At 36.6% G+C, this 122,353-nt stretch overlaps 1 protein-coding gene across 1 annotated transcript; it reads left to right on the top strand.

Moving 5' to 3' along the window:
- Positions 1–48,355: 48,355 nt before the first annotated feature.
- LOC148956180 (prolyl 4-hydroxylase subunit alpha-1-like) lies at positions 48,356–120,172 on the top strand. Its single transcript, XM_089089635.1, has 11 exons — positions 48,356–48,381; positions 51,469–51,647; positions 59,037–59,212; positions 62,106–62,177; positions 65,740–65,900; positions 88,794–89,009; positions 92,282–92,517; positions 96,360–96,471; positions 97,813–97,938; positions 111,899–112,064; positions 120,038–120,172. Exons 1-11 carry the CDS (start codon positions 48,376–48,378, stop codon positions 120,121–120,123), a joined length of 1,536 nt encoding a protein of 511 aa, XP_088945761.1. The 5' UTR covers positions 48,356–48,375; the 3' UTR covers positions 120,124–120,172.
- Positions 120,173–122,353: the final 2,181 nt, after the last annotated feature.

Below are 122,353 nucleotides of genomic sequence, written 5' to 3'. Positions count from 1 at the left end.
TGTGGCCCAAATCGGGCAAGACGCAGCTTTTCTTTTAATTTCTATTGCTAAATTTTCTTCAAATTATTAATTTTCCTATTGCTGCAGAGATAATTTTGTATGAGTCCCCTCCCCAGAACCAAGTCTAATTTTTTGTTTGAACCCCTCCCTAGAACTTACTCCCATTCTCTCTTTGAATACACTTGCATAAAATCTTCTAACGTTCTCATCTTTTCTGGCACAGGTTGAACTTTTTTTTTGTTTCTGTCTGCTTTTCTTTCACAAGTTAAGCAGACTGGAATACTAATAGATTCTCACTTTCTGTTAGAAGAATAAGAAAATTAGTAAGAAAAATAAGACGCGATAATCGTAAATTTATGATCATCTGATACCTATAAGAAGGTTTCGGAAGTATGGTTGTCCTTGAAGCAAGGACTAGGTGTTGATATTGAGCTTGTGGTCTTGCAATATCGGGGAATGGCTAGGGAAATTTAGCAGGATATGCCGTCCATACAAAACGAGTTGTTATTATCGACAATTAATTATTCATAAGCTTCATTTTTAATATAATTTATGTACAGTTTTGCACTCACTGTTAGGAGGAGGAGGAGGGGCAAGGCCTAGAAATTACAAGCTTAATATTCAGATTTCTGCGAGTGGCCACTTAGTTCAATATAAAGAGGGTACACTTTACCCCTCAGCCTCTCTTCATTTGAATTTATAAATTTGAATAACCGTCGTCAAAAGTAACAAAACCGCTTAAGACTTAATTTTTTTAATATTTCAAAAGAGCTGTTAAAATGTGATGGGATTACTGATAACCTCAGCCCCCAGACATTTTTGCAAAATTTAACTTTTTTATTTAATAATAAACTGTGAATTATAGGGCTCATTTGTCAAGGTGCAAGCTAAGCTCTAGTGGAAAGAATGAGGATCTGAGGGGGGCAATAGTCTCCCTTAGTCTGACACTAAGCTCAGTCTGAGATTAAATATCGAGGAAATTACTGTGCAAGTTTGAATGTTCGTTTTCAATTTATTTCTTTTTTTTTTTCAGAATTTTCCATGAACTTATTTTTCCTTAAAGCACAGTTAAATTCCCCGGACCCGAGCCTTAAAGAGGCTACGAGGAAGATTTGAAGAACGTTTGCAAAGTCACTATGGGGTCTTCTATTTTCCACCCAATCGTTTTTAGATGTTTCTAAACTTGCTGATAAAAACTAGCTGAACCGAACATAATATTAACCCAAATAAATTATAGTTAAATTGGAAACCTCCTAATCGCCGAGAGCAAAGGTTCAGTAAAGTCTTTTTTTCTATTTGTTTGGTCTATCATCCATGAAACTCTCCTTGTAATCATATATATTGTAATGAATTGTAAAACTAATATACAATTTAGAAGGGATCGTTATTACACTAGCAGACTATACCATATTCTACTGATGGAGAAGGGAATAGGGGGAAGGGGCAATGGATTTATAGGAGGGGCCTTCATCCTCTACTCCGATTATGACTCGATTCAAATATTGTTACTGCTATGTACGAACAAGCAAGAAAATTGAATTATCTTTTTTTAGGTAGAGGGGGGCTTATTCGATTTTACATGAATTTGACCAACAAAAGGTGTCTTTGAAGTTGCAGCAATTGCTCAAATACGCATTTTAAAGCTGAATTTGGTGATTTTTTCAACAGTTATTTGTTTTACCAAAAATTCAAAACGTACAATTTGCTTGTGTATTAGGAACGCTTTATTGAACATCGTATTTCAACCGACAACGCTTTAAAGTTTGGAAACCTCCAGAAACTTTCATTTCGGCTTTGGCAGAGCAAGTTTTCCAGATTCCTGATCATTTCATTCAGTTTGAGGAGACTATAGTCATCTCCAAAAATAGAGGCTTAATACAATGGACTAGAGAAGCCATTGAAATAAAAAATAAACATATTTTTGCAGATCTTTCTACAAATAGAGATACGGGGAATTTCAATATTGACTCAATTTATGATATTATTCTTTAAGATGAACCCATAGTAATTGTAATAAGGTTTTGCAAAATCACTAGGAGACCAAGAAGAATGGCAGTACTGGATGCCAACAGAAAGATAATTTCACAACAAAATAATTAATTTCAAAAACATTTTATATCTAGTTGATTTTATGTGTTCACGAGAGGTACTCGTAATTGTGCACATACATATTCTATGGTGTATCCCGGTAGTATTAATTTTATATATAGATATTGGTTGTTTTTTTTTGTCGTCTTTCTGGTTTTAGATTTTGTAGATTATCTTAGTTTTGTCTTTACTCTCTTTTAATTAGTTTCTTCTATATTTAGCGCCGAAGACGTCTAGTTTTATGTTTTATTACAGGCGAAATATGATTTGTATAGTTTGGCTTTTCCTTTCCATCTTCTGGCCGTAGACGCGTTGTTGTTTTGTTCATGTATATATATATATATATATATATATATATATATATATATATATATATATATATATATATATATATATATATATATATATATATATATATATATTGTCTTTTTTATTCTTTTTGAAGAACGTTTGCAAAGCCGCTATGGGGTCTTCCATTTCCCACCCATTCGTTTTTAGATATTTATATATATAATTCTTATTTGTACTGTTGATTGCTTTTTTCAAACAAAAAAGACCACAGAGCTGATATGAATCTAGTAGACAAGCTCAGTAGCTTTTGTTTAAATATATCGAGTCCTTTTTTATTTTAGATTATTTTTTAACTTACTTCTTTTTTAATTGTTTTTCAATATTTATATAAAACAAACAGTCACCTTTTTGTATGGAGAAATGGCTCATTGTAGGTGCAACAAAAAACGTCAATATGAGTTTAAATGGTGCGATTTTTTTGTGTCTTCTATGTTAATTGTCGGGCAAAGAAAAAAAAATTGACCAGATAAAAGATGACTGTAATTAATCTTCTCAAAATTTCGTTGGTGTGACTCAATTCTTAAAAGTTAAACCTGAATAGTAAATAATCTTATAAGAGAAGCGTTATTATTAGCAAAATTGCAGTTAAGTTGAAAGTAGTTTTAGATTAGCACTACTGCTTTTACTTTCAACGCATTAATTAATTCAAAAATACAAATTTATTAAATCTTACAACAAATTTTTAAATCGTATCTTGAATTCTAATAAGATAAGATAAGATCTATTGCAAAAAACCCGTGGGCCATAGCAACACATAATACTGTCTACAAACAATGCTTAGGAACAAAATACAACTTTAGATAATAAAAATCAAAAAAAGAACAACAAAACGACAAAAAAGAGATGCACCAAGGTTCAACATTTTAACCAACAAACACTAATCATAATAAAATTCAAATCCTGAAAACCGTAACAGATTATCCCCTCAAACATGATTCCCAATGTTTAATCCCTAAACGAAGAAACTTAAACAACTGTTTAATAGCACCTGCGTTCCTCTCAGCCATCCGCTCAATTAACCAGCATTCACTCCCAAGCACTCGTCCAAAACATTCATTCCGCAACTCAGATAGCTCTTCACACTCGGATACAAAATGAAATAAGTTTTCATTCACACATCTACACCTCGGACAAAAATAGGGTCCAGCCTAAATTTTCCCAAAAATTTCCTTCTCTCACCTCAACCCAAACTATCCCCTCTTACCGACAACAAATTCTTCAAATCCTCTTTATTCAACCAAAATTTAAAATAAACTTCTCCCCCCCAACCGTCTTTGGCTTGGGAGTAAACCCTCAAAGACATAGATTGGTCCTTATGAGCTTGCCACTCTTGGATTGCTTGGTCATTCAGGGTTGGCTGGACTTTCTTCCATACTGACATGGTTTCACCCATAGGGCCTTTTCCTTCATTCCACATCTCCGAAAGTCCACAAAGGTCCAGTATTTTCTTGATCTGATTTGGCCATGAATCACGTCTACCGTCCTTGAAGCTCTTTAAATAAGCTGACTTAAGAAGCCGAACTCTAGGTAGCCTAATTATCTTCTCCCAGAATTTTACCATTCTAACCAATCTAACACTCCTTAAAGAGAAAAGCCCCAATTCACCCTTCAGCATGGGTGTAGGAAGGGGGGGCCGCGGCCCCCCCCCCCTAGACCATCAAATTTACATTAGATATGGCTGGAAAAGTAGATGGTTAGAAAACCAGTTGATGAAAAGCCCTCCATCACACTATCGACTGCCCCCCCCCCTAGACAGTATGCTGCCTATACCCATGCCCTTCAGTACCACTGAACTAAATGAATCCTTCAAGCCTAAAATTCTCTTAAAATATCTTAGCTGAACTACTTCTAGCTTAGCTGTTTTAGCAAAACTCCTAACCTCAGAACCCCAATGTAGACTAGAAGCTACTCTTGTGTGGAAAACTCTTTTCTGGATCCTCATGTCTGCTAGCTGATTTAAATTGATTCTCAAAAGGATATTTATTAGCCTATTACCCCTTAAATTACCATCTTCTGCATGCCTAGACATCCCGTTAATGCACTAAACTTAACACCCAAATAAACAGATTCTTCTTTATGCACGGGTAAACAAAGTCCTTTACCGAGTCATGAAGTTCCAAAGGTATTTCACCAACAATAAAGACCTTTCCTCCAAAAATAAAATGAACCTCTGAATCAACATCTCCCTTACTCCTAAATACTAATACTACTGATTTCTTAGCGTTCAACTCTAACTCCTTCTCTCTAAATAATTTTTTATTGTATCTAATTGCTTCTGAAGATTATCTCTACTATCCACCACTAGAGTTATGTCATCCGTGAATAACATGCATGATGTCCTAAACTAATCCCAAGATACATAAGAGGCTCCATTATTTTCCATAAACCCATATAAATCATTAACAAACAAGGAGAAGAGCTTAGGAGATAAGTACATCCTTGTTTCACAACCACATGAAACGTCACCAGCCTAGAAAATTTTCCTATAACCTTCACAAAAAATTTCACTCTCCAATACATATCTGCTATTATTGCTACAAAGCAAGACGGCAAGCCTATTTCTAATAGACTTTCAATTAATAACCTCCTATTTACCGAATCAAAAGCACTTTTCAGGATGAAAAAAGCTACGAACAGCCGAAAAAGCCGCTTGTATCGGGCTAAGTATTTCCTCATTATCTAACCAATCTCTTAGCCTAAATTCCAGAACTTTACAAGACAGTTTACTTACCGCATTCCCCATAAAGATCGACCTAAAGTTTTCGTGTAACTTCCTATTACCTTTCTTAAAAAGAGGCACTGCTACAGAAATGTCCCATGAGCGAGGCCAACAAGCTTTCTCTACTACAAACGAGAAAATTGCAGCCAACATGGGTATTAAAGTTGTCCTTCCCAACATCAGGGCCTTTGTAGGTATACCATCAGTTTCTAGACACGCATTACCATTCATCCGTTTCAACTGATCCCAAATTTCTTGTTGAGATACAGGCCCGACTAAATCGTAATCATTTTGTCTTAAAGGGGATGTTGTCGTCCCTAGACCTAAATCTCTATCCTTTGTACCATTTGACTCATTCGCCCTGGAATATCCTGACTCCCTATTCTCAAAATAATCCGGTTACGTCTCAACTGATGGGACGCCTACTCTTATTCCTGGGCCCTGGATTGAACATTTAACCACGGACCAAAACTCTCTTGGTTTATTCACATTATAAGCTCTCTTAATTTCCTCGTTAATTTTCATCTGCCTCTCTCTCTTTTTAACTCTTTTAACCCTATTATAATCTGACCTTAGTTTCCTATATTCAGCTAACCTGCGTAAATTTGTTTCCTTATCCAATGGGTCTGTTGCTTTAAGTAGCCGGAAAACCCTAATTACCTCTTCCCTTTTCTGCCTACATTCCTCATCGAAAAAAACTTCATTTTTTCTGGTCGGACGTTTCCTATCCTGAGATAAAGGTTGGATGCTCTCGTAAATCTTATCTATAATTACCGAAATAGTTTGATGCAATTCAACTGGTTTTGAAAAATTCAAAATCGAATGGCAATCAACCTGAAATTCCTCACTTTCTAGTTCCATTTTAACCAGCTCTTCTTTCTCCTTGGCTATCCAAACTGATTTGTGGATCCTTTCCTCACACGTAGACCTTTCATTTCCCCTTTCGGACCATTGAATACACGCTCTCAGCTTAATACTTGCTGGCAGATGGTCAGATCCAACCAACTCTAGGACCCCGAGGTCAACCGCCTGGGGCCAAGGAGAAAAACTACATAAAGTATAATCAATTAAACTCGGGCTAAACCCACTATAACATGTAAAATCACCCACACCAGAATCTCCTCCCAACCTTCCGTTCATAATAAGTAACCCTTCCTTTTTACAAAAACTTATTAAATTCCTTCCCCATCTATTTATTTTCCGAGACCTATCCCTACTTTTCCTAATAGGGAAAACATACAATCATTCTCCAAATAAACATTCTGACCCAGTTTAATTACAAGGGGTTCACCAACCTGAAACTCGTCCTCTTCACTAGTATATGCATTGAAGTCCCCTAGAAAAACAAAATTACGGCAAGGGTACATTCTTTTATACAACTGAGTTTCAATTTCAATCAATTCCCATGTATCTTCACGGCTGTGAGAACTATTATTCGGAGGCAAATAAACAACATGCAAAACAAGGTGAACGTTTCTAGCTGATAATAATAACCATACTAAATTTTCAGACTCACTTTCTAGCCTACCAAATAAATTAAATACACCCTTCCTTACAAGCGCTGAAACTCCTCTATAATATCTACCATTTGCCGAAACTTTTCTCCGACACTCAAAACCATCAAAATCTTCACATGCCGAAAACTGATCTAGCTAGAGAATTCCACGTCTCAATAAGGCAAACAACATCCCAACTTTCATTACTGGCTGATGTACTTTACTCTAATAGATTTTCTAACTTTTCCCCACTAAAACCTTGTATATTCCAAACTAAAAAACTTAAGCCCGATTCACTATGGCCCTGTATTCCCTATTTTGGCAATTTTGACGGGTACTACTATATCCTCCCAACTAGGATGCTCCTAATAAAAACCGGAGCTTTCCCTATCTTGCGAGGCCCGAATGATTCGTAATCCTGAATCGTCTCCCTTTCTCGAGCATTTTTTTTTGCGCCTTTATCCTGCTCCAAAGGGCTAATGTTCTTACTATTTCTTTTGCCCTGTCTCACACTCTGCTGAGTTAAATCCACCAAAGGTTCTTGGCTAACGGGGGTATGATACTGCCCACCAACAAAAGCAGCCCGGTCCCCCTCTTCTACACTAAATACAGAAGCAGCGCTTCCAAAACTCTGACCGCTAGCAGTAGAATTCACCGATCCGCTTTTCTCACGCGAAATAACCTGATTACTCTAATTCGCGCTAGCGTAAGATGTCCCAGGTTCTTTAAAATCATTATGGGGGCTGGCCACCTCATCACGCGTACGTTTTTCTTTTTGAACTTCATTCACTGTCCCATGCGTGACTGATTTTGATCCTTCTTTACTTCGTTAACTTGCATTGCCCATTACTTCATTGCCCATGTGCATATCACGATTTGAGTCTGAACTCTGATGATCTTTGGTTCTCATTTCCTCTACTGCTATAACCTTTGGTTGTTCTCGATAAATTTCTTTCACTTTACCCAATTCACTATCATATGCAAAAATCTTATCCCCCACGAAAAGTCTCACACCTCTCAGCTTTGGACGTAAATGGCCTTCAGTGTGCACGGCTTCCTAAATTGGTATAAAGTTACTGCGTGCCAATAAATCCGAAGAAGTATAATCTAGGGTTATTGACAAATGAAACCTTTTGAAAAGTGCAGCCGAAGTAAATAGGGATTTTTTTTTAATTCCATAGACGCTAATTTAATTACGACTGGTCTGACTTTCTGGTTTGAAGGTAAACGATATCTGTCTGCATAAACCTGGCGCCTCTTACTATTTCATTTAAGCATCTAAGAATGTCCTCTTTTAGACTAGAGCCCCTTATCTTTGGGTTAAAATTGTAGAGCATCACGTTACACCTTTTTTGATCCGCCTCAATTCTATCCATTATCTTTTTATTCTTTGCAACTTCTATTTTCAGCTCACGAACTTCCGCCTCTGTATTTTCCGACCCTTTTTCCACTTCACAAATTCTCTTATTCAGAGATTTTGAAATTGAAGAAAATTCCATAGATAATTTTTCTACCTTTTCGCACAAGGGATCCAGTTTATTAAGCTCTATTGACATTTTGTTTAATTTCTTTAAAATCTGTATCTGGACTTCCGTTGATTCCGTCATCTTGATGGTAATTACTAGCTACTCAAAATAGAAAAGCGTACCTGTTTAAGAATTAATTATTTTATCCACGCTGACTCAAAGCGTGCAGTTACCTAAGCCGCCGTCAATATCATTCCACGGCTAACAGCAATTCCGAGTGAACTTCTCAGCAAAATCCAAAGATAATTAACTTTTCGACAAATTCTGCAGGATATATATTTTACAAGTCCAGCTAATTGAATGCTGGATCATGTATTTCACAATTTAAGTCATATATATATATATAATCCTCCTTCTAGATGTTCACTGAATGTGAACTAAAACTGAACTAATACCAAAATACCTTGCTTACCTTATGTCCCATCCGTCCTTGAAGGTCGTTTTGGGGCCTCTTCTTTAACCAGTTCATTGATGTGCCTCCTGAAGGTGCTTCTGTTGTCCGCCAGGCGGCAGAGTCGTGGCAGGTTGTAAGGTGAGAAGTTTTCTTTCCATCTCTTCGGAGGGCGACCTCTGGGTCGAGAACCGTGTACTCGTCTATCGAAGGCTATCTTCGGGAGACGAGTGCTAGCCATGCGTTGGGTATATCCAAGCCATTTGAGTTGTTGTAGTTTTATTTTGTCCAGTATTGTAAATTTGACTTTCAGATAATGGAGAAGCTTGGAGTTGGAGATTCTGTCATGAAAGGTGATACCAGCGATGCGTCGTAGGGATTTGGTTTCAAAGGCAGCTAGGCAGCGTTGATCGTCTGTTTTAAGCGTCCAGGATTCACAGGTATAGATGGCAATCGGAATAATGAGGGAGTAGAAGAGTCTCGTTTTGAGAGTTGTTGTTAAGTTCTTATTCCTCCAGATGGGCATCAGAGCTTTAAAATTGGAGATTGCAAGTGTCGGGCGTCTCTTGATGTCTTTGAGTTGGTTGTTATCATAAGTAAGTAAGCTCCCAAGGTAGGGGAAGCCTTCCACCCACTCAATGGTATCTTCACTAAGCTGAAGGCTGAGATTTACATGTGAATCAAATTTGCGTGAACAGCGCATGGCTTTCGTTTTTGAGGTGTTGATTGCCATCCCGAAGAGGCTGGTGGACGAGTGAATGCTGTTAGCCTGAGATTTTAGATCTTGAAGGGACTCGGCTATTAGGACTATGTCATCAGCATATGCCAGTTTGTCTATCACCACTCCTCCGACAAGGGCGCCGGGCGGATTATCTCTGAGTGAAAGGGCTGCAGTTATGAACACATTGAACAGCTCCAGTGATATTAGGCAACCTTGAAGTGCTCTGGTAGAGGTTTTGAAGGTTTCGGTATGTCCCTCTCCAGTCATGACGCGGCTACAGAACTTCTTATACAAGTCTTTGATCAGTGAGATAAGGTTGGATGGGATGCCAAAGTGAAGAAGGATGTGCCATAGACCTTCTCTCCATATCAGATCAAAAGCTTGTTTAAAGTCTATGAAAAGGTGATAGATGCTGCGGCCAAGTTTGCTATACTTTTCCATGATCTGCCAAACAGTGAATATCTGATCAATTGTTGATCTATTAGGTCAGAACCGGGCTTGGCATTCTGGAATGACCATTGAGAAAATGGCTTGTATACACCCAAGCATGACTCTTGTGAGGATTTTTGCTGCGTGGCTGGTAAGACTTATTGGGCGGTAGTTGTTGCAGACAGCTTTAGAGCCTTTCTTATGCAGAGGAATTATCATAGTTTTACACAAGGGTGAGGGGAAGTAACATTTTTCCCATACAGATACTAGAATTCCGTGGTAAAGGTCAAGGAGTGGTTCGCAGTTTACTTTCAGCAGTTCGGGCTGGATTCCATTGGGGCCGAAAGCGTTGTTTGGCCTTTAGTATTTAATAGCTGCTTCTATTTCAGAGTGATGAGGGGGAGGACTTGGATCTGTAGAGGTTATAGGGAAAGTGTTGAGAATTGTTGGGTCTGGGTGGATGTCCAGATTCAGTTTATTTTTAAAATGGTCTTTCCATCGAGAGCGGATTCCGTCTGTGGATTATATTTGGTTTCCCTGTTCGTCGAGAAGGGAGAACACTTTGATACACTTCTTTTTGGCCAATTCTAGTACTCTTCTATACATCTAGTGGGAGTTTCCTTTTTTAAAGGCTTATTCATATTGATCACACACTTGTTTAAGAAAAGTACAAAGCTCACGTCTGATGGATTTTTCCACAGCTAACTTGAGCGGCCTTTACCGGTCCATACTTCCGGTATTTTGTGTGCTCGTGAGTTAGCACTTTTTGTTGTAGAGTGACATGTTTTCATTTATATTCGGAGGCTGATGTATGTTTTTTTGGGTACCCAGTGTGGAATGAGCGACATCCCATATGATATCTGTGCTGCAAGTCACCAGGTTGTCAATATATTCCTTAGACAGGACAGGTGGAGATCTCGACGTGAGCTCGGATAGAATGGTGATATAGGTCATACGTGTGTTTTCGTCTTTCAGTAGATCTACTCAAAACTTGGGGGTTTTCTGAGATAACTTTGATGCTGTTTTAAGTCTTGTTTTGAACTTAGACATGACAAGTGAGTGATCGCTGTCAAAGTCGCCACCAGCTAGCGTGACTGTGTTTAGGACAGACGTTTTGCAACGTCTAGACTCGAGGATATAGTCCATTAAGTTTTTAGTTTTTCCATCCGGCGAGGTCCAGGATGTCTTACGGCGAGGTCTGTGCTTGAACAGTGTGTTTGTAATGACTAAATCGCTGTCTCTGCAGAATTCGATAAGGCGTTCTCCTCTTCTGTTCATTTTTCCATGTCCAAATTTGCCCATTACATCTTCGTGTCCTGTGTGGCTGTTTCCGACGATGGCGTTGGAGTCACCAATGACAAAGATTATGTCCTTTTTAGGGACAGAATCAACCAGACTTTGAAGCTGGAGATAGAAGTTTTCAGACTCTTCGTCGTCTCTGCTGGAATCCGGAGCGTATACTTGGATAATTGTGAGGTTGGTGGGTGAACCTTTCAGGCGGATCATGATGATCCGTCCCGTGAGGGGGGTTACGGAGATTAAGGATTTTCTGGCTTTATTTAGACATTAGAAAACCTAAACCTTGTCGATGTTTCTTATCAGTACGTCCCGAAAGTAGAAGGGTAACATCTCCAAGTTTCTCTTCACCAATGACTGGAAGATAGGTGTTGGCGAGACCAAGAACGTCCCAGCTGTACCGTGGTATCTCTCTTATTAGTTGGTCTGTTTCCCCTTGTTTAGAGAGGGTTCTAGTGTTGAAGGTACCAATTGACATAGTTAATTTTGGATAAACAATAGCCTCCAGGGTTGTATTTGTCAACGTAGATATAGTAGCGCGATTCACGGTTGTCGAGTCGTCGGCTGCCCCGGACGCGGTTCTCATATTTGATCTCTTATTCATATTCATATTCATCATTAAAATTAGAGAAGGGGTTATACCAAAATAATAAGTACAAATTTTGAAAATAATTTTTTCTACTAGGTTTATTTTCTCATTTGTTTACGCCATAATCAACGCATTTCGACAAAACATTATCATGATCATTCTTGAGTGTAATCTTCAATTTAACACATTTTTTAGATGGATTGACATTAGCTTCTACATAATTGTAATTTTATAGGAACATTTAGACATGGTTCTGATAATGTGAGTATGCAGGCTAAAATTATTGCCAGTTTTCCCAGTGCTATCTATTTCTTGGGGAGCTGCGAATGGAATAATTGAATCGACAAGAAGAGATGCCTACATTTATAGTTAGTTTATATGGATGGGATTCCCATCAATCCTCAAAGGAATTCCTTTCAGGATTGATTGTTTTCCCGTCATGTCTTTCTGTTGAATTTTGTTTCAACTTTTCTCCTTGGAACCTGATGGGTTTCATGGGAATTCCAGGCGGAATAATTAAAATTAAGAATCATCTCGAGAATAAATTATCCGCAGACCCATAATCTTATAGCCATGGTGGGGAATTATCCATATTTATTTTGTGTGACACTTGTCACAAAGAATATAAAAACAGAAAGAAAAAACAACAAACTTGGTAGGAAATTTCCTGAAATGGGAAATGATGAAAGGAAAATGATGGGCGGACATGCCATCTTCTTTTATTTTTTCTGGATCAACTAATCCCTCAGATTATAGCAAACTGCAGCTAGCTAAAACTACTGAAAATGCTGCTAAGGCTAATGCTTCTGAGTCTGAATCATTCATGCTGTATTGATTTGAAATTTTTGCTTCCCTTCAAAACATTTGGTGAGTTTGAACACTTTCCCATGAGTGTGAACAGTTCCCCATCGATCCTTGACAGTTTTCTCTAATCGTTTTCCCATCCATATGAATTAACTATAAAGGGAATGTGAATGAAGGAGGGAAATTTTGTTAAATAGATGGCACATCATAGACGCACAGGAGATGTGGAGCAAAGACAAAAGGCATATAATACCTGTCAATCTGGCCTATGCTGAAAATTTTAAAAAGAGGGTTGTGTAGATAGACATAACTTGAAGATACTTGTGATGGCGTTGGTGTTGGTGTATGTTGGAAGATAGTTATTCCGTGTTTACTAAATGATCGGTTTTTACAAAGGATCAATATCATAGGCAGCGCTGCCTAAGTAAAGAACGATGTTGACACAATGTATTCTTTTTTTTTTGTTTAGACCAGGGCACTTCGTATCGAAGGAGTTGTCGTAGAAACTCTGAAAATGGCTCACTCGATTGGAAATTAAAAGGGCTTGTGCCCTTTTCAATAGTCGAAAGTGAATGGAGGGCAACTAGCCCCCCTCCCACGCCCACCATTTCCTCAAACACGTCCAAACAAAATTTTGAGATAGTCATTTGTTCAGTGTAGTTGAAAGGTCCGGAAATTATGTCTTTGAGGATGACCCCCCCCCACACAGCCCTCAGGGCAAGGGTTGTAAGTTATGCCTTTAGGGCAGATAAGGTTTTTTTATAGAAAGCGTTGTCGTAGAAACTTAAGAAAGGGCTCATGCGATTAGAAATTTAGAGGACTAGTGCCCTTTGTATTAGCCGAAAGTTATAGGAGGCCAGATGCCTCCCCCCACCCTCACGCCGATCATTTACCCAAACACTTCCAATCAAAATTTTGAGATATCCATTTTGTTTAAAATAGTTGAAAGGCCCAGAAATCATTTCTTTGAGGATGAACCCCCCCCCCCACAGTACTCAGGGCAAGGGTTTTAATTTATTCCCTGGGGGCCATTACGGTTTTTATAGAAAGTCTTGTAGAAGCTTCAAAAAGGCTCATTCGAATAGAAATTGAGAGGGCTAGTGCCCTTTTTAATAGTCGAAAGTGGTCGGAGAGCTAATGCCCCTCCCCTCCACGGCCGTCATTTCCCCTAACACTTCCGATCATGGAACTTATGGAAGGGATGGTTGGTATAAACTTTAGAGGAGGCTCATTTGGCTGGAAATTAGAAGCTCTAATTTCCTTTTAAGAGTTAAAAGGGATGGAGGGCAGCTAGCTTACCCCCTCCTCCTGACTACCCCACCTCACCAAATTAACCTGATTAAAATTTAGAAATAGCGATTTTGCTCTAAATCGTCTAAAGAACTTATAACAATGCCTTTAGGGTTGACACCCTCCCCCAGTGGCCTGGGGATAGGGTTGTAAGTCATGCCCTGGGTTCATATAAGGTTTTTATGGAATGTATGGCCGTATAAACTCCATATGGGGCCCATTTGATTTGAAACTGTAACTTAGTGTCTTTTAAGAGTCAAAGTGATTTGAGAGTAACCGCCCCCCCCCCCCATGCTCATCATTTTCTTTAACGCCTCATATCAAAATTTGGAGATAATTATTTTGTTCATCGTAGTTGAAGGATCCGGAAATTATGTCTGTTAGGAAGACAACCCCCCCCCTCCTCTACAGCTCCGAGGGCAAGGTTTGTAAGCTATGGCCTGGGGGCATATAAGGTTCTTATAGAAAGCGTGGTCGTATATGCTTGAGAGGGGACTCTTTGGATTGGCAATCAGTAGCTCTAGTGCTCTTTTTAAAAGTCAAAGTGATCAGAGCGGACCCCCCCCCCCCACCCCACACACACAAAAAAACATGTCGTGTTTTCTTTAGAAGCATCCCATAGAAATTTTGAGACAATCCTTTTATTCAAAATAGTCTAATGATCATATAAAAAGGCTTTTGGGATTGATGCAAACCCCCAGAGCCTGAGGGCAAGGGTTGTAAGTTATGTCCCTGGGGAATTTAAGGTTCTTATGGAAGGGATGGTTGTATAAATTAGAGGTGGCTGGCTCATTGGGTTGAAATTGGAAGTTCTAGTACCCTTTTAAGAGTCAATAGTGATAGAGGTCAACCCCCCCCCCCCCCCAACTACCCCTCTTTTCACTAAACGCATCTGATTGAAGTTATGCGATGACGATTTTGTTTAAAATAATCCAAAGAACATATAACAATGCCTCCAGGGTTGTATGAAACCCTCAGAGCCCTGGGGCAAGGGCTTTAAGTTATACCTTGGGGGTATATAAGGTTTTTATGGAATGCCTGTAAAGGTATGCATGTTTGACTTCTACTTTCCCAAAATACAGAGGGCATTAAGACGAGTCTTTCAGGGGATGTTGAGGGGAGTGTTGAACTAAATCAAAACATGTTATGTATATATGGGTTATCAAAAGGGTGTAACTTAGGAATGACTGAGTATATTAATATGGAATTTTCAGGAAATGACAAGGGAGATGATCAAGTGACCAAAAAGGCAGTATTTGCACGCTACTACTGCTGCTTCTACTGCTACCACAAGTACTATTACTACTATCACTAAAACTACTACTTCTGTAGCGAGTACTACTAAGGCTGAGGATATTGAAAAAAATATCTGAGGGGAATATTGAATCAAATCAGTACATACTATGTGTATACGGATTGCCGATACGGGTGTATCAGCAATATTTTTGGAACGGCTTATCACATCAAGAGAAAACTTCAGGGGCATCATGAGTGGGATGTTCAGTTGACCGAAAGGCAAAATGTTGCCTATTAATGCTGCTGCCACTACTGTTACTATTAATTATTATACGCTATTGCTGCTACTACCGTTCCTACTACTACCACTAGTACTATGATACTAGTTGAATTAAAGCTACGCGTGAATGTGAAAGTTGACAGAATATTGAGGGGGATTTGAACTAAATCAAAACACACTAAGCGCATGCATATTGTCAAAAGGGCATATCCCAAGAATTGATTTGGGTATTAAATTGGGTAGTTAAAGGAGAAGATCAATTGACAAAAATTGTGATATATGCACATCACTACTAACACTAATACCACTGCTACTCTTACTTATGCTACTACTGCTACTAAACTACTACTTCAATTTCAAAAACTTGTAGGGCTTAGAGTATTAAGGTGAAAAGGACGTCAAAAGGGTGTCAAAAGCGCACATCAACAATATTTTTGGAACGGCTTAACGTGTCAAGGTGAAACTTCCGTGGCATCATGAAGGCGACGTTCAACTGACCAAAAGGCAATATGTACATGCTACTACCGCTATTACACTGCTTCTACTACTACTAATACAACACTAACACTGCAACTACTTCTACTACCACCGAAACTACTGTGATATTAGTACTATTAAGCCTAGGTCTATGAAGGTAAAATTTCAGAAGATATTGATGTCAAATTCGAATTAAAAAAGACACTATTCGTATTTAGATTGCCAAAATAGCGTATCTTCAAAATTTATTTGTTTATTAAGTTGCAACTCTCAGAGAATACTTAAAGGGGAAGATCAATTGATCAAAAGGCAATATGTGCCAATTACTACTAATATTACTGCTACTGTAACATTAGTACAGGGAGGGATACTATTTCTACCGGTATAAGACCATACACCCTTTTCTAGGCCAATCAGAGATGTTTATAAGCCTGATGAATACTGATGGGAATTCATACTTCAACGAAGTTTTGCTTAGATTTGCATAATCGACAATGATGAAAATCTGACGGGTAATTCTAATGTATTATGAGGGGAATTAAAAAATTAAAAGGCTTCTCTACTTTAGTGTGAGAGAGAAATTCTGTATTTTTTATTTCGACACCTTAATTGTGTAACTAGGACATCTTAGATAATTTTCAGAAATTCAAACGAGATACAATGAGAAGAAGAGAGAGTTTGAATATATTTAACGCGGAAATAGTTTCATGGGAATTTAAATGTATCAGTGCATAGTTGTCGATACACAAAGGAACAGCCAGAAATTACTTAACACTTTAGGGGATTATTTGGGCGAAACACACTTAGACAAATTATATTATTATTTGGGCTGAATAGATTAAGATCCTTTAAGTTGTTATTTGGGGGAAACAAATTCAAATATATCAGAGGATGATTTTGCCGAATAAGATTGTGAGAAATTGAGAGAGATTAAGAGAGATTGAGAAAGATGATGAAAATGTTGGAAAAATTTAGCAACTGGATTTAGGGATTTGATAAGTTTGAGCTTATAAATAACGCCTAAAAGGCCTTATTTTTCTCCTCATGTAAATTTTGGGTAACGAGATGACTTCTTTTTTTGAATATTCTTGTTTAGTTGATTGAAACTGTTTAATAATAATAAAAATAAGGGTACTATTTTCTTCCACCACGTATAGTATTGGTGAGTTGTTAAGGAGGTTTGGCATAGGTGAATCCTATATTATTGAGATATCTTTATCGAGAAAATATGTATTTTAGAGACTACAGCTCAGAGGTTTGAGGCAGCATGTTGGGCATAAGATTGCTATTTTTCTCAACTAGGTATAGTTTCAGAGAGTTGTTAAGGAAGTTTGGTATAGGTGATTCCTATATTATTGAGATATCTTTAGCGAGGAAATATATATTTTAGAGAATACAGCCCAGAGATCTGAGGTAGTATGGTGGATATGAACTTGCCATTTCTCTCCACTAGATATAATTTCAGAGAGTTGTTAGGGAAGTTTTGGCATAGGTGTTAGATTTTTCTTTGAATATTCTCGTTTATTTGTTAGAAATTGGTTAATAATAATAAAAAATAAAATAATGACCTTCCGAGATCTAGTTTACAATAGGTTTCAGTTAAAATGTCTTCCTTTTCTTTGAATATTCTTATTTATTTGATTGAAATTGTTTAATGATAATAAAAAAATATCGTAAAATAAAAAGATTTCTGTTAAATGACTTCTTTTTTTAATATTCTCGTTTATTTGATTGAAACTGTTTAATAAAAATAAAAATAAGGGTACTATTTTCCTCCACTAGGTGTACTTTCAGAGAGTTGTTATGTAGGTTTGGCATAGGTGATTCATATATTATTAAGATATCTTTAACAAGGAAATATGTATTTTAGAGAATAGAGCTCACAGGTCTGAGGCAGCATGTTGGACATTAGCCTGTTATTTTCCTGATCTATTTATAGTTTCAATGAATTGCTAAGGAAGTTTGGCATAGGTGAATCCTATATTATTGAGATATCTTTAGCGATGAAATATATATTTTGGAGAAGACAGCCAAGAGATCTGTGGCAGTATGTTGGGCATAAGGCTGCCATTTTTCTCCAATAGTTATAATTTCAGAGAGTTGTTAAGGAAGTTTGGCAAAGGCAAATCCTATATTATTGAGATATTTTTAGCGAGTAAATATATATTTTAGTGAATACAGCTCAGAGAACTGATGCAGCATTTAGAGAATATAGCCCAGTGATCTGAGGCAGCATGTTGAACATAAGGTTGTACTTTTTCTCCACTACGTATAATTTCAGAGAGTTCTTAAGGAAGTTTGGCATAGGTGGATCCTATATTATTGTGATATCTTTAGCGAGCAAATATGTATTTTAGATAATACAGCTCAGAGGTCTGAGGCAGCATGTTGGGCATAAGGTTGGCCTTTTTCTCCCCTGCTATAGTTTCAGAGAGTTGTTAAGGAAGTTTGGTATAGGTGATTCCTATATTATTGAGATATTTTTAGCGAGGAAATATATATTTTAGAGAATACAGCCCAGAGATCTGAGGCAGTATGGTGGGTATAAGGTTGACATTTTTCTTCACTAGATATAATTTCAGAGAGTTGTTAAGGAAGTTTGACATAGGTGAATCCTATATTATTGAGATATCTTTAGCGAGGAAATATATATTTTAGAAAATACAGCTCGGAGGTCTGAGGCAGCATGTTGGGCATTAGCTTGCTATTTTTCTCAACTATTTATAGTTTCAGTGAGTTGTTAAGGACGTTTGGCATAGGCGAATCCTATATTATTGAGATATCTTTAGCAAGTAAATATATATTTTAGTGAATACAGCTCAGAGAACTGAGACAGCATTTAGAGAATACAGCCCAGAGATCTGAGGCAGCATGTTGGGCATAAGGTTGCCATTTTTCTCCACTAGGTATAATTTCAGAGAGTTCTTAAGAAAGCTTGGTATAGGTAATTCCTACATTATTGAGATATCTTTTGAGAGAAATGATTTATTTTAGATAACAAAGCTCAGAGGTATGAGGCAGCATGTTGGACATAATGTTGGCAATTTTCACCCCTGCTATAGTTTCAGAGAGTTGTTAAGGAAGTTTGGTATATTCCTATATTATTATTCTTATATTATTGAGACATCTTTAGCGATGAAACATATATTTTATAGAATACAGCCCAGAGATCTTAGGCAGTATGGTGGATATAAAGTTGCCATTTCTCTCCACTAGATATAATTTCAGAGAGTTGTTAGGGAACTTTTGCATAGGTGTTAGATTTTTCTTTGAATATTCTCATTTATATGTTAGAAATTGGTTAATAATAATAAAAAATAAAATAATGACCTTCCGAGATCTAGGTTTCAGTTAAAATGTCTTCCTTTTCTTTGAATATTCTTATTTATTTGATTGAAATTGTTTAATGATAATAAAAAAATATCGTAAAATAAAAAGATTTCTGTTAAATGACTTCTTTTTTTAATATTCCCATTTATTTGATTTAAACTATTTAATAATAATAAATATAAGGATACTATTTTTCTCTACTAAGTATTCTTTCAGAGAGTTATTATGGAAGTTTGGCATAGTTGAATCATATATTATTAAGATATTTTTAATAAGAAAATATGTATTTTAAAGAATAGAGTTCAGAGGTTGAGGCAGCATGTTGGGCATAAGCTTGCTATTTTTCTCAACTATTTATAGTTTCAGTGAGTTGTTAAGGAAGTTTGGCATAGGCGAATCCTATATTATTGAGATATCTTTAGTGAGAAAATATATATTTTAGAGAATACAGCTCGGAGGTCTGAGGCAGCATGTTGGGCATAAGCTTGCTATTTTTCTCAACTATTTATAGTTTCAGTGAGTTGTTAAGGAAGTTTGGCATAGGCGAATCCTATATTATTGAGATATTTTTAGCAAGTAAATATATATTTTAGTGAATACAGCTCAGAGAACTGAGACAGCATTTAGAGAATACAGCCCAGAGATCTGAGGCAGCATGTTGGGCATAAGGTTGCCATTTTTCTCCACTAGGTATAATTTCAGAGAGTTCTTAAGAAAGTTTAGCATAGGTAGATCCTACATTATTGAGATATCTTTAGCGAGGAAAGATATATTTTAGAAAATACAGCTCAGAGGTATGAGGCCGCATGTTGGACCTAAGGTTGGAAATTTTCACCTCTGCTATAGTTTCAGAGAGTTGTTAAGGAAGTTTGGTATAGGTGATTCCTGTATTATTGAGATATTTTTATCGATGAAATATATATTTTAGAGAATACAGCCCAGAGATCTGAGGCAGTATAGTGGGTATAAGGTTGACATTTTTCTCCACTAGATATAATTTCAGAGAGTTGTTAAGGAAGTTTGGCATAGGTGCTAGGTTTTTCTTTAAATATTATCGTTTATTTGTTCGAAATTGTTTAATAATAATAAGAAATAAAATATTGACCTTCCGAGATCTAGGTTTCAGTAGGTTTCAGTTAAAATGTCTTCTTTTTCTTTGAATATTCTCATTTATTTGATTGAAATTGTTTAATGATAATAAAAAATATCATAATGAGCTTCCAAGATCTATGTTTCAGGTGATTTGTGTTAAATGACTTTTTTTAAATATTCTCGTTTATTTGATTGAAACTGTTTAATAATAATAAAAATAAAGGTACTATTTTCCTCCACTAGGTATAGTTTCGTTGTTAGGGAAGTTTGGTATAGGTGAATCCTATATTATTGAGATATCTTTAGTGAGAAAATATATATTTTAGAGAATACAGCTTGGAGGTCTGAGGCACCATGTTGGGCATAAGGTTGCTTTTTTTCTCAACTAGGTATAGTTTCGGAGAGTTGTTAAGGAAGTTTGGTATAGGTGATTCCTATATTATTGAGATATTTTAGCGAGGAAATAGATATTTTAGAGAATACAGCCCAGAGTTCTGAGGCAGTATGGTGGGTATAAGGTTGCCATTTCTCTCTACTAGATATAATTTCAGAGAGTTGTTAAGGAAGTTTGGCATAGGTGTTAGATTTTTCTTTAGTATTCTCATTTATTTGTACAAAGAAAAACAAAAAAAAACACATAATAAGAGAGATGAGGGAAATGGGCTATCGGAGCTTGAAATTAAAAGAAAAGTTAGATGGCGCTATTTTTCTGTGTCGTAGTTGGGAGATGGACTGTATTTCCATTTATCCTCGGTTCCATCGGTGCGATTTTTTTTAGCGCAAAACGGCTCACGAATATCGGGTGCAGAAAAATCGCAAAAATATTCACACGGAAAATTTCCACTGCATTGATTGAAGTGCAAAAAATGTTATCATATATTTAAACAGCATATACATAGGAATAGGCTAAACCAAGTTCTAGAAGTCAAGAAAAATATTTGAAGGACTAACCTGTATTAGCCTATGTTAGTTTTTCTAATTAAAAATATAGTTCTTCTTTTCTATGTCCATTTTCCTGGAAATATCCCCCAGGCCCATGGGCGTAGGGAAGGGGGACCATGGGAGAACAGCTGCCACCCGTCCCTCCTAGAATTCGAAATTTACATTATATATTAACGGAAACTTTTCGTATGGTGGAATTTTCTGTTGGATAATCACTGGTAGATGGTTTAAAAAGCTTGAAATAAACAGAAATTCCCAAATATCGTTTCCGATATCAATATTTACGTTTCGATATTCAATATTGATATTTGGTCCGATATATAATTAGGAGACTGACCCACGATGGGCATGTTTTAACTTTTTTAATTCTGAAGGGATCGGTTCAAGCGATAAGAAGTTGCTGAACCTGCCAAATCAAAGTTAACTCATTCAATACCATCCTTGAAAAAGACAATTAGACAATTAGAAATGCTCCACCACTTTTCAACCTGGATAATTGTATCCAAGTGGTCAAGATGGCTGAGCCTGGGCCACCCCGGTACTGGTTTGGCAATCTCTGGCTTAGTTTCAGCAACTTGATAAAAGAAACAGAAAAATGGCCAGGCGAACATCAAAACTTGTTTTTCGGCTATAAAATTAAGAAAGAATTTGGTCAGAATACATAACTACAAAATGAATTTCAGTAAGGTTTAAAAAAAACTAAAGAGCATTAATTTCAAATTATCAATTGACTTATCAACACCAAAACCAAAAGTACGTCGTTCCGCTAATATTGGTGTTCCACCTATCAGTGGTTGCAGTTTCATTTCAACTTCTGTCCTTAAGATACTATTCGTCTCGTCAGTTAGCGCAAAGTTACTTGCTTCTGTCTCCTTCAGAGAGTGGACCTTAAGTTCTTCAGTTGTTACTTTTTTTATAATGATAATACAGTGAGCTGGATCCCTTTCCTTGCTCTTCAACCCAACCTGAATGTAATCACCAGCCTTGACTTTCTCAGTATCAAATTGGAAGATGCTGGTAGAAGGGAGGGGGGGGGGGGCGTCTTCAACATTCATACTGGAGTATGAAGAGTTGTTGTATACAGACTCATCTACGTCAGCATCGTCTCTCTAACTGAAACTTTTGTTACGAGAAACATGCCTTTTGCTTTTTAGCCTTTTCACTTCTCTGACTTACTTCCTTTCCAGGACTCAGGCTGTCATGGCAGATAAAGCTTTTATAACAGCAGTCATGCGTTCTTTCAGAGGGGTGTCAGTGAGCACTTCTGACTTTGTTATATTTTTTTCCTGTTGATTTTTCGTGTAGAGCTTGTGTTTGTGTTGACGATCTCTTTTAATGAATCATCTGCTGACCTTTGCTTCTCATTTAGAGACAGAACCTGTGCTGCCTCCGTTTCAGGGTCTATATTAAAGAAGAAGTCTAAATGTCTACATGACTTCCGCTGAGCATAGAAACTTCCCAGGTAAGTGCTTCACTAGATGTATATTTGTCTCATATACTACGCAAGGAAAAGAACTTCGTTAAAGCTCTTCTATCAGCTGAATCAAACACTTGCTCATAGTCTACAAAACTGAAGACTAAAGGAGTTTGGTAACTTAGGGACTTCTCAATTATTAAACTAAGAGTGAAAATTTGGTGTACACATCCTCTACCTTTTCTAAAACCAAACTGTTATTCTCTTGTCACTTTGTCTACAGCATCTCTCAGTCTAGAAAGTATCATATTACTAAGTAAATGCAAATTTACGTGCCTCTAGGGGAGTATATTCGAAATGTATATCAGCTATCGTTTTCAAGTAAGTTTTTAGTCCTTTTTCTTGTTACTCTGTAAATATTAATCATTTGTTGTAACAGGGTGCAAAGAAACTCAGGTCCAGACATTGTAGAGGGATATTCAGCTTCTCATCTTTCTTCATGTAGTCTTGCAGCGTTCCTCCAGGGACACCCATGGCACTTCCAGAGAATCCGACTGACTTTTTCTCAACTAAGACAGAAAAAACTGCTGTTTTCTTTTCTCCTGGATCCCAGCCTCTTTTCTTTCTTTTCTCTTCTGTTTTACTTTTAAGCATTTTATCTTTAATGAAATTTAACTGTAAAAAATAGAATTTCTGCTCACCTACTGGTCTGACAGGATTAAACAACACCAGAATTAATCAAGTTTTGGGTTTTGAGATTGCCTTCAAACTTAAAATATGCTGTTTACACAGCTTTTACAAGCACAGCCCAATTTCGGACACCTTGTTACGGCATACCAAACCTACCCCGGGTATTGAAGCCGAACTTAGGAGTTTGCCATCCCTCGGGGAAACAAATACTAACAAGAAACTGGTGAATATGGAATGTCTCGGAAGCTGCCAAAAGACAGGTAAATAATAACATTATACAACGTGAGTTTACAGCTTTTCTAGTATTTGTAATTAGGCGTAGGCCTTCAAACAAAAATTGAACAAAATTTTCAGATTTAATCACCATAAAATGTGATCCAATCTGATATTTTTGATAAAAGTATTCATCAAGGCCAGACATTTAAAAACATACGCTGCCATTTGTCAGAGCTTTTATAATCTATCAGAAGTCCCCATAGGTTTTTATATTGAGATTATTTGCTTTGGCTAAACGTGGGCCGGTCTCCCCTGAGCCAATTTTGATATTTAATTTTTTCCAACTTTAAACTTTTGAATTGATTTCTTAAAATAAAAGCTGTTATCTAACCGTAATGTGCCTTTGTGTCAAATTGCTCTTATGGTGCTTATGTTTTCTGGAGATTGGAAATAGGATGGTGGGTCTATTATATTATTAATCAAAAAAGAGTGTCCCCGTTCTTTACTTAGGCAGCGCGATCGCGCTGCCTATGATTTATGCAACAACTTTCTATATAAACCATATATGCCCCCAGGGCATAACTTATAACCCTTGCACTAAGGGCTCTGAGGAGGTTATCATAGGCAGCGCGCTAGCGCTGCCTAAGTAAAGAACGATGTGGGCACAATGTGTTTTTGTTTTGTTTTCTCCATACCCGGGCACTTCGTATTGAAGGAGTTGTCGTAGAAACTTCGAAAAGGGGTCATTCGATTGAAAATAGGAGTGGTTAGTGCCCTTTTTAATTGTCGAAATTGATTGGAGGGCAACTAGCCCCCCTCCCACGCCCACTATTTCCCCAAACACATCCAATCAAAATTTTGAGATAGCCATTTTGTTCAGCGTAGTTGATTTTCAGATAAAAAATATATTTTTGAGGAGGGCACTCCCCCACAACCCTCGGTGAAAGGGTTTTAAGTTATGGCTTGAGGGCATATAAGGTTTTTATAGAAGGTGTTGTCGTAGAAACTTCAGAAAAGGCTCATTCGATTGGAAATTCAAAGGGCTAGTGCCCTTTTTAATAGTCGAAAGTGATTGGAGGTCAACTAGCCCCCCCCCCCCGCCCATCATTCCCCCAAACACATCCAATCAAAATTTCGGACACCTTGTTACGGCATACCAAACCTACCCCGGGTATTGAAGCCGAACTTAGGAGTTTGCCATCCCTCGGGGAAACAAATACTAACAAGAAACTGGTGAATATGGAATGTCTCGGAAGCTGCCAAAAGACAGGTAAATAATAAGATTATACGACGTGAGTTTACAGCTTTTCTAGTATTTGTAATTAGGCGTAGGCCTTCAAACAAAAATTGAACAAAATTTTCAGATTTAATCACCATAAAATGTGATCCAATCTGATATTTTTGATAAAAGTATTCATCAAGGCCAGACATTTAAAAACATACGCTGCCATCTGTCAGAGCTTTTATAATCTACCAGAAGTCCCCATAGGTTTTTATATTGAGATTATTTGCTTTGGCTGAACGTGGGCCGGTCTCCCCTGAGCCAATTTTCATATTTAATTTTTCCCAACTGTGAACTTCTGAATTGATTTCTTAAAATAAAAAGCTGTTATCTAACCGTAATGTGCCTTTGTGTCAAATTGCTCTTATGGTGCTCATGTTTTCTAGAAATTGGAAATAGGATGGTGGGTCTATTATATTATTAATCAAAAAAGAGTGTCCCCGTTCTTTACTTAGGCAGTGCGATCGCGCTGCCTATGATTTATGCAACAACTTTCTATATAAACCATATATGCCCCCAGGGCATAACTTATAACCCTTGCACTAAGGGCTCTGAGGAGGTTATCATAGGCAGCGCGCTAGCGCTGCCTAAGTAAGGAACGATGTGGGCACAACGTGTTTTTGTTTTTTTTTTCTCCATGCCCGGGCACTTCGTATTGAAGGAGTAGTCGTAGAAACTTCGAAAAGGGGTCATTCGATTGAAAATAGGAGTGGTTAGTGCCCTTTTTAATTGTCGAAATTGATTGAAGGGCAACTAGCCCCCCTCCCACGCCCACTATTACCCCAAACACATCCAATCAAAATTTTGAGATAGCCATTTTGTTCAGCTTAGTTGATTTTCAGATAGAAAATATATTTTTGAGGAGGGCACTCCCCCACAACCCTCGGTGAAAGGGTTTTAAGTTATGGCTTGAGGGCATATAAGGTTTTTATAGAAGGTGTTGTCGTAGAAACTTCAGAAAAGGCTCATTCGACTGGAAATTCAAAGGGCTAGTGCCCTTTTTAATAGTCAAAAATGAGTTGGAGGTCCAACTAGCCTCCCCCCTCAGGTCACTCCATCATTCCCCCAAACACATCCAATCAAAATTTTGAGATAGCCATTTGGTTCAGCGTAGTTGATTTCCAGATAGAAAATATGTTTTTTGAGGAGGACACTCCCCCAAAACCCTCAGGGCAAGGGTTTTAAGTTTTCTCTGGGGGCATATAAGGTTTTTATAGAAGGTGTTGTCGTAGAAACTTCAAAACAGGCTCATTTGATTGGAAATTCAAAGGGCTAGTGTCCTTTTTAATTGTCGAAAGTGATTGGAGGGCAACTATTCCCCCCACGCCCACCATTCCCCCAAACACATCCAATCAAAATTTTGAGATAGCCATTTTGTTCTACGCAGTTAAAGTTCAGGAAATTATACTTTTGAGCACGACACTCCCCCCACAGCCTCCAGAGCAAGGGTTATAAGTTATGCCCTGGGGGCATATCTTTGTCGTAGAAACTTGGAAAAAGGGCTCATTCGATTGGAAATTCTAAGGGCTAGTGCCCTTTTTAATAGTCAAAAGTGATTTGAGGGCAACTAGCCCCCCTCTCTCGCCCACCTTTTCCCTAAACACATCCAATCAAAATTTTTAGATAGCCATTTTATTCAGTGTTTTGGATTTCCAGATATAAATTATATTTTTCAAGAGGACACTGCCCCACCATCCTCAAGGGTTGTACGTTATTCCCTGGGTGCATATAAGGATTTTAATGAAAGCTTCGTTGTAGGAACTCCAAAAAGGACTAATTCGATTGAAAATTGAAAGGACTAGTACCCTTTTTAATATTTGAAGGTGACTGGAGGGCAACAAACACCCCTTCCACGTCCACCATTTCCCCAAACATATTCGATCAAAATTTCTTGATAGCCATTCTGTTCCACTATGTTTAAGGTTCAGGAAATTATACCTTTGAGCAGGACATTCTCCCCGTAGTCTTCAGGGCAAGGGTTATAAGTTATGCCATGGGGACATATAACTTTTTTTTAGTAATGGACAATTAACCTCCCTCTCACGCTCACAATTTCCCGAAACACATCCAATCAAAAGTTTGAGATATCCATTTAGTTCAACGTAGTCGAAAGTTCGGTCTTTTAGCATAAAAACCCCATCAGAGCTTTCAGTGCAAGGGTTTTAATTTGTGCCATTGGGGCATATAAGGTTTATATAGAAAGTTGTTGTAGAAATTTCAAAAGGGGCTCATTTGATTGGAAATTGAAATTGCCCTTTTTAATAGTGGGAACTGAGTGGAGACTAATTAACCCCCCTCTCACGCCCTCCATTTTGTTCAACGTAGTAGAAAGTTCTGGAAATTAGGTCAGTGAGGATGACAACCCCCCCACCCAGCCCTAAGGGCTGGGTGGGGGTTGTAAGTTATCCCCTGGGGGCATATAAGGTTTTTATTGAAAGCGTTGTCGTAGAAACTTCAAAAGGGATTATTTGATTGGAAATTGAAAGGGCTAGTGCCTTTTTTAATAGTTGAAAGTGATTGGAGAAAGACTAATGCTCCTCTCATGCTCACCATTTTCCCAGATACATCCAATCAAAATTTTGAGCTAGGCATTTGGTGTAACGTAGTTGAAAGCTCTGGAAATTAGGTCTTAGAGGATGACAACCACCCTCACAGCCCTTAAGATAAGAGTTGTAATTTATGCCCTGGGGCCATATAAAGTGTTGTCGTAGAAAGCTGAAAAGGGCTCATTCAATGAGAATTTAAAAAGCCTATTGCGTTTTTTAGTAGTTAGAAGTAATTGGAAGGCTTGACATTTTTATAGTAAAGATTGATTTGGGTTTAATGTATGATTTTTTGTTGTTGTTGTTCTTTAGACCAGGGCGCTTTGTATCAAAGGAGTTGTCGTAGGAACTTCAAAAAGGGCTCATTCGATTGAAAATAGAAAGGGCTGATGCCCTTTTTAATAGTCGAAAGTGATTGGAGGGAAACTAATCCCCCTCCCACGCCCACCCTCCCATTTTACTTTATGTTTAAAAACTAAATTTTGCCATAAGATTAAATCAAAATCCACTGTGCTAATGCTAATTCCCAATAAGGCATCTCAGCAGTATCCCAAAAACGACTGAAGGTATTATGTTCAAGCTGCTTCTGCTCTTAAAATTTAACCAAATCAAAATAGCGTAAGTGTATCCAAGCTATCAAAGAAAGTAAACAGATTTTTTTTGCGAATAGTATCAAGTTCTCCATTTCAGGTCAACTAGAGGAGGTATGAAACTAAATTAAACAATGAAATTTGTGTCCAGATTTTTAACAGGGTGTATGTTGTTAAAAACTGCTTAAATTGGTTCACTGTTAAACAAATAGCAGGCCAAACTATAAGTTCTTTAAAAGAAGAAAATACTTAAAGTATGATTTTCTTTTTCCCTGACAAGATTATGCCAATATAAAACGAACAAAAATTAATTTAAAAAAATTTTCCAAAAAGAAAAGTTTTTCAAAGAAAAGTAAAGAACTCCATTAAACCAAAAATGAGCAAAAATAAAATCAAATAATGTACCAAGCGTGAAGCTACCACAAATCAGGATTGATAAATAAATGAAACCCAAAACGAGCAGAAATTACAATAAATAACCGAGTCAAACTCAAAACGAGCAGAAATTAATACAAGTTGGGCTCAAAACCCTTATGCCTTCCCAAGGCAAGAACATAATTCGCACTTTACTGAAAAAAATACAAATGAATGTGCATTGTCAGTTTAATATACATTTACTGATATTTAGCAATCAAAATCTTAATATTATTTGATTTATTAAAGTTATAAAAGTAAAAACATTTATATTTTTTTCAGTAAAGTGCAAATTATGTTCTTTGAGGGAGTGTCCTCCTCAAAAACATATTTTCTATCTGGAAAACAACTACGCTGAACAAAATGACTATCACAAAATTTTGATTGGATGTGTTTGGGGGAATGGTGGGCGTTGGGGGGGAAAGTTGCCCTACAATCACTTTGAACTATTAAGAAGGACACTAGCCCTTTGAATTTCAAATCGACTGAGCCTGTTTTGAAGTTTCTATGACAACACCTTCTATAAAAACCTTATATGCTCCCAGGGCATAACTTAAAACCCTTGCCCTGAGGGTTGTGGGGAATGTCCTCCTCAAAAACATATTTTCTATCTGGAAATCAACCTCACGGAACAAAATGGCTATCTCAAAATTTTGATTGGAAGTGTTTGGGGGAATGATTGGCGATGGAAGGGGGGGGGGGTTAGTTGCCCTCCAATCACTTTCGATTATTAGAAAGGATACTAGCCCTTTGAATTTCCAATCGAATGAGCCTCTTTTGAAGTTTCTACGACAACGGCTTCTATAAAAACCTTATATGCCCCCAGGGCATAACTTAAAACCTTTGCCCTGAGGGTTGTGGGGGAGTGTCCTCCTCAAGAACATATTTTCTATCGGGAAATCAACTACGCTGAACAAAATGGCTATCTCAAAATTTTGATTGGTTGTGTTTGGGGGATTGCTGGGCGTGGGGGGGGGGGGCTAGTTGCCGTCCAATCACTTTCGACTATTAAAAAGGGCACTAGCCACTCCAATTTCCAATCGAATGAGGATTGCTGGGCGTGTGGGGGGGATAGTTGCCCTCCAATCACTTTTGACTATTAAAAAGGGTACTAGCCACTCCAATTTCCAATCGAATAAGCCCTTTTCGAAGTTTCTACGACAACGACTTCTATAAAAACCTTATATGCCCCCAGGGCATAACTTAAAACCTTTGCCCTGAGGGTTGTGGGGGAGTGTCCTCCTCAAAATCCTCCTCAAAAACATATTTTCTATCCGGAAATCAACTACGCTGAACAAAATGGCTATCTCAAAATTTTGATTGGATGTGTTTGGGGGATTGATGGGCGTGGGGGGGGGGTAGTTGCCCTCCAATCACTTTCGATTATTAAAAAGGGCACTAGCTCTTTGAATTTCCAATTGAATGAGCATTTTTTGAAGTTTCTACGACTACACATTCTATAAAAACCTTATATGCCCCCAGGGCATAACTTAAAACCCTTGCCCTGAGGGGTTGGGGGGGGGGTGTCCTCCTCAAAAACATTTTTTCTATTTGAAAATCAATTACGCTGAACAATATGGCTATCTCAAAATTTTGATTGGATGTGTTTGGAGGATTAATGAACGTGGGGGGGGGGCTAGTTGCCCTCCAATCGCTTTCTACTATTAAAAAGGGCACTAACCACTCCAATTTCCAATCGAATGAGCCCTTTTCGAAGTTTCTACGACAACTCCTTCGATACGAAGTGCCCGGGTATGGAGACCCCCCCCCCCCCCCAAAAAAAAAAACAACAACACATTGTGCCCACATCGTTCTTTACTTAGGCAGCGCTAGCGCGCTGCCTATGATTAATCAAAAAAGCTTTTCCCACAAACCTTTCCCACCCCTAAGCTTTCAAAAAGCTTAGGGGTTTCTAATTTTTACATTACTGAAAAAATTCTTTTAAATGTTTCCACTTTTATAACTTTAAGAAATCAAAATTAATTATGATTTTAAGGAATACATATCAGCATAGGTATATTAAATTGATAGTAAACATTTATTTGAATTTTTCTCTGTAAAGTAAAGATTATTTTCTGGCTTTTGGAAAGCATAGGGGTTTTGAACCCTACTCATATTAATTTCTGCTGTTTTTGAGTTTGACTCTGTTATTTACTTTAATTTCTGTTCGTTTCGCGTTTAATTTATTTATTGATACTGGTTTGTGGTAGTTGTATGGGGGGGTGTCATCCTCGAAGACATTATTTTCATATCTTTCAACTATGTTCAACAAAATGGCCATGTCAAAATGTTTGGGGAAATGATGAGCGTGGGGGAGGGGAGTGATTCTCCCTCCGATTGCTCTCGACTATTAAATAGGGCAATAGTCCTCTCAATTTCCAAGCCAATTCAAGCCAATATATTTTCCTTGTTGTTATAGCCAAGAGAGTGTAAGTTCTTCTACATAGGGGTTTTGGACAATGCGACTCTTATAGTGAACTTTTGTTTTGATCTGACTCTTATTTTCGAAGTTATGGGCTATTGTAGTTTTAATTAAGGGACGTGATCGGCTCTTACTAGGTTTCTAGCTACAGCTGCAGCCCGGGTTATGTACTACGGAAATAAGGCACAACATTATAGAGATACACACTATACAAGTCGAGCCAAAAAAGTTTAGCTCCAGGAGGCAAGCAGATGTTAATAACAATTGCTACTACAGAGCTATAGAAAAATACAGTTTTTCGTAATTTTTTTTTTTATTATTTTTTTTTAATTATGAAAGGGTTTCAAATACATCAAATTCCTTTCAAATGAGCCATTAAACAGCTCTCTATGATTTTCCCGTGCCGAGCTAGCTGAGGAGAAAAAAAAACGAGAAAAAATATGCCGTCGATGCAGAATATCGCAGTTCAAGCCACTTTTCCTGTTTTTCAAGTTGACATATTTTCTTTGTTGTTCAAGCCAAGAGACTGTAAGTTTTATATATAGAAGTTTCGGACAAGGTGGTTCTAATAATGTAATTTTTTATCTGACTATTTTAAGAAGTTATGTGTTATTTCATTTTTTACGATGGGACGTGAGCGTCTCTTACTAGGTTGCTAGCTACCGCTGCAATCCGGATCTCTGATTCTGATTTCAGAATAATCCAAACCATCAGGGTAGAAATTAACGATTTTGTTTGTTGAAAATTTTAATGTTAAATCATTGTCAAGGATTTCAAAGAGAATTTGACATGTTTCAATATCCGTCAGATAGAGCTTGCAGATATTAGGATGTGTGTGTGTGTTTTTTTTTACTTAGGCAGTGCAATAGCATTGCCTAAGTAAAAAACGATGTTGGCACAATGTATTATTTTTTTTCTTTCTTTTAGACAAGGGCACTTCGTATCGAAGGAGTTGTCGTAGAAGCTTCGAAAAGGGCTCATTTGATTGGAAATTGGAAGGGCTTGTGCCCTTTTTAATAGCCAAAAGTTATTGGAGGTCAACTAGCCCCCCTCTCACGCCCACTATTTCCCAAAACACATCCAATCAAATCTTGAGATAGGCATTTTGTTCAACGTAGTTAAAAGTTCTGGAAATTAGGTCTTTGAGGATGACAACCCCCTCCCCCCACCCTTCAGAACAAGGTTACTATTATTCTCCATGACCACACTGCCTATTTTCGTTTCACTGTCTAATAAAAGGACCTATCCCTATTTGGAATTCTTATTGTTTTCTTCAGAACAAGGTTTATAAGTTATGCCCTGGGGGCATATAAGGTTTTTGTAGAAAGCGTTGTCGTAGAAACTTCAAAAACGGCTCTTTCAATTGAAAATTGAAAGATCTAGCGCCATTTTTAATAGTCGAAAGTGATGGGAGGGCAATTTAACCCCCCTCTTACGCCCACCATTTCTCGAAACATATCCAATCAAAATATTGAGATAGCCATCTTGTTCAACGTAGTTGAAAGGTCCGGAAACTATTTCTGAGGATGACAAAACCCCGACAGTCCCCAGGGCAAAGGTTGTAAGTTATCCCCAAGGGGCATATAAGGTTTTTATTGAAATTGTTGCTGCGGAAACTTCAAAAAGGGCTCATTCAATTGGGAATTGAGAGGGATAGTGCCCTTATTAATAGTCGAAAGTGATTGGAGGGCAAATGCCCCCCACGCCCATCATTTCCACAAATACTTAACATTTTGATATAGCCATTTTGTTGAACGTAGTTGAAGAGTCTGTAAATTACATCTTTGAGTATGACAACCTCCCCCCCCCCCTAAAGCCCTCAGGGCTACGGTTGGAGGTTATGCCATGGGGGCATATAAGGTTTTTGTAGAAAGCGTTGTCGTAAAAACTTCAAAAAGGGCTCATTCGCTTGGAAATTGAGAGGACTATTGCCCTATTTAATAGTCGAGAGCAATCGGAAGGAGAATCACCCCCCTCCCCCACGCTCATCATTTCCCCAAACATTTTGATATGAATATAATCATTTTGATATGACATAAACATTTGATATAAACATTTTGTTATGACAACTTTAACTTGAAATATGCAGTTTTTCTTACAAAAATCGATTCTATTTTTAAAATAATTTGTTTGAATTACAAAATGTTTTTAACCCCATTAATTTCCTTTAAAATGAGCCATTGAACAACTCTCTACGATGTTCCAGTGCCAAGCGATCTGTGGAAAAGAAAAGAAAAGAAAAAAAGATGCCTTTTAGGCAGAATGCTGTAATAGATGCCACTTTTCTTGATTTTTAAGCCAATATATTTTCCTTGATGTCCAAGCCAAGGGGCAGAAGGTTTCGGACAGGGTGGTTCTAATGGTGTACTGTTTGTTTTGATCTGACTCTCTTTTTAGGAGTTATGGGTTATTATATTTCTCAACATTGGACGTGATCGTCTCTTACTAGGTTGCTAGCTACAACTGCAACCTGGATTAAAAAATACTATGGGCTGGAATTCATTCTTTACTATAACTGTAAAAATATTGATTTTTTTTCAAATATTTTTTTTTAATTACAAAAGCACGGAGAGGTGACAAATTCCTGATGTTATAATAACAAAAGCTAGTACAGTGCTATAGAAAAATGTAGTTTTTTTTTGAAAAATTGATTATATTTGAAAAATGATCCGTTTTAATTACAAAAGGGTTTTAACCCCTTCAATTTCCTTTAAAATCAGCCATTAAACAGATCTGTATGATATTCCAGTGCCCTGGTATCTAAGGAAAAGAAAAAACAAAAGAACAAAAAACAAAAGAAGATGCCCTTGATGCAGAATATCGTGGTTTCAGCCACTTTTCTTGATTTCCAAGGCAATATATTTTCCTTGTTATTCAAGCCAAGCAACTGTTAGTTTCCTCTATAGGGGTATTGGACAAGGCGGTTCCAATAATTTACTTCTTGTTTTGATCTGACTCTAGTCTTGTGATTTATGGGCTATTATATTTCTCAGTATTGGAATTAGTTCTTTAATATAATTCACCATTCTCTGAAGTTGCTGTTTATAATAAACTTTTCAGTTAGTATAAAATGTAAATACAAAATGTTCATTCTTTATTATAATTTGAAATAGTAAGAGACGAACCTCAAACAAGCAAGTAGCCAACTAAGTCCAATGTACGCAATGGTTTGTTATTCCAATGATCGTCTTTGAATGCAATAATCTAAGAGCAAACCAGTGCTTATGGGTTTTTTCTAATATTCGTAGACGCTTTGTTTTAGATAATTTTTAAATTTTTTTTAGTTTCAGTCCTTTAAGAAGGTCCTTTTCAACCACCTTTGCTGACAAAGTTACTCCTAAATTTTCTTTTTTAATTTCTTTAAAATTTACACCCTTATAGTAAATTTTTTTGTTCATCTTTCATCTTGTGGCCTCTAAACAACTAATTCTGTTTTTTTTTTATTTAATATCATTTGCTTTTAACCAATTAACCTTCTAGGATAAGTAATTAAATTTGGGGATTTTCCTATTAACCCTGCATCATCACCAAAAAGCAAATTTAAGGAATATAAAATAAAACTTTATTCCTCAACTGTTCGTTAATATCCGTCAATGGCAATTCATTTTTTTTGGATTTTGTGCAAATCGCGGATATTCGCGAATGACTCACTTTATGGTTGTTAGATATTTCGTTTTAATTTTTATAATTTTTGGCTTTTATTGAATTTAAAAAAAAATTATTTATGAATTTATTTATTATGAATTTTATTTATCTTCTAATTTTCGGTGTTTTTCATTGGTTTTGTTGACTTTCCGCGTTTGTTTTTGGGGTTTTTCTTCGGCATTTTCCTTGATTATATTACTTTGTCCGCGCTGAAGAAGAGAGGCGGTTATTCTTTCGAAATATTCGCTTTGTGTGTTTCTTCAGTATTTTCGTTTGACCTTTAAAAACCCCATTTTTGATCGTTTTTTTTCTTTATGTCTTTAAGTTATAAAATTTGCCCTTTGTTTACGCATAGTATTTGTTATTGGGAAACATGCATACATTTTAGGGTGGGAAGACGGATTTTCTGCTTCTTTTTTTTACGGGGGAACTTTCCAGTTTATCATACAAGTACCGAGTAATCTATCCAATATCTACACTGATTTTCACCAAAGAATTGATGACAATTGTAGGCCCCTTTACAGCAGTTCAGCTGATCTTTTTCTGTACGAGAATCTTCTCATTGATCCATTCTACGATTTTAAATTTCTAGTGGATAAATCAATTTTGATCAAATTTTCCAGTTAGGTCCACAGCGTTGATTAGCGTTGAATATTGGAGAATGTAGGTTATAACACAAATGATTTTCAAGCGTGTCTTGAGTATCTTTTGAATTGAGATTTCGTGAATTAAATTAAATTTTAACCCAGCGTTACCCAAAACATAAAACTTTCCCTAAAAACTAAATTCTTTAAGGTAAACTTTTCAGTTTAACAGGAATGATGTGCGGGTGGCAAACATGGCCCAGAGTTTTTTTTTTTTTTTTTCACACTTGTCTAAATTTATTTTTAGAAGGGTGATTTTAAGATATAGCCTTGGTACCCATTGTTGCAATTTTTTTTTAAAGCAAGACGACTCATGGACAGCGGATGCTGGAAAATCGAAGAAAATCTTTACATAGAAACGATGCACAAAAGTCGTTGAAGCGCAAAAATTATTATGAGATATTTTAACAACAGTTACATAGAAGTAAGCTAAATCAAGTTCTAGAAGCCAAGAGAAATATTCAAAGGGTTAACCTGTATAAGCCTAGGCTAGTTATCCTTAATTAAAATCTTGCATGTTAATTTCCCTGGAAATATTCCCCCAGACACTAAGGATTAAAATCTTGGATTAAATAGACATGACCCTCATGTTTTTTTTGGCAAATATTGATGGAAAAATTTTGATAGGCATGATTAGTTTCTCAGTAACTTGCAATTTATGGTTCTAAAAAACTTTTAATTCAGAATAACGAATACGATTTTCAACGGCTCAATAGAAATATTTCAACGCAGCTGTAGAACCGTTGAGACGTATAGACTTGCAGAAAAAACGGGGAAAATTCGTTGGTTACGCAAAAACGGCCATTTTCACCTGAAATCGTATCAGTGGGAACCCAGGGATAGGTAATTTAACTGCGTTAAAACTGGGCTTAGTTGAGTCTAAGCGTGCCAATTACGATAAATACTGTTCAGTCTGTCATTCTGGTCATTTTTTACTTTTTTGTCTGGCAACAACGATTGCATTCTCAGAAAAAAAATTAATAGATACAACTCCATCACAAACAGATAGTTGGAAATAACTACCTGATAAGTTTAAATACAGTTTTTAGAAAACATAAAAAACTTACTGATCTCTTGATATCTGGTCCTGAAGGTTCCTGACTGCTAAAGCTTCTTTAATTTTCTTTTCTTGTTCCCGACATGCCCTCGGATGATCTTCGCGTACAACTCGATTCCTTTGCCGGCTACCCCCATAATGAGCTTCAACTATGATAATGGAGGGAAAACTGATTATCACGAACATAAATAGAAGACTAAGAACAATCAAATTAGTCAAATGATAGGGGAAAATCTTTCACATTCCCGAAAGCAAATGAAATTACTAAGATTGAAAATCTTATGTGCATTTGAGACAATAAGAAAAGGTTGATAGATAGCAAAATAAGGAAAGAATAGACAATAAAAGGACAGATAAAAAGAAGCAGGGAAGGAGTGACGAGTGACATTCTAAAGTTGTCGCTGGATAGAGGAGAGAGCGTCGTCACTGACATAAACAAGGGACTACGTACAATCTAATTAGACAAATGTAGGAAAGAGGATGTGATGATTGGTCATACACCTGAAAAAGGACGAGACAATTCAGACTGAAAATTGTAAGTAAACTGAACATCACAAAATAAAGATGGACACCTGAAAAAGGATGAGACAATTCAGACTGAAAATTTTAAGTAAACTGAACATCACAAAATTAACAACATAATTAAAAAAGACGATAAAGAAGCGAACTGGTAATAGACACTTGCGCAGAGACAGGTGAGTGGTTTGGGCAAGCCCATGCATCCCCATCTTCCAGAACTCCCAAATTGTCTCATTGTTTACCCTAAGTTTCTTATATTTATTTTGCAGCTTGCACATTTTTGGAGTTTAGGAAAACTATACCCCCTTCCCAAATAAAATATAAAATCCTACATACGTACCGGACAAGCATGTATTGATTAGACAGTTGGTAGCTAGACGACAAGTCTGATTGGTATTAATAAAGCTATAGTTGATATAGTCAATATCAATAAGTATAGAAAATTAAGGTACTCTTCTATTAAACAGTCTCTTTTATCTAGTGTGTATGGAATGCCAAACTGGAGACGCGACGAAAAACTCGTTTTTACAGGATGATTCAAGACACCGCTGTAGAGAAATACAATGTATAGCGTGGTTTTAATTGCGCATAAGATATCACAAGTGTTTTTTTTTGGGGGGGGGGGGAAGGTACCTAGGTTAGGTTAGATTACGAATTTAATATACGCTATGCTTTGCCCCAACCCATCCCCCCTAATGTGCAAATATATAGCCCAAATTTGTTCCTAAACTATTATATATTCATCCAATTTTATTTTCTTGCATTAGCATTAACCAAACTAGCACTATATAAAAGAGTCCGTTTAATGGAAGAGTACCAAAATTAATATAGTAAAACTTATATATAAGTAATATAGAGTAGCAGTAATATAAGTGGTGAAAAGTGATAGCAAAATAGTAATAACAGAAGTTCATGTAGTAATAGCCAAAAAGGCAGCTAATATAAGTTAAAATGATCAGGCACGTACGCAAGAAATTGTTTCGGGGGGGGGGCAAATCCTTCAAATCCATTATTCTGTGAGAAAAATCAGAAAATTATGGGGGAAAAATCGTGAAATTTCAGGGGGGGCGGGGGGCCCCGAGGCCCAACCTCCAGCGTACGTCCCTGAAGGTTGTAGTATTATCTAATTCTTTTTAGCGCCGAATTTTTTAATGCAAGGTTGGATGATGACAGGTTAGGTTAGATTATGTTTGGTTAGGTTTTTAACCCATTTCTGATATTTAAAACCAAATTTAACCTAACCTAAACTACCATAACCTAACTTAACCTTAACTTTTACCATCGTAACTTGCATAAGATTGAAAAAGCTGACTCGCAAAACTAGTTCAATCCAAGCAGAGAGAAAGGAATTTCGGACATTCACCGGTGAATGTCGACATTAGCGAGACTTCGGACATTCATGGTAACATATATAAAAACTTTTCAGTGATATTTAGTGAGGACAGGAAAACCAACGACAAAACTAGAGAAGTGTCTCAGTCATCAGACCCTTTTAGTCTTCTGTCTTATAGATTATGAACAGGCTTTTGAATCAGCTGACAGAAAAACTTCCCTTTAAGGTCCTTGATGAAGAGAGTTACGATGTTCTCAACTCCAATTATTGCATGAACATCTTACTTGACCCAGAAACTTATCCCATCCTCAAAATCCTCTATTTCGTAAGATGCCATAATCTGTCCAACTTGTCTGTCATGAATAGCACCGATATAGCGTCATAGAAAAAAAAATTTCGGTCGGGAACCTCGAGATCCCCCTTTGTCACGGCTTGATAATTGAGGAAAGTTTTACCGGTAGCTTCAATATTTGCCTGTTGCTCTTCACCAAAATGCATATTGATTTCAAAGGAAAACTATTTCCTCATCACTTTTAGGAGGCGCATCAATTAAGATGGCAGTGTTTAATTATATCTCATAAGAAGATTTAACGGACAACGACTTTGCATAGAGATAGCAATGTTCTACTGGCATTTTCTGTGGCCTTATCAAGGTCTTCCACAATGAAAAATTATCTAGTGGTTGGGAGCAGAGGTACTGTACAAGCCGTCTCAGCATCTTCTTCGTGTCCTACCTCCTCAATCTCTATTGCCCGCTCATTCTTAATCAGGGGCAGAATTGAAAGTTTCAACAGCTCAAAGCTACCTGTTTAAAAGCAAATCCGAGAGCACCAATCATGAAAGAATTGGGATGGTCCATAAGAAGCAAGTCAAGATGAGATAATCTGCTGGAACCAAAGACGGTGTCAAAGTCGACAAGGAAGGTTAAGGGAAGGTTCATCTTAAGCTCAAAATGAACCTCTTTGCACTCTACACTGAGAGCACTTATGCATACGAAATGGATAGATCGAACATCGTCTTACCAGAGGAACGTAAACCCTTGTAGAGGAACCATACTGCTCAGCATGATACTCAGGCTAGGTCACTCCGACTGATCACCATCATAGTTGGCTTAATCAACTTCAACAAACGAAGGAATCTGCCAAACTTTGATCTAAAACCCCTCAAATCGCAGTAGGTTGACCATGAAAAGGCCTACATGAGGTGTTCGTTACAAGGTAAAAAAAAATCGTCAACTAGAAGCAGTGGTGCCAATTGGAGTGCAGGGTGGGAGCTTTGGATTTTGCTCCCTCCTCTCTTGATGCTTTGCCTGTCTCTCTTGGATTCTGAAACAATCTGGTATTTTCATTTAAAAAAAATTGTCCTCCCTTAATTTTTAGAAATACATTCTGTCACCACCCCCGTCACCTCCCAAGAAAAACATAAACTGGTACCACTGACCCCTAGCTTATTTGGTCTGAGGGTTTCTTCTTTGTTTATTGTTGACCGATAAAAGACGCTTGTCCTAACGGTTATCCCAGCACAGGCTTACGTTTACAGAAACAGACAATACATATATAACAGGAGGAGTGGTCCAGAACTGTGTTCTCATTCTAAACAGGAGTAGTGCTACACCTCCTAAGGACCAAAAGACGATGCCAGCCATTACCTAAGACACTGGAGCTCTGTGGGCTGGGTTTCATACCCTGAGCAACTATATCGGTTGTACTACAGCAGTACCTGTTCTACTAGCAGATTCACCACCCCAAATGTTGAAAATCAAGTTCAACTAAAGCACTGCTATCCAACCTGGATTAGCATATTCAGGAAATCAGGCTTAAAGATACTAATGGCAGAAATATACCAAAATTACAAAGAAAAACTCGGATTGGAAAAAATTAACTTTAATAAAACCTAAGATCATGCTCCAGTCAACTTGAAATATTTTCATAAAGTTCTTGGGGTTACCCCCGTTAAGATCTTCTACCGAGGTGGTCGATAGTTCTCTTAAGTTGAGAATTTTGGGGCTTCATCATAGACTGCGTAACAGCGTTGCCCAAGTAAAGAGAGACGTTGGCTCTATCTATTATTCATTTTCTTACGTATTATTTTTATATGTTATGTATTATTTCTATATTCATGTATTATCTTATGTTATTTTTTTTTGTCTTTTTTCCTCATAGGCGATTTTTTTCAAACCGATGGTTGTAGAAACGTCGGAGGGGACTCATTTGATTGGAAACTGACAGTTTTTAGTTTAGATCGGGCCAAAAGCAGTCCCCATCTCACGCCTCTTTTAACTGATCTTTGTCCAAAGACACTTGATTAAAATTTCAAGGTAGCGATTTGTTCTAGGATAAGATAAGATATTTATTTAAAAAAAAATCGCTATCACAAGCCCACAAAGGGCCGAATTCGGACTTTGGAGTCGTCAACATAAATGGTTACACTAAAAATGCAAAGAACAACAACAAAATAAATGAAAACCATAATGAACAATCATTTAAAAGTCAATAATTAAAACTGTAAAAAGTCAATTAAAAAATTAAAAAGATAAAAAACTGGTCAAATGAAACTTACAGCAAGACACAAATGCATCAGAAACTAGCCAAACTAAACTTAAAGCAATACATAAATGCATTTAAATTAAAAGGGATAATAAGAAAATGTCAATAATTCAACTACAATAAATAAATAAATGAATTAAAAAACAATAAAACTGGTCAAAAAAAGGGGAGGGGGCAAGCAAATGAGTGCAAGAACCGGGGCAGTACCATCAGCTAATAAAAAAGAGAGGGGGGGAAGAAACTATTGAGACATTTTATTTATTTTTTCTGTAATGAAGGGGATAAAAGTTCTTTCGTATCTGGAAGTAACGCAGCGAATGGGGGACAGAGCAGGGATGGGCTCAGAAACAGCTCGAGGCGGCCGTAATCTGGATGGGGAGTGACGTTTGGGGAAAATACCTTCCGTCCGAGGGTTTGTTATGGCATTTTTTGCAAAACGGAGGCACAACAAAATACTCCTTTGCTCCAGGGTTTTCAGACTAGCTTTTTTTAGGAGCAGAGAGTATGGCACCTTGCCTTCTTTGAAAATTATTTGCAAGGCCCTTTTTTGAATTGATACGATTTTTTCCGATTCTTTGCGAGAGATACTAGGGCGCCAAACTGGACAAGCATATTATAGATGTGGGCGAACAAAAGAAGTGTAAATTCGTAAGGAGTGGGAAGGGGGACGCTGAATTTATTTAGGAGCTTAAGGAGGGCGATAGACACATTAGCTCTATGGATGATGTCTTTAACGTGGATATCCCACTTGAAATTTGAAGAAATTGTGATGCCAAGTAGTTTAAATGAGGACACAAAAATTTCAGGAGGGATAGGATTAAGAAAATAGGGCGAGGATTTGAGGAAACAAATGGGCATTATCATGGACTTAGAGGCGTTTACTGTCACGTCTAATTCCAAGGCTTCGTCTCCCATTTCATTGAGGATACTCATATGGTCACTTATTAAACTTATGAAGCAAGTTTAATCAACCGTTAGGTCAAAACAAATTTCCATCGGTCAGGAAATTCCTTTGCGAGGCTGTTGATCATTACTGAAAAAAGGAGGGGACCTAGAAGAGTACCCTGGGGTATGCCGTTGTGGACAGGGAGAGGATTTGAATAATGGTTTTGGTATTTGACAACTTGCGATCTATTTGTTAAGAAGGAGGCAACTAATTTCACCAATAAGGGATCAATATTGAACTCGTTGACAAGTTTCTCAATTAAAATATTGTGGTTAACAAGGTCGAATACTTTCTGAAGGTCAATGGAAATTAAATTTAGCCAGGAATTAGGCTTTTCAAGGGTTTTCCCGATGTGATCAAAAAGAGAAACGAGGTAGTAGGAAGTAGAGGTGGATTTTAGGTTCCAACATTGTTTCAAGACAGTGAGAGGTAGAACTTTTATCTTTAGCCAATCTGCAAGTAATCCTTCATAAGGTTTCGAGAAAATAGGAGTAAGGGTTATAGGCCGAACGCCTTCAAAACCAGGCTTTCCGTTTTTCTTTTTCAAAGGGGTTATGAAACCCTGTTTACAAATTGTAGGAATTTGCCCAGAATCAGTAATTTTGTTAAACAGGAAAGACAAGGGCTTAGACAAGAAATCATCTAAGGCACTAATAAGAGGAAAAGGGATATCCAAAGGACAAATACTTGTCTTTCTTAGTTTTTGAATTCTTCTTTCTATCTCAGACGGGGAAACAGAGGGTAAAGAAGGGGAAAGGGCTCCTGATGGTAATTGGTCGGACAATGCTAGGAGGTTGATCTGACTCTATTCTTAGGAGCTATGGGTTATTATACTTGTTAACATTGGACGTGATCGTCTCTTACTAGTTGCAAGCTACCGCTGCAACCCGGATTAATGTAAAAACAAAAAAAAGATGCTGTTTATGCAGAATATCGTAGTAGCTGCCTGTTCTCTTGACTTTCAAGTCAATACATTTCCCTTGTTTTTAAACCCAAGGGCTTTAAGTTTCCTTTATAGGGGTTTCGGACAAGGCGGTTCTAATAGTGTACATTTTCTTTTGATCTTACTCTTTTTTAGAAGTTATGGGTTATTATATTTCCTAGCATTTGACTGGATCGTCTCTTGCTGAGTTGCAAGCTACCGCTGCCACCCAGATTATCATAAGAAACAGGAAGAATTTTAATTATTCCTTGAAATGGGAAGAGACGAACCTCAAACAGTCAAGTAGCTAACTAAGCTCTTGACTGACATCATTTCAGTCAAGAGCTTGACTGACATCATTTATGATTTATGTAAATGACTCGAGTTTGATTCCCAGTATTGAAAATTTTTACTAATGATGACTCCTTAAGGAATATAATTAAAATAACCCTCTATATAATGATTCCTTTTACCGAATTCGTTCCTTAATTTAATTCAAACAGGAAAAAGCCTATGGCTTTTTCTTAATTGGAATAGAAGGAGATGACCTGGCCACAACCTACGATTATGACATAATTGATCAATCTTTTATATGAAATTTAAAAAAGAAATTCGTTTTATTTAAATCCTAGCTAAAATAATGAAGATAATATGAATAAACCACAGGGTTTAGTTTTTTGGGCTTGAGTTCGTTCTTTACTATGCAATTGTTAACTTTTAGTCTCCTTATGGGTTTTTCTATTTATTCTTTACTTTAAACCATATCAATCCTTTATGTATGATTTTGTAAAAAGTAATTCTATTTTATTTTTTTTGTTTTTTAGTTAAAAAGGCACTAGAAATTTTAATTTCCGTTCAAATAAGCCCTCTCGCAAAATTCTAGGACCTATGGTTCGATACGATTACCCTTGGTAAAAAAGGACAAATAAACTCGCATCCGTGATGTTTCTTCTGGCAAAAATACATTTTTACATACACATTTTTGCAGATAGGAGCTTGAAACCACTACAATCCGGTTCTCTGATACGCTAAATCTGATGGTGTGATTTTCATTAAGATTCTATGACTTTCAGGGTTTTTTTCCCCTTTTTATGCAAATAAACCAAACTTTCTCAGGGTCGTAACTTTTGCTGAGTAAAATTAAACTTCATGAAAAATTCATTATATATTCAAAATCAGCACAAAAATTCAATTCTTTTGATGTATCTATTGATATTAAAATTCCGTTTTTTTTAGAGTTTCTGCAACTATTGAGACGAGTCGCTCTTACTTTACAGTTCCTTACTACGAACTATTTGAAAGCTAAAATAATATAAATTGTTTTGAATTTTATGTCAAGTCACTCATTAGGTCATATATGGTTATTCTTGTCGAAAGATAAACGTGTATAAATATTCCATTTATTTATTATGTCATTTATGGATATACGAGAAAAATTAATCCCTTTGTATCTTTTCAACCAGTTGTAAACAGTAACCTTATCAATGTGGTTATTTTAACTTTATATTCATTCTTTATTGTAAAACTTTTATCTCATAAGTCTTCGATAGTCTAAAGATAAACATACCCACTTGTCACGTGAGAGAGCGGAGTTCGATTCCCCGTCGGTAAAAGAACTTTTAGTATGTTGAATTAAAAGTAATATTTTTTTTAAATTCAAAATTTAAAAAAGCAACTCGTTCTATTTACATCCTAGCTAAAGTAATGAAGATAATATGAATGAACCACAGGGTTCAGTTTCTTTGGGCTTGAGTTCGTTCTTTACTATGTTATTACTAACTTTTAGTCTCCTTATGGGTTTTCTATTCATTCTTTACTTTAAATCATATTGATCCTTTATGTAAGAAAACTAAAATAAAATGAATTTTTTTCATTATTTTATGTCAAGTCACTCATTACGTCATATATAGTTATTCTTGTCGAAAGATAAACGTGTATAAAATATTACATTCACTTATTACGTCATATATGGATATATGAGAAAAACTAATCCCTGGGTATCTTTTCAACAAGTTGTTAACAGCAACCTTTTCAATGTGATTACAGTAACTATATATTTGTTCTTTTTTATAATTATTACAAACAGGAAAAAGGCTTTTCGATTTTTCTTAATTGGAATAGTAAGAAACGACCTGGCTACGGCCTATGATTATGACGTCATTAATCAATCTTGTAAATGTAGAGGTGAAAAACGTTCTTGTTTCTTCTTGTTCTGATCTTACTCTATTCTTAGGAGTCATGGGCTGCTAAATTTTTTAGTATTGGAAGTAATCGTCTCTTAGAAGGTTGCTACAGACAAGTAAACTTTTCAAAAGATGCTTGTATTATCTTCACTTTTAGTTACTATGTGCCGTGGATTGTCCTTCACTAGGTTTCATTTATATCCGATGATCAAGCCTTTATGTATATTCTGAACTAAAACTTAAGTAAAATAAAAATAGATTTTTTTCAATTTTTACGTAACGTCACTCAGTACGTCATATTAGTACACAATTGGTGTTAGATCTTACGTCACGTCACTTACTACTTTATATATGGTTATGATTGCTTAAAAAATCAAATATCTTTGAAAATATGAAGACATCTAAAATGCAGTTTTTTTTGTAAAAAGTGATTCTATTTTATTTTTTTTATTAAGAAAGGCACTAGAACTTTTGATTTGTGTTCAAATAAGCCCTCTCGCTAAATTCTAGGGCCTTTGGGTCGATACAGTCACCCCTGGGGAAAAAAGGCAAATAAACTCGCATCCGTGATCTTTCTTCTGGCAAAAATACAAAATTCCACATTTTTGCATATAGGAGCTTGAAACCTCTACAGTAAAATTTTCTGATACGTTTAATCTAATATTGTGATTTTCGTTAAGATTTTACGACTTTTAGGGGTTATTTCCCTCTTTTTTCGAAAATAAGGCAAATTTTCTCAGGCTCGTAACTTTTGAACGGCAACATTAAACTTGATGAAACTTATATATTTAATATCAGTGTAAAAATTCAATTCTTTTGATGTATCGATTGGAAGCAAAATTTCGCTTTTTAGAGTTTTGGTTACTATTGAGACGAGTCGTTCTTTATATACAGTTCGTTGTTTGATTAAACAACTTGCTTCCAAACATGAAATAAAAGATACAATTATACCGGATGAACCCGACGATGAAAGAAACAGAGCCAGATTTAAAGAGATCAGAGCATCAAGAAGACCCATATAAAAAGGTAAACCTATACAGAAAAGTAAGAGAAGACGCAAATGGGAATATAGCATTCTTTGGTGAAGCTGGGGCAAGGATTTGATCCTGGTAATACGTGACCCAAAGTTCGATTCCAACTGTGGAAGCCCACTAGAGAAAACTCAGAGTTCATTTAATGATGAATTAATACAAAAAAGCACATCCCCCGAAATGTACCGTGGTCAGGAATAAAGGAGAAAAAAATAAACAGCAAAATAATCCATAGGTTATAATTTGATTATTACTTTAGGACCACACGACATGATATATCAAACCGCAACACTCGTATCTTCAAAACGATGTAAGTCTAACTAGCACAGGTCAAAGGATTTGATTTTGGTGATTATATAAAATCATATCCAAAATAATCCAAACAAGAAAGAGAAGGAACTATTACGATGCTTTAAACGAAAGACATAATATAGTTATAACTCTAAATGCTGAATTTTTTGCCAAGTTTTTTTATTCCGTTAACTGTACTAAAATTTAAAACAGTTTCTTAAAAATTACCTTAACCTAGAATTGAACGACAATCTAATAACTATTTTAAAAACAAAAACATACATTAGTCTGTCATTGAGAAGGTTTGGGTGAAAAAAAATATTTATTTACAATGACTACCTTTGTCTACAATTACCCGAATTCATATTTCAAGACAAAGTAAAAAAAAAAAAATACGGTAAGACGAAAAGGATACTACGTAATCGGAAAGGAAAAACAAAATCTTTAATGACAGCAGGAACCCACGGAAAAAGTGAAAAAAAAGGGTGAGGTAAAATATACTAATCTATGTTCGAGTCCTGACTTGTGCAATCAAAAGTACCATTTGATAAGGGCAAATACTGACGGGCAAACTGAGTTACAAGGAGAATAAATGAGGAAGGTGGGGTTGAACAGAATCATGAAGGCCAGGACGAATGAACAAGGTAATTATGGGAATCATTCAATGTAAACTCGGCAGAACACTGGAAATACTGATTTTTATCTTCAAGGGCTAATTATTATAGGTGAAAAGTTTTAGTTGGGAATTCTTTGATGCAAATACATTTTTTGTAGAGATACAAAGAATTCACTTGTAGAAAATATCAAGACTAGATAATTTTCCTTCTTTTAAATTGGCTTAAAATAGCATAAAAAGGACGGATAAGGTTTTGCTGAAACGAATATTAATATATATTTAACACTGCAATATTCTTATTTTTTGTAATATTTTTCTAATATTTATTTAATATTTTTAATACATAGGCATATATCAGAAATCCCATATTCTCTTGTTTTTTATTTAATTTCTGAACATTTTTGAATTAATGCAGGCTTTGAATTTGGCTCAGAGTTCATGAATAATTAAAACAAAATGTGCATATTAATTTTTTTTTAACTAATTATAACCTTATAATAGCCTAAGTTTAATTTTTGTTCCAGTTGTTTAAGAACTGTTAAATAGTTGAACAACTGTTAATAGTTGAAGAAATCCTAAGTAGTAAATGGCAATATTGGGGTCATATGGTCCGTATGGGCGATGGCAGGCTCCCCTATAATGTTTGGTGTTGGGTCCCCTCCGGCATTAGAAGACGTGGACGACAGAGAACGACGCTTGGCCGATCCCTAGAGAAAGAGCCTACTTGGGCGAGGGCATCTTTGGAAGATCTGTGGTCTCAAGCTCTTCAGAGGTCGTCGTGGATAGGCGCCGTTGTCACCTTAAGCGCCCAGACGGCGTGGGAGGAACTAAGTCTAAGTAAGTCGTGATAGAAAGGCAATGTGGTCTGGGAAAAGAATACCTAATTTAAGGTGTTACGTCGAAAAAAACCGCCAGTTTCAAGATTTTTCTTTTAGTTGTTTCAAAATTATGAAATTGTAGGGCGTTATCATAATCTCATAAGTATTTCCACATTGAACCACAAAAATGAATAAGTAAAACTAATTTGTTAGATTTGGCAACACTTTTTGTTCTTAAGAATTCCAACATTAGCAATACGTTGATTCTCAAGGACAGCTCCACCTACAGAGGAGAGCTCCACATTCTTAAGCTGTTAGGTGTCAAATATTTTTGTTCATTTTTCACCCACTTTCTTCACCCTCCTTTTCTTTTTAATTTGCACCCGCTAGATTCGGAAACTCCTTAACTACTTATGTAGGTCTTTATCATTCTTTCAATTTTTTTAAAGTTATATATGGTGGTAAATTTTCACGTAACCAGTTTAAAAAATCAGATTCCATTTTCAATGTTGGTACTTTATTATAGACTTAAATATTAGCTGTCAAGACTAATTTATTAAGAAGGAACAAATAATATTCGATTGAGTTAATATTTTTATCAGTCCCGGCCGGAAAATTACCTGCCAAGAGATTGGGGAGGATTGCCGTTTATCATCCAGTCCTCAGATTAAACACTCATATGATTAAATATTCATCCTAAAAACAAAACAATTGATTTTCCGTTCAACAAAGTCCTTGAATTATTTACCTCAAGCATCCTGATACCCAGGGCTGTATTCAAGGGGGGGGGGGTAGCCCGTTTGGACCTCCCACCTTGAAATTTCGGTCTAACTCGTAAGAAAGCACGAAACCCTTCTTTGTTTCGTTTGTTAAAGTTTTTTAAACCCTACCATCAACCGAGAGACCCCTCCCCAACCCCCACAAAAAAATCTGCATGCGGCCTTGCTGATACCTGGGCAAGTTTAGATAATCGAGCCTATAGTGCCCATATGCGAAATGCTCCATATTTAGTTATGAGACATGATTGCAAAAGTAAGTGACCGCGCGTGTAACATAACTACTTGTGACTGCGACCCGTGCTTTATTCCTCACTACCATTGGTTCCGCTTCATGCGGCAGCATCTGAAGCTCATAATCGCTCAACGGTACTGGTGTACCTGTGCGTATTGCAGCGGTTTTTACTTTTACTCCAAATTATGAAGGTAAGGATTAAAAAAAGCTATTCCTATTGAAGAAATTATAAAAATAACAAAGCAACAATGGACAGATTTTGGCTTTTAAAGCTGAAACGCCTCAAAGTTAAATATCAGTATGGATGTTGCGCACACACACACACACACACATATATATATATATATATATATATATATATATATATATATATATATATATATATATATATATATATATATATATATATATATATATATATATATATATATATATATATATATATATATATATATATATATATATATATATATATATATATATATATATATATATATATATATATATATATATATATATATAAAAATAAATAAAGCGTAATATTTTTGGTTTATTTTCGTATATTTTCTATCTAAGTAGCTCATTGTTTGGATATTTTCAGTCATTTGATTTATATTTTTCTAAATTTGTGATATATACGCATGGCATGGCACTAATTTGGTGGGTCAGGTGCAGGACGTGCACCCTTCAGCTGACCATACTCTAGTATAGAGCCTTAATTTTGAAACAGAACATTTTTCATCTAAGTGACGTCACATTCATATGCATTTAAAGAGCAAAAAGATACATGGTAGTATTGCAATGACCTCAGGCGTTACATAAAAGGTGTTGCATACATTCATAAATTGAGTATAATAACATATTATACTAAAACAATTGCATAAAATATGCCTAGAGGACGACATGAAAAAGGATACCCAGTTAATGGTCTTTTAAGCGTCCTTTAGGTGAATACGCGTAAAATTTTGAGTAGCTAAGTTTAAATATCACGAGGGGGGGGGGGGTACTTTGATTTTAAAAATGCCTAAGCGGGGCATCGCCCAAAATCGGTTGGGAACCACTGTTTTAAATAAAAAAAGAAGATCTTACAACTTTGTCGTTAACTACAGTTTTGTCATTAAACTTCACTAAAATAAAAATTATCAGAGCAGAATATAACTACGACATACTATTTTCGACATTTCAATATATAGAACATCGAAATTGAAACTTTTTGTTCTTAAATAGCCAATTTTACGATATGCGTGTTTATGCCGTTTCTTTTAAATTTACCAAACATAAAACTTAGCTACTATGTTTGTACGTACCCACCCGTCTAAACCTCAAGCCACCAAATATAAAATGCGAACACAATGCAGCCCTTCAAACATATTCCGCAGCGATTAGTTCAAAAAACTTAAAAAAAATACGCCAGTGACAAAATTCTTTTGAATTGGCTAAAAAACCTACTCAGCAAAACTCAGATCTTCAGAACAAAATCTAGGAGGAGCTTAATTCCTACGAAATTTGGCCCACCCTAAAATTAAAATTACAAAATGAAATTTGAATACCATGATTTAACGGGAGTAAAACTTTAAGTTAAAGGTGCAAATGGGTTTCGAAGGTCTTTTCTTGAGTCCAGGCCCATACGCAGGAATTTTTTTTTTTGGGGGGGAGGCCCAAATCTTCAAATCCCTTATTCGGTAAAAAGTATCAGAAAATTATGGGAAAATAAAAATCGTGGGATTTCGGGGGGCCGGGGCCCGAAGGCCTGCTGCTTACGTGCCAGCTTGAGTCCCGATTTTGCTCCAACTAATCTATTGGTACAACTAGACCACAACCAGAGACTTCTCTTTTGTTTTTGCAATACCTACCCCTTCCTCTGCCAATGACGTCTTGCCTTAATGAGTGCATAACGGAGTAATGCGATCAGATGCTGTATTAAAACAAAGTTTTTATTTTGTCACTTCAATATTCTCTACATTAGCCTAAGCCAATGAGACATATCCAAAAAGAATAATATAAAGCAAATAAGATAGATATAATAAATATAAGAAAAACATTTATATAATAAACAAATATATAAGTAAATATAAATAATAAATATAATAGAATTAAATATATATAGCAACTTTAAAAACAAAATGATAAATCCAATAAACAATAATTTCAGCTTTAATAACCAGCTGCCAATTAACAGGCTAAAAAAATTATAGGGATCAGATCAGTAAATGAGTTTTTAAGATATTTAAGGTGGCGAAGTTAAAGTTGAAATACTGTATGTTGTGAAAATAATTTTTGAAAAAGGGTAAGTACATAGCGATTAAAAAGTATACAGTAATTAGGAGGGGGGGGTATTTTGAGACAACTGACCCATGAAATGTTATATTTTTGGTATTTTCCCTTGGAAACATCGGAAAAAAGGAAAGAAAAATATACCCCTAGATAGCGGATAATGTCTTGTTTTATATGTTGACTTTAAATATTGAAAAAGTCATTATATATATTTCTTATTTTTAGCTCCATAAGACACGCAAAGTCCATGCCAAAAAATAAGAAACAAGCCTGAAAAAGTGGTGAAAAGCCGGTATTCTTCAATATAAGCCCCCTTAGAAAAATTCTTGAATCATGTACACTTCCCCCAAATGAATTAAAACGTGGGGTACTTTCGCATTATCAAGGCCTCTCGTCTTAAACACTATAAACTCGCAATGATAAAACCTGTTTTGTGACATCTTATCTGTTGTGGAGCAGGCAATGATAGCAAGGTTTTCAGTGCGTATACGATATTAAACTGTGGTTTTTTGGATTTTAGGGGGAGGTACCTAGGTTAGGTTAAGTATTTAATATATACAATGCTTTACCCCCCCCCCCTTAATGTGCAAATATATAGCCCAAATTTGTTTCTAAACTATTATATATTCATTTTATTTTATTAGCATTTCATTTTATTTCATTATTTCATTTTATTTCCTATTTTATTTTATTTCATTAGCATTAACCAAACTCTACTTTTTAGAGAGGCCCGGATAATGGGAAAGTACCAAATGAAGCACCTGTTGATTATAATGTTGATACAGTTGATACAGTAATGTTAATACAGTAATGTTTGGTTACATGTTGATACAGTTACATGTTAATGTTATACATGTTGATACAGTAATGTTAATAAATCAAACTGTGATATGGTTACATCATAGACCATGTTAAGCTTAAACGTAATATTTACAGCACTAAAAAACTACGCATCTTCAATGAGACAATCGTTTAAGGCACCATAACATTTTTGTCCATTTTAGGAGACAACTTCAATTATCATTTGTCTACTACTCGTATTATTCTTAAGGCAAAATACTTGCGGTGACGTTTTTGCAGCCACTTCTGATTTAGAAAATTTACTTTTGCTGGAAATGGATATTGTCCGTGGCCTTAAGGAAATGCGGTCTCAATTAAACGGATCATTCTCTGCTATTGATAGGTAAGGCTACAAAACTTATAGGTATCTTAAAGTAAGCAGGCTGTAATTTCGTCAAAACCCTGGGGGGAGGTAAAGTTGAAGCCAGTTTTCCCAAATCATGTGAAAATGACGGTGAAAACTGAAAAAATGAGCCATATCATAGGCAGCGCGCTAGCGCTGCCTAAGTAAAGAACGATGTGGGCACAATGTGTTTTTTTTCTCCATACCCGGGCACGTCGTATCGAAGGAGTTGTAGAAACTTCGAAAAGGGCTCATTCGATTGGGAATTGGAGTGGCTAGTGCCCGTTTTAATAGTCCCCCCACGCCCATCATTCCCCCAAACACATCCAATCAAAATTTTGAGATAGCCATTTTTTCTGCGTAGTTGATTTCCAGATAGAAAATATGTTTTTGAGGAGGACACTCCACCACAATCCTCAGTGCAAGGGTTGTAAGTTATGCCCTGGGGGCATATAAGGTTTATATAGAAAATTGTTGTATTAATCATAGGCAGCGCGATCGCGCTGTCTAAGTAAAGAACGGAGACACTCGAGAACGAGACGAGAAACGGGGACTAAGTAAAGAGGAGGACATTCCCCCACAACCCTCAGGGCAAGGGTTTTAAGTTATGCCCTGGGAACTTATAAGAACGATGTTGGTAAAATCTATTATTTTTTAATTTTTTGCTTTAGACCAGTGCACTTCGTATTAATAAAGCTGTTGTAGAAACTTCATAAAGCACTCATTCAATTGAAAACTGGAGTGGCTTGTGCTCTTTTCAATAGTTGGAAGTGATTGGAAGGCGACTAATCCTCCTCTCACGCCCACCTTTTCCCCAAACACAAATAAATGAAACCCAAAACGAACAGAAATTACAATAATTAACCAAGTCAAACTCAAAACGAGCAAAAGTTAACATAAGTTGGGTGCAAAGCCCCTATGGCTTCCCAATTCCAGAACAAAGTTTGCACTTTACTGAAAAAATACAAATGAATGTGCATTGTCAGTTTAATATACGTATGCTGCTATTTTGTAATCAAAATGTTAATATTGTTTGATTTATTATAGATATAAAAGATAGAAAAATTATAATATTTTCAGTTAAGTGCAAATTATTTTCTGATCTTGGGAGGGCAAGGGGGTTTTGAAGCCAACTTATGTTAATTTTTGCTCGTTTTGAGTTTGACTTGGGTAATTATCGTAATTTCTGTTCGTTTTGGGTTTTATTCATTTGTCGATGCTGATTTGTGGTAGTTTCACGCTTGGTAGATTATTTGATTTTATTTTTGCTCATTTTTTGTTTAATGGAGTTCTTTACTTTTCTTTGAAAAGCTTATTTTGTGGAAAAAGTTTTTATTAATTAATAGTATCATAAAGGTAAGGATATACTAAAGAAAACTGACCCGTTGCTGTGGATGCTGGAATTATGTAAACTTATCTTAGTTTTAACAAAATTTTTGAAGAAACTAAATTTCAGCCGGGAGGGAGGAAACTGGGGTATGGGGTTAGGGGAGAGGCAAACCAAAATTTGGGTGGGGTTGCTTCCTCTTCCCCTTAGCAAATTACGCCCCTGAATGTAAGGGGATCAAAGAATGTGAACAAGAGTAAGCAAGAGCACGGCTTGAATTTACCTTTGGGTGCAATGTCAAGGGGCTTGGAACTTGTTGGTTAAGAAATTAATGACTATTCAATGGTGTTTAAGCGCTATGTCAGTGAATTTTTCATAGACCAGTGCAATTAAAGGCTACGCAGCAATTAGAGCCGTGATTCCCAACGTGGAGCACTGGTCCCACCGGTGGGACATGGCGATATTTTGGTGGGTCATGGACAGGACCTGCACGCTTCGGCTGTCTATACCTTAGAGCCTTAATATTGAAACTAAATTCATGTGAATGGCGTCACATTCATATGCATTTAAAGAGCAAAACAGATACATGTTAGTATTGCGCTGATGTATAAATTGTATAAAATTTGTTGTATTCAGACAGTATTTAGTATTTCATAGTTTCATAGTATTTCTCATTAGTCTATGCCCAGAGGGACGACCCGAAAAAAGATCACAAGTTAATGGCCTGTTCTTCAGGCGAATACACGTAAGATTTTGAATAAAAAAAAAATTAAGTATCACGAGGATGGATCATGATTTCATAAATGCCTAGGCGGGACATAGCTAAAAATTAGTTGGGAACCACTGAATCAGACTGTCCCAGGATGACTTACCCTAGAGTAAAAAGGTCTCCAAAGTAGTGCACGCTACAAATAGACTCATTAGTATAAGCTTATAATGGTTCTTTTGAACTGTCTTAAAATGATTCTTATAAAACTATTCTACAAAGAATAGTCCCAAAGACGGGACTATTTCCGAGACAGAGTACAAAGTAAAAACATCTAAAAGAAGAATGTTCTTTTTCAAGAAAAATCACACATATATATTTGTTTTTTACTAAAGTTAGGTATTGTCGCCTTAACTTAGAAAATAACATTTTAGCTTCAATGTCAAAAATTTCAGGCGACATATTAACTGTACTTTTCCATCGGATTCATCATTTAAGTTGCTTCATTTTTGCGAATATGCGCCAATGCTGGTTATGTTTGTCTTGATTTACATGGACTTAGATCTCCTGCCGAGTGCTGCTCGACGTAGAGAGAGACTTCTGCCCCCTCCGTTTGCTTCAATCCATGACAATCGTTTGCTCTTTGCTCGGTCAGGTATTTGTCATCGCCAGGAACTCGGACGGCCTGTCAGACCATTATGTTTGTCGTATTAAGGCAATTCGTAATGGACTTTTCATTACGAATTTTCCGTGAATGGGATTTTAATCTATTAGCAAATTTTAATAGGGAAACGTAGCAGGAGGTCAAGCCCCTTCCATACTTTGCTTTGAACCCAGGGTAATCCTTATCCCCCTAAGGCGTCAGATACAAATTTTCAGATAATCATTTCACTTAGAAAATCGTTTGTTCAAATTTTGGTGTTTGTCAGTACTTTCCAAACAAATTTTTAAAGCACCATTTAATTTACCTTGTTTCCATTTTTATTCTTCAGCAAACCTATTTTGGAAAGAATCTAGTAGTTATTTAAGATGAATCAGTAGGAAAATGATGTTTTATTAAAATTTGTTTGTAAATCATACTTGATTAAAAGGAAAACTGTATATACAGTGTAACAAAGGGTGGCGGCCTACAGGCACTTAGTCGAAGGGGCTTGGTTGCCCTTGTCTCCCCTAGAATGGGTAAGCATAAAAGACGAATGCGTGCAGGGGAGGGAGGACTGAAGGACGGTGCTACCAATCTTGAAGATTTTACAATTAACTTCATTTATTTCGTTTGTTTTCTGTACATTTCCTCTGTCTTTTATAGTAATCGAATTTGTGCCCCCCCTTAAAAAAAAATATAATCAAAAAAATGTCTTATTTGTAGCACATATTTTATACAAAAAGCACTAGGTTAATATTCAGTGCTTTTTCATGAAAATTGTCCTATCTCCCAAAGTAATTAACCAAATAAGAGTTTGGAGATTCACCTTGAAATTATAACTTACCAATTTCACAGTTTACTTTTTCATTGAAGATTTTAGTTTACTTCAGCTTCACATTAGTTGAAATAGATTTAAATTCATTTGGCGATGAAGATTTTTTGAATTAGCTAGTCATTAAATAGAACTAACTATTTCTTAGTCCTAATAAATCCATTAAAATTTTACTGAACCTTTTTCGATTTTTAAAGAACAAGGATTGCTAATTAATGAAGATAGTAAACACGTTTTAAAAAAATAGGGAGATGACAACAATACTCCTCGCAGGTCTGAAGATCTATTACTCACCATCAAAATATATTATATAAAGCTCCTTGACCACACCTTACATTGCCTCAAAGATATAATATGTCAAGGCATTCTTATCTACAAGCTTACACCCTCTTGGAAACTAGTAGGACAGTGGAATTATCATTGACAAAAATTGAAGGGAGACCTAGAGCAGCAGCAATGCTTCCAGATATGGGACAGATACTGGCAGAGGATGGCCAGGGAAGCTGCAGATTGAACAAGTAAGTAATGTGACTGGATGCAACCATAGTATGTATATAAAAGTTTGCTAATCGTGTCATTTGGCATACCCTGTATTAGTATACCAGTCATTTAAACCTAATAATGGTGTTTTCTGAGTCCAGGTAGATATCTGGAGTAGCTAAATCTTTTTTATAACCCTGGTATCAGTCCCAAAACAAGAAACTAATGCCCATTATGTTTTTTTTTCTCAAGGTCCAACAGCGACTTTCAAGTATAGGCTATAAACACCACTAGTGTAAGTGGGCTATTAAATAAAAAAAGCAAGTTTCTTCAACTGAAAGTAAGGAGCATGATTAAAACTTAAAGGAACAGAAACTATTCCGTATGTGAGGGAGGGGAGGGCTGCCCTTCCAAATCCCTTGGTCTTTAAGCCCCTGTGGAATATACATCCGGAAGTGAAAAAAGTAAAGAACCGCGCGCAGTTTTGGTTGCGATTGTGGAACGCTTGCGATCGACCCTCCTCTGGTGCTCTGTTTACAGTCAAGCAAAAAACGAAGAAAGAATACAAATCTTGCTTACGTAGTGCAAGGCTCAATGCGTGGGACGCTCCAAATAGTAGAATGACTTGAAATAGAGTTATCAATAGCAGTAAGTGTTCTCCCCCACCTCAGTCGGAATTAAACCTTATGAATTTTGTGCGCCATTATATTGACATATTTTCCGTATTTAATCAGTGTGTTCAGAAACATTTTTCTAATCTACTTAGTTCGGTCCTGCCAGTGTCTGTTTGTCAATATAGAGTCCCTGCGATAAGTATGAGTGATGTACATTGGACGCTGAAGAAAGTAAAAAGATCAGATTCTCCTGATTGTGATGGCCTATGCTTTAGGAATTTTGCTTATGATTGCCCATTATTGTTGAACCACCTGCAGTTATTATTCCAGATTTGTATAGCTCAATCTCTGGTACCTGATAGTTTTCTTTCCGGTAGTGTCACGCCTATACTTAAACGCAGTAAAGATCCAGATTCATGCTCGAATTATAGACCTATTACTGTATCTTGCTTCATGAGTAAGATTTTTGAGTATGTCCTTTTGCCTGAAATAACTTCTAAGTGCGATTTTTCGTCTTTTCAACTAGGATTTAGAAGAGGGGTTGGTTGCCCCCAGGCGCATCATGTGCTCAGCCGATTGTTAAAGGAAGCTTTTGCCCAGAAGCGTTCATTGTATTGCTGCACAGTAGACATTACCGGGGCTTTTGATAATGCTGTTCACGCCCAGGCCTTGCATTCCCTTGCTCGTTCTGGAGTCAATTATTCAGTTATTTCTACATTGCGATATTGGTATGATAATTCTTATGTGCGTATTAAGTGGCTGTCAAATACTTCTGATTCGGTAGCTGTCAGGAAAGGCGTTAGACAGGGAGGAGTTTTATCTCCTTATATATTTAAATGTGTCCTTGCTACTTGTTTAAAACATCTATCTCCTACTGTGTTTTTCGTGATATTGGTGTAAGTTATATTGCATACGTCGACGATGTCCTTTTAGTTAGTTTTTCTCGTCGAGGGCTGGCTCAGAACTTCCGTAAGCTGTCTTCTCTACTTAGTGATACTGGCCTATCTGTTAATATGGGAAAGAGTGAGTTTATGTGTTTTAATAGTAGCATTTCTGTAGCTCCATTAAACCTCGGTTCGATTTGATTACCCTGTTTGGATAAAGTCAAGTGGCTTGGTATATCGTTTTGCCCGTCCATTTACGAAACTTGCTCCGAGTTGGTTACGAATGCATTAAAAGATATTCGTGTGTCATATGGTAAGATATCTCCAAATAGAGGGAGTTATAATCGTAAGGGCCTAGCCCGGCTTTATAATAGTTTTTGCTCTCCAGGTGTAAATTTTCTATCTGGTTTCCACCACTTACTGAGGAAAAAAGATTTACGGAGACTTAGAAGAGGTTACTTTAGATATTGTAAATATCTGATGTATTTACCCGGCCGTTTTGAAAACATAAATATTGTATCCTGGTATGGTGCCATTGATGCGTGCATGCGACTGGCCAGTGTATCTTCTAATATGATTATGAATACTAGTAAGGTTGTTTCTGTCACTGACCCCTTAGTTTGTTTTTATCATCGTGATAATGGTTAATTTGTATTTTTTTTTGTTGTTGTTTGATTTCGTAATGATGTTGTTATTTTTCCTTTTATATTTTCCATTACTCCGCAGTGTCATTTATAATGTTCATATGTGGGTCATAAATAAATTATTATTATTTACAGTAAAGTCTTAAAGATCTTCGAAAATACTTCTCATTCAAATTCAACGGCCCTTCTGTTTCAGGATTCGGTTTTAAAGAATTTGGATAAAAAGGGAAACTTTATCACAAAGAGCGAGGGATGAGGAAGGAATAGTCCCACTACAAAAGGAATAATTTCTGTTCGTTTAATTTTTAATATTGCTCCTTACTTTGAGTTGAAAAAACTTGTCTTTTAAAATGGATTTCTGACCGTTTTCCAATTCATGCTAGGAAATCCCCCGCCCCTTCATGTAAAACTTCCCCCAAAAATTACCCCGGAAACTTTTCTTCCCACCGAAAATTCTCCCCGTGGAAGATCCCCCCAGCAAAAATTCCTAATATTTCTCAATAATAAATACTACATGTAAACAATGGACGAATTGTGTAACTTATAGTCCTTTCCCCAGGGGCTGCGAGGGTTTATGTCATCCTCAGATGCACATTTATTGAACCTTTCAACTATGCCAAACACAATGAATATCTCAAAATTTTGATCAAATGTCTTCTGGAAAAAACTGGGCTTGGGAGGGGAGCTAGTTGCCTTCAAATATTTTGGTTACAAGAAAAGATACTCAAACTTTTAATTTCCGTTCAAATGAGCCCTTTCTAAATATTCTAGGACAGTTGGTTCGATACGATCACCCCTGGGGAAAAAAAGAGTAAAAATCCAACAAAAGAAACAACAACTAATAAAGACGCATCCGTAATCTTTCTTCTAGCAAAAAAAAAATCCAAAATTCCACATTTATGTAGACAGAAACTTGAAACCTCTACCACAGGGATTCTCTGATATGCGGAATCTGATTGTCTAACTCTCCTTAAGATGACTTGAATTTTTGTGCCCCCCCCCCCTGTTTCGAAAATCAGGAGATTTGTCTCAAGCTCGTAACTTTTGATGGATAACATTAAATAAATTTAATAGGTTCAGAGTCAGCATAAAAATTCAATTCTTTTGATATATTAATTGTTATTAAAATTCCTTTTTTAGAGTTTCGGCAATTATGAAGCCAAGTTGAGTCTTCTTTAAAGTTCGTTTCCAGGAACTGTTTGATGAGCATTCATTCGATACAATTTTGTTCACCAATTGAATATTTTTTAAAATCTCAGGTACTTAGAAGAATATGCAAAAGCCGAAGAATACCTTGATTCCAGTAGCATGTCGTATGAAACATTTGTTGGTCATCCTGTGAACGCTTTTCACCTTATTCGGCGAATGGTTATATCCTATGGAGAAGTAAAGAAAGTTCTTTTGAATGTAACTACTGAAGGGAATGTATCCAGAAGTAAGTTAACCGAGTTATAAGGTCCATCTTTGTTGATGTTATAAGGTTTATAGCGTTGAGACCAAGCCGTTCTTTTCTTCATTATAGATTTTCTTCCTTATATAAGATGAATTAACTAGAAAAACTTAAAAGTTTTTTTGCCACAAACACGAGAAGGACTCCGCCCCCTAAACTCTCCAAAAGTCATGGCAACATTTGCGCTCTACTGACAATAAAATGTATTTAAAAATTTCCTATTTTATAATTACAAGATTTGAAAATCAAAAATTGCTGAGATTAAATGGAGTACAAGGATATTCCTGGGATTAAAAGGATCAATAGATTTTCTTCCTTTTCTTCCTTATACGAAATGCAAGAAGATTAAAAGAGGTTACACCTCGTCCAATTTCTCAACGAATAGCCATTCCGAACCTGTAAAAACGCATTACTTTAATACCAAGCTGAATAAAAATAAAATAAAGCTGTTCTGATTTACCATTGTAAGCGCTATTAACTTTATTCACGTCTTTTTCCGAAATTGAAGGATGATTATTATCGTTAATTGCCAATTAAGACAAACTATTATACTAATTCGAACGGGCCTGAAAATAATCTGCAGATTATATGGCTGCTTTGTTTATGGAAATCAGTGTAATTCTAGAAACCTCTTAAAAGTTTTTTTTTCAATGGACCATAGTGTCCAAAACCAAAAGACACATCTCACATTATCATAATTTAAGCGAGAGTAAAATTATGGCTTTTAAACTGTTCATAATGTTTCCTTATGGATTTGATCTAAAAAATAAAGTGTAAAAAATTAATAGTATGGTTTTATTTTAATGTACAATAAATACATACAATAAACCTCAGTAAACAGTTCGATTTGTTCTGGTATACATGTGCATTTCAAAGCATATAAAGTCATGTACGTAGACAAATGGAATAGATACAATCAAATAAAACATCCTATACAAGGGCTTCTAAGCCTTTTAAACCAATTGTTGCTACATATCTAGAAGAGATTGACTTAAGGGTCCCTAGCAGCAGCTCATCATTATCACTGTTAAAGAAATGTCACCTTAAATTTGCATATTCATTAAACCTCAAAAGAAAATATCCTAATACATCCCCCAAAACAATACGTTGTTGGCAAGTTCGTTGGATCTCATCAGCTAAATACTTGATCTTCTGGTCTTCTAGCCTACTCTTTAAATTGTGGTTGCAGCTATACCTGTAACCTAGAAAACAGCAAACCGTGACCCCCTAATAGCCGGAAGTTCAAAAACATATTTTGAAACAAAACTTTCTAGCAAGAAAAATTTCTTAAAGGAGATTCTGGAATGATGAGTATCTGATAGATTTAACTTAATAATTAAAGTTTGCTGCTAGAAATAAATTTCGAGATTTTGAAAGCTAGCTTGAAACCCGTAAAAAAAGTGGAAGAACCAAAAAGAAAGCACGCCACTTAAATCTCCAGTGTCGGAAATCCTGAACTGTTTAATTACAGTCCTCCACCTTGAACAACAAGGAGAATCTATTATCGATTTGAATCGTCAAAAACCCTAAGCCAAAGGTTGTAAGCCCCTCCCCCCTCTGAAAAATTATAGGAATCACATTTTTGTATGGTTAGTATGCATATCCTTCTTTATTTATATTTTTTCTGCCATAGGTATAGGTATCTGCCATAGGCTACGGCAAGATCATGGAGAGATTTAATGGTTCATTTAGAAGCTTATATATACGTACCTCTTGTAAATTCATCTTAATAACTCCACATTAAAATAAATTATGGCACAAAAAAGGCAATTATTGGTACGTTTTCTAGAGTGGAAAGGGTGGAAAGCATAACAAGATTACGATTTCCATGGTTGAAATATTTAATCGGGGGTAGAAAATACCCTCTTTTGTTGACTCCCCTCCAATGGAACACAGTACAAAACATTTTACATTTAAAACCTACTTTTGATTTTTGACTTTAATTTTTATTCCCGTTTAATCATAATCTCCAAATTTCACTTGCAATACTAATTTATGTGCAGGCTAAATTTCTTACCGCTTGAGTTCGTCCTAGGTTTAGTTCTAGAGATTTGAGTTTGTCTAAGTTTTGCATCGGGTAAATGTACATGAAACGGCATAAACAGGCAGATTTTTTGGTGAAATCGATTATTGTGAACTAAAATGTAAAAAGTTTTGCTTAACCTAGCAACTGTGTTCTAGCACTCACTTTATCATTAATGATGGGTGATATTTTGATATTTTTGATACATCTCCTTGACAAAAGCTTCACTTTGATATTTCATAATTTAAAATATCGCAACAAATATATCTGAGTTATATTCTACTCTGGTATAATCCTTCTTTAGTTTTTGCTTAATAACGAAGGTAACGAATATGTTATATAGTCTGTTTTCTTTTTTTCGTTTAGAACACGTAAAATCAAATGACTGAATTACCGAGATAAAGAACTGCTTAAGCTGAGGAAAAATGTGACTGACACTTTAATAACGTAAACCTTATCTGTTATTTCTACCTAGGAATAGTGGCATGTCAGTAATTCGCTAGAGGGTCATTTTCACCTTTCACTATCTACTGACCAACATTTGGAACCATCTTCTTAAATTATCTTCTGAAAAATGCGAAGAAACATTTCTAAAGGTACAAACCCCCTTCCTGTGTATGTCCCTGGTTCAAAATAAACTCAGATTGTTTTTCTTCAGTAGTCTTGGGAGGGAGCTGGTCTTTTGGCATCTCCTTTACATGGTTATGCTCCTACTTATCTTTCTGGATTCGTGTTTTCGTACCCTTAACACTGCTATCAAGTCATTATCTGGTGTTATTCCATTACTCCATCAAGTATTTGTATCTCAATTTTTGAGCTTAAACCTGAAAATAAGGTTTAAACTTTAAATTATAGTAATTGAAAGAACTAAATTAATTGCACTGGATGTTACTGCTCTGCCAACTACAACAGATCTTTTACAGATCGGTTTACCTGCCTCTTTTCTTTCTTTTTTCCACTTTATTTCTTCCTCTCTTTACTGTCTCCTCTTTCTCTCTCCCTCTCACTAGCTCTCTTCCTGCATTTTCCTCTCTCTGTCTCTTAACCTCACTTTCGATCTACCTTCCCCTCTTCTTTCTTTTTTCACTTTCTTTCTCCCTCTCTTCACTCACTTCTCTTCCTCTCGCTCGCTCTCTTCTTCTCTTTTTTCCTCTCTCTCTCTCTATTTCGCCTTCGGTCTACCTGCCACTCTTCTCTCTTTTTTCCACTTTTTTCTTCCTGTCTTCACTCTTACCTCCGTCTCTCTCCCACGCCCTCGCTCTATTTTTGCCTCTTTTTTTCCTCTCTCGCCCACACATTCTAACTCACTCATTTTTTTTCCCCTTTAAAATGCCATAGTTGAAATAAAACAAGATATTTACAGGAGGAAGAACTGGGTAATTTAAGCTCTAAAAGAGAAAAAAAACTGTACCCTTAATTGTCCATGTAACTAATTAACATATCAAGGGGGGATAACTATGCTGCTTCAATAATGTGTAGTATCTAGTAATTGCCAAAACTGATGTTAAAGTAAATATTAATGTTAGCAATTATTTAAATGCAACAATGTTGCACAAAATATACTCATAAATGCATTAATTTATAACAGACTTTAGACATAATAGGTTTTGGACAAGCTAATTGCACGCTTTCTTCCATATCATCAGCAAAGGTTTCCTAAAGTGATTGAAGCAAGCATAGGTCTGCTTTCTTCTACCACCATTGATGATTGAATGCCTGGCGTGTAGTGCCATGATTTTTCTATACTGTGTGTCTGGTATCCTTTCGTACTGATCTTGTTATACACACTCTATATAACTTTCCTGACCTTTGATGACGTATAAAGGTGTTTTTCCATCTTATTTTACTGGGATTACTTTTTTTTAATTTAGTTAAGCTGTGATTCACCTCTAACAGATATCTGATCTGTTTTAACTGAATGTAACTTCAGGAAGAATTAACTATGATATACTGGTAGTTCTCTGCAGACTGAATCAGTAAATAGGCATCCGTCTCCCAATACAAGGCGTCCAAACAAGTACGCACATGCATGCGCAGTGAATACCTTAGCTCAAAACTAGGGAAGGAAAAAAGTGTTTCTATGAAGTAATAAATTAACCCTTTGAAGTAACCTATACCAAAACAAATTCAAAACAAAATAAAAGGCTAGTTAGTGCTTTATATGCCTTTTTTCTCTTGACTTCTTCGACACCCAAGGACGGCTCGATGAAGGTCTTTCCCAAAATATCTTTTAATTGTTATTTTTTGTAGATCGGTTAAAAATTACGCTTGTTTTCCCTCTTTTCTGTTTTTTTCTCTCTCTCTGTATTCTTTTTTTTTTTTTTTTTTTTTTTTTTTTTTTTTTTTGTCGAAAGTAATGTATAGCACGTGTGGCTTGAGAATGTCGTTAGGCTTGTTGAAAAGTCACAAGTTTCAGAAGGAGTATAAGCCTTGAGTTAAGTTTATAAATAGCTCAATTGGTTCTCAGAAGAAAAGTATCAGATCACTTCTCTAAGGCAAAGGGGAGGGGACGTGCCGCTTAAAAACAACAAATTCAAATTTTCATGTTAAACAATTTTTTTTTGGGGGGGGGGGGGGTAAAGACCAAAACTTAGAGAGGAGGATTTTTGGTGCCAATATATGGATTAAATTTCTACTTTTCATGCTAAATCAAAATGTCGAAAATATCTTCATCTGTAATTTACTTTCGGTTACTAGAATAAACAAATTGCATATTTTTTTTTATGTAAGAACATCCGGAAGTGAATGTTTCAAGTCCCTTATTACAAATATGCAAAGTTTTGTGGTTTTCTCGTGGGGCCCCAACACGTGTTATTTTTCCCGTGTTGTGGTACAAAACCAAATTTTTTATCTGACGATGGTATACGTGCCATCTGGCAAAAATTTCTAAGATAGCCAATCGAAAGTCTATTTACACGGCCTCACGGTCATAGAACCTATAATGCAGTGTAGTCGGCTAATACTTTCGTACATACTATGTGTATGCAGTTGTCAAAAATTGAACAGTTGTGCTAGGCCAGCATTTTAAAGTTTCGATTTTGTAAGTTCATTCGTCAAAATCTCCATTAATTTATTTTCAATCAATTGCTCTGCCAAGCATCAATTGTTAGAAAAAGGCCAATAGATTTTTTTGTCGGTGGTAGCCTCAGACTTAAAATTTTTAAGCCCAAATTTCCTAATAGTCTTAATTTGAGATTATTGAATTCTTCTTAAAGTTTTTTTTTACACAGAAACTGAACTCAGAAGAGGGGGAGGTTAAGGAGTGTAGAATTCCCCGACGTATCTAAGAGAGCCATGGATATAATATTAAAATACAGATGAACTAAATTAAGAAAGACATTTTTTTTTCAAAGAGAGTGAAAGTAAATGTACATAAAGAATTACATAAAGACTTGAACCAACGCTAATTATTCTATATACAGTTGCCACCCAAGGCCGAGGAGGAAGACTGCTGCACAATTACAGTACTTTTTCTTGGATGGGGTTGGGGGTACACCTTTCCTACGAATAGGTGTGATAGAGCCAGGGGCTTAGGGTTGCTCCCCTTACTCATAGAAATTTATGTTTGTTTTAATTTGGATTTTCAATTCAAAATTAATTCAATTCAATTCAATTGAATTCTTCAATTTTATTCGCAAGAACTTGTGTTTTACCGAAAACATCTATAATACAGATATCAGTCCATTCATGCATATAACATAAAGGAAAATAATCAGCTGATGAAGCTGAATTCTGGAGTTGTATCATTATATAATTTTTTCTTTCTCAGAAAATCCATTAATTAAACGTTATAATGGGTATTGATAGGATAAATATGCTATTTGCACAACTGCTAAAATGCAAATCTGTCGAAGAGACAGCTCTAACGAAGTAAAAGTTCCTGAAGAATGTTCTAAAAGAAAAAGAGTACAAAATCAAGTTTATGAGTTCAAAACAAACAAATTTGATTTTTATCAATAGTGGAAGGCTTAATAAACATGGGAGCTTAATAAACAAGTTCAATTCCCCATTTAATATTGAGCCCAAAGAGTTTGGGATACAGAGGGATTTTTCTCATTTCGATAACAATTTTCAAATACACAAATCTTGCACTTGTCTCTTTCAAAACATAGGCTCTGAGGATTACCCCCTTTCCTCATTTTTCTCGGTGGATCTGTGAAGCTTAAGACCGGAAGATTAAGAACCAAAAATAATTCTAAATTAGAATTTCTCCACTTCAGCTTTTCCGTCTATTTTAACTTTAAACCGCATGATTGGCTGTCTCATTGATGCTTATGCAAAAAGTTCAACAAGAGTAGAGTTTTTAGATGTAAGTACAAGTGCAAAAAGCATAAGGTTATGCCTGGATATTTTGACTAAAACAGTTGCTAATGTTTGCCTTCTTACTTCGGCCTGGTCCTAGGGTCAACGAATTACGGAGAATAATGGAAAGTAGGGCTTACGCAACGTTTGACTGAAATAACTTTCGTCCAAATGTCTCTCTTTTCAGCTCGTGACTGTCTATTCGTCGGGAAGCATGCGTTCAACAAGGGACTATATGATAGGGCAGTTGAATGGCTTAAGGCATGTTTACGGGTGGCTACCGAGGAAGATGAATTAACCGCCAAAAGGAAAGAGATTGAACCGTTTCTTGCAACAGCTATCAGAGTAGTAAGTATGCTTGAAAGCAGGGTCATTGAAAAGCATTTTGGGGCCGTAACAAGTCTTTGGCCACCACTTAAAACAATGCAAACAGTAAGAAGTATCCAAGACCTTTGCAATTTTTTTTACTTTAGGCCTTTTCTTTGCAAGACCCATGATAATAAGCTCATATATGGCCACTTTTGGCATCCCTGCTGCGAAAAAAAACCCTAAAAAACCTATTTCACTAGCCACACATTGCATGAATATACTTCACTATAGTAGCCAGAAGTAACGTATCAAGTAGCCTACTTATACAGAAAGGAGAAAAGACATCATAATAGTACCCTCTTTCCTCCTCCAATCACAGTATTGTATTATCATTACCTTATAATTTCCTAAATTCCCATATGATTCACCAGTTTTGTGGACCCCCCCCCCCAAAAAAAAAAATTACATGTATAACACGTAATTTTCGCTCAATTTGTATTTTAAAGACAAGATTTGCAAGTGAGCCTGTAAAACTTGAACTCTAAAAGTGTCTATCGGGTCTGATGTAGGTCACAGACCATGTAGATTTAAAATCATGATTTTGATTCTGAGTTGACTAAGGGTCGAAAATCAGTTCTAAAATGTTTTTTCCTAAAAAAAGTGTAAGAAATTGAGAGTTTCCAGGGGTAAATAAAGTACCCAATGCGAACACTGCATGCAAATGCCATATTGAAACTGAATGAAACTGAAACTAAAAAAAAACCTACGAAAGGTTCTAGATTCCGTATAGAATATACATTAGTGTCACTTTATGCGATTAGATCCCACTCCCAGTGTCTCAGATATCACATTCACAAGAAGCTATTGCCAAAGTATGACAGTCATTTTTCAACGATTTTAGCAATAAACTTGCTTAAGACTCCTCGGCACATCTCCTGTGAAGTGTCGGTTTGTCCACAGTAATAATTGGAGGTTAAGATTTCGAATAATGAAAAATTGAGTTACATGGCACTAATGTGCAACGCAATGTATTAGGCACCGCAAACATTGCCTCCTTCCTTCTTAAACTCTTCAATAACTTAAGTGACCCGTATCTTAGTGTTTGAGAATTAATACTTTTATTTATGGAATCCATTGATAAAAAGTTTGTCGGTTTAGCAGTAGATTGCCAAGTTATATCGCCTCGCTAACCATACAAGACGCATGTTAACAGTAATATTGATCATTCATTCGTTTTTCCATTTTTCTAGAAGTATTTCAATTAGCATTTTGCATTGGTGATTTAAACAGAATTTGATTTATGCCGATTTTAACGATTTTTGTCTGGTATGAAAGCCAAACCACAAAATGTGGAACTTGAAGAAATTTAATTTTAAGACATTCCTCTGTTAAAAAGAAACACCTCTAAAGATTCTACCAATACCGAGGTTTAGCATGCACTAATATAAGCCAGTTACATCTCCATAGGATTTTCTGATTACCGAAAAATTCTTTGAAAATTTCTGATTGGTACGAGTTACTACTAGCTACATTTCGGTATTAGTAAAAAAATCTTACTATGAAGAATTTCTTATAGGAATTTCTTTAGGCCTCTTGGAAGAAAATTCCGATTGGTACCAAAGACAAATAACAAAACTAATGAACTTGAAAAAGTTCAGTTTCAAAACACTTTCCTGCCGAAAAATAAAACAAACGTTCAGATGTCATGGGCATGCCAAACAATGATGCCTTTAGCATCTTAGGAAACTATTTTTATTTGAAAACACTTTTGGTGCAAAATAAAGAAGACATCTGTTTGGTGTCATTAGCAAACAATTAAATACAGAGCTCGAACAAATTCAATGTCAATATGTTCCACTGCCAGAAAAAAATAAACATCCAGAGGTTGCGAGAAGGTTGGACCAAAAAAACCTTGGCATCTTAGGAAACAAGTTCAATTTGGTAAAACAGGTAGACTAATGACAAAAAACGAAACTCGAAAAGGTCCAATTTCAAGAAGTTTCGCGGCCGAGAATGAAAAAAATTGTTCGGAGATCGAAAATACATCAAACGGAAAAAAGAAGATTTTTTATGGTACCTCGGCAAATAACAAAATACGAAACTTGAATAAATTCAGTTTCAAAATATTCACGCTAAAAAACGAAAATAAAACTCCAGAGGTAGCAGACCCTTTAGCATGTAAATTCTAATAATGTTCTGTTGGGGATAGGTTATGTTGTTACCTTATACAAATAACAAAATACGGAACTCGAAAAGGTTCAGATTCAACTTTCAAGACATTTCAGGGCCGAGAAATGAGAAGAATCGTTCAGAGATTGTAGACATAAATAAAAAAAAGTGTTGTCTGGTACAATCGGCAAAAAACAAAATACGGAACTAGAACAAATTCAATTTTGCTCAGTTTCAAGATATTTCACAGCCGAGAAAGGAAAAAATCGTTCAGAGACTGTGGACATATAAAAAAAACTGTTTTGTCTGGTTCAATCGGGAAATAGCAAAATACGGAACTAGAAAAAATTTAATTTTAAGATACCCCTCTGCCCCCCCCCCTCCAAAAAAAATAATCCAGAGGTTGCAGACGTTCTTCAGCATTTTTGTTACCTCATCCTTGTGATAAATAACCGGAAACTGAACTCGAACAATTTCAGCTTCAAGACATTATGCTGCCATTAAATGAAGAAGACGTTCATAAGTTGTGGGCATATCATAGGTAGCGCAATAACGCTGCCTAAGTAAAGAACGATGTTAGCACAATGTATTATTTGTTTATTTTTTTCTGGTTTTGGCCAGGGCACTTTGTATCGAAGAAGTTGTCGTAGAAACTTTGAAAACGGCTCATTTGATTGGAAATTGGAATGGCTTGTGGCCTTTTCAATAGTCGAAAGTGATTGAAAGGCAACTAACATCCCTTTCACGCCCACTATTTCCCCAAAAACATCCAAGAAAAATTTTGAGATAGCCCTTTTGTTTCAGCGCAGTTGATTTCCAAATAGAAATTATGTTTTTGAGGAGGCTACTCCCCCCCTCACAAACCTCAGGGAAAGGGTTGTAAGTTATGCCCTGGGGCATATAAGGTTTTTATAGAAAGCGTTGTCGTAGAAACTTCAAAAAAGGCTCATTCGATTGGATATTCAAAGAACTAGTGCCCTTTTTAATAGTCGAAAGGGATTGGAGGGCAACTAACCCCGCTCTTACGCCCACCTTTTCCCCAAACACATCTAATCAAAATTTTAGGATAGCCATTTTGTTCAACAGAGTTGAAAGTTCTGGAAACTAGGTCTTTCAGGATGACACCCCCCCCCCAACAGCCCTCAGTGTAGGGATTGGAAGTTATGCCCTGGAGGCATATAAGGTTTTTATAGAAATCTTTCTCGTAGAAACTTCCAAAAGGGTTCATTCGATTGGAAATTGAAATGGCAAGTGCCCTTTTTAATAGTCGAAAGTGATTGGAGAGCAACTAACCCCCCTCTCACGCCCACCATTTCTTCAATTTTTATAGAAAGTATTTTTATAGAAACTTCAAAAATTGCTTATTCGATTGGAAATCCAAAGGGTTAGTGGCCTTTTTAATAGTTGAAAGTGATTGGAGGGCAACTAACCCCCTCTCACACCCACCATTTCCCCAAACAAATCCAATCAAAATTTTAAGATCGATATTTTTTTCAACTTAGTTGAAAGGTCCGGAAATTATGTCTTTGAGGATGACACTCCTCCTACAGCCCTCAGGGCAAGGCGTGTATGTTATGCACTGGGGGCATATAAGGTTTTTTACAGAAAGCGTTGTTCTAAAAACTTCAAAAAGGGCTCACTCGATTGGAAATGGAAACAGCTAGTGCCCTTTTTAATAGTTGAAAGTAATTGGAGGGCAACTAACCTCCTCTTACGCCCACCATTTCCCCAAAAACATGCAATCAAAATTTTGAGATATCCATTTTGTTCAACGTAGTTAAAAGTTCTGGAAATTAGGTCTTTGAGGATGATAACCCCCTCATAGCCTTCAGGGCAAGGGTTGTAAGTTATACCCTGGGGGTATATAAGGTTTTAGTAGTCGAAAGTGATTGGAGAGCAACTAATCCCCCTCTCACGCCCACCATTTCTCCAAACACATTAAATTAAAATTATAAGATAGGTATTTTCTTCAACGTAGTTGAAAGTTCTGGAAATTATGTCTTTGAGGATGACAAACCCCCCAAACCCCTGATGGCAAGGGTTATAAGTTATGCCCCGGGGGCATATAAGGTTTTTTATAGAAATTGTTCTTGTAGAAACTTTAAAAAGGGTTCATTTGGTTGGAAATTGAAAGGGCTAGTGCCCTTATTAATAGTCGAAAGGGATTGGAAGGTGACCCACTCTCAAGCCCACCATTTCCCCAAACACATCTAATCAAAATTTTGAGATAGCTATTTTGTTCAATGTAGTTAAAAGTTCTGGAATTTACGTCTTTGAGGATGACCCCCCCCCCCCATCCTTCAAGTCAATGGTTGTAAGTCATGCCCTGGGGGCACGTAAGGTTTCTTTTATAGTAAATATTATCATAGAAACTTCAAAAAGAGCTCATTCAATTCAAAATTGAAAGGGCTCGTGCCCTTTTTTTAATAGGCTAGTCGAAACTGATTGGAGGGCAACTAATCCCCCTCTCACGCCCACCATTTCCCCAAACACATAAAATCAAAATTTTTATATAGCCATTTTTTCAACGTAGTTGAAAGTTCTGGATATTATGTCTTTGACGATGATAAACCTGCAACATCTCTCAGGGCAAGGGTTGTAAGTTATGCCCTGGGGGCATATAAGGTCTCTATAGAGAGCGTTGTCATAGAAACTTCGAAAACGGCTCATTCAAATAGAAATTGAAAGGGCTAACACACTTTTTAATAGTCGAAAGTGATTGGAGGAAAACTAACATCCCTCCCACGCCCACCATTTACCCAAAAACATCCAATAGAAGTTTTTAGATGGCCATTTTGGTCAATCTAGTTGAAAAACCTAGAAATTATGTGTTTGTGGATAACACTCCCCCCCACAGCCCTCAGCGCAAGGGTTGTAAGTTATGCCCTGGGGGCACATAAGGTTTGCATAGAAAGCATTCTCGTAGAAACTTAAAATAGGGTTCATTCAATTTGAAATTGAAAGGGCTAGTGCCCTTTTTCATAGTCGAAAGTGATTGGAGGGTAACTAACCCCCTTATGCCCACTATTTCCCCAAACACATCCAATCAAAATTTTGAGATAGCCATATATTTATGGCTATCTCAAGAGGTTTGAAAAAACCTCTTTTCCACACCATCCAAGAGGTAAAGATCAGTAGAAGTGACCCTATAACTCGTGTCACGCACCCCTGCTGCCACCTATAACTTTTTTTAACACCATCACCACGTGGTTTATGGTTTTTGTCAGTGAGAATGAAAAAAAAGTATTTTTCTCACTTGGCAAAACAGGAATTGTGTCTCAGATATGTATTTTTTCATGGTTTTTGTCAGTGAGAATTGAAAAATAGGAGCTTTTCCACATTTTTTTATGTTTTTATGGTTTTTGTCAGTGAGAATTTGAAAAAACAGGAACTTTCTCACTGAGAAAACCATAAACCACGTGATGCTGTCACGAGTCAGAACACCTGTGCTGTCGACCTCAATTCACCTATCGTGAATCAATAATTCCCCTTAGAAACAACAAATTAATTTTCCCTTCCTTGACAGATCAATCAATCAATGACATCATCGGTCAGACTTTAAAAATTTTCGCCTAGAAACATTTCTCCAGGAATAGATCCAAAATCATTAATGTCTTTGCCTCGGGAACAGTTCTACTGGTCGAACTCCAAAGGATATTAATAACCCAAGGCCATGGAAACAATTAGGCAAGAAACATCTTAGCGATGAATTGTTTTAGCGCGCGAGAAAGTTTCATATTAATTTGAAATGCATTAGCACAGAGATGCCAATAACAAAGGAACACGCTGAATTTGTGTTTAGGGATTATTTGGGCGAAACCGTTTTAGACAGGTTATGGAACTATTTCAGCGAAACAGATAGAGACATTTTAAAAGAAGATTTTTGAAGAGATTTTAGAAGAGAATTTAAAGGTGAAACTCTGTGGTCGTTATAATACACAAGTTTCATTTGAACAGTGTTGTGAGGTCCTCTAACCCAACCCCAAAGGGTTCCAATCCTCCTACCCCAACCCCGAAGGAAGCCCCCGATCCTCAAAAGCCCCCCCCCCAAGCTCCCAAAGGCCCTCCACCGGTCCCCAAATGTCCCCCAGGCCCCCAACTGTCCCCGCGGACCCTCAAAGACCCACCAAGCTCGCAAAGGGCCACCGGCGCCCCCAAAGGCCCCCCCCGCCCCCCAAAGGCCACCGCCGGGCCCCCCAAAGGCCCAGCGAGCTCCCAAAGGACCCACGGGGTCCCCAAGGTCCTCCACCGGCCCCCAACTGCCCCAAATGCCCTCCCATGGTCCTCAAAGGTCCCCCGGGCTCCCAAAGGGCCACCGGCGCCCCTAAGGCCCTCCACCGGCCCCCAAATGTCCCCCCGGCACCCAAAAGCCCACCCACACCCCCAAAAGCCATCCCCGGACCCCAAACCCCAACCCCCAGGTCCCCAAACGTCCCCCCCAGCTCCCAAACGACCACCCGCCCTCAAGGGACCCACAGACCCACAAAGGCTCTCCCCGAGCACCCGTCTTTCGTTGATGTGAGTTGTCTGAAACCTATGATTTGGGATGTGTAGTTTGCTACTTCAGGCTTTTCTGAGTAGGATTTCTTAGCCATTCGTAGGTGTGTGTTGACTGAAACCAATACTTTGGGATGAGTAGTTTGCTATTTCAGGCTTTTATGAGCTAGGTTTCATAGCCTTTCGTTGGTGTGTGTTGAGGGAAACTTATGATTTGGGATATATAGTTTGCTTTTTGGTCTTTTCTGAGTTGGATTTCTTAGTCTTTCATAGTTGTGAGGTGTCTGAAACCTGTGATTTGGGATGTGTAGTTTGCTATTTTCGACCTTTCTGAGCTGGATTTCTTAGCCTTTCATAGGTATGCGTTGTCAGAAAATTATGATTTGGGATGTATAGTTTGCTATTTCAGGCTTTTCTGAGCTAAGGTTTTCTAGTATTTCCTAGGTGAATGTTGTCTGAAACCAATAGTTTGGGATGAATAGTTTGCTATTTTTGACTTTTCTGAGCTAGGTTTCTTAGTCTTTCGTTGGTGTGTGTTGTCTGAAACCGATGATTTGGGATGTGTAGTTTGCTATTTTTGACTTTTCTGAGCTGGATTTCTTAGTCTTTCATAGGTGTGTGTTGTATGAAACCTATGATGTGGGATGGGTGGATTGCTACTTTTGACTTTTCTGAGCTGGATTTCTTAGCCGTTCATAGGTGTTTGTTGTCTGAAACCTATAGTTTGGGATGACTAGTTTGCTATTTTTGACTTTTCTGAGCTAGGTTTCTTAGCCGTTCATAGGTGAGTGTTGTCTGAAACCTATGATTTGGGATATGTAATTTGCTATTTCCGACTTTTCATAACCGGATTTCTTAGTCTTTCGTAGGTGTGTGGTGTCTGAAACCTATGATTTGGGATGTGTGGGTTGCTATTTTTTTGACTTTTCTGAACTGGATTTCTTAGCCATTCATAGGTGTGTGTTGACTGAAACCTATGATTTGGGATGGTTAATTTGCTATTTCCGACTTTTCATAACCGGATTTCTTAGTCTTTCGTAGGTGTGTGGTGTCTGAAACCTATGATTTGGTAGGTATAGTTTGCTTTTTGGACTTTTCAGAGCTAGGATTCTTAGTCACTCATGACAGGTGTTTGTTGTCTGAAACTTCGAGTTTGGGATGAGTAGTTGGCTATTTCAGAGCTATGATTCTTAGTATTTCATAGGTGAATGCTGTCTGAAACTTATGATTTGGGATATGTAAATTACTATTTCGGGCTTTTCTGAGTTAGATTTCTTAGTCTTTCATAGGTGTGTAGTGTCTGAAACCTATGATTTAGGATGTGTAGTTTGATATTTTCGACTTTTCTGAGCTAGGTTTCTTAGCCTTTCATAGGTATGTGTTGTCAGAACATTATGATTTGGGATGTGTGGGTTTCTATTTCTGGCTTTTCTGAGAAGGATTTCTTAGCTGTTCATAGGTGTGTGTTGTCTGAAACTTATAATTTGGGATGTGTAGTTTGCTATTTGAACTTTTCAGAGCTATGACTCTTAGTCCGTCATAGGCGTTTGTTGTCTGAAACTTCTAGTTTGGGATGAGTAGTTTCGCTATTTCAGGCTTTTCTGAGCTAAGGTTTCTTAGTCTTTCATAGGTGAATGATGTCTGAAACCTATGATTTGGGATATGTAAATTACTATTTCGGGCTTTTCTGAGTGGGATTTCTTAGTCTTTCCTAGGTGTGTGTTGTCTGAAACCTATGATTTGGGATGGGTGGATTGCTACTTTTGACCTTTCTGAGCTGAATTTCTTAGCCTTTCATAGGTGTTTGTTGTCTGAAACCTATAGTTTGGGGTGACTAGTTTGCTATTTTTGACTTTTCTGAGCTAGGTTTCTTAGCCGTTCTTAGGTGAGTGTTGTCTGAAACCTAGGATTTGGGATATGTAAATTACTATTTCGGGCTTTTCTAAGCTAGATTTCTTAGTCTTTCATAGGTATGTGTTGTCTGAAACCTATGATTTGGGATGTGTGGGTTGCTATTTTTTGACTTTTCCGAGCTGGATTTCTTAGCCATTCATAGGTGAGTGATGTCTGAAACTTGTGATTTGAGATGCTTAATTTGCTATTTCCGGCTTTTATTAGCTAGGTTTCATAGCCTTTCATAGGTGTGTGTTGTCAGAAAATTACGATTTGGGATGTGTAGTTTGCTATTTGAACTTTTCAGAGCTAGAATTCTTAGTCCATCATTGGTATTTTTTGTCTGAAACCAATAGTTTGGGATGACTAGTTTGCTATTTCAGACTTGTTCATTTTGAATTTCTGTCATGAAATGCAAGAGTTGGAAAATTAGGGTCTTAGTTCACCAGCTCAGTATTAGGGTCCCAGTCCACCAGCCTAAACGGTGGAAATTCACTAGCTCAGAATTGGGGTCTTAGTCCACCAGCCTGAATGGTGGAAATCCACTAGCCCAATATTGGGGTCTCAGTCCCCCAGCCTTAATGGTGGAAATTTACTAACTCCGAATTAGGGTCTTAGTCCACCAGTCCGAATGTTGGAAATTCACTAGCTCAGAATTTGGGTATTAGTCCACCAGCCTGAATGGTCGAAATTCACATTAGACGACACAAAATCTGACACACACACACAAAATTACACACACTCACAAAAACTTACACACACACACAAAAACTTACACACATACACACATTAAAACATACACACACACACACCAAAACTTACACACACACACGATGAAACATACACACACACACACACACAAAAACTTACTTACAAACACACACACAAACACAAACAAACTTAAACAATAACACTAAAACAAAAATGTACACAAAAAATTAAAATCACAAACAATAATAACAAAAAAAAACCACACAACATAAAATTAATACACACACACACAAACACGCCAACTCACACACACACACACACCAACCCTTCCAACAAAAAACACAAATACACACACACACACACACACGAAACAACAAAAAATAAACAGACCAACCTCACAAATCACACACACATGCAAACCCAATTACACACACACACACACACACACACACACAAACTTACACACACACACATGAACAAAAAAACAAACACGCAAACACATACAAACACACAAACTAAAACGAACACACACACACACACACACACACAAAACTTACACATGCACTCGAAAACAAACAAGCACACACAAACATACAGGCACACAAAAACTTACACACACACACACACACACACACACAAAAAACTAACACACACACAAACACGAAAACACTAACACACACACTCCAAAAATTACACACACACACAAACTTACACACACACACACACACACAAACTAACACAAGAACACAAAAAAACTCACACACACACACGAACACAAAATAAGACACACACAAACACAAATAAACAAACTCACACACACACACACACGAAAACTTACACACACACGCCAAAACTTACACACACACAAAAACTTACACATGCACACGAAAACTTACACACACACACTAAAACTTACACACACACGTCAAAACTTACACACACACACACAAAAACTTACACACACACACACACACACACACACACACAAACTTACACACACACACACACACACACAAAAACTTACACATGCAAACGAAAACTTACATGCACACAAAAACACACATGCACACACACACACACACACACACACACACACACACAAAACTTACACACACACACACACACACGAAAACTCACACACACACGCACAAAACATACACACACACACACACACACACACACACACACACACACACACACACACAAAAACTTACACATGACACACAAAAACTCACACACACACGCACAAAAACTTACACACACACACACACACAAAACTTCACACACACACACACACGAAAACTTACACACAAACACCAAAACTTACACACACACACACACACACACACACACACACACACACAAACTTACACACACACACACACACACACACAAAAACTTACACACACACGCACACACACACACACAAACTTACAAACACAAGCCAAAACTTACACCACACACACAAAAACTTACACACACACACAAAACTTACATGCACACAAAAACTTACACACACACACAAAAACTTACACACACACAAAACTTACACACATGCACACACACACACAAAAACTTACACACACACACACGAAAACTTACACACACACACACACACCAAAACTTGCACACACACACACACAAAAACTTACACACACACACACACACACACACACACACACACACACACAAAAAAACTTACACATGCACACGAAAACTAACATGCACACAAAAACTTAAACACACACACACGAAAACTTACACGCACACGTCAAAACTTACACACACACAGAGCTTAGACACACAAAAACTTACACACACACACACACACAAAAACTTACACCCACACGCAAAAACTTACACACACACACACACACAAAAACTTACACACACAAAAACTTACACACACACACACACACACACACACACACACACACAAACACAAACACACACACACACACTAACACACACACACACAAAAACATACACACACAAGCGAAAAATTAGTCACAAACACACAAATACACACACTCACAAAAACTTACACAAACAAACACCAGTACACTCACGCAAACACTCTTACACACACACACACACACACACGAAAACTTATGTACACACATTAAAAATAGCAAATCACAGTTACATTGTCTTAATTTTTCAAATTTCTTTTTGAATTTATATCGTGAAATGAAAGAGTTGGAATATTTCAGTAGTGACTTGCTGTGCTTTACCTTCTCACAGTTACATTCTCTTGATTTTTCGAAGTTCATTTTGAATTTCTGTCATGAAATGCAAGAGTTGGAAAATTGGGGTCTTAGTCCACCAGCTCAGTATTGGGGACCCAGTCCACCAGCCTGAACGGTGGAAATTCACTAGCTCAGAATTGGGGTCATAGCCCACCAACCTGAATGGTGGAAATCCACTAGCTCAATATTGGGGTCTCAGTCCACCAGCCTGAATGGTTGAAATTCACTAGCTCAGACTTAGGGTCATAGTCCACCAGCCTGAATGGTGGAAATTCACTAGCTCAGAATTGGGGTCTTAGTCCACCAACCTGAATGGGTGAAATTCACATTAGACGAGGTTAAGTGCGCACACACACACAGAGAGAGACGAATAACACACAGGGACAACACACACACAAAGAGACGACACCTAACCTTTTCCGGCGAGTATGGTTAGGTTAGGTTAGGCTAGATTAAGTTAGGTTAGGTTAAGTTAGGTTAGGTTAGCCCACGTACGCTTCACTTAGGTTAGCTTAGGTTAGGTGAGAGACAGGCAAAAAGTTAGGTGTATGATTAGGTTAGGTTAGGTTAGATTAAGTTAGGTTAGGTTAAGTTAGGTTAGGCTAGGTTAGCCTACGTACGCGCGCGTACGTAGGCCTAACCTAAGCTAACTTAACCTAACCTAACTTAATCTAACCTAACCTAACCTAATCATACACCTAACTTTTTGCCTGTCTCTCACCTAACCTAAGCTAACCTAAGTGAAGCGTACGTGGGCTAACCTAACCTAACTTAACCTAACCTAACTTAATCTAGCCTAACCTAACCTAACCATACTCGCCGGAAAAGGTTAGGTGTCGCCTCTTTGTGTGTGTGTTGTCCCTGTGTGTTAGACGTCTCTCTGTGTGTGTGTGTGCGCATTTAACCTCGTCTAATGTGAATTTCACCCATTCAGGTTGGTGGACTAAGACCCCAATTCTGAGCTAGTGAATTTCCACCATTCAGGCTGGTGGACTATGACCCTAATTCTGAGCTAGTGAATTTCCACCATTCAGGCTGGTGGGCTGAGACCCCAATAGTGAGCTAGTGAATTTCCACCGTTCAGGCTGGTGGGCTATGACCCCAATTCTGAGCTAGTGAATTTCCACCGTTCAGGCTGGTGGAATGGGTCCCCAATACTGAGCTGGTGGACTAAGACCCCAATTTTCCAACTCCTGCATTTCATGACAGAAATTCAAAATGAACTTCGAAAAATCAAGAGAATGTAACTGTGAGAAGGTAAAGCACAGCAAGTCACTACTGAAATATTCCAACTCTTGCATTTCACGATAGAAATTCAAAATGAAATTTGAAAAATTAAGACAATGTAACTGTGATATGGTAGTTTTCGTGTGTGTGCATAAGTTTTCGTGTGTGTGTGTGTAAGTTTTTGTGCGTGTGTGTAAGTTTTTGTGTGTGTGTAAGTTTTTGTGCGTGTGTGTAATTTTTTGTGTGTGCGTATGTTTTCGTGTGTGTGTGTAAGTTTTTGTGTGTGTGTGTGTGTAAGTTTTTGTGTGTGGGTGTAAGTTTGTGTGTGTGTGTGTGTGTGTGTGTGTGTGTGTAAGTTTTGTGTGTGTAAGTTTTTGTGTGTGTGTGTGTTAGTTTTTGCGTGTGTGTGTAAGTTTTTGTGTGTGTGTGTGTGTAAGTTTGTGTGTGTCTCAGCTATTGTGTGTGTGTGTAAGTTTTTAAGTGAGAGTGTATTTGTTAGTGTGTGTGTGTTTAGTTTTTTTTGTGAATGTTAGTTTTATTTTGCTTTTGTAATTGTTTTTGTGTGGTTTGTTGTTTGTGTTTGTTTTTGTGTGTGTGTGTGTGTGTGTGTGTTTGTGTGCAAGTTTTGGTGTGTGTGTGTGTAAGTTTTAGTGTGTGTGTGTGTAAGTTTTTGTGTGTGTGTGTAAGTTTTTGTGCGTGTGTGTAAGTTTTGTGTGTGTGTGTGTAAGTTTTTGTGTGCATGTAAGTTTTTGTGTGCATGTAAGTTTTTGCGTGTGGGTGTAAGTTTTTGTGTGTGTGTAAGCTTTTGTGTGATCTAAGTTTTTGTGTGTGTATGTAAGTTTTGTGTGTGTGTTTTTTTGTTTTTGTGTGTGTGTGTGTGTTTGTGTGTGTGTGTGTGTGTGTTTGTGTGTGTGTGTGTAAGTTTTTGTGTGTGTATGTTTTGGTGTGTGTGTGTAAGTTTTCGTGTGTGTGTGTGTGTGAAGTTTTGTGTGTGTGTGTGTGTGTGTAAGTTTTTTGTGTGTGTGTGTGAGTTTTTTGTGTTCATGTGTAAGTTTTTGTGTGTGTGTGTGTGTGTGTGTGTGTGTAAGTTTTTGTGTGTGTGTAAGTTTTGGCGTGTGTGTGTGAGTTTTCGTGTGTGTGTGTGTGTGTGTAAGTGTGTTTGTGTGTGTTTGTGTGTGTGTGTTTATGTTTTTGTGTTCTTGTCATTTTTTTTGTTCATTTTTTTGTTCGTTTGCATTTGTATTTTTTTGTGTGTGTGTGTGTGTGTGTGTGTATGTTTGTGTGTGTGTGTGTGTGTGTGTGTGTAATTTTGTGTGTGTGTGTGTGTGTGTGTAAGTTTTGAGGTGTATGTGTAATTTTTCATGTGTGTGTGTGTAATTTTTCGTGTGCATTTTTAATTTTTTTTGTGTGTGTAATGTTTGGGGTGTGTGTGTGCTATTTTTCGTGTGTGTGTGTGTGATTTTTTTTTATGTGTGTGTGTGTGTGTGTTTGTTTTTGTGAGTGTGTGTGTTTGTGTTTTTTTGTGTTAATGTGTTTGTTTGTGTGTGTGTGTGTGTGTGTATTTGTTTTTTTGTGTGTTATTTTTTGCGTGTGTGTGTTAGTGTTTTCTTGTGTGTGTGTGTGTTAGTTTTGTGTGTGTGTGTGTGTGTGTGTGTGTAATTTTTTGTGTGCTTGTAAGTTTTTGTGTGGTTGTTAGTTTTCGTGTGCTTGTGTTTGTTTTTGTGTGTGTGTGTGTGTGTGTGTGTGTGCGTGTAAGTTTTTGTGTGTGTAAGTTTTTGTGTGTGTGTGTTATTTTTTTTGTGTGTGTGTGTTTTTTTGTGTGTGTTTGTGTGTGTGTTTGTATGATGTTTGGCATGTGGTTTTTTGTTTTTTTTGTGTTCTTGTTTTTGTTTGTGTGTGCGTGTGTGTGTGTGTGTGTTTTAGTTTTTTTGTGTGTTTTATTTTTTGTGTGTGTGTGTGTGATTTTTCGTTTTTGTGTGTGTGTGTAAGTTTGTGTGTGTGTGTGTGTGTGTGTGTAAGTTTTTGTGTGCATGTAAGTTTTTTTGTGCATGTAAGTTTTCGTGTGCATGTGTAAGTTTGTGTTTGTGTGTGTGTGTGTGTTTTTTTTTGTTTTTGTGTGTTTGTGTGTGTAAGTTTCGTGGTGTGTGTGTGTAAGTTTTTGTGTGTGTGTGTAAGTTTTCTTGTGTGTTTGTGTGTTTTTGTTCATGTGTGCGTGTGTGTAATTTTGTGTGTGTGTAAATTTTTGTGTGTGTGTAAGTTTTTGTGTCGTCTAATGTGAATTTCGACCATTCAGGCTGGTGGACTAAGACCCCAATTCTGAGCTAGTGAATTTCCACCATTTGGGCTGGTGGACTAAGACTCTAATACGGAGATAGAGAATTTCCACCATTCAGGCTGGTGGACTGAGACCCCAATATTGAGCTAGTGGATTTCCACCATTCAGGCTGGTGGACTAAGACCCCAATTCTGAGCTAGTGAATTTCCATCGTTTAGGCTGGTGGACTGGGACCCTAATACTGAGCTGGTGAACTAAGACCCTAATTTTCCAACTCTTGCATTTCATGACAGAAATTCAAAATGAACAAGTCTGAAATAGCAAACTAGTCATCCCAAACTATTGGTTTCAGACAACAAACACCTATGATGGACTAAGAATTCTAGCTCTGAAAAGTTCAAATAGTAAACTACACATTCCCAAATCATAATTTTCTGACAACACACACCTATGAACGGCTATGAAACCTAGTTAATAAAAGCCGGAAATAGCAAATTAACCATCTCAAATCACAAGTTTTAGACATCATTCACCTATGAATCGCTAAGAAATCCAGCTCGGAAAAGTCAAAAAATAGCAACCCACACATCCCAAATCATAGGTTTAAGACAACACATACCTATGAAAGACTAAGAAATCTAGCTTAGAAAAGCCCGAAATAGTAATTTACATATCCCAAATCCTGGGTTTCAGACAACACTCACCTATGAACGGCTAAGAAACCTAGCTCAGAAAAGTCAAAAATAGCAAACTAGTCACCCCAAACTATAGGTTTCAGACAACAAACACCTATGAAAGGCTAAGAAATTCAGCTCAGAAAGGTCAAAAGTAGCAATCCACCCATCCCAAATCATAGGTTTCAGACAACACACACCTAGGAAAGACTAAGAAATCCCACTCAGAAAAGCCCGAAATAGTAATTTACATATCCCAAATCATAGGTTTCAGACATCATTCACCTATGAAAGACTAAGAAACCTTAGCTCAGAAAAGCCTGAAATAGCAAAACTACTCATCCCAAACTAGAAGTTTCAGACAACAAACGCCTATGACGGACTAAGAGTCATAGCTCTGAAAAGTTCAAATAGCAAACTACACATCCCAAATTATAAGTTTCAGACAACACACACCTATGAACAGCTAAGAAATCCTTCTCAGAAAAGCCTGAAATAGCAACCCACACATCCCAAATCCTAATGTTCTGACAACACATACCTATGAAAGGCTAAGAAACCTAGCTCAGAAAAGTCAAAAATATCAAACTACACATCCCAAATCATAGGTTTCAGACACTACACACCTATGAAAGACTAAGAAATCTAACTCAGAAAAGCCCGAAATAGTAGTTTACATATCCAAAATCATAAGTTTCAGACAGCATTCACCTATGAAATACTAAGAAACCTTAGCTCTGAAATAGCCAACTACTCATCCCAAACTAGAAGTTTCAGACAACAAACACCTATGAGTGACTAAGAATCCTAGCTCTGAAAAGTCCAAAAAGCAAACTATACCTCCCAAATCATAGGTTTCATACACCACACACCTACGAAAGACTAAGAAATCCGGTTATGAAAAGTCGGAAATAGCAAATTAACCATCCCAAATCATAGGTTTCAGTCAACACACACCTACGAATGGCTAAGAAATCCAGCTCAGAAAAGTCAAAAAAATAACAACCCACACATCCCAAATCATAGGTTTCAGACACCACACACCTACGAAAGACTAAGAAATCCGGTTATGAAAAGTCGGAAATAGCAAATTACATATCCCAAATCATAGGTTTCAGACAACACTCACCTATGAACGGCTAAGAAACCTAGCTCAGAAATGTCAAAAATAGCAAACTAGTCATCCCAAACTATAGGTTTCAGACAACAAACACCTATGAAAGGCTAAGAAATCCAGTTCAGAAAAGTCAAAAGTAGCAATCCACCCATCCCAAATCATAGGTTTCATACAACACACACCTATGAAAGACTAAGAAATCCAGCTCAGAAAAGTCAAAAATAGCAAACTACACATCCCAAATCATCGGTTTCAGTCAACACACACCAACGAAAGACTAAGAAATGTAGCTCAGAAAAGTCAAAAATAGCAAACTATTCATACCAAACTATTGGTTTCAGACAACATTCACCTAGGAAATACTAGAAAACCTTAGCTCAGAAAAGCCTGAAGTAGCAAACTATACATCCCAAATCATAATTTTCTGACAACGCATACCTATGAAAGGCTAAGAAATCCAGCTCAGAAAGGTCGAAAATAGCAAACTACACATACCAAATCACAGGTTTCAGACAACTCGCACCTATGAAATACTAATAAATCCAACTCAGAAAAGACCAAAAAGCAAACTATATATCCCAAATCATAAGTTTCACTCAACACACACCAATGAAAGGCTATGAAACCTAGCTCATAAAAGCCTGAAATAGCAAACTACTCATCCCAAAGTATTGGTTTCAGTCAACACACACCTACGAATGGCTAAGAAATCCTGCTCAGAAAAGCCTGAAGTAGCAAACTACACATCCCAAATCATAGGTTTCAGACAACTCACATCAACGAAAGACGGGTGCTCGGGGAGAGCCTTTGAGGGTCTGGGGGTCCTTTGAGGGCGGGTGGTCGTTGGGGAGCGCGGGGGGACCTTGGGGTACGTGGGGGTTGGGGTTGGGGGTCCGGGGATGGCATTTGGGGGTCGGGGTGGGCTTTTGGGTGCCGGGGGGACATTTGGGGACCGGTGGTGGGCCTTAGGGGCGCCGGTGGCCCTTTGGGAGCCCGGGGGACCTTTGAGGACCATGGGGGGGCATTTGGGGCAGTTGGGGGCCGGTGGAGGACCTTTGGGACCCCGTTGGGCGTTTGGGAGCTCGATGGGCCTTTGGGGGGCCCGGGGTGGGTTTTGGGGGGGCTGGGTGGGCCTTTGGGGGCGCCGGTGGCCCTTTGGGAGCTTGGTGGGTCTTTGTGGGTCTGGGGGGACAGTTGGGGGCCTGGGGGACATTTGGGGAGCGGTGGAGGGCCTTTGGGAGCTTGGGGGGGGGGCTTTTGAGGACCGGGGGCTTCCTTCGGGGTTGGGGTAGGAGGATTGGAACCCTTTGGGGTTGGGTTAGAGGACCTCACAACACTGTTCAAATGAAACTTGTGTATTATAACGACCACAGAGTTTCACCTTTAAATTCTCTTCTAAAATCTCTTCAAAAATCTTCTTTTAAAATGTCTCTATCTGTTTCGCTGAAATAGTTCCATAACCTGTCTAAAATGGTTTCGCCCAAATAATCCCTAAACGCAAATTCAGCGTGTTCCTTTGTTATTGGCATCTCTGTGCTAATGCATTTCAAATTAATATGAAACCTTCTCGCGCGCTAAAACAATTCATCGCTAAGATGTTTCTTGCCTAATTGTTTCCATGGCCTGTGGTTATTAATATCCTTTGGAGTTCGACCAGTAGAACTGTTCCCGAGGCAAAGACATTAATGATTTTGGATCTATTCCTGGAGAAATGTTTCTAGGCGAAAATTTTTAAAGTCTGACAGATGATGTCATTGATTGATTGATCTGTCAAGAAAGGGAAAATTAATTAGTTGTTTCTAAGGGGAATTATTGATTCACGATAGGTGAATTGAGGTCGACAGCACAGGTGTTCTGACTCGTGACAGCATCACTTGGTTTATGGTTTTCTCTGTGAGAAAGTTCCTGTTTTTCAAATTCTCACTGACAAAAACCATAAAAACATAAAAAAATGTGGGAAAGCTCTTATTTTTAAAATTCTCACTGACAAAAACCATGAAACTATACATAATTTAGACAAAATTCATGTTTTTCCAAGTGACAAAGATACTTTTTTTTCATTCTCACTGACAAAAACCATAAACCACGTGGTGATGGTGTTAAAAAAAGTTATAGGTGGCAGCAGGGGTGCGTGACACGAGTTATAGGGTCACTTCTACTAAGATCTTGGTACATTTTCTTAGAGGTTTCGGCAGTTTCTTTTTTTTCGTTAAGATTTGTCAAATATTACTTGTAAATTGTACAAGCAAGTCAGAAACTAGTAGCCAACTTACCAATTGTCTACTGTAGCCACCAATGCTTTTCTTGATTTTTATCATTTATATTTACTCAAGTTCAATATATATATATATATATATATATATATATATATATATATATATATATATATATATATATATATATATATATATATATATATATATATATATATATATATATATATATATATATATATATATATATAGAGAGAGAGAGAGAGAGATATATATATATATATATATATATATATATATATATATATATATATATATATATATATATATATATATATATATATATATATATATATATATATATATATATATATATATATATATGTATATATATATATTGAAAAAGTATTGAGTATCTTCCGCTAGGTTTTCCAGAGCCCAAGTTTTCCCATATGAAGTAACTGTAAGGCGCATGTTTATTTTTTAATATAACTTACATAAAACACGCTATAGTCAGCATAACTAAAATAAAACATTCCAGTGTTCGAACCTTTTTAATAGTCGTAAGTGATTGGAGGAGAACTAATGCCCCTCTCACGCCCACCATTTACCCAAATATATCCAATCAAAATTTTGAGATAGACATTTTGTTCAACGTAGTTAAAAGTTATGGAAATTAGGTCTTTGCCAGCGTTGTCTTAGAAACTTCAATAAGGGCTCATTCAGTTGGGAATTGAGAGGTTTAGTACCCTTTTTAATAGTCAGAGGTGATCGGAGGGCAAATACCCCCCCCCCGTCCATCATTTCCCCATACCCTTCCGATCCACATTTTGATATAGCCATTTTGTTGAACGAAGTTGAAAGGTCTTGAAATTATGTTTTTGAGTATGACAACCCTCTCACAGCCCTCAGGGCTAAGGTTATAAGTTATGCCCTGGGGGCATATAATATTTTTTTGTATAGAAAGTGTTGTCATAAAAACTTTAAAAAGGGCTCTTTCGATTGGAATTTGAGAGGGCTACTGCTCTTTTTAATAGTCGAAAGTAATCGGAGAGAGAATCCCCCCCCGCGTCCATCATTTCTCCAAACATTTCTGATCAACATTTTGATAAGGTCATTTTGTTCAACGTAGTTGAAAGGTCTGGAAATTATGTATTTGAGGATAACAACCCCCTCCCCCATAGGCCCCATGATAACGGTCTTGAGTTCCGTCCTTATAGCATATATCGTTCTTATAGATATTTTTGTTGCAAAAGGTTCAAAAAGGGCTCGCTCGACTCTGTATTGAGTAGGTTTGTGCATTGCTTATTAGTCGAAAGTAACCAGTTGGCCAATGCCCCCCTCACGCCTATCATTTACCAAAACACTTCCAATCAAAATTATGATGCAGCCATTTTGTTCAGCCTATAAAAAAGGTCCGGAAATTAGGTCTTTGAGGATAGACATAATAATCCTCAGGGCAAGGGTTGTAAGGTATGCCCTGGGGACATATAGGGTTTTTTAAAGAAGGTGTGGTCATATAAACTTCGGAGGGGGCTCATTGGATTGGTAATGAGACGCTCAATTGTTATTCTTAAGAGTCAATGTAATCAAAAGGCAGATACCCTCTCCCCCTACACGCAGATTATAGTGTCCCGAAATGTATTTGCCATGAGCTTTGAGACTTATGTTCTATTCAAAAGAGTTAAAATATTGTCTGAAAAGACATTTTAGATCGATACAAACCCAGGTATTAGGGGCAAGCTTTGTAATTTATGCTCAGGGGATATTAAAGGTTTTTATGGAAGGTATGATTGTCTAACTTTAAAAGTTGGTTAGACTTGTCCCTTCAAAAAAACAATGTCAATAGAAAACAAACAGAAATTAATCAAAAAACCTTTTGCATAAAATAAGTTTTTTTCAAAAAAAGTAAAGAACTCCATTAAACCAAAAATGAACAAAAATAGAATCAGATAATCTACCAAGCATATAACTACCACAAATCAGTATCAATAAAGAAATGAAACCCAAAACAAACAGAAATTAAAATAAGTCAAATTCAAAACGAGCAGAAATTAAACTGAGTAGGGTTCTAAACCCTAGGCTTTCTAAAAGCCAGAATTAATTTGTACTTTACTGAAAAAAATTTTGTTAATGTTTTCACTTTCATAACTTTGAGAAATCAAAAATTCATTAAGATTATAGGAATAAATATCAACATATGTATATTAAACTGACAATGCACATTGTTTTCAGTAAATTTATTTGAATTTTTTCAGTAATGTACAAATTATATTCTGGCTTTTTGAAAGCATAGGGTTAGAACCCTACTCAGATTAATTTTTGCTCGTTTTGAGTTTGAATTAATTTAATTTATGTTATTTTGGAGTATAACAAACTACTGTAATCTAATGTAAAGGTCGTATAATAAAATTTATAATGTTAAATTTGAACATACCCCTGAATGTCTTTAATGTGTAATATTTCAAAACTGTAACTGAAACCTTTTCTATTTCATTTTTAAAATCCTATTTGCCACTGAACGTTTTCTTTATTTTTTCTTCATCTATGGTCTTCTGCCGTCATCAATTTTCAGAGTTTGGTGTGTAAATAAACAAACAAAAGCAACTGATATCATCGAACCTTGCCGAGTAAAGTAACAAATTCAATTATTTAAACGTAAATGGAACATTAGCTACATTCTTGTCCAATCTAAGCTTCCGTATTATTCTGACCTTGACTAGTTTCAACGGTATTGTATTAAATTATTATAACCATTCCATTTTATTGCAAATTGATAAAGCATTTACAATTGTCAAATATGTATTGACGTGTAGAAACCAGTCTTCTGTAGATCACGAACAACCTCTTGAATGTTACGAGTTGGTACGAGGGGGTAACATCTCCCCCTGTAAAGTTTAATTTGGTTTGTTACATGGGTTAAGATCGATCTTGCACCGCTCAAACCTAAAAAAACGAAACTATCAAAATAACATTAGTTCTACTGCCCCCTTAAGCCCCTAGGGCTCAGAACTTTACTTGTGCTTTACTAACAACAAAATATATTTTTTTCAGCAGTTTCTCATTTATTAATATATTACAAAATATAAATAAAAATCCTGATATTTTCAGGGATTATTATCGTTGTATTTTAAGTAACCTGTATACTGTCATTAGCTTTTTCCTCTAATCTTGACCATTATTGCGATTTTCATTGTTTTTGTCAACTGACAACTTTTTCAGCTGTCTTGACAACTCAATACTCACTGTTCAAAACATATGTCGTCCTCAGTAATACTCAAATAACACTAAAGCCCTTTACAGGGCTTGAGAAGGGGGTACCCTTAATCTTATCAGCAACACCTCCTAATAGGATACTTTGACTACCCTTTTGATTTATTTTGTTGTTGTCGTATAGCTGTTGATGTTAAGAAATGCAAAAAAAAAAAAATACTGCTCGAAATACAAATCTTTTTCAGTTAAACGAAACTCTTTCCCTAAAAATGCTTGGGGGAGGGGCGATAGCCTTACCCTTATTTTATATAATTTCTGTTCATTTTAAGTTTAAGTAACTAATTATCGTATTTGGTCCTCTTAGATTTCATCTATAGCAGTTTGTGTTAACTTTACTTTCGATGCGATTACTTATTTTAATTTTTGTTCATTTGGAGTTTAAGCTAGTTCCTAGTAATTTCTGTTGGTTTTCATCTTGAGTTTATGTTTGCTCGTTTCGGATTTAATATGGATTTTTAATTTGCTTTGGAAAAGTTTTTTTTGTAAACTATTTTTATGTTATTTTAGCATTTGAGGAACGTTTGAAATAGAATTGTACGTTATGATAGTATAAAATCCGCCTTTTCCGATTACTGTTCAATTCCAAGTTTAACTGTTAAAATTTTCCAAAATAAAATTAAGAACTTTCTTTTAGCATGACCAAGTTCTTGAGAAAAAAGGACCCCTGGGAAAAGGATGGCGAACTAACACAGAGCCATTCAACAAGAAAAAGTATAAAGCAAAAAGCGTTAAATCTTCTCCCAAAACAAGAGAAGAAATTGAAGACCTAATACCAACAAATGCAACAACATTATCTGAACAAGACGAACTTGAAATATTTCACCGACTTTGCAGGGGTGAACAAATCAGGGTAAGTTTACATCAAGGTGAAAACTTATTTTATAGTATAAGAACACTACATTTTTTCATATATAAATGTGCTATGGGTAAATACAACATTTCACAATTACTTCACAGCTACTTAGTGAGGACATACCTACTACTCCTACCATTAACTTGCACACGCTTCTCCTCAAAAGCAATCTGTTCAATGCTTCTACCTTTATCAATAGCAGAGACAATGTATTAGCTGATAGGCTTTCTGTACCGGAAACTTTCTGTGGTACTACTTTCTGTAATAGAAAGACACATTTTTTGCGTTAAGAAGTTAGTATTTGACAAGGTGTCTTTCTAGTCATCCCACCTCCTTATCAGTTTGATCAAACAAAAATAAACAATTTTTTTAACTGAAAGTAAATAGCGACATTAAAGTTTAAAACGAGAGAAAATTGTTCCGCATAAGAGAAGGATACCCCGTCATTGACCTTAACTCTTTCCGCTAAGTTTATATCAGTATAGTAAGCTGAAATCATAGGTAAGCTGAAATAATTTATAAATGCAACAAATGTAGTTAATGAGTAATTGAATGTGTTTATTTACCATTTGCCTTTCAAAACATTTGAACTGAAAACTTTACTGTAATACCAAATGCTCATTAATAAACTGTCCCATTATGAGAACAATATGACAAAATGCTTTTCGTCCCTTGCCCTTGCACTTGAGCTGTCGTTCTTAGACCATTGGGGACAAAACGTTGCGTTAGCATAAAGAGCAAGGATTTAAGGAAGGGGAAGCCCTCTCATATACCGAATAATTCCTGTTCGTTTCATGTTTCTATGTCGCTCTTTACTTTCATCTGAGAAAACTTGATTATTTTAATTTATTTTTCTTTCAGCTTTAATTTCATGCCCAGGGTTTCCTTAAACACAAGGTGGATTACCGTCCCCTGAATTTCCACTCTTTAAATCTAAGTTTCGCTTTTTTAGAGCAATGTCAGAGGTAGTGCTCTAGTATTGCCTATACTAAAGAGCCATAAGGCTTCAATGTATTATTTTTTTCCCTAGACCCACTTCATATGGAAGGGGCGGTCGTAGAGATTTTGGAGGGATCAACGCCTTTTTAGCTGCCCTTCCCCCAAAGATATACAATTAAAATTTGAGACAGTTATTTTGATTATATTAGTCTAAAGGTTATATATCTATGCCTCCGGGGATGACCCGACTCCCACAGCCTTTGGGGTAAGGATTAATGTTCATCATGTCAAAAAAGTATATTTGCTATAAATGAGGAATGACTAAGGGTATTTAGTAGAAAACCTTTAGAGGCCGCTGTGGGGGAGGGATGTTGCGCTAAACAACAAGACAGCATGTGCATCCAGGTTGTATAAAGCGTGTGTCACAAATATCTCAGGAACAGCTAAGGGTATTAGGTTGAAAATAACAGTAAACGTCGATTGGGATGTTGAACAAAGTTGAAAGACATTGGCTAAGGGAATTCAGTTGTAACTTTCGGGGAATGCTTGGGGGGATGTTGAACCAAGATAGCATCAAAACTTCCTAGGCTTATCTATGTAGTTATAATGGCGTATCTGCAATATCTCAGGTATGGCCAGGGTACAAATTAGCAGGCTAAAGGACCCGTCTGAAACTTTGGGGAGTTTCGGACGGCAACACAGGGCGGGAGGACCAAAAGTTTGTATTGATGAGTGTATTGGTCTCAAAACAAAAGAAACCTCAACCAAAAACAAATATAGTTGCATTGATTCTTGTTCTATTTTCATTTTTTTTTTTTTTTTTTTTTTTTTTGTAGAAAACGAGTCAGAACTATTTTTAATTAATGAGCTAAAAATACATTTATTTGAACAAAAAATAAGTTGAAAGGATATAATACAATTCGTCAATAAAATATTTGCCTATAATCAAAGTTTTAAGATGATGGGGGTCAGTATGGCTTCAGCACTATAGGAGGCCAAATTTAAGTGGGGTTCAATTCACTCTATTCGAATAATATTCATCTACCAATCCATCCAAAGTTTTAACTATTCTTAAAACTTGTATCAAATTTTGTTCAAAACATAAATAGCCAGTCAAAATATAAAATCTCATTTAAGAAAAGTGAAAAAAAATTCTACAAATATGTTTTTTATTAGCAAATAAAAAAACAAATGTCAATTAAAATGCAGATAAATTGTTAAAAACTTTTTCCAGATAGCAAGTTTTTCAAAGAAAGAGCTGTATTTATCAAACAATAACCAAAAATAAATTCTAATTACAATTCAAATGTTAACCAGGAAGAAAACTATATCAATAAATAATTGAAAGCTTAAATGAAGAGAAATTTAAACGAATAATGAGACAAATTTAAGACGAACGGAAACTACCACAAACAGGAATAAGGGTAGGTAGCTAGTAGGGTCAGCGTCATAATAGTCTAAGCGTCACTTGCACATTATTGAAAACAGAGTATGTTTAAAAAGTTGATTTCCGGAAATCAGTGTTAGTATCTTTAATGCAGTCTGTTTACTTCCATTAGTTCTTTTTAGCTTCTGCAGATATTAGATTTTTTTTTTGCCCTTCTTGGCAGAAAAATCATTCCCCCCCCCCCTTGCCAGAAGAAAAGCTAATTCTTATGGGCATCCTTGATATCAAAAATTAATTTTAAAGAACTAAAAATATTAAGATCTATTATACAAAGCAAACCTTAGGGTTTGTATCTCATCCATAGGTATTAGTTATGTGAATCAATCTTCGGTAGTCCACGCCATAACCATAGTGCATACGTGTTCTCTCGGAATTGTAAAGCGTTGACTGAGTAGTTCAGCTACGATCGTTTTTGGCTTCAGAACAGCTTTGCATATGAAAAGGTTTTTTATAAAAAATAGTACGTCTGGAGACAATGGCGTATGAAGGGGTACAACCTTAGGGCCAGCCCCCAACCCCAAAGTTGCTAAACTTTCTTTAATTTCTGGGCACTTATCATTAAGATTATAAAATAAAATTTGTTTTTTTTGGTTCGATCCCCCTTAAAAAAAAAAAAAAAAAAAAAAAAAAAAAAATCAAAACCTAAGTACACGCCTGCATGGAGATACATATAGTTGTTAGATGTGAAGTGATTTTTATCTCTACCATTTTCTGTGCACTTGTCGGTAGCTAAAATCTTTAAAAGGCATTATTTTTTCCTGATATCCAATATTGAGAGTAATTTTATTTTCAGATTTTGTGTTAGTGGCATGACCCACCGGCTTGGAACACATTTATCTATCTATCCAGGTTTGACTCAATTATTTTACCTTCCTAATTTTAGACAGATATGCAGCTGAAAGATTTGCACTGTAAGTTATTCAAGCCACACCCGTATTACTACTTACAACCAATCAAACTGGAGGAAATGTCCAAAAGTCCCATTATAACGGCAATGAAAGACTTTATGACGGATAAAGAAATGTCAGCACTGAAAACTGCAGCTAAGAATCTACAACGGTCACAACACACTAGCCGATTTGGTGGCTATCAAGCTAGTGATAAAAGAACGAGCAAACAGTAAGACCTTTTCGAGCTATTAGAAAAGAGAATTATTAGTGACAGTGGTAGCCAGGTTGAAGTGAAAAAAAAAACTAATACTGCACCAAATCGGAGTGTTGCTATCCTTCCTTCAATCGTTTTGTAAATGTAATCCTAGAATTTTCTTTTACTTGAAATTCCAAATATTTAATACAGAAAGGAAATGAATGGGATAGAGATAATTGTTAATATGTATTTAAGCAGCTAGTGTCTCCTCACACTTCCTTTCAAGGGTTTTCTGAAATAGTGGAGAGGATTTAAATTTATTAGGAGGGGTTTAAGTTTAGTAGTGAGATCAATTAAGTATATGTGAAATTTCATGAAACGACATCGTTTTAGACGATGGGGAAAGGTCAACACCCTTTTAATTATCCTTAGTGAAAATTGTGGTAATCCCTAAGGGAACTCGAGCTAATTTATGGGCTGTTGTACCTAACACGCCAAAAAGTTACGGATAGGGCTGCACTTAAATGCCAGAAGCCTCTTAGATAATTTGAAATGACGCCGTTTTCAAGGGGTTTCGAGTTGTCTTTCGTGATTCCCATATGTTTGATTTCATAACATTATGTTGGTATCAAGACTAATTGAAATAATAGTTATCATTCTTGAATCAACTACAAATGGCAATTTTTTTTCATTGCACAGTTTTTTTTAAAACGCATCTTTAAATTTTTGGTTACTATGGGCCGTGGTCTATTCGTAACTAGGTTGCCGCTGTTGAGACAACCATGATTTCCTTCTCTTGGAAAAATTTCAACTTTTTTTCCAGAAACATAAAAAAAGCTGTTTGAACGTATTTGATTGCATAACATTTTATAAAAGGTTCAAGGAGGTCAACATAAAGCCAAAATAATAGCGAAAGTGTTTACTTGTTTCAAGCACCCCTACCAAAGCTTGAACTCATACAAAGAGGAGGGTTGTATGCTTAAATCTCTTAATTATTAGCTCCAATTAATTCTGGAACATACTTACCCTAATTAAACTATAATTACATAAAAATGCCTGTCTGGTCACTGTAGACTTTTTAATAATATTTCATCTCTAAATTTAATAGTTGTTACTGCTGGAATTTAAATTTATTTAATTAATATTTCAACCTTCTTCTGTCAAGATATAAAAAAAGAATTTCAAAGACACATTTCTTGGACGCTCTTATCGAAGACCAAAGACTAACATAGCCATAGCCGTGCTAGGTATAATAGACAACGGATATCATATACTGTCATTATGACTGGCACTGGGTGTCAGCACATGGTGGTAATTAGAAAAATAAAGCTTCACCAGCATCACATGATCTTGCATCAACTTTGTTGAGATCGGTTGTGCAATCATGTTTGATACTTCTGTTCAGCCACGATCTATAGACCAGTTTTGCCCATTTACGATTTTTTTATTTATTGAAAAAAGAGCAAGTCTTTGGATAAGAATAAACAGCCTTGATTAAACCAAAGGCCTATGCACACTAAATAACGCTATATTAAGTGATCTCAATACGTCTTTTCTCTTTGGGCGGATACGTTTCTCTATTTTAATAGATACGTTAAGACATCTATTAAAAAGTTTGGCAAAAAATCGTGCCCGTGAAAATAAAAAAGGTAAAATAATACTACTTATGGTTAAGACAAGGAAAAAAATATATATAATGCTGCTTATGGTTAGACAATGTTGCATATTTGGCTACTATAGAGTTTTAATGATACTGTGATTCTGTATTCGTTATTTATTTCTGCTAATACGTTTGATTTCCTTATTAAATTTTTGCATTTATTTCCTTTTGTGTTCGGCATCGAGCTCCTTACGTTTCAAATGTCAAAACTCAATTGGATTGCTCCTTATCATTTCTTGACTTCTCATTGGTTGTCACAGTAGCCACTCCTATAATTCTTCCAACTGGAAATCTAATAGTGCGTTCGAGCATGCCTTTTCCGACTTATTGGCTTAACACTAACTTCCACGGATGAAATCTATAAGAGATAACAAGGGTTGCCACCACGGTCAGTTCCTAAAGTGCTACAATTGCCCAAATTTATGTGCTACAGAACGTGCTACACTCAAAAAAATTTCTGCGTTATCACGGCTTGCGCCGCAATACGCGCACGGTCAGCTTAAATGTACTTAGATTAGTTCTTAGGTCAATTTTTTAATATTTTCTAACATATAGGAATAAAAATATAAACGTGGAAAATGTTGCTGATCAGAGCGCTGAATGGGAAAACGAACGCGCACGCGCATATCCCGTATTTAAATGTGTTTAGATTATTGCCACGCATAAAAAATGTTCTAAAATACAGTTTGATGTGAGACACAATGTGTCTACATTTTCAATTTAGTCATATAACAGAACAAGTGCCACATTCAATGTAGCACGTGCTGCATTACTACATATGATGAAAAAGCGCTATAATAGCACTTTTATGCTACAGTTAGTAACTCTGAAGATAACAAAAAAAATTTATCCGGCAACTTCTTTAACTATAACACTATGAACAACCAGGGGAATAATAAAATTAATCACATGCACTCCACAGTAGACATCGCTTATTTTCAAATCCCTTAAAGTGTATCACATTTTAACGTATAGGAATAAAAAAGTAAACATGCAAAAATGCTGCTGATCAGAGCGCTGAATAAGAAAATGTACGCGAACAAGCATATCCCGCATTTAAATGTGTTTAGATTGTTGCCACGCATAAAAAATGTTCTAATATACAGCTTGATGTGAGACACAATGTGTCTACACTTTCAATTTAGTCATGAAAATGTCACATATATACTGAAATAGCGCTATAATAGCACTTTCATGCTACAGGTGGCAACTCTGAAGATAACAAAAAAATTTATCCGGCAACTTCTTTAACTAAAACACTATGAACGACCAGGTGAATAATAACATTTATCATATGTACTCCACAGTAGACAGCTTATTTACAAATCCCTTAAAGTGTGCCACATTTCAAATTTACTGTAGCTTCTTGTTCTTTGCATATATTTTGTTATATTTTTTCTATTTTTAGAACATTGAATGGTACTTTTCTGTTATAGTGATCCCACTCAAAAAATGACGTTAGGTTAATCCTAATGGAAAATACCTAAACATGAAGAAAATATAATAATTTAGAAACAAATTTGGGCTTTTTTTGCACAATAGGGGGGATGGGGTAAAGTATATCGTGTCTGCATGCAAAATGTGTAAGCTACAATTATTCTGCATATTATTATAAACTATGAATTGTTTTGTAAGTTCATGCTGTCCAAATACTTTACGAATTTCAAATAAGAATTTCAAATTGACCGGCTATCTCAGAATTTTCAATCGATAGTAATTTTGCGCTAATTGAATCAAATATCCTAGCTCAGTGCCACAAAATGTCTAAAAACCACTTTGCTTTGCCAACATCTATTTGGCTTATTGAAAAGGGCACTGGAACGTTAATTTTTGTTCTAATAAGCCGCCTGCCGATTTTGTAGGATCATTGTTTCGACCCGATAACCCTTGAGCAGGAAATAAGAAAACGACCAAGTAAACACGAATCTGTGATTTTTCTTCTAAAAAAATACATTATTCCACACTTTTGTAGATGGAAGCCTGTTCAATCGGGTTCTCTGAAGATCCAGATCTGATGGTGTAATTTTCAAATTTGACCTTGAATAATTTTACGTATTTGGAATCACCATAAAAAGCAGATTATTTTAATATATACATTTCTATCAAAACCAATTTTTTTAGGGTTTCAGTTACCATTAGTAATGGCAGTTTTTTAGTTCAAAGTGTTTGACAGTAGCTAAATGCTCGTGGCAATTTTCGTTTTTGTTGATTTCAGAGCTTGGGTAACTCATAAGAACAACCCAATAATTAAGCGATTTACAGACAAAATTGGATGGGCAGTTAAATTAGATCCTTATCCTGAAAACTTTGGCTCCGAGTACTTTCAGGCAAGTAAATTATTTACATCCTTTTAATGTAAATCTTGACTGTGAGGATTATACTGCGAACATTTTTTTTTGTTACTATCAAGAGCTCACTCAACTTCGTTTTTTATTTTCTTTAAAATAAAAAATAATTTATGACAATAAAAAATGATTCTTCGGGGACATTAAATAGTAACGTTTGTAGCGGACATTAAGTTTCTAGCAGACATTAGATTCTAGTGGACACTTGCGAGTTTTCTAGCGTTTCTAGCGAACTTGATTTTTTTTTCAATTTAGAATTTTATCAACTTCTATTGAGTATTAAGCGTAATTTATCATTTTAAGTTAAAAATAGGTATTCATAGATCGAGAAATATTTTTTCGCTTGTGTTTTGCTAATTTTCTGTTTGCCATCGTTAAAAAGAATACGCAGTGAAAATTACTGCTACCTGTTCTCTTAGATTTGAAATACAGAAATTCATGTAGGTAGTGTTTCAATTTAGGTGCCGTATAGATTTTTTTTTTTATAACAATGTTGATATAGTGCTATCAAAATCGAAAAAAGAAATTAGCTTACCAAACAATTTTTATCGACAGAAATCAGTTTTTAGTTTAGCGTCTTTTTAGAGAGAAAAGGTAAATTAAAAAGCATAGAATATAAAGAAAGAGAAAGTAAAAGGAAGAAGCATAAAATTGTAAATACTCTTAGGCTTTTGCATTAAGTCGTATCTTAGCTAAATGTTTATAATCTTCAATTTCAGTTTTAATTTTTCTTTGTCGAAAGTTTGAATGCAGGCAAGCTCTTGATTACACAACCGCAAGACAGGCCTTTTAATTAGTTGAAGGGTCTGTTTGATCCAGTTAAGAAAGAATGAATAAAACTGAAGAGAGGATCTCTAAAAAACTTGTTTCGATGCTTAAATTCTGACATGCGTATTTTGATGTTATACGTCCAGTGTAATACTATACAGTTTTTTATTTACAGGTATATTTGTACTTGTTTTTTTACTTTCTTCTTTTATTCTTAAATAAGTTGATATATTTTTGGATCTTCTTTATTTGAATCACTTCTCATAATTTTGCCACAAAATACTTTAAAAGGATCCTAATAAATTTAATTTTATCTATTACATTTGATTCCTAATATTCTTCAGTTAACTCCAGACAAGTACACAGGGGTTTAGATCCACAAGCGGGACGTTTGGGCAGAAGTAGGGGATACTTGAAAAAAAAACATAAAAAGTAATCGTAAGAAACATACAAGGAACTATACGATAAACTCAGGATTCTAGGAGACACAATTCGTAAGCCATCCCCAGCGCATGTGCCTTATTCGCCCTAGCTTCTTAATTGGTCACTTTTCAGGTTGCAAATTACGGAATAGGAGGAAGATATGTTCCGCATACTGACTATGGTAACTCCAGCCCTTTGATGCCTGAAAAAGATTTACCGTTTCACAGTGGTGAGCGTATTGCAACATTTATGGCCTATGTAAGTATGACCAACTGAAAAAAAATTGTTTTACATATCGGACTAAAGAGTGGCATCAAAACTTAAAGCGAAAAGGGGAATATCGTATAAACAAGGAGCCCCCTTTCTTCAGATTCCCGCTGTTTACATTAAGGTTTTAGTATATGACCCCGAAGAGCATTTTATGATGTAACAAATGTAGTAGTGCAATAGTTTTACTCATGCATTCCCCTTAAAAGCATTAAGTATACTATAGCACTCTCAACCCCTGCTAAAAAAAATGCAAAACATTCAATGACCCCCTTCGAGGCTATCGAAGATTGTTTTAAAAACAAAATCACACCACTGTTGTGCTACAACATCCATTCAGGATGAAAAGACCAAATTTTGGTGTAGAAACTGGGGACTGAGGATTAGTAGCCCCTCTTTGCATGGGTATTTTCTTAACATTTTAGCATCGCTCTTTACTTTAATATGAGAAAATATGCTCTCCTTAAACATCTGACTTCTCAATGTATCCAGAACTATCCTAAATACGAGGGGCTGTCCCTCTTTACGGCAAGTTTACTTATTGTATAGCAATACATAAAAAATGTGGCCCCATTTAGATGTATTAATTAAAAAAAACTTTCCGAAAAATAAGTTTTTCAAAGAAAAGTAAAGGCCATTTTAAACTTAAGCTCAGCAGATACAAATGCCTTTGAAAATTTATCCTAAAAACGACCAGAAGTTTCTATTAAAGAATAAATGAAACCCAAAACGAATAGAAATTAAACAAAAAAACATAGCAAAAACATACAACAAGTAATAATATAAATGAATAAATAGATCTTAAAGCGAGTAATGCTTATATTGAATATGACTATCAAGATTAAAAAAAAAAAAATCCTATTGAAGCATAAATGAAACTTAAAACGAACAAAAATTAAATAAACAATCGATGCAAACAAACGTACAATAGACATTAATGTAAACTAATAAATAAATCTTAAAAGGAGTGGCACTTAAATTGAATATGCAAATCAAGCTTGAAACGAACAAAAATCACCATAAAAAAGAGTTTGGGTATGACCTCCTTCTCTCACTGTAAAAGTCTAAAACCTACTGCGTCAGTGGCGCTTTACTGAAAACCAATTTTATGACAAATATTTTTTTGTACTTCATATTGAAAGTAAACATTAAAATTATAGTAACATTTTGAACTGATGAGTTTTCAGCAATTAATATCATTATACATCAAATATTCAGTTTAATCTAGTAGCTCTTTTTAAAGTTTTTAAAGACGAATATAGTTTCCCTACAAACAAGTGTTTGGATACTGTCTCCATTCCTAACTGTAAATAAAAACCAAAAGCATTCTACGTTATTGGCGCTTAACTGAAAACGGACTATATTACAAATATTTTCTTTTCCAGTTCTTACAGTATTGAAAATAAAAATACAATTACAGTCAAAATAAATTCTTGAACTGATGGATCTTTCAACAATTAATATCATTAGCCTATACATCAAATATTCAATTTGATGTTGTTTATACTTCCCAAGACTATTCAAGACGCATATAGTTTTCAGTAAAGCGCCAATGACGCAGTAGGTTTTAGACTTTTACAGTGAGAAAAGGAGGTCATACCCAAACTCTTTTTTGTGGTAATTTTTGTTCGTTTCAAGTTTGATTTGCATAGTCAATTTAGGTTTCACTCCTTTTAAGACTTATTTATTAATTTACATTAATATCTATTGTATGTTTGTTTGCATTGATTGTTTATTTAATTTCTGTTCGTTTTAAGTTTCATTTATGCTTCAATAGGAAAAAATTTTTTTGTTTTAAGCTTGATATTCAACTTCAATCTAAGCATTACTTGCTATAACATCTATTTATTCATTTATATTATTACTTGTTGTATGTTTTTGCTATGATTGTCTATTTAATTTCTGTTCGTTTTGGGTTTCATTTATTCTTAAATAGTAATTTCTGGTCGTTTTGAGTTTGAATTTTAAAAGGTATTTGTATCTGCTGAGCATTAGTATAAACTGGCCCATACTTTTCTTTGAAAAACTTATTTTTCGGAAAGTTTTTTTTAATTAATATTTGTTCGTTTTTGATTGCAAAAATTTCAAGTTTTAAAGAATTCCTTATTTCAAAATCAAACTTTAAAAAAAAATCAAATATTTATCAAAATATCTACACTCGTATCGCAGTAACAATATCAAAGTAAAAAACTGGGTTTGTGTCAACCTTGGAGTTTTTATTATCCAATGTTTGAACTATTTTTAATAAAATTGCTATCTCAAAACTTTTATTAGATGGGTTTGGGGAAAAAGGGTGTTGGGGGACTACATTAAGCTTCAGTCTCTTTTGAATCTTTCAAAGTGAACTAGAACTTTTTATTTTCAATCAAATGAGCCCTCTCTGAAGTTTATACGAGTATCACTTCTATAAGAACCATATATATCCCCAGAGTGTAACTTACAACGCCTATTCCTGGGGCCGGGGGGGGTTGTGTCGACCCTGGAGTTTTAATATTTGATGGTTGAACTATTTTTTAACAAAATGGTCTCCTGAAATTTTTATCGGATGGGTTTATCCATCCGATACACCCAAAGGCGTTGAGCGCGAGAGGGGCTGGTTGCCCTCTGATCTTTATTCACTCTGAGAAAATGAACTACAACTTTTAATTTCCATTCAAATGAACCCTCTCTGAAGTTATACGAGCATACCTTCCATAAGAACCATATATGCCTCCAGAGCAATACTTACAACGCCTACCCCGGCCCTGGGCGGGATGTCGACACAGGAGTTTTTCTTATCTGATCTTTGAACCATTTGTAACGAAATGACTATACGTAAAGGAGTTTTTGTTATATGATCTTTGAATTATTTTCAACAAAATGGCTACCTCAAATTTTTTATCAGATGTATTTGGGGGAAAGGCCTTGGGGGGGGGGGGGTAGTTGCCCTCTGATCACTTTTGACTCTTAAAAGAGCACTAGAACTCTCGATTTCCAATCGAATGAGTCTCTTTTAAAGTTTATACGCCCACCCCTTCTATATGAAGTGCATCTGGGAAAAAAATAAGTTGAGTGTGGTGGGAGGCTAGCTACCCTCCAATTTTTTTCTACTCTTAAAAAGTGAATTACAACTATTAATTTTCAATCAAATGAGCCCTCTAGGAATTTTATACGAGCATCCCTTCCATAAAAATCATATATGCCCCCAGGGCATAACTTACAACGCCTACCCCCGGGCCCTGGGGGGCTGTGTTGACACCAGAGTTTTTTGTTATCAGAACTTTGAACTATTTTTATCAAAATGTCTATCTCAAAATTTTTATCTGATGCATTTAGGCGTGGAGGAGGGGGAGCTAGTTGCCTTCCGATCTATTTTGACTCTTAAAAAGTGAACAAGAACTTTCGATTTCAAAGCAAAGGAGCCCTCTCCGAAGTTTATAAGAGCATCCCTTCCATAACAACTATATGACCTTTGAACTATTTTTAATGAAATGACTACTATAAAAATTTTATCGGATGTGCTCGGGGAATAAAGGTTGTGAGAGGGGTGGAGTTGGTGCCCTCGGATATCTTTTGACTCCTAAAAATTGACATTGAGCTTTCAATTTCCAACTAAATTAGCTCTTTCAGAAGTTTATACGAGCATCCCTTTCATAAGAACCATATACGCCCCCAGGACAGCACTTACAACGCCTATCCTGCGGGCTCTGGGGGGTGTTTTGTTATCTAATTTCTGATCAATTTCCAAAATGCGGGCAAACTCAAAATTTTTAGCGGATGGGTTTGTAGAAAAAAGAGCGTGGGGGGAGCTAGTTAAACTGTCTCGACACTTAAAACTTAACCAAGAAGTTTCAATTTCCAATCAATTGAGCCCTCTATGAAGTTTATACGAGCATTCCTGTCGTAAAAACCATTCATGCCCTTAGGGCATAACTTAGAACGCCTTCCCCTGTACCCTGGGGGGTTCTATTGACACAGGATTTTTTCATACCCGACCTTTGAACTATTTTTAACAAGATATATATTTCAAAATATTGATGAGATGGGTCGGGGGATAGCTGTCCTTGGGTCTCTTTTAACTATTAAAAAGTGAGCTCGAATTTTAAATATCCCATCAAATGAGCCCTCTCTGAAGTTTACACAAGCATCCCTTTCATACGAACAATATATGCCCCAGGGCATAACTTACAACGCCTGCCCCTGGGCCCTGGGGGTTTCTGACGACACCTGAGTTTTTTAATCTGACTTTTGAGAAATTTTAACTTAATGCCTATCTCAAAATATTTATTGGATGCATTTGGGGAAAAGGGGCGGGGGGTCTAGTTGCCCTCCAATATCTTTTGACTCAAAAAAACTTAACTACAACTTTCATGTTCCAATCAAATGAGTCATCTCTGAATATTTTACGAGCATCCCTTCAATAAGAACCATATATTCCCCAAGGGCATAACTTACAACACCTGCCATCAGACCCTGGCGGATTTTGTTGACCCCCGAGTTTTCGTTATATGGTATTTGTAATATTATAAAAACAGCTATATCAAAGTTCTTATCGGATGGGTTTGAGAAAAAAAGGGAGGGGAGGGGGAGGGGCTAGGTGCCCTCCCATCTCTTTTGACTTTTAAAAAGTGAACTAGAACTTTCAATTTCCAATCAAATGATCCCTCTTTGAAGTTAATACGAGCATCCCTTCCATAAGACCCATATATGCCCCCAGGGCATAATTTACAACGCCTTCCCACGGGCCCTGGTGGGTTGTGTCAACACCAGAATTTTTGTTACATGATCTTTGGTTTTTTTTTAACAAAATAGCTATCTTAAAATTTTTATTTGATACATTTTGGAAAAAAGGGTTTAGGGGGGGGGGGTGGGAAGCTGGTTACCCTCCAATATCTTTTGACGCTTAAAAAGTGAACTAGAACCTTCAATGCCTAATCAAATGAGCCCTCTCTGAAGTTTATATAACAATATAATCTATGCAAAACTTTATATGCCCCCAGGGCATAGCTTACCACTCTTTCACTGACGATCTTGGGAAAGTTGTCATCCTCAACGACCAGATTTCCTAACCTTAAAACTATGTTCGATCGAATGGCTGTTACAAAATTTTGAGTAGATGTGTTTGGAGGAAATGCGGACGCCAGAAGGAGGTTAGTTGCGTTTCAACTATTTTCGGATATTAAAAAGGGCATTAGGCCTTTGAATTTCCAATCGAATGAGCCTTTTTTTTAAGTTTCTACGACACCGCCTTCTATAAAAACCTTATATGCCCCCAGGGTATAACTTAAAACCCTTGCCGTGAGGGTTTTGGGGAAGTGTCCTCCTCAAAAACATATTTTGTATCTGGAAATCAACTACGCTGAACAAAATGGCTATCTCAAAATTTTGATTGGATGTCTTTGGGGGAATGATGGGCTTGGGGGGGGGGCTCATTGCCCTCCAATCACTTTAGATGATTAAAAGGGCACTAGCCCTTTGAATTTCCAATCGAATGCGCCTTTTTTGAAGTTTTTACGACAACGCCTTCTATTAAAACCTTATATGCTCCAGGGCATAACTTACAACCTTTGCCCCGAGGGTTGTGGGGGAGTTTCCACGTCAAAAACCTATTTTCTATCAAGAAATCAACTACGCTGAACAAAATGGCTATCTCAAAATTTTGATTGGATGTGTTTGGGGAAATGATGGGTGTGGGGGGGCTAGTTGCCCTCCAGTTACTTTCGACTATTGAAAAAGGCACTAGCCCTTTGAATTTCCGATCGAATGAGCCTGTTTTGAAGTTTCTACGACAACGCCTTCTATAAAAACCTTATATGACCCCAGGGCATAACTTAAAACCCTTGCCCTGAGGGTTTTGAGGGAGTGTCCTCCTCAAAAATATATTTTCTATCTGGAAATCAACTACGCTGAACAAAACGGCTATTCCAAAATTTTGATTGGATGTGTTTGGGGGAATGATGGGCGTGTGGGAGGGCTACTTTCCCTCCAATCACTTTCGACTATTAAAAAGGGTACTAGCCCTTTAAATTTCCTATCGAATGAGCCTTTTTTGAAGTTTCTACGACAACGACTTCTATAAAAACCTTATAGGCTACGCCCCTAGGGCATAACTTAAAACCCTTGCCCTAAGGGTTTTGTGGGAGTGTCCTCCTCAAAAATATATTTTCTATCTGGAAATAAACTACGCTGAACAAAATGGCTATCTCAAAATTTATGTTGGTTGGGATGGGCGTGGGGGGGGGGGCTAGTTGCCCTCCAATCACTTTCGACTGTTAAAAAGGGCACTAGCCCTTTCAATTTCTAATCGAATGAACCTTTTTTGAAGTTTCTACGACAACGCCTTCTGTAAAAACCTTATATGCCCCCAGGGCATAACTTAAAACCCTTGCCCTGAGGGTTGTGGGGGATTATCGTCCTCAGAAACATATTTTCTATCTGGAAATCAACTACGCTGAACACAATGGCTATCTCAAAGTTTTGATTGGATGTGTTTGGGGGAATGACGGGCGTGGGGGGGGGGCTAGTTGCCCTCCAATCACTTTCGACTATTAAAAAGGGCACTATCCTTTTGAATTTCCAATCGAAGGAGCCTTTTTGAAGTTTCTATGACAACGCCCTCTATAAAAACCTTCTGTGCCCCCAGGGCTTAACTTAAAACCCTTGCCCTGTCCTCCTCAAAAATATATTTTCTATCTGGAAATCAACTACGCTGAACAAAATAGCTATCTAAAAATTTTGTTTGGATGTGTTTGGGGACATCATGGGTGTGGGGGAGGGGGGCTAGTTGCCCTCCAGTCACTTTCGACTATTAAAAAAGGCATCAGCCCTTTGAATTTCCGATCGAATGAGCCTGTTTTTAAGTTTCTACGACAACGCCTTCTATAAAAACCTTATATGCCCCCAGGGCATAACTTAAAACCCTTGCCCTGAGGGTTGTAGGGGAGTGTCCTCCTCAGAAACATATTTTCTATCTGTAAATCAACTACGCTGAACAAAATGGCTATCTCAAAATTTTGATTGGATGTGGGGGAATGATGGGCGTGGGGGGGGGGTGCTAGTTGCCCTCCAATCATTTTTGACTATTAAAAAGAGCAGTAGAACTTTCGATTTCCAATCGAATGAGCCCCTTTGAAGTTTCTAAGACGACCCCTTCCATATGAAGTGCCTCTGGGAAAAAAATAATAAATAAATAATAAAACATTGGAGCCGTATGGCCTTTACTATAGACAACGCTACAGCGTTGCCTCTGATTTACTTTGCAGTAAACCAGGGTTTTTATTAACTAAACAGAGACAACCACCGCCAAGAGACCCACAGTTTCAAGCTAAAATTCGACTTTGATCGACTATTTTCCGGTAAAAACAACACTATCCGCAACAAAAAGGGACCTGCCTTTTTCTTAGCAACCTAATTAACGCTTAATCCAAATATATTTCTAAACGGAGGCTAAGGAAAATTAAAAGAACTTTTAATAACAATAATAATAATAATTTATTTATTGTTACTCTCTGTACACAACAAAAATGCTTTAAAGAGGAGTATAACAGAACGAAAAAAAAAACAGGAAGGGTACAGACAAAAATCCTTGCTTAACACCATGGCGCATACGAATACGATTGCTAACATTGCCTTGGAAACGTATCCGGATTGCCGGGTTCTGATACCACTGCCACAGGCACGAACAAACAAATGGATTAACTCCACTTCTAAAGAGAAAGAGTATCGCTTGGGAGTGAAGAATGGAGTCAAAAGCCTTTGAAATGTCAATGGCACAAAATAATATGGAGGTTACGTTTTGCCTTTTTTTTGCCTAGAATCGCTAGAAAAGTTGCATGGGCGTTTTGCACGCCAAGGTCTTCCCGAATTGGTTATCATCATGATCATATTTTGTGCTAATTTCATTATAGAGAAGCTTCTGAAGAAGCTTGCCAATCCTCAAACATACAGTAATCGGTCTATATACGTCACAGGATTTCAGGTCTTTATTTTTCTTAAAAATGCACGTTACTAGACCTTCACATAGCAAATCAGGAATATTCTGCCGGGCGATGCAAGCCTGGAATAAAATAGTAAGATGTCCGAACAATTTTACTGTTCTGTATATCAGATGTACATGTTGCAGGCCGTCTGAACCCAATGCTTTACCTGATTTAAGACGGCGAATATGTGCCTGAATAGATGCAGGCGTGGTATGACATAGTTTTTAATTGGTCTAACTTTGCAAAATGACCCAAAAGTATAAATCTAAATGTTGTGTAAAGAGGAGGTGGATCGTCAGAAGAAAAAGTGGAAAAATATCTTTTCTAAAAGATTGTCCTCAGAATCAACCGGACTGGCCTGAGGTGAAGAAGTCGAGGTAAGTTTTAACGCATGGCGCCACAACAGCTGGGGACTATTTTTAATATCCCGCGAAAGATTGCAGATTTGACGCCGTTTCAATTGCCGCACAGTATTTCTATATACACGCTTCGCATATTTGACGTTCTGAAATAAACTACTTGAAATTGGATAACCGCTGTCGGCCCAAGTACAAAACCAGAACTTGTGTCGATGTTTAGCACTCTGAAGTTCAACGTCTTCACTCCGCCCTTTATTACGTGTCCCAAATCGGACTTCGGTTAAAGTTAGAGAGACTGAAGCAGCGACCTTGATTAAGTGAACTAATTAGGCCAAGTAAAAATCCAAATCACGATTGTTCCCCCTTATGGACGTGCATAAAAGATGAAATGGAATCCGGATTTAAAGAGAGAGATCAAGACGATTCCAGCAAGGTTTAAAAAACCACTTGGGCTTTTGCACATGAAGGGGCAGAGAATAGGTAAGTCTAAACTGCAAACTTAAGTGATCGCTTGTTAGGATGTCGCTTTAAACTTTAACCGTAGTGCCCTGCATCTGGTTGGTGTCTGTTAGAACGAAATCCAAATCGGCAGTGGAGTCCGAGTTATGCACATAACAAACCGGATTTGTTTTTGTTAGCATAAAAACGCTACTAGGAAGGGAGGAAATTAATATTTGAGCAAGCGGTGCATACTCAGATCCGTGTTAAAATAACTTCAAATAAATATTGACTTATTTGCTGGCCGAGTCCTACGAATGGATTTAGAACACGAAGAACAAGCTGTGGCAAATTTATGATAAGTAGACTCACTTCGATCGTTCGTTGGGATATACACGCACATAAAAAAACAAAACAAAATCAACTGAAATATATACGTCGGAAGTTTCAAAAACAGCACAAGAAAACTTCTTATTCAGTGCATTTGCTAGGCTGCCGAAAGGATGACAAGATCTCAGTTTGGCGGGCCGAAAAAAGAACATGTGGTCACGCGAGAGCTCTAACAGGGAGACGCTATAAACACTTAGAAAGTGTTCAGTGATGCACACAATTTCGTAACTATTAAAAAACCTTTCGAGAGTTCCAAGCTTGTCACGAGTAGAACACGGGTAGATGAATTAAATTTTCCTGAGAACCCTTAAACGGGGAGGTGCTTTTTAAGCTCCGGACACGCTACGATGATTCCCTCAACAATTAGCGCACTTAACAATCCGAGCTGAACATGCTTGGCCCTTGTTATTTTGATCACCTCCACATTTATTACATTTAACAGAGTTGTTACAATCCCCTGCGAAATTTTAGGGTAAGATACCCTAAAACTTAACTGGAGGATCTTTCGTGGATAGTTCGAAAATGTGAGTCTAAGAATGCACTTTTTTTTAGACTTTCTCTGCCCCGTATAATAACCCATCCACCTCCACCTTTCTCCATAATAGTCGGTGCGCAGCTATGCAATATTGTGCAGCCATTAAGTGAGTAACACTGGGTTTATTTAAAAAATAAAGTATACATAATCGATTCCGTGAAGCAAGCTTGTGCGGGAGAAAACCCTCTTAATAAATCGAAAAACCAAAAAAAAAAACAATATAAAAATAAAGAGAAAAAAGAAATCATAATTAGAGCTCAACTTACCGGAACCGAAAACCACCGAACCTCCAAACAGCACCCAAAAAAATTATAATATTTATAATCATATTCAGCTGCAACTAAACCCTCCTCAAAACTTAACTTAACATTAGCACAACCGTTTCTTTTATAAGGACTACACATAACTTAAGGGACGAAGCGCAACCACGTGTCAATCTAACTTCTGAAACTGGTATGCTAAAATAATTTTCGATAATCCTATGCGAATTTAGCTTATCTCTGATGGTTCGTTTACACATTGCGGAAATTCATGCGGATTTAGCAATCCCTGCGGAAATTCCGTCCGTTTTCATGCTAGAAAAAATCTCTAGCTTTCCGCAACGTTTTGGTCAAATCAGGACGGAATCTTGGCAAAATTTTTAAATGACTAAAATCATGAGTATGGATTATAAAAAACTACACGATCTTATAACTTTGGTTCAAGGCTACCCCAGCTTCTATGATCCTGCGCACCCAGGCTATGAGAAAACTAAGAAAAATGGTGTCATTTGGCTCTCTATTGCCCAACAGCTTTCAGAAGAGGGTAAGAACATAGGTCATGCTGTTGCAATAATTTGAAATCTTTGCCTTAAAACGCAGCGTTATTTTAGCCACAGTTCGAACAGAAACGGACGGATTTCTGCATGGATTTCCGCAATGTGTAAACGAACCATGAGTTGTTCGCTCGATAACACTTTGACCCTATTTGGGCCGACAATGGCAGGAATTGACAACATGCTAAGGCGAGATATTATTTTTTTTTTTTTACTGTAAAAGCGGACTGTTGTTTTAAATTTTTGTTCGAATGAGTTCTCTCCTTATATTCTATGATGACCGGCTCAATACAATCATCACTGGCAAATAATCTTCCTTCTTAGGAAAAAAATACGGAATTTTACACATTGACACATTTTACACATTTATGCAGTGTTTCTTACGCGGGATATTCAGGCCCATCGGACACAAGTAAGGGGTGGAAACATTGGAAATACTGAAAACGACTTGAAGGAAGTGACCACCATTAACTATTAAAACCCTGATCTTTCCAGAGAGTGGCAAGAAACAATGTAGTGTTACTCAAAATGGGTACTATTTAACTGAAAACCCTTTTAATGTGCGAGCTAAGGCAAGCAATGCCTAGTTTTAGGCACGATTAAATAAAAAAAACAAGTTTTTTTTAGCTGAAAGTAAGGAGCAACATTAAAACTTAAAACGAACAGAAATTATTCCGTATATGAAAGGGGCTGTCCGCTCCTCAACGCCTCGCGCTTTGCGCTGAAGTTTTTTATTGTTTGAAAAAATAGAGATGTGAGAAAGATTCTAACTTTAGCGTAAAGAGTGAGGCGTTGAGGAGGGGACAGCCCCTTTCATATACGGAATAATTTCTGTTCGTTGTAAGTTTTAATGCTGCTCCTTACTTTCAGTTAAAAAACTCGTTTCTTTTATTTAATTTTTGAACGTTTTGAATTAATGGAGGTATTGATTTTGGCTCACTGTACATGAATAATTAAAAACAAATGCATATTAATTTTGCTTTTATTTGGTTAAATGGCTTTCTCGAAAGTTGTTTAATTTTGTTTACGAACGTTTTTATGAGTAATAAATATACTTAACTTACGAATTAACTTTCGTAACGAACTTCTATATCCATGTATTTTTAATACGTATATTAGGGGGTTCGCCCCCTAGTCAATACCTCGCTCTTTACGCTAAAGATCGAATTTCTTACCAATTATTTAAAAATGACCCCTTAATCACAAAGGCCGTTAATTAGAATAAATAGCTCTTTTGAAAGTACTAAAAAATCTTTGGCTTAAAGAGCGAGGTATTGACCAGGGGGTAAACCGAATCATATTATTAATAATTTCTGTTCGTTTTGAATTTTGATGTTGCTGATTACTTTCAGTTGAAAAACTTGTTTTTTTTTTATTTAATTTCTGATCGTTTTTTTAAATAATGCAGGGAAATCCGGCACCCCCTTCATACCAATGTCTCTTCCCCCATGAAAACTTCCTCCATGGAAAGATACTCCCATATAACACCCCCCACTACCAGGAAAAAATCCCCCTTGAAAACGTCTGTATACTTCCCAATAACCAATACTATATGTAAACATTGGGTAAAGTTCATAGCTTTCAGCCCTCCCCCCGGGTACTTTGGGGGATTAAGTCATCCTAAAAGACATATTTATTATATTTTCGACCATGCTGAACAAAATGGCTATCTCAAAATTTTGATCGGGTGACTTTAGGAAACAATGAGCGTGTAAGGGGGCCTAGTTGCCCTCCATTTTTTTGGTCACTTATAAAGGGCACTAGAACTTTTAAATTTCTGTTCGAATGAGCCCTCCCACGATATTCTATCACTACTGGGTCGATACGATCACCTCTGAAAAAAAAACAAATAAACACGCTTCCATGATCTTTCTGTTGGCAAAAAATACAAAATTTCACATGTTTGGAAATAGAAGCTTGAAACGTGCACATTAGGGTTCTCTAATACTCTAATTCTGATGGTGTCATTTTCATTAAGGTTCTATAGCTTTTATGGGGTCTTTCCCCCTTTTTTCGAAAATCAGCCAAATTTTCTCAGGCGCGTAACTTTTGATGAGTAGGACTAAACTTGATGAAACTTATATATTTAAAATCAGTATTTAAATCTGATTCTTTTGATGTATCTATTGGTATCAAAATCCCATTTTTAGGTTTTCGGCTACTATTGAGCCGGGTCGCTCCTTACTTACAGTTCGTTACCACGAACTGTTAGATTCACATAAGTATTTGAATTAACTTTTTCCCCGTCGGAACACTTATCCGCATTTTCACTTGTGTTTATATTTCACTGTTACGCCGAATGACAGGAAAGAGCAAAAAGGGCAGCAGTGAAAAATATGACGATTATGGACATGCTTGCACTAGCCAAGTCCATCCAGTTTTTTTGGTTATGTCTGTGACTAAATGAGCACAGTGAGTGGACATCTTATTACCGTTGATGGTTTTGTCGGAGGTATTTTCGGAAGCTTGGGAATGGAGCCGATCCCAAAGTGTAGCTGTGGATTGGTAGTTAAGTATAGAGAAGCCATCAAAGATAAGCGCTCGTCTCTCCGCATAGATTGACCAGCACCAAGGTTGAGGCCCCATACCCAGGTACCTTGAAGCCTTGCCTTTAAATGCCCGCTTCCAAGAAAAGGTTGATTAAGGCTATTTGTTAATTCAATTCCTAGTCGAAAAACTTAAAAAAATTTTCATTTTGTTGGGATTCAATGATCGTCACAGACGATATCTACTTGGAGGTTTGAGGAGTTCGGCGATAGGGGTCAAAAGATGTAAGCATTCTTTTCATATTTGTTGTAGTGAGGATGAAATTAGTCCTTGCCAACGACAGTAATTAAGCTCCTGACCTCTCTTTAAGGGAGAAGATAATCTATGGACTATAGGGTTCTCTTACTGATGCCGTACCCATCCCCCTCTTACTCAAAATCTATCACTCTCAAATTCTTTGATAGCTTGTCAGGATTGATCAAGTCTTCCATAGAAGGGGTCAGTCTTCGAAGCCTCAGAACTAGCACAGCAATTTCAATTAAATCTCTGAACATTTTTTAAGGAGGAAAAACACTGTTTAGAACGCAAGGTTCTCCTGTTTTATGTCAAGGATCTCGTCTCCTCCCAACTCTAAGCGTTAGACCTATCTATGACTGTCGTGACTGATCAAGTAGTCAAAAAGGCGGAATTGATAGGGCCATGCTGAAATCTACACCAACGGCTTCTTCGTAATATTTGTTGATACTTGAAAGGATATTTAGCCGTCTGCTAGCAGCAATCGGCATGTTCTTTGCAAGTGGGGGAAACCTGCAAATTCAATATTTCGTGTTTTAGCTTTTTTGCAAGTGATGGCGAAGTAATGTCTTTTTTCTCAAAACTCCGGTATCCAATGCCCATTTCTTGTCAATTTAATCCACAGTTCACTTACCCAGTCTAAAAATTTAATTGAAGAATAATGTTATTTTCTCAGCTCGAAGATGTCCCAGCAGGTGGCGCAACCGCGTTTACGCTTGCTGGTGTTTCAGTCTGGCCAGAAAAAGGAAGTGCTGTATTTTGGTTTAATCTTAAAACTAGCGGAGATGGCGATTATCGAACAAGACATGGAGGCTGTCCAGTATTAAAAGGATCAAAATGGAGTATGTATAAACTAATTTCATATTTTGCATTTCACTTTCAACCACATCTTATCCCTGAAAAAGAAATATAAACAGCGGTGCTAATTCATGAAAAAGAGGGGGGGGGTTCAAAATATACTTTTCAAACTCCAGGGGAAGCATCTTTTCATTTTTAGTATTTTCTATAAAATACCTATAGAAATAAGCTAAAGTTCAAATTTTGTCTAAATTGTTTAAGAACGACTCCTGAAACACAGGGTTCATTGAATTAGAACAATAAGAAGCTTCTTTAAAAGTACTAAAAAGTTTTAATGTAAAAAACGTGGTGTTGAGTAGGGGGCAACCCTCCTTATATAAGTAATAATTTCTGCTTGTTCTAATGTTTAATGTTGCTCCTTACTTTCAGTTGAATAAAACTTGTTTTTCTTATTTAGTATCAATTAAAAACAAGCATGAAATTTAAAACTTTAAGAACGAGACCCATTAAGTTCCATCCTCAAGTTACAGAGTCACACAGTTGCTACTATTCAGCAAAGTATAATCACCTACGGAACAAGTACTGACAAAACCTATCCTCTCCACACAAAAAAAGTGACCCTTTGTATACCTATGCGAACCTGGCAACTAAAAACCGTAGTTAAACAATTCATTCCGGTCACTCGTCGCCTGAATCGCGCTCTAGCATAATTATTGGCCGGAGCAAAGTACTTTAGCTCGGAGCGATTAAGTAGTACAACATTTTGCGTCTAGAGGCGCTGAGGTACGCGGGGTGACTTTTGGAGAGTTTTGTCAGTACTTGTTCCGTAGGTGATTATACTTTGCTATGCAGTTAGCAACTAGCATTCAAGCAAGCAAGTTCAAAAATTTACCAGTGTTGTATTCCGTGCCAAGTATACTGTAGCGCAATATATTGGATATACAAACTAATTATTGCATAAGCTAACTAACCGCTGGCGAACGTCATTTATTGCAATGCACTTTGGAAAACGGGGGGATTTAATTGCCCCTCTTGCCAGTAAGTTTTCGTGTTTCTTTTAACATAATTTTCTGAAGGTGCTGAAGGAAAATATAAGAGATGGTTGAATGATGGTCATCTAGCCCAATAATTTTGATACAGTCTAGCCCAAGAATTTTTAAAGCGGTAATTAAAGGTTGTTTTATTATTTTGCGCCTATTGAGGACAGTATTTACAGCATAATTATTAAGTTGACAACAGAGATTCGAAGGAAGAAGAATTGGTTAGTCGGTTGAACGAAAGACACGGGCAAGTAATGTGTCTTGTTCGGATAAAAGTAAGTTTCAGATTCAAACGGCAGGTGGTAGAACAATGCGCTCTGATTCAGATGTGAAGTTCTCTGGCAACGAAAGTACGGAAGAACAATTAATCATACTGACAAACCAAATAAACCAACTGAAAGTTAAAACAAAACAGTGAACTGACAAAATCGAAAAGGACTTGGACTTAAAAATCAGCCAAGAAGTTGAAACAGCTGTCAGCAGACTTAATGCTGCAAATCAGACAACAGAACCGAGTGAGTCCACCATCGAAAACATCAAAACGGAGATTTACAATAGTCTGTCGCTCGATCTTGAGAAAATGGTGAAAGACAAGTTCTGTGAACCTGACCGGCGTTTAAAATCCCTTGATAAGTCCGTTTCCGATATCGATCTAGCTACTAATACTGTGAAAGCGTCAGTCAGTGAAATTAAAGGGACAATAGACAATCACAATGAGACCCTTGCACAAGCGTCGCTAGGTAACCAACTGATATTTTTTGGCCTCAAAGAAGATGTCACAACGAACACTGTTATCAAGGAGAACTTAAAAACAAACTTATGGAACTATGTGCGCAGAAATTTCCGGGCATTCCTTTAGATGCCTCTGATATTGTCTCTGCCCGAAGAACAGGACGCAAAGTGTCAAATCTGACAAGACCGACTGGAGTGACACTTTCAAACCTTAGAGTTCGGTCACAGATTTAAAAAAATAGGAAGCAAGTCAAGGGGTCTAGAATGTCTTTCACTGAATGCCTAACAAAAACTAAACGTGAGTTATTCGCATACGCAAAAACTGAATTTGGACTGAAAAATGTCTGGACCACTGATGGAAACGTTATGGTTAAAACCAGACCCACAAGTGCCCGTAAAGTGTCAAATAAGGATGAGATTATCATTTTGAAAAAATATCTTGATACTTCAATCGGGGGTATTTAAAACTAAGAAAGTGTATTGATAATAATATTAATGGGTGTAAGGTGTAATTAATTTGTAACATTGTTGCTTTTCTACCTTAGTGTTATCATTTCTTTTTCTCTTTCTACTTTTTTTTCTCATTTCTTTTTCTCTTTCTACTTCTTATCCTGCTTATATTTTTCCTGCTCTATTTCCTTCTTATGCCTCTCTTCTTGTTGTGATAGACGGTCGAATTTCTCAGACTAAAAAAAAAGAAAGAAAAAAAAATAAGCGGGGGGGGGGGGGAAGGAACTGTGATTTTTTTTTCACGTGAGTTTTGCCCGTTTTTGGTGGTTAAAGTCATAATCAGCACACATCATCACGAAATACTACAAACACCGTAACACAACTGTTATTATTTTTTTAATCCACAATAAGTATGTAGTCTCATTGATGAAAATAAAAAACATCGGTGATATCGACAATGAATGATTTTTCATTCCTAACTGAACAGTCCCTGCTGAAAACCGCATTTCTAAATCTGCCAGAATGCGATGAAGAGTCAGCTACTAATCCCGTGATAGACAGGGTGAATGCCTCATCCTGCTCATATGCAACACCCCAAGAATATCTTAATGAAATACTTCCTGCAATTTCTACTAATGATAAATTTAATCTTTTCTGCCATACTGTTCAAGGAAATTAAACACAAATGGGATGATATTCTTACATTCACTGCTGGAAAAAAAATCCTTTTAGTTTAGTTGGTTTAACTGAAACTTGGCTGTCTTCTCAAGATGACATGTCGCCATACTGTTTGCCGGGTTGTGAAGCCATACATCTTCCATGGCACATAACAAAGTGCTACGGTGGCATTATATTATTTGTAAATGATTCTATCTCTTACAAGCGCCGCGATGACTTGGGATCAATTTTTAATGGTGTGGTCGAACGTAGTCGATCTGTCTACTCAATAGTCATTGAAATTCTTGGAAAGTCATCTCCAGTTGATTTCTTGTGCCTTTTTTATAAGCCACCGCCATTTCCAAGTGACATTTTCTGTTAGCAAGCTGAGCAGCTTATGTCGGAGATTAATAAATGTGGTAGAGGTAAAAATACATGTCTTATGGGTGACTTTAACATCAACTTGCTGACGACTGACGGTGACGCCAACTCGCATTCGTTCCTTGATACAACCGTATCATCTGGTCTTCTCCCCACTGTATTCTTTCCCACGCGGTCTTGTTCAGCTAGAAATACTGCAACACTGATTGACAATATATTCCTTTCCTTTAACCCTCACATATCTTTTACCTCACATATTATAACATCTGATGTTTCCGATCACTACCCAGTCATCACAATAGTCCCAACAAGGGTAGGCCGGTCCACTAAGTCAGCGTGTAATCGTGTTTTCACGTATCGAAGTTTTTCTCAAAAAAAAAATTGATTACTTCACTGAAACCTTGAAATTGAATGATTGGTCTGCTGTAACTCATGCGTCTTCGGCAGATATGGCAGCAAATGCACTCACGAGCCGGCTTAAACAGTTAACAGAACGGTGTTTTCCTCTACAAAAAAGTTGGATCAAAAGTGTTCCCCAAACTCCTTGGATGACGAAAGGTCTCGTTCAGTTTACCGAACACAGAAATAGACTGTACCTGAAAGCTTGTAAATCTACAACTTCTGAAGCGAGAGAGACATACAAAAAGTACAGAAATACATTAAACGGATTAGTACGTAATGCAAATAGGCGGTATTATGCGGAATGAATAAATGAATGTAAGAGTAACTTGAGAAAAGTATAGGAGGTTGTTAATGAAATAATATGTCAAAAAAGGAACAAGGTGGCTATACCTAAAGAAATAATAAATATGCGTGGTGAGACAGTAACAAGTGAATCTCGTGCTAATGCTTTTAATCAATTTTTCGTTAATCAGACATCTCTACATGCTTCTGGCCCATCTCCTGAACAAACCCACAGTAGAACAATATCAGGTCTTTTTCTAGCACCATGTACGAAAGCGGAATTGCTAGTGATTATCAGTAAGCTGCCTAATGGTAAAACTCAAGACACCTTTGGGCTGTGCAACTATATCTTGAAGGAGGCCTCTGCAGGTCTTGTAGCTCCACTTACACACTTGGTCAACCTTTCACTAGCAACCAGAGTTTATCCTAATGTGTTCAGAGCTGCCCAAGTCCTTCCCCTCTACAAAAAAGGAGACAAGAGTCTTATCTCTAATTATCGACCCAAATCAATTCTACCGGTTATATCAAAAGTCCTCGAGCGAGTGGTTTATAACCAAGTATATAGGTTCCTCGATGGCAAGCAGCTATTCTCTCCCCGTCAATACGGGTTTCGGCGTTATAATTCAACTTTGCATGCCTTAGTTGATTCAGTTGAATACATATTAAATAGCCAGGATGCTGTAGAAAAGGTACTAGGGATATTTCTGGATTTCACTAAAGCTTTCGACACGGTATGCCCTCCTCAACCCTCCTCACAAAATTACATTCATTTTGAATATATGGTGTTGCTCACGAGTGGTTTTCTTCGTACCTGACTGATCGTAAGCAGTGTGTAATTGTGGAGGGTAGTGTGTCGCCAGAATTACCGGAAAAATCTGGCGTACCTCAGGGGTCGGTACTTGGACCGCTCTTTTTAATTTGGTATATCAATGACCTGACAACATGCCTTACTACAAATGCACACCCAGTACTATTCGCTGATGCCTCAAATTTCTTCATTGCTGCTGAATCATCTGAGTCTGCAGCAAAAAGGCCCAAAAAACTCTTGACGAAATATCTGACTGGTGTTTTCGTAACAAAATACAGGTAAATGCTACAAAAGATGCATCATAGTCTTCACTTCTGCTCCTTCAAACTCCTCATTGTCTCACAATGTCGCAATGTCAATCAATGGAAATCCCATCCCTCAGACCACAGTCACAAAGTTCCTTGGCGTATTTGTAGATTCCTCTCTTTCGTTCAAACATCACATATCCCAGCTGTCTTCAACAGTCTCACGGCAAATATCAAGGTTACATAGAGCTAGCCTGCCTCTAAGTGCTGACATAATGAAAATGCTTTATAATGCTTATGTCTTCCCCTACTTGAACTACTGCCGTTCTGTTTGGTGCAATACATTCAAATCTCATCTGAAATCATGAAAGAGATCACAAAACCGTGCAGTCAAGGCCACATATTGCCTCCCCAAGCTATAATCCTCAACAGACCTATACAGAGACACTGGATCCTATACAGAGACACTGGAACAATAGGTATAACAGAGATAATCAACGTTAGTAATCTGCGTTTAGCACACTTGGCAATATCGAATAGAATTCCTCAAAGTCTTTCCAGGTACTTCGAACTTTGTAGCACAATTCATCGAGGAAAAGCTCTCCGCTGCAACAAGTACAATTTTATGCTACCAAGAAGAAGGCTTACAAGGTCTCAACACTCTCCAGTTTATAGAAGTATTTCTGTATGGAACTCAATTAATGAATCTATTAAATCCATAAAATCATTTGAAACACTCAAAAAACGATACCTCTCTTACACAGTATTGGATACTGCATGAGTTAATGTCTCAATTTTTCGTTTGTATCTTATCCTCTCACTCTCCTTCTTTGACTCCACCTCGTCTCAATTCTTTCTTTTCTAATTCTTTATCCCTCTCTTATGTTATCAGCTCTCCTTTTTTCATTTCATAGTTTGATATAAATTTGTTTACCAATATCGGGTGTGACTCGCACAAGCATTGCCTTGAGTCGAAATGTTCATGTTAATTGTTTCGTTTGTTCATTTATTTAAAAATAAAAGGTTGATTGCTTGATTGGTTGATTGATCGATTGCATAAATCAATTTTAGGAAACAGTTTCTACAAATGAAGTTTTTCAAAGAAAAGTAAAGAGCTACATTAAACCGAAGATGAGCCAAAACATGCTACATATTTCTTCAATCATAAAACTACTATATAACCATCGAAAAATAAATAAAACATAAAAACGAACAGAAACTACAATAAATAACCAAGTGAAACTAAAAAAACGAGGAGAAACTAAGAGGAGTGTGACTGCCCCCCATACGTTCCAAAGACCAGAGCATAATCTGCACTCAATTAAAAACATCGTGAGTTAAATTAAATTATTATCAATGACAACCAGCATGAACTATTTAAAAAAAAGTTTTCTACAAAAGAAGTACTTTAAAGAAAAGTAAAGAGCTAGATTAAACCAAAGACAAGCAAGAATAAAGCCATATAGTTTTTCAAGCATAAAACTACTATAAATCACCACAAAAAAAAACACAAAACGAACAGAAATTACAGTAAATAACCAATTGAAACTAACAAACGAGGATATACTAAGATGAACTAGACTGACGCCCCGCATGCATTCTAAAGACCAGAACATAATTTGAACTCTACTGAAAACAAAATAAATCTTAAACCGTTTTCTCTTTTTTTTTCTCTTTTTTAATAAATCGAAAATTGTTAAGGCTTTATGGAATAAATATTAGTATATATATTAAACTGCCAATTCACATTCATTTTTTTCTCAGTAATCTTGGTTATGATGGTGATTTATTATTGATGTTATGACAAATAGAAAGACATAGCTCGAAATAAACATTGTTTTTTTTAAGTGAAAATTATGTTCTGGTCTTCAGAAGACACAGGAGGTGTTAGCCTTACTCTATTTTTAGGTTGTTTCTGCTTGGTTTGAGTTTGACTCTGTTAAGTATTGTAGTTTCTGCTCATCTTGGATTTCATTTGTATATTGATGGTGATTTGCAGTAGTTTTACGCTTGAAAAATTCTTGGCTTTATTTCTACGCTCTTTAGTTTAATCTAGCTTTTTACTTTTCTTTGAAAACATTCTTTTGTAGAATACATTGTGTTTATTAAGTTAATAATAAAATAACAGAAAAGGGGGCTTCTGCAATATTTTGGGAACGACTGAGGGGATTAATTTGAAACTTCTAGGGAATATTGAAGTGGATGTTGAACTAAACCGAAAGACACTTTTTGCGGCCAGACTGTCTAAAGAGCATATCTGCAAAATCTCAGAAACGGCTTAGGGCTTTAGGTTGAAACTTTGAAGGAATGCTGCGGGGGGAATTTCCCATTTAAAGTGAACCCTCATTTAACTCGATCTCGTTCGACCCAACCCATTTAGTTCAACACCCTTTCAAATCAAGCCCTGTTAGCTCAACTCCCGTCTAATTCAACCACAATGCAACTCAAACCTTGTTGAACTCGTACCACATTTAACTCGAAACCTGATTAACTAAGTCCTTATTCACCTCAACACCTTTCAACTCAATTACAATGTAACTCAAGCCTCATTCAGCTTAGCCCCGTTCAAATCAATAGAATTCAGCTCAACCCTCCTTTGACCAATAGTATAAAACAAGAAAATGTAGCTTGTTGACTATAAAATGTACAATATGCAGCATGTAACATAAAATGTAACACATAAAATTTTTTTGTCAATTTTTCTTATTTAAAAGTTGCTTTTTCTTCATTCACTTCGTTTTACTTCTTTTTCTTTTTCTACTCTGTGAACAGTTTATACGTATATGAGCGGGCGAAAATAAACTCATGGGACCTTACAAAATAAAACAAGAATTCAGAAAATGTATTTCTTGTTTGGGTGTTTAACGCACAAGTACTCCGTTTTTATTAATCCATAATATTGATGGGGCTTTTTGTGCTAAATTCAAGTAGTAAAGACCTTTTCTCTAGCTTTATATAAAATTGTGATTTATCAAGTGTCTATTCGGTAGATATTTCACTACAATTTCTATTTTTTTCAGTCTGCAACAAATGGTTTCACGAAAGACAACAGCTTTTCCATAGACCTTGCAGCATTCACAAAGAGGACATTTTCGGTATTTCATAAGAAAACAGACCTTTTTTTTATTGTATAGTTAATAAATAAATAATAGCTTTAAAAAATTCTAACGTTTTTGTTCATTGTCTTGGCCAGAATTGTCACAGGATCTTTGTGTCATCAGGGGTAATACCTATTAATTAAATAAGTAGACGTTAAGATGAGAAATAACAAATGAACAGGTCATCGGAAAACAGTAGTATTCGACAACACTCAACAATAAAATGAGAAAACCACTTTTTAATTTATTTTTCCAACTCCTTATTGTGGATAAAAGTCTTGAGAATGGTTAGAATTTGAACTACCACCTAATTTATCTTTGAGTGAAGTAAGTCGTAACCCAGGGATTAAAGTCGTCTTTATGGAAACTTGGGTGCTTCTGAAAGGCTATGTACTAGGCCCAGGTTTGCCTAAGGTACCCAAGTTCACTTTAAATACCAGATTAGTGTGGGCCCCACACGTGTTGGGCCAAAGAAAAAGTACCCACTGGACCCACATAGTAGCCTTAGCCATAGTAGTACAGTTCTTCTTTGCAAAAATGGCTTTTTAGTAAACTTTATAAATCAGTTGCATAAAAAGGAGTAGGCTAGTTATGTTTCGTACCTTTTAAGTTGAATCTGACCTCGCATTTTAAAGTATCTGGCTAGGCAAATTATGTGCTGTACCTGAAGATTTTTGAATTGGTTCGCTTACTCCAATTGTCAAATAAGGAAAAGGCATCAAACAGTGTAGTTCATATAGGCCCATAACCGTATCCTCAGTACCGTATAAGCTGCTGGAGATGCCGGTAGTTGATGACTTAAATGCTACTCGCTTTACTCCGGACAATTTGTTTAGTTTTAAGGCTGGTCTTAGCTGGAACATATCCACTCTGTATTTTCGAATTTTGTCGTTGAAACGCAGAGAAATTATGGTATCCTGATTCTGGCAACATGATGTTTCTTGTGCCTTCGACGCTGGCGTCCACCCTTAGTAGCTCTGTTGTGAAAGTTTTCCAAATTATGCATGCGCAGCTCAAGGTCATTATGAAGGTGCCTACTCAGAATGGTTTCGTATCAAGCAAAGCTTCGATTAGAGTGTGGAAAGCTATCCGCCAAGGATGTATAAAGTAACCTCCCCTTTATGACTGTAGTATTTTAAAAACCACTGAAAAAAAAACTGATAATATTTAATCCTCAGGCGGACGCTGTCATCAATTGAGAAAAGTCTTTGTGCCCTTAATCGCGAATATGGAAAAATAATTTTATCCTCCGACGCATCTAAGGGTGAAATTCTTATTTTTGGCCGGTCTCAAACTACGACAGAGGATGTGCAGATAGGGAGTGAAAATGTTTTCCCATTTACAAGTATTAAGTATGTTGGCCTTGCATTGGTACCAGAGTCAAATCAACACGCTCTCTCCTGCTTCCGCATCTTTGTGAAAAGCTTCTTATTTGGAATTCTTATTTACTGCACAGTGCGATTCACCAGCCGTATGCTAGCCGGGGTCTACAATTCATTTGCTCTCCCGCATATCATTGCTCTTTCCCCTTTCTGGAACGTCTTTAGGTGCACTGACAAAAAAACACAAGTTTATACATTTTAGATATGCAAAGTTTTCTCTTGGAAATTCCCTTGTGTTCTAGAAACATGGAGCTGATCACCCCTTGCGGTTTGCCTTAACCTGTGGATACCACTGAGATTTGTCGTGAAATTTTATTTGTGTTCTTGCAAGTAAGTTTTTTTTTTCTCTATTTACATCATTGTAACATCTCAAAGTGTTTTTGGGCCATAAATAGTTTCATTCAAACTTTGTAATTAAAAAAAGGAATAAAAATAGGTCTCCTAAAAAGGCACTAATTTTGAATGTAGGATTTTTTTTCATAATAAGCCTGTCTAGAGATAGAATGGTTTCATTTTAATTTTCGAGTGTTTCTATGGGCAACAAAATTTTCATTCAAACTTTATAATAAAAAAAAAAATTTAAATAGGTCTCCTAAAAAGGTAGGCTACCAGTTTTGGATAAAGGATTTTCAAACAGTTCGTGGTAACGAACTGTAAGTAAGGAGCGACCCGGCTCAATGGTAACCGAAACTCTAGAAAACGAGTTTTTGATACCAATAGATACATCAAAAGAATCAGATTTCAATGCTGATTTCAAATATATAACTTTCATCAAGCTTAGAGCTACCCATCAAAAGTTACGCGCCTGAGAAAATTTGGCTGATTTTCAAAAAAAGGGGGAAAGACCCCCTAAAAA

Source organism: Artemia sp. Qi Xiang Cuo, chromosome 1 (genome assembly GCF_049724085.1).
Source record: "Artemia sp. Qi Xiang Cuo chromosome 1, ASM4972408v1, whole genome shotgun sequence".
Lineage (NCBI taxonomy): Eukaryota > Metazoa > Arthropoda > Branchiopoda > Anostraca > Artemiidae > Artemia > Artemia sp. Qi Xiang Cuo.
Note: the sequence above shows the minus strand (reverse complement) of the source record. Positions and strands in the feature narration are given on the sequence as shown.

What these genes read in the sequence shown, in the direction of transcription:
- LOC148956180 (XM_089089635.1), top strand. An exon ending in TCATTCTCTGCTATTGATAG is followed by an intron (nt 51,648 to 59,036) that starts GTAAGGCTACAA and finishes TTAAAATCTCAG; the next exon opens with GTACTTAGAAGAATATGCAA. An exon ending in TTGCAACAGCTATCAGAGTA is followed by an intron (nt 65,901 to 88,793) that starts GTAAGTATGCTT and finishes ACTTTCTTTTAG; the next exon opens with CATGACCAAGTTCTTGAGAA.